At 39.2% G+C, this 123,729-nt stretch overlaps 3 protein-coding genes and 1 long non-coding RNA gene across 7 annotated transcripts; 2 read left to right on the plus strand and 2 right to left on the minus strand.

Moving 5' to 3' along the window:
* The first annotated feature begins 424 nt into the window (after positions 1-424).
* abraxas1 (abraxas 1, BRCA1 A complex subunit) lies at positions 425-43,239 on the plus strand. The gene is made up of 9 exons (XM_063046746.1): positions 425-616; positions 6,201-6,291; positions 10,820-10,856; positions 13,441-13,507; positions 17,981-18,174; positions 18,309-18,428; positions 23,511-23,595; positions 32,640-32,754; positions 39,857-43,239. The coding sequence occupies exons 1-9, from the start codon at positions 425-427 to the stop codon at positions 40,297-40,299; spliced, it is 1,344 nt and encodes a 447-aa protein (XP_062902816.1). The 3' UTR covers positions 40,300-43,239.
* An 11,246-nt stretch (positions 43,240-54,485) lies between these two features.
* mrps18c (mitochondrial ribosomal protein S18C) lies at positions 54,486-68,349 on the minus strand. The gene is made up of 6 exons (XM_063045089.1): positions 68,247-68,349; positions 61,831-61,883; positions 60,578-60,661; positions 58,044-58,101; positions 55,198-55,257; positions 54,486-54,629 (listed from the first exon to the last, which is right to left on the minus strand). The coding sequence occupies exons 1-6, from the start codon at positions 68,275-68,277 to the stop codon at positions 54,553-54,555; spliced, it is 363 nt and encodes a 120-aa protein (XP_062901159.1). The 5' UTR covers positions 68,278-68,349; the 3' UTR covers positions 54,486-54,552.
* A 156-nt stretch (positions 68,350-68,505) lies between these two features.
* helq (helicase, POLQ like) lies at positions 68,506-112,922 on the plus strand. 4 transcript variants are annotated; one of them, XR_010017748.1, is made up of 18 exons: positions 68,506-69,369; positions 71,957-72,716; positions 74,143-74,321; positions 76,125-76,325; positions 82,877-82,949; positions 84,468-84,565; positions 85,019-85,117; positions 86,223-86,368; positions 90,017-90,256; positions 92,352-92,493; positions 94,268-94,372; positions 95,180-95,405; positions 95,644-95,801; positions 97,849-97,947; positions 99,826-99,999; positions 105,866-105,979; positions 107,336-107,436; positions 110,887-111,005. XR_010017748.1 is itself a non-coding variant. In XM_063046747.1 (18 exons), the coding sequence occupies exons 1-18, from the start codon at positions 69,172-69,174 to the stop codon at positions 112,546-112,548; spliced, it is 3,225 nt and encodes a 1,074-aa protein (XP_062902817.1). In that variant the 5' UTR covers positions 68,506-69,171; the 3' UTR covers positions 112,549-112,922. The 4 variants fall into 4 exon arrangements, 3 of the variants coding, with proteins under 3 accessions (XP_062902817.1, XP_062902819.1, XP_062902818.1); XM_063046747.1 differs by lacking the exon at positions 107,336-107,436 and adding an exon at positions 112,471-112,922 and having other exon boundaries at positions 110,887-111,021; XM_063046748.1 differs by lacking the exon at positions 107,336-107,436 and adding an exon at positions 112,471-112,922 and having other exon boundaries at positions 68,522-68,606; positions 110,887-111,021.
* LOC134345687 (uncharacterized) lies at positions 94,384-105,741 on the minus strand. Its single transcript, XR_010017749.1, has 3 exons — positions 105,432-105,741; positions 99,859-99,992; positions 94,384-94,587 (listed from the first exon to the last, which is right to left on the minus strand). It is a non-coding gene; the product is annotated as an uncharacterized LOC134345687 (long non-coding RNA).
* Positions 112,923-123,729: the final 10,807 nt, after the last annotated feature.

Here is a 123,729-nt window from a genome sequence, read left to right on the forward strand (position 1 = left end):
GGTGAAAAGACTTTAGTTTAATCCGAAGTAGTGTAAAAATGATACTAAAATGACAATAACAGAATAACCCAGAGGTAGAGTGAAGGTTACTTAGCAGCAACCGCCGGGATGATTTGATTTTAAGGCTACCGGAGCACGCTGGGATGGTAGAGACCAGGCTGTCCTACCTCAGGAGGCGATGGACTGAGTCTGCTATGGAGCAAATGGGTCGCGCTCCGCGCAGCATGGACGTAATGGGCAGAAAGGCCTGTTTCCCTGCTACTTAACTCTAGGTAGGACGAGCCCGTGGCTCTGGATTGAGCCGGTGAGCCAACAAACCACTTGTTCCTGTTCGCGTTGGTGATCAGACTGAAGCAGTAGCATGACCCCGCAAACTGGAGAGGCAGTCCGGGGAGCGCGCCCGGGCGGGGTCGGGCACACGCCGATGACGCAATGCTCTCAGTGCGCGCACGTTGACTCCGGTTGCGGAGTCACCTTTTGTGGGGGCGCTCGCTCGCGGTTTGAGATTGCTATGGCGGTAGAGCCGGCCCAGGTAGGCGGTGTGTCCGGGGCCTCCGTGTCTGGCTTCCTGTTGGGATCCTTAGTCTTCCAGTCCTTCAACGCCGATTCGGACGCGGTGAGTACGGTGGGCTAGAGCGCCCAACAGCTTCCGGAGGCACCACTGCAGCTGGCGAAGCCCGGAAGCAGAGACACTCGGCCCTGTGGTTCCTTTCCCTACATCTGCGTGTCAACATCCCTTCTCCCCTCTTGGGTCTGTTCTTCCACCCCCATTCCGTTGCCCCGAGGAACTTTCCCACTATCTACTCCCAATGAGAATCCCATCCCACTCTTTCCACTGCATTAAATTCTTTCCCTCCCCACCCTACTCCACTCCCTGAGGAGCTTCACCTTACTCTCATGTTACTCCACTGGGAAAATGTTTCAGCTACTCACCTGTGCTACTGCCAAGGGGATTTTCCTCATCCCTACCTACCTTCCCCCCCCCCCCCCGGGGAACTGTCCCATACCTTTGTGCTTCCCATCTCCCCATCCCACCGTGCCAGGGAATCTGGACCCCATAATTCCTAGAAATCTTATTCCCTCTCTCTCGTGGTTTGCCTAAATTCAAATGAGTAACCTTCCCTCCATCCCTGTCCCCAGATACATTTCCCTTCCCTTTTTATTCTAACCTTCCTGTGAGTCTTCCACCCTCCCCTATCCTAGGGGTACCTTTCCTGCCTCACCCTGCCCCTTCTTCTTGACCTTTCTCCCCACCCCATCCCACATCTTTGCATCTCTTTGCACCCCACTTTTCCCAGTGTTGCTTCCCACTGGTGTCTTTTAACCGTCTCCCTTTGTTCCAGAGGTTCTCTCTACTTGCTTCCTACCCAACTTTCTCTCCTCCCCAACACCAACCATCTGCCTTTTGGTCTCTGCCCACCCTTTTTGTTCCCTTGTCGTCTCTTTACCCACTACATTGCCACTTGACCTGTCTCAAACGTTTAGCCGTCTGCCTTATTTAAGCTAAGCAGCACAGTCAGAAGGTTAAAAATTGTGGGCTAATGAGCTGCCTTGAGGAGAATTCTGCTCATTTCATGAAAATGACAAAAAGATACTTGTTGACATGCAGGACTGAAGACAAATAGAGTAGAGTCTTTATGCAAGACTCCCAGAAGGTTAATTTACAGGCTAAGTCTCTGGTAAAGAAGGCAAATGCAGTGTTGGCATTTATCTCAAGTGGAATAGAATATAAAAGCAAGGAAATAATGCTGAGGCTTTATAAGTCACTAGTCAGGCAGCACTTGGAGTATTGTCAACAGTTTTGGGCCCCATGTCTCAGAAAGGATGTGTTGTCATTGGAGAGAGTCCAGAGGAGGTTCACAAGGATGGTTCCAGGAATGAAGGGTTAACTAATGAGGAATATTTGGCAGCTTTGGGCCTGTACTCACTGGAATTTAGAAGAATGTCAGGTGGGATCTCATTGAAACCTACCGAATGTTGAAAGGACTAGGTTGGGTAGATGTGGAGAGGATGTTTCCGATGGTGGGGGTATCCAGAACTAGAGAACACAGCCTCAAAATTAAGGGGTGACCTTTTAGAATAGGGGTAAGGAGAAGTTTGTTTAGCCAGAGAGTAGTGAATCTGTGGAATGCTCTGCCACAAACTGTGTTGGAGGTCAAGTCTATGGGTATATTTAAAGTGGAAGTTAATAGTTTCCTGATTGGTAAGGGCATCAAAGGATGTGGCAAGCAGGCAGGTGTATGGGGTTAAATTGGTTCTGGGATCAGCCATGATGGGATAGTGGAACAGACTCGATGGGCTGAATGGCCTAATTCTTCTCCTATATCTTATGGTCTAATATGTAAGTGGTTAATGTTGTGGTGCACGTGTGTTTTTTTTAATAATGCTTTTATGTAATCCTATTTTTTTTGAGCAGATTGGGTAGACCACATGTAATCTTGATAGTATTGACCTGCATCAATGTGGTATAGTTGCCTAACTTTAAAATACCAGATGCAGTTAAGAGAATATTACATTGCCATCTAAATTAACTCCTGATGAACACAGACCAGGACATGAAATCATGCCCTTGGAGGAGTCTGGTTCGGCATTTAGGAGCCAAAATACAGTGTTTGTGTGGTACTATGCATTTGAGACAGAGTGCATTGATATTGGAGTGAGGGAGCTTATGGGTTTGCACACATTTAGGGAGTAAGAAAACATTACAAGGGGTTATTAAATTGATCAAGCCAGCAAGTTGCAGACTGAGAGAGAGCTTGTAGTGAGCTGGATTTTTATGGAAGGTATGGCATCCTATGTCCCTAAGGCTCTGTTTCCTTCCTATATTCTGACTTATCATTATAGGAGATATGGCCCACTATGGTGGTATCATCTGCAAACTTGTAGATGCAGTTAGAGCAAAATGTGGACGCGCAGTTGTGAGTGCAGAGGGAGTAGAGTACAGGGCTAAGGACTCAGCCTTGTGGGGCACCAATGTTGAAAGTAATCATGGTGTAAGTGTTGCTACTGATTGCGACCATTGGTCAGGAAGTCAAGGATCCAGTTCCAAAGGGGAGTGTTGAGTCTTAGGCAATGTTCCCTCAAATTTTTAGTAGTCAGTGTGCGCAAAAATCTTATGTTGTGCAAATTTTTCCCTGTGACAAAAGTATGTGCACACTGAATGCACACATGGCACAGTTTATGTAGCTTTACAAAATATTTGACATAAAACTGCACAGAATAATAACAAAATAACATACATATTTAAGTCAGTCAGTTATTTTTTTCTCTCTCCTGTCTTTGGCATTTACCCATTCTTTGTAAGCTCTATCTAGACTAATAGAACTTCCATCCAATTGATATGGTCTTACTCTCAGAGGGTATTTCACATTTAAAGATGTCTTGTAGGGCATTATGTATCCCATTCCAATAGTCTTTGATAACAGGGCATTCCCAGAAAATATGATAATCGTTTGCATTTTGATTTCCATAATTTCTCCAGCAAACAGGAGGGTTATATATTTTGGATATATACCTCAAGAATGGTTGAAAAGAGATAAATATTTAATGAATGTACTGCTGGTGGCTGGTAAAAAGACCCTTACCAGGAAATGGTTATCACAGGAAAGCCCAACTCTAAATGTATGGATTGAAATTACAATGGACATTTACAAAATGAAGATAACAGCATCTGTTAATCATAAGGTGGAACAATTTTATTCATACTGGAAAAAATGGTTTAACTACATAATACCTCATAGGCCTGATTTTATTCTCACGTCAATGAATATGTTGTAAAAAAATCACTCCCTACTCTGTACATAGTTTTCTTCTTTCGATTGTTCTTTCTTTCCCCTCCTTTCTATCAGATAAATATTATGTGGGGATTTGTGACAAATATGATTATATATGTACAGTATCTGCAATAAATCTTATGGAAATGTTTGATGATGAAATTCAATAAAAAAATAAATTACAAAAAAAAGAAAAACTTGGATAGGTACATGTATGAGAGGTGTATGGAGGGATATGGTCCAGGTGCAGGTCAGTGGGACTAGGCAAAAAAATGGTTCGGCACAGCCAAGAAGGGCCAAAAGGCCTGTTTCTATATTGTAATGTTCTATGGTTCTATGATAGCTTTTGATTCTCATTAACATATCCAAATGACATTCACCTAAATGGTTTCTCAGCTTGTTTTTCAGTTGACTCATTAGGGTAAAACCTCGCTCACAGTCCGCACTAGACACAAGAAAGGTTCCCCCAATGTCCATCAACTGTGCATGGTCACAAAACTGTTCATTTTGAAGTACAAATGCCACTGTTTGAGCAAAGTTTGAGATCAGTTTGGATTTAATTTTTTCTTCTACGGAAAATTTGAAATCATTAAACTTTCTAACTATTACAGTATTTTCAGCTAGAAAATCATGATATTTTAGACATAAGGCATTAACTTGTTCATCGCCAAATGTGAAGTTACGATCTGCAATTGCGGAGAAATCACAAGCTGACCATTCTTGTACCTCATCTTCAGGAAACCTTTCTTCTAAATGAACACAAAGACTATTTATAAAGGTCAACAGTGAACTTGTATCTACTGTGATGTTTTCTTCACATTGTTGGCTTAGCAAAACTGTAACTTTGTCATTCCACGAAACATTGTCTCCCAGATCCCGGAACAGGATAGGTGAGGTGACGTAAATTAGTGACGCACATTGTGGTATTTGAAAAACCAAATAACTAGTTAACAGAAACATTTAGCTGAAAGGTTACTTTCAATAAGTATAATTATTAATTAGTACATTATTTTAGGTAACTAACCTTTTGTGCGCACATTAATTTCCTTTGTGTGCTGGTTGAAAAACGTGTGCGCGCGCACACGCACACAGCTTAGAGGGAACATAGGTCTTAGGCCTTGGTGTTTAGAGACGAGTTTGCTTATAGTTATGGTATTAAAAGCAGAGCTATCGTCAATAAATAAGTCTAGCATAGATGTCTTTAATGTCAAAATGCTCAAGACTTTCCAGGAGACTGATCTTGCATCCGTAACTGTGATTGTGGGTTCTGGTGTTTTGGCGGCTGTGGGTATGGGTAATGACATTCCAATCTCCTCTTCAAAACATGCGGAGAATGCATTAAGTTCATCGGGAAGAGAGGTGCTGTCGCTCCAGTGCTCCCCAAATTTGTTTTGTAGTCCATTTATTGCATGTAAGCCCTGCCACAATTGATGACTGCTTTGGAACTCTATTTTGGACTGTTTCTTGGCATACCTAATAGCTTAAAGGAGGTCATATCTCGATTTATTGTACTGGTCAGGATTACCTAATTTGAGTGCCATGATCCTAGGCTTCAGTAGTGAATGGATCTCCTAGTTCATTCATGGTTTCCAGTTTGGCAACAACCTGGGATTGTCCTCTTTAGTACCCAGTCCTCAATACACGTGCTGATAAAGTCTGTGATGATAATGGCATGCTCATCTAGGCTGGCTGCAGAATCTTATCAACTCAAAGCAGTTGTGTAGAAGCTCACCTTTTTCCTCATATCAGCACTGTATTACTTTTTGTACCAGATCCTGGTGTTTCAGCTTCTGTTTGCGGGGAAAAGGAGCACAGCCTGACAGTCTAATTTGCCAAAGTTTCACAGTGAAATGAAGTTAGAGCTCAGTATTTACTGGAGTGCACTTCAGGCTATGAAAGGCACTATATAACTACAAGTTTTATTTTCTCTCTGCAAAGGTACCATTTAAAGGGTATGTATTGGTTAGGGCATTAAATTAAACCTTGCACCCACTAAACTGGTTTGCAACTATGATGTGGTGTAGGAAATTGACAAACTAGTTTCATTTTGGTCAATTGAAGATATAAGCATGAATGGAATTAAACTTGTAGTTAAGAATGGCCTCCTAATATTCCAAATTCTATAGGCAGAAATTGGAACCAAGAACTTTTGATTCAAATAATGTATTTGCACAGTTTTAGCTGTTGCATTTGGATTGATAGAGGAGTGCTAATTATTTCATAATCCTCAGAAAATGTAGCAGTGATGAAAGGTGGCAGGCTGTGTTAAAGACCACCGGTGTTAAAATATAATCCATATGCATTGTTCTCCTAAATAAAACACAGTTGTAGTGCTTTATCTCTTTTTAACAACATATCCTATCAGTGGAATAAAGATGTAACGTGTTAGAAAACTATTGAAATCCCTGTTTTGTTTCTCTTTGAAAGGAGGGGTTTCTTCTGGGTGAAATCAAAACAGAAGCGAAAAACAGCATTACTGATTTTCAGATGGATGATATTGAGGTTGTATACACTATGGGTAAGTTATTTCATTAGCAGTGAAAATTCCTTTGTGGGGATTAAAAACAATTTCAGTATGTAATCCCTACAATTGGAATTAATGAATGTGAATTAATTTTGTTTTTTTTTAAAACTGGCAGACTTCTACCAGTCACTCTGGAGTCAAAGTGGGTGTTAAATGTAATGAGTGTGACTGTACTTTTGATGAGTCCATTGAACAGAATAGCAGTATGACTATACGAATAAATTTTTCCTTATGATTTAGTGGGTTAGTGCACAATGTTTTATACTAAAGTAACCATACATTGTTGGTGTTGCTGCATTAGCTGACCTGAGCTAGACAACTGTATGAATCCTACAAATATCTCTGTCTCTGTGTTGCTACCTTGTGTGTCTGTCACCATCTGTGAGCTGATGTATTGTTTCACTGTCATCATCTACATCAGGAGTTCCCAACCTGTGGTCCTTGGACCCCTGAATGCTATTGGTCCATGGCATAAAAAAGATTGGGAACCCCGATCTTCATGGAGGTTCACTGTCCATAGTCAGCCAGAGGATGGGTTCAAAATGGTATAGGAAGGAATTAAGAGATAAGATAGTAGCTAAAATCAAAGAAAATAATTAAAGGCAAGTCGAGTAATAGACTCAAAGAGCAAATCACCAAAGGTGGAGCAAGATAAACAGTGGATGAGCAAGAGGCCAGAATTAGAAGAAGACTTGAACTTGGAGGGACGAGAACAAAGATGATACAAATAGAGCAAGGCCAATGGGAGAAATTGAAAAGGAGTATGAGGATTTTGAGATGTTACTGTTGTGGAAGACAACAATGAAATTTTGTTGGGAGTAGAGGCAGTTGGGATGGGTGGACTGAGCTCCAGCAGCCAATCCAAAGGTTTTTACTGTTTTATGAGCCGGGCATGTTGGAGAATCAGTAAAAAAATATAGTACTTGTCTTAAATCAATTGCAAGCCTGTATTATGGCTCTAAAGAAGTACTTCTTATGGTGAAATTCTATATCTTGTATTTCAATGTTCATTTTATTAAGTGTATAACATTTCTTTTTTATAATATAATTTTTATTGAGTTTTCAAAAAGAATACATGAAAGATAAAATCTACCCTCCCCCCTCCCCTTAACCCTCCCCCCCCCCCATATATAGTCCTACCTAAAAGAAAGAAGAGGAAAAATAAAGAGCCGCCTGGGTATTGGAAGGTTTCCACATGCTCCATGGGATTCAAAATAAATGTGGTATTATTCGTTACTTTCCCCAAGGGACCAAGATCTTTTTTGGAGCACTTAAATATGCCATCCTATCTTTTGTAAATAAGGGCGCCAAATATTCAAAAATGTTACATATTTATCTCAAATTATTTTTTTCGAGTGGAATAGAACTAGCCATTTCATTGTTCCAACGATCCATACTTAAATACGAATCAGATTTCCAAGTAACTGCTATAGTCTTCTTAGCTACTGCCAATGCAATTTTTATAAATTCTTTCTGATATTTATTCAATTTAAGTTTCGGCTTTATCGCTTCAATATCACCTAATAGAAATAATACAGGGTTATGTGGAAGTTGAATTCCAGTAATTTGTTCCAATAAGACTCTTAGATTTATCCAAAAGGGTTGAATTTTAAAACAAGAACAAGTAGAATGTAAAAAAGTACCAATTTCTTGATTACACCGAAAGCATTTATCGGATAGATTTGAATTTAATCTATTTATTTTTTGTGGTGTAATATATAATTGGTGTAAAAAATTATATTGTACTAATCTAAGTCGAACATTTATCGTATTTGTCATACTGTCAAGACAAAGTCTTGACCAATTTGTTTCATCAATATTAATATTCAGATCTGTTTCCCATTTTTGCTTTGACTTATGGATTCCTTGTTTAATTGTCTGTTCTTGAATCAAATTATACATACAAGAAATAAATTTTTTACTTTTCCCTTTTTGAATTAAAATTTCAATTTCATTAGGTTTTGACAAAAACATTGTTTGACCCAGCTAACATTTCTGAAACTTATGCTTTTGGGGAATATACCCTGCTTTGTAGGGATCTTATTTAGAAGGATGGTTAAATCTCATCTTGAATTTAGCAGATTAAAGGGGAACCTGACTGAAACAGATATGATTTTGAATTGTCTCTTCAGGATGTATATGGAGAGGCTTTATTTTGAAAATTGACAATCTTATGGACTCTTCAATATGAGTTGTAGAGTTTCAGACATTTTTAAGACTGAGGTAGATACTTGATAGTTGAGGTAAAATGTTACTACAAGGAAGGCTGGAATACAGAAGTAGGTTAAACTAAGAGTATTAGTGATGCTAGTAACTGATGGGGAAGGCCTGAGATGTCAAGTGGCCTACTGCTGCTTGTAATATACCAGGTTTTTGAAGTTTTAGCGAAGATAGAAGAGGAGGTAAAAGAAGAGTTGGAGTTAAGCACAAGTAATCAGGGACAATATCACAGCAGCGCTCAGAGGAGACATAATGGAAGGGTTCACTTGGGTAGAATTCAGGAATAGGAAGGGTGCAATCACACTGATGGAATTGTACTACAGACTCACTAATAGCTACCAGGACATGAGTAACAGATATGTAATCAGGTAAAGGAAATGTGTAAAAATAATAGGGCTGTATTCATGGGGGATTTCAACGTCCGTAATGTAACTGTGACCTTTTTATTGTAAGGGGTTTAGACAGGGCTAAATTTGTTAAGTCCATCCAGGAGGATTTTTAAAATCAAAATATGGACAGTCCAAGGGGTGGAGGGGCTGTACTGGACCTGGTGTTGGCTAATGAACCTGGCCAGGTGACTGACCTTTCAGTGGATGAACAGTTAGAGAACAGTGACTACAACTGCTTATCTTTATAGATGAGGTAAGTATGGTCCTTGTGGGAGTGTTTGTAATTGGAGTAGGGTAAATTACAAGGGTATTAGTCAGGAACTAAGAAGCATAATTTGTGAGGACCAAGGAGATCGGTGCTGAATATATAAATACATTAGGGTGTTTGAAGGTCAAGGAGGAAGAAGGGTTGGGCCTCCTAATGAGTATGAAGGTGAATGTCCCCAGGGCCTGATGGGATTTACCCTATGTATTGAAGGAGACAAGAGACAAGATTGCTGGGCCCTTAACCAATATCTTTGTGCCCTCTCTAGCGACAGGCGAGGTCCCGAAGGACTGGCGAGTGACTAATGTACTTTTATTTAAGAAGAGAACAAAGGAAAATCCTAGAAACTATAGGCTGGTGAGTCTCACACTCAGTTATAGGAAAATTGCTGGAGAAAATTCTTAGGGATAGGATATCTGAGCATTTAGAAACCCTCATTTAATTAGGGAGAGCCAGCATGGTTTTGTGCATGGCAGGTCATGCTTAACAATTTGATTTGAGTTTTTTGACAAGGTGACAAAAGAGATTGTTGAGGGTAGGGAAGTGAATGTTGTCTACATGGATTTTAGTAAGGCATTTGACTAAATTCCTCATGGGAGGCTAATCCAGAAGATTAATTTGCATAGGATCTGTGGCAAATTGGCTGTTTGGATTCAGGACTGACTTGTACATAGAAGACAGAGGGTCTTATTTGAGCTGGAGATTTGTAATTAGTGGAGTTCCACAGAGATTTGTGCTGGGACCTCTGTTGTTTGTATGTAAATGACATCAATGAAAATGTAGATGGGTAGGTTAATAAATTTGTGGATGATGCCTGGCTTCGTGGAGTTGTCAGCATGATAGAGGTCAGTTGCAGATATGGGCAGAGAAAAGGCAGATGGAGCTTAACCCAGATAAATGTGAGGTGTTGCACCTTGGCAGGGCAAATGCAAGGAGACAGTATATTGTTAAGGATGAACTGCCTGGTATGATGGTAGAAACAAGTACATTAGAGGCTTTTAAGAGATGTTTGGATAGGCATCTGGATGTAAGGAAGATGGAAGATATAGACATGGTGTAGGAATTAGTGTTTGGGTGTTTTTGATTTGCTGTTTAGCTGGTTCAGCATAACATTGTGGGATGAATGGCCTGTTCCTGTTCTGTACTCTTCTGTGTTCTAATGTGTATGTGTGTATGCATGTTCATACGAAAATAAGTGTTGCATTGTTTATGGATTTACTATATTTGTATATGTCACAGACTTGCGAGTTTCACTTTTAATGTTATTACTTGGTTTACTTGTGTTACTTATTTTACTTTCAGGAATAGACAATGGTTAAACAGCAAATGTACCATGATACAAACATTTGAGCATGTTTATCCAGTGTCGGTTTTTTTCATTTAATGCTAATGTTCTTGTCAATGAAAAGGTTTGGAGTAACAGAACCATTTAAGGACAGGGTAACTTGTATGGTGTCATTTGCTGATATTAATTGAGCTCGCTCAGAATGTAACTGTGAATGGCCTTTAAAGGATAAAGGGAACGATTTTGTAAATGAAAACATGAATCCCCTCTGACCCTTCTGTACAATTTCCCTCCTGGAAGTTGGTATTACATGTGAAAATTATTACTCCCCTCTGAACTTTGATATGTATTTTTCCCCTCTAGATATACAGAAACATATTCCATGTTACTGGCTATTCAGGTACGTGAGCTCAGTTGATAGCTACTCTTGCTCCTAATCATTTTACAGCTCTTGATTCCAGTGGGAATTGTTCATTCAGTTTTCACTTGATTCATGGAAAAATACACACCTGCTTTATTTTATGTTTTGAGGTTTTTTTTTGCAATTTCAAACTGAGTCTGTGGAACATACTTGTGCTGCTTAAATTAAATAAATTCTGTACTCTGTAAACATCTTATTTGAAAGCATCATTGTGCACTGAAACACGAAATCCTGAATTACAGGATAGTTTCTGTTCCAATTCTAACGTGAACTCCGAAAGTAAATGGGTAATGGGAGTGAGTTCACTGCCTCAGGTCAAATAAATACCTGGGCTTTAATAGGCACAAGATAGTTTGTCTTCTTACTCAAGATTACTTTCTAATGTTGGGCTTGTAAACTGGTTCATGTGTACTGAGGTACGATGAAAAACTGTCTTCCACACAGATCACTTCATCACATCACTAAATCAAGGTAGTACAAGAGAAAACAATGCAGAATAGAGTGTTACAGTTGCACAAGGTGCTTTGCAGTCAGACAGTATGTTGCAGAGCTATGACAAGGTAGATTGTGAGGTCAGGAGTCCATCTTGTATTAAGGGATGATGGAAATGGTTCTTGAGCCTGGTGGTAGCATGTGTTTTCAGGTTTTTGTATCTTCTGCTTGATGGAAGAGGGAAGAAGAAAGAATGTCTGGGGCATGTGGGATCTTTGATTAAGTTGGCTGCTTTACTGAGGCATCGAAGGTATGTAAATAGAGCCTATGGAGGGAAGGCTGGTTTCTATGAAGTGCTGAGCTGTATTCATGACTCCAGTTTCTTGCAGTGTTGGGCATAGTAGTTGCAATACCAAGCTGTGACACATCGAGATAGGTACTTTTAGAAAAAAAAACGTAATTCCTATCAAGTTGAGTTGTCAGTGGAGGGAAAGCAATTTGAGAGTGAAAGGAAAATAGGAAAATTCTTGCATTCCTTTTGTATTGTTATTGAAGGTGAAACATTTTTAAAAATTTAATTTCCTCTTGGAAAGAGAGGACAATGCTCCTAGTTGTATTAAGGCCATTAAGTTAGCTTATGTATTTACAGGATGCTTGAAGATTTTGCAGAGCAATCAAGAAAGTGGAATTGGGGCCAAGATCAGGTCATTGAATAGCAAAGCAGGATTGAGGAGTTGTATGGCCTACTTTTTAAAAATATTCTTGGCTATGTATTGTTAGATTGGGTCTCATTTAACAGGACATTGGGGAACCTATTGAGCTTTGCAACAATCTGACAATTTTGATTATTTAATGTCAGGTTTACTGAATTTTGTTCTGTAGTTTCTGTGGTAGGATTTGAAGTTTCTTGCTTTAGTTGTTGTCCACAAAGTGTTGACAAATAGACAAAATGGAATGTCCAGCTACAGTACTCTGCAAATGTCTTGGGCACATATATGTAGCTAGGGTACCTAAGACCTTTGCACAGTTCTGTAGTGATTTTATATATTGTACTATACTACTGCTGCCATAAAAATAAAAAATTAATGACATGATGGTAAACCTGTGATATGGGTCTTTGTTGTGGACTATGAGTGAGAAGGGAGCAGGTGGAGGGGAATCGTAGTTGGGAAAAGGGGAAAGAAGAGGGGAAGGAATGGGTAGCACCAGAGAAACATTCTGTACTGATCAATAAAGCAATTGCTTTGATTCAAATGACTTTGCCTGTTGTCTCAGGGCTGGGTGTGTCTGCACCTGTACTACCAGTACCACATCCCCACCCCCAGCACTTCATGTCTGCCACCTGTCCCACACCCCTCCCATGGCACTCCACCCTTGCCATTGCCAACATCCTTTTCTCCCACCAGATTTACAAGTTTGCGCTCTGTATGTTGACAAATGCAATACTGTGCAAAAGTCTTAGGCACTCTAGCTATATATATGTGCCTTAGACTCTTGTACAGTGCTATACATTGTAACTTCTAAAAATTTTTTTGGTCTCTGTTTGCAGTAATTTAATTTATTTTTTATATTCTTATTGTAATTTATAGTTTTAAATGTTATTTTATATTGTGATATATTGCAATGTACTGCTGCTCCAAAACAACAAACTTCATGACGTGCCAGTGCTATTAAACTGATTCGAATCTGACCAGGCAACATGAACCATTTTATCTCTTGTAGTAATGAGGTTATAACAAAGGTCTCAGTACAACCTTCCAAAAGCATCATTTGGGTAAAAATGTTACTCAATCTTAATAATAGAACGTATGAATAATAGAGAACATTTTAAGAAACGTATGTGTGACCTGTGTCCTGTTGGTCCAATTCTTTATTAATCCATCTATTCACACACTATTATTTCAGTCTGCAGGTATGAAGATCTGTTTTCACACTTGGGTGTGTTACATAATCACACTGGTGTGCCAAATCTGTCATTAGTGTAGTGGGCGATAAAATAAACAGTCCCAACATTGTAAGTGAGGGCATTCTGCCCAAAGAGGATATAAAATTAGATAGAAAGCAAGAGCCAAGATTTATAGCACTTTGTGAATTAAAATCATGTTACCAATGTCCTGTCTGTCTTTTGCAGCTTTTACAATGCTGTTGGTGAAGTGGACAAGAAAGCATTGCAGAAAGTGCTGATAAATCAGGAAAAGGTATTGTCAAGAATGTCAGCAATAAGGAAATGAAACATTAGAACACACTGACTGTTAAATCATTCATGTTGAAATATACTGAATATTGTGTGTTCTATATTTTTCTGATATTGCTACAGATAAATATGAAACCTAATAGAATGAAATTTGGAAAAAAAAATGTGATATGAAGTTGTGATTTAACATTTAATTGATTTAATATAATTGAGTCCAATTGCTAAAGTTGTTGTCGCCTTTTGGGATAACTCTGAGTTCTATTTCTGATGGTTGGAAATTTAGACCCTATACTAAGCACCTCTCCTGGTCATGTTGGATGTGACAACAGCAATACCAGGTTCTAAAATTTCAGTGTGATAAAAGGTGAGGTCATGATTCCAGAAAGAGGATATGATAAAAAAATGTTCCCATCTACTTCCTTTAAGGAGCATTCAGTGTAAGTGAAATTTCACTGCAACCAGTCTGAATGTATAGATTTGCTTATTTCAGGAATTTATGAAGGTCCATGTTAGTGATATTTTGCATTTGTCTAGTTCAAACAAAGCACAACATTCAGAACGTAATGTTGAATCAAGCCAGGATGCTATTTAGCTGTACTGTATCTTAGTAAATTTGCCTCTAGTTTCTGAAATGGTCGGAAATATTAAGGCCTACTAAAACATTCACGTCATGGGTTATCCATCACTTCAGTTGGGAGCAACGCCCAAAATGCTGGAAGAACTCAGCCGGTCAGACAATATCTATGGAAATGAATAAACAGTTGATGTTTCGGGCTGAGACCTTCAGGACTGGAAAGGAAGGGATAAGACACCAGAATAAAAAGGTGGGGGGAGGGGAAGGTGGACTAGCTAGAAGAAAGGTGAGACCAGGTAGGTGGGAAAGGTAAAGGGCTGGAGAAGGAACCTGATAGGAGTGAGAACAATGAGAGAAAGGGGCAGCAGGGGGGAGGTGATAAGCAGGTGAGGAGAAGAGGTACAAGTCCAAAGTGGGGAATGGAAGAGGGAGTGGTATGTTACTGGAAGCAGAAATCAATGTTCATGCCATCAGGTTGAAGGCTATCCAGACAGAATAGACAGTATATGAGGTGTTGCTCCTCCACTCCAAGACAGGCCTCATCATCGCTAAAAAGGAGGCCATGGACCAACATATGGGAATGGGACTAGGAATTAAAATGGTTGGCCACTGGGAAATTCTACTTTTGGCGGATGGAGCGGAAATGCTTGACAAAGCAATTTCCCCCAATTTATGGGATTCACCAATGTAGAGGAAGCCATATTGGGAGCACTGGATACAATAGGTGATCCCAACAAATTCACGGTGTTGCCTCACCTGGAGGGGACTCTCTGGGGCCCTACGTGGAGATGAGGGAGAATGTGAATGGGCAGATGTAGCACTTTGGCAGCTTGTAGGGATAAGGGCCAAGAGGGAGATTAGTGGGGAGGGATGAATGGACAAGGGAGTCACGGAGTGAACAATCCCTGTTGGGGGGGGTGTGTGAGGTAAAGACGTGTTTGTTGATGATGACGGAATTTGAGGAGAATGTGTTGAATGAGGAAGCTCATGGGTTGGTAGTTGAGGACAAGAGGAATTCTGTCTCTGTTAAAGCAGAAAGATGGTGTGAGCGTGGATGTCTGGGAAATGGAGGAGATGTGGGTGAAGGCAGCATTAATAGTGGAGGAAAGGAAAGCCTCATCCTGGGACAGAATAGGAGCTAAGAAAAATGAATGCATTTTTACAGGAGACAGGGTAGGAAGAAGTAAAGGCAAGATAGCATTGGGAATCAGTCGGTTTATAAAATGTTGTTAGACAGTTTGCCTCTAGATATGGAGACAGAGGTGTCAGAAATGGATCACGTGAGTTTAAGGCCAGGTTAGAAGTTGGAGGCGAAGTTGATGAAATTGACGAGCTCAATATGGGTGCATGAAGCAGCACAAATGTGGTTGTCAGTGCAGCGCAGGAGGAGCTAGACTTCATTACAAAGGAAGGCTTGGAATGTGGACTGTTCTACATAGCCAGCGAAGCGGCAGACACGTAGCTGGGGTCCATGTGGGTGCCCATGGCTAACCCGAGAGTTTGGAGAAAGTGGGAGGAGCCAAAGGAGAATTGTTGAGGGACTCCTCAATAATTTCTCAATTTAAGGATGATGAAAAAGCACATGCTCCAAAACCAAGAAAGGAATTGAACTGATTCATCTGGCCTTTTGCTAGTTATGACACTAAGCAATGTATTCAGTGTCGTAAATTATCCTACCTGATATCTTAAATTGGCTCTTTAATTGGGAGTCAGCACTTGATAAACTTCAGGTTAGTATTTCACTTAGCTTAAACATCTCTTTTGAGATTCAAAGGCTGGAGATATGGATTTTTCATCAAATGTATTCTACAAGGGGTGATTGATAAGTCTGTGGCCTACGGTAGAAGAAGTCAATTTTAGAAACCCTAACACATTTATTTTTCAACATAGTCCCCTCCTACATGTACACACTTAGTCCAGTGGTCGTGGAACATACGGATCCCTTCTTTGTAGAAGTGGTCCACAGCAGGGGTGATTGATAAGTTCATGGCCTAAGGTAGAAGGAGATGAGTTATTAACTCCAAACTTTCTGCATTATCACTCAGAGTTGAACTGCACATGCATGTAATGAGAGCTTCTTGGACCTCCAGGTGGTCCACAACAGGGGTGATTGATAAGTTTGTGGCCTAAGGTAGAAGGAGATGAATTATACAGCTCTTGTTACAATCACCCCTGCTGTGGACCACTTCTGGAGGTCCAAGACACCGACTTCTACAAAGAAGGGATCCGTAAGCTCCATGACCGCTGGACTAAGTGTGTAAATGTAGGAATAATAAATGTGCTAGGTTTTCTAAAATTGACTCCTACCTTAGGCCACAAACTTATGAGTCACCCCTCGTATCTTTAAATATAATTTGGTTGCTTTCAAAGTGTGCAGCTGCCTTTTTTGAATACGTAATTAAGTTTATGTGCCTTAGGATGAGAAATGCATGAATCAGAAATTATAAATGAGAAATTCTGCAGATGCTGGAAATCCAAAGCGACACACCCAAAATGCTAGGTGAACTCAGCAAGTCAGGCAGCATCTGTGAAAATGTATAAATGGTCAATGTTTTGTGCTGAGACATTTCTTCAGGACTAGGAAGAAATGGGGATGACCCCAGAATAAAAAGCTGGGGGTGGGGGTGGAGGATAGCTGGAAGGTAATAGGTGAAACCAGGTGAGTGGGAAAGGTAAAGGGCTAGAGAGGAAGGAATCTGATTGGGGGGAGAGTGGACATTAGGCGAAAAGGAAAGAGGAGTGGACCCGGGGAGGAGTGGCAGTGGGTGGATAGGCAGGTAAGAAGAGGTAAGAGGCCAGAGTGGGGCATAGGAGGGGGGGGAGAGGAATATATTTCTTTTCAAGGAAGGAGAAATTGATATTCATGCCATCAGGTTGGAGGCTACCCAGATGGAATATGAGGTGTTCTCCTCCACCCAGAAGGTGGCCTCACCTTTGATTTATGCCTGGAGACAGGAAGTTTGTGAGGTATTAAACAAGTATTCACGTTGGTATTTGTTATGGAGAATAGTAAGATCGAGGTGGATATATTCATGTTTTAGGGTGTGTTGATATCAAGAAGGAGAAGGTATTGGGTCTCTTGAAGAACTTTAAGGTGGATAAGACCCCTGGGCCTTCTGGGATATATCCCAGATGACTGAAGGAGGCAAGAGAAGACATTGCAGGGCCTCTGACAAATATCTTTGTACTCCCTCCTTCACCACTGGAAAGATTTCGACTGGAGAATAGCCAATGTTTCTTTGTTTAACAACTGGGGATTAGGGATAGTCACCGCGACATTGTGTGGGGGAGGTCATGTCTTATGAGCTTGATTTAATTGAGGTTATGAAGATAACTGCTCAGTATAGGGCAGTGGATATTGTCCATATGGACTTCAGTACTGCAGTGGACAAGTGAGACCAGTGGTATTCTGCATGGATCAATGCCAAGGCTTTTGTTATAGTGATATATACTGTAAATGATTTGGATGAAAATGTAGGTTACTGATTAAGCTTGTAGGTGATACAAAAATAGGTGGAGTGGTAGATAAAGAGGAAGGTTGTCAAAGAATATAACGAGATGTAGATCAGTTGGAAATTTAATCATTTCATAGTTGCCCTGTAGTAAACATTGGTTAAAAGAAAGCCTAAAAATGAATATTTGCAGTTCAGGTTTAAATTATGATCTGTTTTATTATCCTGTATGATGTGTACATTTGTGTGCAATTTATGTAATTGGTTAATTTTTGAATGAGTTGCCTGTAGTCGGGGAGCTGTTAGATAATGCGTAGTGATAGCAAGCCCTGTTATTAATGACTTATTTGCTGAAACGCTTAAATTTTAAGTGATATTGCGCTTCCATGCTGTCCCGCCTATTTTTAACCTGGATTTAGATCTAAATCTACTTATACTTTTTCCCCCTTAGAAAGTTATTGGTTGGTATAAGTTCAGACGTAACACAAATCAGACCATGACATTCCGAGAACGTCTCCTTCACAGGACCCTTCAGAAGCATCTGAAAAACCAACAGTTGGTGTTCTTTCTCCTTTCAACCAAGTTGAGCAGAGAGAATGGCTCCACACACAATCTGGAGTATACACTGTATGATCCACAAGAAACGTGAGTAATGCCACATTTCTTTCAGCAATGTTGTCAGCTAGTCCATTTCTGAACTGTAGTAGAAATAATTATTTTTGTAGTCCACATTTTAATAATATTTGAAGTTAATGTTTATCTTTCTCTCTCAAATGCAGTTTCGTTCAGCCAATACCTGTATCTGTGACCAATCTAGGAATGTTTGAACAACAAGATTATAAAACATTTTCTGGACCCAGTGATGCTGGGGGTTACTGTCGAGCAATGAAGAAACACAGGTAGAAAACTCTGTTCTCCCCTATTTTGTTGAGTTAACTGGAGTTGATACGGTGGAATGTGGCTAGTGTCTCAAAAAGCTTAGCCTTGACTTGGGAGGGGAATGGGAAGTGGAGAGATGCAGGGACTCTTCTGCTTGATTTGGTGAAAGAATAAATGTGGCTATGGGTGGGTAATGTTTAGTTTCTTTTGCAGAACTGTGCCTTTGCTGAACCTGCAATTATGTTGCTGCCATCTGCTGGATGTAGGTCATTTTGACACTTTACAGATTTGAATTTACCAAGTAGTCTAATTGTTTTGAAATGTTGAGATGAAGTCCTAAATATAAGAAACTCTGCATATACTTGAAATCCAGAGTAATATACAAAATACTGGAGGAACTCAGCGGGTCAGGCAGCAACTATGGAAAGGAATGAAGAGTCGAATTTTCAGGTTGCAACCTTCTGGGTTAGAGAAATTGGTGGTCATGACATTAGGCTGGAGGCTACCTAGACGGAATATGAGGTGTTGTTTTTCGGACCTTAGAGTGGCCTCATTGTGACAGTGGAGGAGACTGTGGATTGACATGTCCGAATGGGAGTAAGGATTGAAATTAAAATGGTTGGCCACCAGGAAATCTACTTGTTGCTGATGGAGCGAAGATGCTCCACAAAGTGGTACCCTAGGCTATGTCGGGTCTCACCAATGTAGAGGAGTCCACATCGAGAGCACTGGATACAGCAGGCCACCCCAACAGATTTACAGGTAAAATGTTGCCTCACCTAGAAGGACTATTTGGGGCCCTGATTGCAAGTAAGGTAGGAGGTGAATAGGCAGATGTAGCACTTCTGCTTGCAGAGATAAGTGCCAGGAGGGAGATTAGTGGGGAGGGATGAATGGACGAGGGAATCACAGAGACAGCGACCCCCTATAGAAAATGGAAAGTGGGGGAGGTAAGGATGTTTGGTGGTAGGATGTAGTTGGTGGAAGTTGCGGAGTATATTGTGGTGGACTCGGAGGTTCATGGTAAGGTAGATAAGGACAGGAGGAACTCTGACTGTTAAGGAGGCAGGAAGATGGGGTGAGTGTGGATGTCTGGGAAATGGAGGAGATGTGGGTGAGTGCAGCATCAATGGTGGAGGAAGGAAAACCCTGTTCTTTGAAGAAGGAAGACCTCTAATGTTCTGGAAAGGAAAGCCTCATTCTGGTAACAAATGCGTAGCAGAGATGAAGGAACTGAGAAAAGGAAATAGCTTCTTTTATTGGTGACAGGGTGGGAAGAAGTATAGTCAAGGTTGGTTTAGAAAAGATTTTAGATAGTTTGTCCCCAGAGATGGTGACAGAGATCTAGAAAGGAGAGAGAGAGAGAGAGATGTCAGAAATGGACCAAGTGAATTTAAGGGCAGAGTGGAAGCTGGAGACAAAGTTGATGAAATTAATAAGCTCAGAATGGGTGCATGAAGCGACATCAATGCAGTCGTCAGTGTTGTGCAGAAAGAGTTGGGGAGTTTTACCAGAGAAGGCTTGGAACATGGGCAGTTCCACGCAACCTACAAAAAGGCAGGTATAGCTTGGGCCCATGTGGATGCCCATGGATACACCTTAGGTTTGTAGAAAGTGGGAGGATCCGGAAGAAAAATTGTTGAGTGTGAAGGCCAGTTCCAGCAGACAGAAGGGTGATGATTGAGGGGACTGTTGTCAAGAAAGAAGCGGAGAGCTTTAGGGGGTTCCGGAGGGGAAATAGAAGTATATAAGGATTAGGCATAAATGGTAAAAATGAGGTGATTAGGGCCAGGGAATTGAAGGTTGTTGAAGAGATCAAGAGCATGTGAAATGTCACAGATGCCGGTGAGAAAGGGCTGAATCAAGGGGGATAAAATGGAGTCAAGATATGTGGATATGAGTTCAATGGGGCAAAAGCAGGCAGACACAATGGACCTACTTGGACAGTTTGTATTTATAAAATTTTGTAACTGATTCAGTTTACAAATCCTTGTAATTCTGTTGTATTATAAGCAGGTTTCTATCTTGTAAATGATTTAGGGAAAAAATTAGAGCACAGATGTATTGTTATTAGAAATGGCAATGGTTCAGGGTCCTCTTCAGAACATTAGAAACAGGAGGCGGCCATCCCACTCCTTGTACCTGATTTGCCATTTCATACTTCCTTTCATTTCCCGAATCTCTCATGAATATTGAAAAGCAGAACATTGCAGATGCTAGAAACTTGAAAATAAAGTACTGTATGTGCTGGTAGTACTCAGCAGGTTGTGCAGCACCTTTAAAGGGAGTAAAACGGTGTTAGCATTTCAGGTTAATGACCTTCCATCAGTTTTGAAATACTTGTTTCTAGATACCCTAACCAAGAGGTACATCATCTTTATATTTACTTTGTCTAGTCCTTAAAGTATAAGAAAACCTCTCATTCTCCTAAATTTTGTTTTTTACTTGTATTTTCCTGACCTGCTGAGGTCCTACAGCATTTTATGTGTGTTACTCTGTATTTCAAGCATCTGTAAAATCTCTTGTGTTTATTAAATGTCTTGCTTTGTCCGGTTTTGAATTGGTGTCTAACCAGTTCCATTCCTTGGCAACTGGCTTTTAACAGACTTACAAAGCGTTCCTCTCTTCCTTGTTTGGTGTTTCAAATTTTCCCCACATGTTCACGGTAATTTTAGCTATTGCAGCCATGGCATCATTTTGTAGGTAGTAAGGTAGTGTATTCAAACACGAGGAAATCTGCAGATGCTGGAAATTCAAGCAACACATACAAAATGCAGGTGGAACGCAGCAGGCAGGCAGCATCTATAGGAAGAAGTACAGTCGACATTTCGGGCCGAGACACTTCGTCAGGACTAACTGAAAGAAGAGTTAGTAAGAGATTTGAAAGTGGGAGGGGGAAATCTGAAATGATAGGAGAAGACAAGAAGGGGAGGAATGAAGCTAAGAGCTGGAAAGTTGATTAGCAAAAGGGATATGAGGCTGGAGAAGGGAGAGGATCATGGGAGAGGAGGCCTGGGGAGAAAGAAAGAAAGGGAGGGGAGCACTAGAGGAAGAGGAAGATGGAAAGCAGGCAAGGAGTTATTGTGAGAGGGACAGAGAGAAAAAAAAGGGAAACAAACAAATAAATAAATAATGGGTATATAAGGTTTTAGAAGTGTTTTTTGTGTCGAAGCTGTATACAATTATGATAAAGTTATCATATGGCCAGAAACAAACTGCTTGATACCTTTAAAATAGATTATTTTTAATTATTAACTATATCCGCAATTGATATAGTCCTTATCACAAAAAAAGCATTACAGGAAAAAATAGTTAATATTAAACCCAAAGAAAAATCTTTGCCAGGAAAAGCAATTTTGGTTTCCTACTTAAAAGATATGCTTACATAGAAAGAGTGCAGCAAAGGTCCACAAGATTGATTCCTACGAGAGTTGCCCACTACTGCAATGAGAGATTGAGTTGACTGGTCTTCATTTCTGCTGAGTTTGAAAGAATGAAATGTGAACTCCTTGAAATATGCTAAATTCAACAAGGGCTTAAAAATGCTAGTTTGGAGAGGATGTTTTCCCTCATCTAAAACAAATGAGAAAGTGATCATTTGTGTTCAAAACAGCAATTCTGAAACTAAAGTGATTAAGGGAAGTGAGGATTTTATAGGAGAATATAGCTGTGGTTGAAGATACTGATGAATAGCAGATCAGGCCTAGGGAACCGAGTGGCTTAACTTCTGTTTATGTTCTTATTGATTAAACAGTAATACTGTATTAAGTTTACAGAAAATAAATTTGGTAACTTCTCTCTCAGGTAGTATAATGGTAAATAGTGGGTTGTTTAAAGACTCCAGGTAAAAATAAATGGCAGTAATAGTACTGAAATTGCCTTAACCTCAAAGTATGTTTAAGTTTTTAACAAAGTTGAACTGCAGGATATATGAGTCCCTTAATTTTACATCATTCAGCAATGTTGCCAAAATGGGAATGAGGACGGTAAGTAAAATTAAACACATTTGCTTTCAGTGCAGTATGACATGAATAAAAGTTGCTCAGTGAGGATGCATGTCCTTCTGGGATTTGTCCTAAAAAAATTCCTGATAGATCATCTGGATGGTGGATTCCATGTCATGAATGGTCTTTTGCAAAAAAAATGGTACATTGCATTGATTAAGCAAGTGATTTCATGCAGAATATTTATTGCATTGTTGAAGGAATTGAGAATGATAGTTGGTGTAGACATTAGTTTTCTGTTACTTCAAGATTGAAGATGGATTTCATATATGGTGCATTCTAGGTATTTTTCCTTTTTGTTTAGTAGAGATTTCAGGCTAACATACATTAAAATGCTCTTATTGATTTAAATTTAGTGCACAAGGTTTCAAACAATATTTTGAAATCTGAATTGCAATTATAAACTGGAACCAAACAAAATGCTATTAACTATTTCAAATAAGCCAAGGCAGTTTGAAATAATGTTATTAGCGCACTCTGAGGACATGCATTCAGAATTAAAATAACTTCTAATTGTTGAGCAAAGCAGGTGTTTTCTCCTGCAAAGAACACTGATTCATAAAGTGAAACTAGAACCATAATCAAGAACTTTCTTTATTAGTTATGTTTGAAAATCGATTTAATTTCACTAGACCATGTATTCTCTCACCAATGCGTTGAATGTAGATCATTGGTTAGTAATTAGCTGTGTTTCATTAGGGTTTTCCTCATTGTATCTTCTGGAAAATGGAAGAATTGACCTTCATTGGTCTGGAGAATGGAAATTACAGTATACATAATGCAAGATCTTAGCTAAGGCCCTGCATCATTCTCAGCTAAACATACAATTGAATGCTGAGCTGTAAGAATTAATGAGTTGAAAGAAATTAAAGTTTAATTAATCAGTGACTGAGCCTGGATCAATAATTGATGTAGACCAAAATAATACAACTGTCAGATATTCAGGTTAATTAAAGCATCTCATGGGCAGGTTAATGTACTTATTGTTTAACATTCTTCTTGGGTAAAAGAGCTTGGTTATTTTATAAATGACGAAATGATGAATAGGATAAATTGAAAGCAGAATAAATTTACTTAACTTTTTTTTAAACCCCTCAGATGCGCATTTTTTGATCAGCATGGGTCCTTAAAAGAGGTTCAGAGAATTAAATGCATATATAATACACTGCAAGAGGAACTGAAGGTAACTGGAATAAATTTGTTAAATTCTATTGTTCTGATACCAGTATTTCACATTTCACTCTAAGGGAAAGACATTTATCCTTAGTTATTTTACAGAGCTGTTCTGTTTACACTCTGTTCATTGTTCTAATACTCAACGTCTTAAGGTTTGTCAGAAAATTGATAACTAAAATGAATTCTGCCATTTTTCATATTTGAGATGGAATTGATTAAAGTTTGCTTTGGAATTACAAAATATAAATGTTTTTATATTTCATTACTCAGCATAAATTATACGATGATTAGAATTTTAACCTTCACTGTAGAGGTCAGCTGTTCAAATTCTCTCCTTCCCAGTCTTTCAACCCTACATTCGTTCCAAAATGACTAAACTGTAGCCTTTGTCAATGCTTCTATTTTCAAGAGTAGTAGTAGGATGAGAGTGACACCTTCACATTGTTAAAGCAAGTTGTGCCTGCTGCGATTAAAACATTAGTATAAACAGAGAATCAGACAAATGCTCTCCTGTTTACAAAAACGTAGGGACAGGAGTCTGCCATTGATTCCTTTGTATTTTCTGCCACTCATTCAGATTGTGACTGATGTTCATCTTGGCTCCATGCACCATCTTTGGTTCCAGGGCTATCAAAGATTTATTGTTGGTTTAAAATTAATTGATCTATCATGTATTTTTCTGTATAATTTACTCAACTTACTATACGATCAATGCAATGCTCCCTGTCTTTTCTTTAAGAACCCTAGTTTTAGATTCTGCTATCAGTTCAACAGAGTAGGAAATTCATGGATTTAATGGTTGGTTTATGTCGGTGTATACCTGGGACTGAGTAACCTCAAGCAAAGTAAAGTTAGGGCAAGACTAAAGTGTGGAATCATATCCTATAACAGAGCTAACTACTTCAGGTGCTGGGTTGGGGAAGGTTCTGAAATTAAGTACTAAGTATATGTTGTTGGTGGGCAGTTAGTGAAAAGCAAGCAAAGATCTGTGCCAAACTGTTCTTCAGATCATATTAGTAAATTCTGTAGGAAGTGGATGTCCAAAACTGCACAATGATTGATTTGCTATGTTGTGAAGTAAAACTGGGTAGATCATTGCACAGACTTCCATTTACACTGTGCAGACTGATCTGCTAAGTCAAGTTCTGCAGAGTTTTTCTCATGTTGGGTGTACAGCCAGAAGATGATTCTACCTCCTGTAACAAAGTCATAACAGAGGGAACTGGGCTGGAGCTGGTAGCATCAGAAAACCCCACAATTCTGATTGTCATTTAAAATGTCGTTTGATGCACTTGCAGAACAATATTCAGTCAGATAAGAAGCAGCAGCCTCCATAAGTTTTCATTGGGATGATGGTCAGCATGTAGTTTTAAAGTCTAACATGGATGTTTTTAAAAGAATCATACATTTTTTTCAGTGCAAGACTTGATAACCTGTTGCGAGGATTAGGCTGGGTCTAATTTTGTGGCAAGTTGTCACTGTAACACTCTTCAAGCATATTACCATCTACCAGCCCACCTACCTACCTCCAATGTAAAATGTTTCCTATTGTTCTTTCCTTCACTCCAAGTTAAGGTTTTTCCAATCATCCAACAGCATGGGTAACTTGGTGGCACTAGTTCACCTACTGGGAGTGAATGCAAATAATTTGCTGGCTCAGTGCAGGTTCAATGCTGATGAAATCCTGACGTAATTACTAGTTTGGTATTATGACAACTTTCAGTCAAGTGGGTGTCACGGTAGCAAAGTGGGTAGTGCAACACTATTCCAGCTCAGGGCATTGTAGTTCGAAGTTCAATTGGAACCACATTGGTTTCCTCTCATTCCAGTTAGCAGATTAATTGGTCATTATAAGTTGTCCTGTGATTACGCTGGTGTTAGGTAGGTGGGTTGTTAGATGGCATGGCTCATTGGGTCAGAAGAGCCTGATCAGCGCTGTATCTCCAAAAAAGTAAAAACTCTTATGATTTTTTTTTTAAAACAATAGTGTAAAGTAATCCACTCCAAAATGATATGATTGCTTTTATAGAATGTTTGTTTATTTATTCAAGCTACGCTTTTGGCTGATAAGGACCACAGGAAAATTAGAAAAACTGGAAGTACTCAGATTAAGCTGCACATGGAAGAGAACAAAATAATTCATGCCTTGATCCAATAATCTTTCAGCAGAAAGTTTGTCAAAACACTATTGTGTTGGATCTTACTGTTTTGGTTCATTTTTATTTGCTCAGTTTGTGTATTTTCAGATCTATTTATCCAGAATAGCTTACCTGTGCAACCTTGTACTTTAGTTTCTGTTATTCCATAATAGTTACCTTGTACGATTTGTCATAAATCGTTAGCAGTATGCAAATATAGGATTTTATAGCTCATTGTCTCCATATCTCAATGCTGGATAAGGTTAATTAGTGCCCATAATCCCATCAAAAAGATGTCTCATTATGTTTATGTACTTATTTACACGTTAATTTCTGTATAATTAAATGACATCTTCATGGCCAGTTTGAGAAATCAGCATTCCGCTGGTTTAGTTTGGAAGTGTAAACTATTATGCATTAAAAATTTAGGATACAAGATTATTTTTTAATTCTTCTCCCAAATTTCAATTCCTCAGTCCTCAAGTTTGACATGATTTCAAGCAGTGGGGTAATGAGATCCTTTGGTAGAGTACAGTTCATCATGGCTTTAAGCGTTCATGTTTTATTGTTCATGATTTGTAATTAAAGGATGATAAGCAGCTGATGGAATTTAATTCAGGCTAGTTTGAGCTAATACACTTTGGGAAGTCCAATTCTGATGAGTTATATTGAGTAAATGGCAGGGACCTCAGGAATTCCATGTCTCACTGAAAGTGGGACACAGGTGAATATGTTAGGAAGATATTTGGTATGCTTGCCTTCGTAGGCAGGGTGCTGAGTATAAGAGTTGGGACTGTACAAAACATTGTTGCAACTGTACAAAACATTGGAGTATTGTGTATTAGTCACCATAATGCCAAAGGATGTGGTGGTAATGAAGGAAGTGCAGAAAATATTCGACAGACAGGCAACAGACATGCAGTTATAAGGAGAGAATGGCTAGGCTGGGTTTATTTTCCCTGGAACATTAGAGATTGAGGGATGACTTTATAGAGATTTATAGAATTATGAGAGACCAGTCTTTTTGCGGAGAGGAGGGATTCTAGAGCTAGAAGTCACGGGTTTAAGGCGCTGAAAGAGGAATAATTTGAGGGGTAGGTTTTTCCATACACAGGGTGATGGCTATTTGGAACAAACTGCCAGAGGAGGTGGTGGAAGCAAATAAATTTACAATGTTTGAAAGGTGCTTGGCTAGGAAAGGTGTCAAGGGATGCAGATCTAATGCAAACAAAAGGGCTATGCATCATGGTCAGCTTGGACAGGTGGGCCGAAAGGGCCCATTTCTGTACTGTAGTATTCAATGACTCTATTTTCCATTTGTCATCAGATTAGTGGAAGAGAAAAGTTATCAGCCCAAAAGAAACAACAATGGGTATACCTGCAGGTCAAAGGCCCATCCATTATTTTTCACTAATATTTTCAACAAAATGGTTCTTATCCAATGGTTATAATCTGTATCTGTAATACGCTTTGAGAAAGGTCAGTGATTTATATCCAACTGTAATTTACAAAGGGAAATTGTAAAGGAAAAGCTTGTGCTGTGGAAAAAAAACAGGTGAAATGACTACGTGGTTAATTCTCTAAAAGAACTGGCATTGGCAGGTTGGAACAAACTTATTCCCATTCTGGAAGGTTCAGGGGCAACTGATGAAAAGTCATTAACCTGAAATGTTAATCCTGTTTCTCTTTCCACTTCCTGATCTCCTGTATATTTCTAACTTTTTATTTGCCGATTTCTAGCATCTACGATATATTTTCTCGTAGATTTCTATTTGTTCAATATCCCTTTTGAATGTATCCTCCTACTTCAGTTTTTCCTTCCAGAGGTTTTTCTACATCAGTCATGAGTTATATAGCACAGAAAATGTCCTTTGGCCCAACTCATCCATGCTTTCCTGACCTGGTCTCATTTGCCTGCATTTGGCCCATATCTCTCCATATATTGCCTGTGGAAAGCAGCCAGTGAGTGAGTGGGCCAGTGAAGGAGTGGAGCTTTGAGGCTTTGACTCGAGAGATTCTGGCAGTTTTGGCAGCTGGTCTGTGCAATCAAGTCAAGCAAGATTTGAATAGATCAGCAGAAAGCCGTTGATTAGACAATCAAGATTTGAATAGCTCAGACTCAGCAGAAAGCAGTGAATTGGGCAATCGAGGTCAGGTGACCAAGCATTTTGAAAAGCTCAAACAGATAAATAGAGGGATAGCTCAAGTGAAGTGGCCTGTGGAAAGCGGCCAGTGAGTGAGTGGGCCAGTGAAGGAGTGGAGCTTTGAGGCTTTGACTCGAGAGGCTTCGACAAGAAGAGGCGGAAGACAAGTTTGCTTGCAGTTAAGTCTTTACAATGTCTCCTGAGACGGTGATGTATATCTCATGTGAGATGTGGCAGTCTTAGGGAAACGCCCCTCTCCCGCAGAGTCACATCTGCCAGAAGTGCATACGGCTGGGCGATCTGGAAGACTGTGTAAGGAATCTGGAGCAGCAGCTGGATGACCTTCGACTCATAAGGGAGAATGAGGTAGTCATAGATGAGAGCTACAGGGAGATAGTCACACCTTGGCTGTTGGAAGCAGGACGTTGGGTGACAGTCAGAGCGGGGAAAGCGAAGGTGAGCAGACAGGTAGTGCAGAGCACCCCTGTAGCCATTCCCCTGAATAATAAGTTCACTGTCCTGGATACTGTTGACGGGGATGACCGACCAGGTGTGAGCCACGGTGGCAGGGCCTCCGGCACTGAGTCTGACCTGGTGGTGCAGAAGCGTGGGACGAAGAACAGGAGAGCTGTCATCATTGGAGACTCTATAGTCAGGGGAGCAGACAGGAGATTTTGTGGACATGGGAAGGACACCCGCATGGTTTGTTGCCTCCCGGGTGCCAGGGTCCGGGATGTCTCTGACCGGGTGCATGACATCCTGGTACGAGAGGGAAAGCAACCAGAAGTCGTGATACATGTTGGGACCGACAACATAGGCAGGAAGAGGGATGAGGTCCTGAAGTGTGAGGACTGGAGTTTCTGGAACTAGGCAGAAGGCTGAAGAACAGGACCTCAAGGGTGGCGTTCTCAGGGTTGCTGCCAGTGCTACGTGACAGTGATGGTAAGAATTGGAGGAGATGGCAGTTGAATGCATGGCTGAGGAGTTGGTGCAGGGAGCAGGGTTTTAGATTTTTGGATCATTGGGATCTCTTCTGGGGAAGGTGGGACCTGTACAGATTGGATGGGTTGCACCTGAACTCGAGGGGGAGCAATATCCTTGCTGGCATGGTTCGGGAGGGTTTAAACTAATTTGCAAGGGGGATGGGACCCAGAGCGATAGAGCAGTGAAAGAAGTGCATGGAGTAAAGCCAGATCTAACATATAGAGAGGCTTTGAGGAAAGAGAAGCAGAATAAACGGTGTAAAGACAGTAAGGTAGAAGGGCTGAAATGTGTGTACCTCAATGCAAGAAGCATCAGGAACAAAGGTGATGAACTGAGAGCTTGGATACATACATGGAATTATGATGTAGTGGCCATTACAGAGACTTGGCTGGCACCAGGGCAGGAATGGATTCTCAATATTCCTGGATTTCAGTGCTTTAAAGGGGATAGAGAGGGCGGAAAAAGGGGAGGAGGGGTGGCATTACTGGTCAGGGATCCTATTACAGCTACAGAAAGGATGGATAATGTAGCAGGATCCTCTTTTGAGTCAGTATGGGTGGAAGTCAGGAACAGGAAGGGAGCAGTTACTCTATTGGGGCTATTCTGTAGGCCCCCTGGTAGCAGCAGAGATACAGAGGAGCAGATTGGGAGGCAGATTTTGGAAAGGTGCAAAAATAACAAGGTTGTTATCATGGGTGACTTTAACTTCCCTAATATTGATTGGCACCTGATTGGTTCCAAGGGTTTAGATGGGGCAGAGTTTGTTAAGTGTGCCTAGGGTGGATTCCTGTCACAGTATATGGACAGGCCAACTAGGGGGAATGCCATACTAGATCTAGTACTAAGTAATGAACCAGGTTGGGTCACAGATCTCTCAGTGGGTGAGCATCTGGGGGACAGTGACGACTGCTCCCTGGCCTTTAGCATTATCATGGAAAAGGATAGAATCAGAGAGGACAGGAAAATTTTTAATTGGTGAAAGGCAAATTATGAGGCTGTAAGGCTAGAACTTGTGGGTGTGAATTGAGATGATGTTTTTGTAGGGAAATGTACTATGGACATGTGGTCGATGTTTAGAGATCTCTTGCAGGATGTTAGGGATAAATTTGTCCCAGTGAGGAAGATAAAGAATGGTAGGGTGAAGGAACCATGGGTGACAAGTGAGGTGGAAAATCTAGTGAGGTGGAAGAAGGCAGCATACGTGAGGTTTAGGAAGCAGGGATTAGATGGGTCTATTGAGGAATATAGGGAAGCAAGAAAGGAGCTTAAGGGGCTGAGAAGAGCACGAAGGGGGCATGAGATGGCCTTGGCAAGTAGGGTAAAGGAAAACCCCAAGGCATTCTTCGATTATGTGAAGAAAAAAAGGATGACAGGAGTGAAGGTAGGACCGATTAGAGATAAAGGTGGGAAGATGTGCCTGGAATCTGTGGAAGTGAGCAAGGTCCTCAATGAATACTTCTCTTCGGTATACACCAATGAGAGGGAACTTGATGGTGAGGACAATATGAGTGAGGTTGATGTTCTGGAGCATGTTGATATTAAGGGAGAGGAGGTGTTGGAGTTGTTAAAATACATTCGGATGGATAAGTCCCCAGGGCCTGACGGAACATTCCCCAGGCTGCTCCACGAGGCGAGGCTAGGATCTTTATGTCCTTGTTGTCCACGGGAATGGTAGCGGAGGATTGGAGGGAGGCGAATGTTGTCCCCTTGTTCAAAAAAGGTAGTAGGGATAATCCGGGTAATTATAGACCGGTGAGCCTTACGTCTGTCGTGGGAAAGCTGTTGGAAAAGATTCTTAGAGATAGGATCTCTGGGCATTTGGAGAATCATGGTCTGATCAGGGACAGTCAGCATGGCTTTGTGAAGGGCAGGTCGTGTCTAACAAGCCTGAGTTCTTTGAGGAGGTGACCAGGCATATAGATGAGGGTAGTGCAGTAGATGTGATCTATATGGATTTTAGTAACGCATTTGACAAGGTTCCACACGGTAGGCTTATTCAGAAAGTCAGAAGGCATGGGATCCAGGGAAGTTTGGCCAGGTGGATTAGAATTGGCTTGCTTGCAGAAGGCAGAGGGTCGTGGTGGAGGGAGTACATTCAGATTGGAGGATTGTGACTAGTGGTGTCCCACAAGGATCTGTTCTGGGACCTCTACTTTTCATGATTTTTATTAACGACCTGGATATGGGGGTAGAAGGGTGGGTTGGCAAGTTTGCAGACGCCACAAAGGTTGGTGGTGTTGTAGGTAGTGTAGAGGACTGTCAAAGATTGCTGAGAGACATTGATAGGATGCAGAAGTGGGCTGAGAAGTGGCAGATGGAGTTCAACCCAGAGAAGTGTGAAGTGGTACACTTTCGAAGGACAAACTCCGAGGCAGAGTAAAGTGCAGGATACTTGGTAGTGTGGAGGAGCAGAGGGATCTGAGGGTACATGTCCACAGATCCCTGAAAGTTGCCTCACAGGTGGATAGGGTAGTTAAGAAAGCTTATGGGGTGTTAGCTTTCGTAAGTCGAGGGATAGAGTTTAAGAGTTGCAATGTAATGATGCAGATCTATAAAACTCTGGTTAGGCCACACTTGGAGTACTGTGTCCAGTTCTGGTTACCTCACTATAGGAAGGATGTGGAAGCATTGGAAAGGGTACAGAGGAGATTTACCAGGATGCTTCCTGGTTTAGAGAGTATGGATTATGATCAGAGATTAAGGGAGCTAGGGCTTTACTCTTTGGAGAGAAGGAGGATGAGAGGAGACATGATAGAGGTGTACAAGATAATAAGAGGAATAGATAGAGTGGATAGCCAGCGCCTCTTCCCCAGGGCACCACTGCTCAATACAAGAGGACATGGCTTTAAGGTAAGGGGTGGGAAGTTCAAGAGGGATATTAGAGGAAGGTTTTTACTCAGAGAGTGGTTGGTGCGTGGAATGCACTGCCTGAGTCAGTGGTGGAGGCAGATACGCTGGTGAAGTTTAAGAGACTACTAGACAGGTGTATGGGGGGTTATATGGGAGGCAGGGTTTGAGGGTCGGCGCAACATTGTGGGCCGAAGGGTCTGTACTGTGCTGTGCTTTTCTATGTTCTATGTTCTAAACTATTCCTATTTATTAACCTGTCTAAATGTCATTTAAAATCATTGTAACTGTACCTGCCTGTACAACAAGCTCTGGAAGCTCATTCTATGAATGTGTACCTTTCACCTATCATCCCATTCCACAAATCTGTTTTTCTTCATCATCTTTTAGTCCTCTGCCAAACCAAACCTCTTGTGTCATTAGTAATTATTTTCATAAAACATTAATTTTTTTGTTAATTAACTATCTGCATACATTTTCCCCACAGATGTGATTAGTTTATGTTCATCACATAACCTAATGCTGACGCTGTTTTCCCTGCTCCCAGACAGTTACCATCTATCTCGTCAATCGTTCATTCTTACTATGGCTTGCCTCAAGTCAGTGTCTCTGATTGCAACAAAATGATGTATTCCTGTAAAATGCTTTTCCCATGTAGAGGTGACTATTTTACTCTGCCTGAAGCTTTCATGACTTATAAACAGTAAATTGTGCCAGTGAATGGAGAATGAGAAATGATTTAAACAGATTATTGTGTACCAATTGGAGTTAATAAGAAAGACTCTAGTCAGAGTTTTATGCTATTTGTAGGGTGCAATTATCACAGTAAGACTTAAAAGTATTGTTTTGGTAAAAGCAATGTATTTCACCCCAAGACATTCAATATATGTATTTAATAAATTCCCTATTTTCATTACTTAAATCCCACATGGTCATAGACTGCTTGTTCAAAGGTAGAAGAGAGTGAACGCACAGTGGAATGTTTACTTGCTGATGTGCAAGGACTGAGAGAGAAGGTATCAAAGAAGAAACAGTTATGCACAGTGATTCAAGGTAAGAACTTCTTGTATCATAAGCAATTATTTTTATAGAACAGTACAAGTCCTCCTGGGTTGTGGCAGGGTTCCATTCCTGTGAGCTATTTGTAAACAAGCGATTCACAACTTGTGGGAACAGAGTTCCCAACCAACAGAAAATTGCCTATAGTCTTGCAGCAGCTGGCAAATCCACCCTGCCAGTAACTCAAATGCTTGCTCATAAATCCAGGCGGTACATTAGTCAGGCATTGGTAAGCTGGAGTGAATCTGTACCAATATTACAGTCATTACAGGACACTAATATTTTAAAGTGGGAACTAGAGTAAATTTAATAAACCAACTTGATGGTCTTCAGGATCAGAAACTAATTATTGAAATTGTGTTATTATAGAAGAGGTATAGAATAATGTTCTCTAATTATAAGTTATTCATATTAGGTTTTCAGATAGTTCAAATGTTTCAAAGAATGCATGCATTGTTACATACAATTTAAAAGCAACTACAGATAATTACTGTACTTTCAGTAACAACCCATGAATGCTATCCACAAAGATATTGTTGGACGTTAGACTGCTTGTGATGTTCATTGGACCAAAGCAAAAACTGTAGAAGGGTCTCAGCCTGAAACGTCAACTCTTTATTCATTTCCATCGATGCTGCCTAAACTGCTGAGTTCCTCCAGCATTTTGTGTGTGTTGCTTTGGATTCCCAGCATTTGCAGATTTTCTTGTAATTATAATTTGCAAAAACTGTAAATGCTGGCAGTACTCAGGAGATAAAATAGGACCTGTGGGGAGAGGAAAGGTATTTGTTGATTCAGTTCCGATCTGGGTCCTTGATGTAAAACATTAATTCAGTTTCTCTCCTACAGTTGCAGATAGAGCTGCTTAATTTCTTCCAGCAATTTGTTTTTGTTTTGGATTTCAAAGTCTGCAGGTTTTTTGCTCCTTAGAGCATTTAATGAGGTTGATTATAACAAAAATATAAAAATATTAATCATTTAATAACCTATCTTTGCATTCATCCAGTGTGACCTCATTTGAGATAAGCTAACCGATCAAAACTAAAATGACATTGTAATGACTAATTTCAGCAGATTGAGAAATATCAGACAGGTTCCTTTTGATCCACATTTAGGAAGCTTTCCTAATGATCCATGCATAATTTAGATGGGTTGACATAAATCATTAATATGCATTTGCTTAGTTTTAAAGAGGGGCCATTTCACGAAGGTGCTCAGAAGGGTACCAGGCATGATTCCAAATTTTTAAGTGATGAGGTGAAAGATGATTAGAAATACAACAAGTCAGTAAAAGAACATTTTGCATTTTAACACACACACTACCAAAATTCCAATGTCCACATATATAATTTATATTTACCTTTCTAATTACATCCTACTACCTGTAAAGGTACTGATGTAATAGCATCTTAACATGTTTTCGTAGAAAATTTCCATTTTACATGGCAATGTAGAAATTTATAATGTAAGTGTAAGATAATGTTTGGTGTAATATGTAGCCATTACTTGAAAACAAGCCAAAACCATTGAGAGACAGAGTATGAGAATTGACATTGTACAACACACTTCTAAACTGAGTTCCAAGTCGAAAACAAGTATGTTCGATCATACATTACAAAACCAGCAAAGACAAGCAATCTTAATAACTGACAAAACTAAATTAGCGATATATAGAAATAAGAATAACCAAAGTAATTAAATATAATTAATGAAATAAACATTCCAATTAGCATTACTAAGCAAAGTTAGAGGTCAACAAAAAAAAAATTCACCTGCTCACCCTCTCTCAACGACACTAAATTGACCAAGACAAAATACATAACTATACTCATTTGCTTCTACCATGTCCTAACCCACATGACAAGTTACCCATGATAGACATGCAACTCAAAATACAATACAAACAGACAGAAAATAGGTAAATGACTCCTACGTCCCAGCCCCTAATTATTACGCTATAATACTTAGAACTACATAATGCTAAAAATAGGAGATGTGAAATCTATAAGGATAAACATTTTAACATTTATGCAAAATGTGTATCTTCCTTTTTTAATGTTCCAGCTAAGTCATGTAACAGTCATCCAGGCCAGAGGTTACCAGCGGTTAGACCAGTACAGAGTGATATTTACCACCACTCTCTGTCAAGTCAGTAAGTCCCAGTCAAAGTCATAGAAACATAGAAAATAGGTGCAGGAGTAGGCCATTTAGCCCTTCGAGCCTGCACCGCCATTCAGTATGATCATGGCTGATCATCCAACTCAGAACCCTGTACCTGCCTTCTCTCCATACCCCCTGATCCCTTTAGCCACAAGAGCCATATCTAACTCCCGCTTAAATATAGCCAATGAACTGGCCTCAACTGTTGTTCAGTCATGAAGCTTCTAGAGCTGTAGCGTCTTGTAGAAGACCGATCTTGGTAAAAGGCTTGTCCAGACAGCTGGTCTTGGTGTTCATGCAGACCTGCCACACAAATCCTCTTCTGTCTAGAATGATTTGAATGATCCACGAATTTCAAGGTGTTGTGTCATTGACTATAAGTATAATGTCTCCTGGGAAGAAATTATATTTTATACCTAACCACTTCTGACATTCCTGTAATTGTGGGTAAGTACTAGTTTGACATGTATTGGATTTGCTTCCATCTACAATGAGTGTAAGTGTCTTCTTTTTCGAATTCTTCTGTTGATAAGGATGGTGAGGTCTTCAGAAGCAACAGGTGGTTAGGTATTAGTGCTTCCAAATCATTGGGATTGGAGGATGCCTTAGTAACTGGATGACCATTGTTCACAGAGGACTGTGTGGAAACTCTCTTCGTCAAGATCTGGTGGAATTGAGATCATTTCACTCAGACATGATCAATCCCATGCTCCTCCATGATGTGAACTAGCCAGCGGGTTAAAAATCCACTTAATTCCTTTCTGAAGAAGGACATCACTGATCCGTGAATGATTCCACTTCTCGATGGCTTCTCGCAACTCACACTCATTAACAACAAAGTTTGTTGCATTATCAGGGTGCAGTTCACGAACCTGTCCTCGTTTTGCTATGAAGCATCGAAGTCCATCAGCAAAGGAATCTGTCTAAAGAAGATGCCATTTCAATGTGAATAGCTCATATAGCTAGACAGGTAAATATGACTCATTACCTCTTCACTGTACTCATTCTGCTCATCACCTCAAAAGGTCTAAAGTAGTCCACTCCTACACTGGAAATCTTTCTTTGGCTAAACCCGATGATCTCCATTTCAGCCTTTCTGAGCTCCTCCACTGAGAGACAACCTCTCCAAGTAATATCTTTGTTGTTATTCATCCAATTCAGACTGAATAACAGCGATGTTCAGTTGCTTCCTCTTCTGGCTAAGAAACTAGAGCAGGTTCTTAAATCTAAGAAGCCAAGCAACTGTCTCCCTTAAACGGGTTCAAGACAAGAAGTGATGGATTATTTGTGTTACTGCATCCATCTGCTCTTCAATCAGCATGGCATTCATTGTAACACTTCTCTTGACTTCTGAATCGTATAGCAGGAGTTCTCCAGAACAGCTGGGATTCACAGCCCATTCCCTTTCAGGCTGAAGAAGATATTGAGGCCCTGATAACTGTGTCATTCTTCTGGAATGCTTTCACCCTCAACCTTCTAGAGGCCACATCTGCCGAGTTGCTTGGAGTGTTTATATACCTCCATTGAAATGCTTGTAAGACCTTAAGAATTTCTGAAACTCTGTTCGCAACGCATGTTCAGAACCTGGAAGTTTCATTCTTGATGTACTTCAGCACAGAAGTACAATCAGTTCAAAAAGCTGAGTCATGAAGCTGCATGTGCAACACCTTCCTCCACAATGTATTAATACGGCTTTCCTTCATAGCAGCGGTGAGCTCCATATGAGGCATGGAACTAACCTAGATTTTCCCATGATAAAAAGCACTGTGCACCTGAGAGAGAGAGAGCATGTGTTGTGCAGCACTGCTCCATAGCCATCTTCACTTGCATCTATAAAGTGATGTAACTGCGCAGTAGCTTCTCCAAAATCCAGAGGCTTCAAACATCTTAACAACCTAAATTCTTCCAACTGGCAGAGTTCTTCCAGCCAGCCTGTCCACTCATGAACTGATTTTGCCATCGTGTCATCTCAGGCAAGCTTTCTTACAAAGATCTTGTAGGATCTTCATATCAGGTAGCACTTAAAGGATCATGGATGGAACTAACTGTGGAGAGGGTCCCCCTTCTGGTGAGCAGTCTGTCTTGGATCATGATCTTAAGCTTGAAAGTATCAGACTGAATGCACTATTGCACTCCCAGTACTCTATCCACCAAATGTACATCTTGATCCAGACCTAATTCCTTCATGTCTTTCAGTCCTTGCTCTTTTGGTATCAGAGCTAGCACACTACATCTGCTGCTTATCCACTTCGTGAGTAGCACAAATGGATACAAGATCATGATAGAGAGATACTGCTTCTTCCTTAAAGGATGCTAAACATAGGCAGTCATCAACATTATTGTCTTTCAATAAAATCAACAACATTAGTAAAATAATCTTAAGCTTGTGCCTTTCTTGCAGTTCACAGACCACTGCTCTCCATTTGTTCTTAAGCTTATACGACAATCGACATATAAGCAGGCATATCCAACTCACTCATGTACTGCACTTCTTCCATAGCATTGCACCAGCCTCTAAGAAAAAGTGTAGATTGGAAGTGCTTTCATGCCTTCAGATTTGATAGATACCCAAGAAAGAACCTTGTGCATGTCGACGGATGCAATTTTCTGTTCATTACCAAAATGTTCTATAGTAAAGTCTTTTTGCCTTTACATATCTTTTCTTAGGGTAGACATGCTGGCAACTTCTGAGAAGTTCTTTAGCGCAATCCCTAGAGTGCTGTTCAAAGAAATAGTGGCAGTCAGTATGGCCATCATTTTGGCCTTCAATACTGTTTTCAAAAGTCTTCATGAATGCATGATACTGCAATGGATCACCATTGAAGATTTGAATCTGCCCTTTAGGCAAAGATGAAAGGCACTGTTGTTGTGCCAATAAGGTTTTTATTTAATTTTGCTTCCTCATAATAACAATAATACTGTTTTGACCTCTCATCTGAAACAAGAGTGTTTCCATGCTGTAAGTGAGTGTCCCCATGAGCCCTTCAAGCTGTGGAATATGACATAGATTCAGAGAGCCTCATTAGTGCAGACCGAGAGTAAACACCCTGAGCTACGTCTTGGGGGTCTAGCTCATGTTTCACAGATACTTGAGGAACAAATGAATCAACATTGATATTGAGTATTTGTTTTTCTCTGGCCTTTTCAATATAAGAACTCACACCACAGAACAGTCCTGTTGGAGCACTTTTAGCACTCAGCACAAAGCCTTTAACACATTAACTTTGGCCACCTGTGCAGCAATTTCTTCCTCCAATTTAAGCTGTTCTTTCCTTCTCTGTAGCAATTAATCGTTCCTCTTGCTCCTCCAGCGCATTTTTATCCTTCAATAATTGTCGACGTGCCATTAATGCAACCAAACTAGCCTCTGTTTTAATATTTGCAGAGGAGTTAATAGATACAGATTTTCTTCCTGCAACAGAAGCTCAAGCAGTGACATTTGATTTTGTGTCACTCGGGCTTACATCATCTTGTGGATCCTGTGCTATATGCGTAGTCAAAACATGCCTTGGAATTTGAGAAATTGATAGAAGTAGAGATCCATATTCACTTGTTGCAGCAACTTGACCTTCAAAGTAACATTTTTGGATTAACCATTGTTTAACATCCTCTATGAATGACATACAATGGCTAACAATGCTTGAAAAACATTTGTTTTGCTTTCCCTGTTCGTCCTCAGGAAGTAATGAGATTAACGTGATGTTGCTTAGCAACAGCTTCACAAAGATTAGTCAAATCCTCAAAACGAGATTGCACATGTAAGGCATTTCCCTTATTTCTCACAACCGCTACCCACTAAAGCTTTCCAAATAAGTTTAATTTCTCTTTTGCAAGTTTTGACTTCAAGGTTACTAACGTCAGTTCCATGCTTTGATTCACTCATGTTACTTTCTGCTTACTGCACAACCTGCTCTTTGTTTGTCCACAGTACATTTACAAAATGCACTGGCAACATTCCATTCAATAAGTGTTGACAACGAACTGTCAGCACATCCACAGTGCTTAAACCAAACGAACAGCATTCAATTCAAATGTTCGCAACTGTTTCAGGATTTCATTAAAACAAAGCGATGAACCCTCAGGCAAACGGCATACAATTGAGCAACAGTTCCCAATGGACAGGCATTCAGAACTGTGTTCCAATCACAAATACACAGTATGAATCAACAAAAGGTTGCACACAACCCTACTGCAAGCTTCTCAATGTTGCGATTCCAATTTCACCAACAGGTCAAAGGCGATGCTTTTCCTTTTTTGTGTTAATAAAATATAGCGGTTACTTGAAAAGAAACCAAAACCACTGAGAGACTGAATACAGGAGTTGACATTTTATGATGCACTTCCAAAATAACTGAGTTCGAAGTCAAGAAAAAATATATTCTATCCTTTATTATGAAGCCAGCAAAGACAAATGATCCTATAGTGATAAACTAACAAAACTAAATTAGTGATACAGCGAAATAAGAATAACTAACATATTTGAATATAATTAATGAAATAAGTTTTCCAATTAGTGTAACTAAGCAAAATTAGTGGTCAACAGGAAATATCATTCCCCGGCTCACCCTCTCTCAACTAGGCTAGACTAAGACAAAGTGAGAATACTTAACTATGGTCATTTGCTTCTACTATACCACAACCCACGTGACAAATTACCCATAATATACAATGCAATTCAAAATACAATACAGCTAGATAGAAAATAGATACATGGCTCCTAATTCATATAAAAGCTGATTTCTAGTTTTGAATTTTCATTTTTAAGAACACATTTTTGCACAATTGTTATTTTTCTATTCATTTAAAAAAATGCTGGGGATCTTTACAGTGCAGTGCAACTCCTGAAGCTACAATATTAATGTGACTTTTGTCTGATAGACCACAATGTACAGAAGCACTTATGCATAGTAACCTTTTATTTTGTTTTTAAATATAGATGAAAAGAAATCTGACCATATAGAGAAAAATGAATACTTAGCAGAGGCTTTGAAGGCAGCTTTTCCTCAGTCAAAACTTTTACAATCCATGTCAATTACAAGAAGTGGTCAAGTTCTTCCAGTTCATTGCAACAGTGAAGTTGATCAATTGAATTTAAAGGATACTGTCGCACAGGATTCATCAAAAAACACCCACACATCACCCGCAGAAAAGGCTAATGCTTCTGGGATTACATGTAAACGGAAGGCAAAGAACTGCCACAATCGCCCCAGTTGGAGTAAAAAACGGAAAGCAGTTTTGTCTCAGACCAGAAGGTCATCACATAGAGACAGTGAGGGCAGTGAAACAGAATTGGTGATCAGACAAACTGAATCAGAGAATGAAGAAGAACTGGATGATTATGTGAATGATATCACGTCAACAGCTTCACCAACTTTTTGAACATTTCTGGCCTGAAAATTGATAAGCCATTTTTATTCAACAAAAGCAAAGTGCCAAATCTTTGTAATACATTTTGAAAAGGATGCTATATTTGAAAAGCATGCTATGGTATGGATGCAGGAGAAGCACATGGTTTTGTTTTCATCATGGTGATTCCTTCAGCTTTGTTTGAGATGTCTGACAGCTAATACCGGAGACGTTAACAAAAATTTTAATGTTTTGCAGAAACAGCAACAAAGATTGAGGAACAGTTTGGAATACAGTAATGTTTTTTCATGATTATTGCCTAAAGAGATTAAATCTCTCCAGTTCTTAACTTTTGAAAAGAGTTCTTTTTCTGTTTTTTTTTGTGTGTGTTTCAACCACTTTGACACCGGTTTTTGTATTGTGCACTTCAGCTAACTTGGAATAACCTTCCTCTATAAGATGGAACACCTAACATCTTGGCAGCCATCTAAGATGGGTAGTTCCCTGGGAACACAAGACAATAGCATGCAGTTGATACTGGGTAAAATTCATGCTCATGAGTCTAGAAACAAGTTACAGATCAGAAGATTTGGCAGATAATTGAAGCAATCTGTAAACAATTTATTTTGTATGAAGTAACATTATTTATTGAAAATAAAAATAATGTTATCTTGTGTTGATTAATTACAAAATGGGCATTGTTTGATACTGATTTGACAAATCTTTCAAAGTCTAAGAAAGGTTGCAGATAGAAAGTGATGTTTTGAAGTTGGATTTTTGAATGTTCTTTCGAAGTGAAGCTCATTCTAATTCATTCAAAGGAGTATAAGTTACTTGGACAGAACCATAACCTGTTTAAAATCAACACCAAGCCAAAGGGGAAGCGAGGACCAAAAGTGAATGAGATGGTTAGAAAGCACATTTTAGCAGTAAAAACTTTTAGAGATGGAATTCTAGAGCTCAGACTTAGCTGGTTGGAGACTGTTGAATTGTCAGTTGACAAGCAACTGGAAGATCCAGATGAAGATAGGATTACAGTATTCTCTGCAATAGTACTGGGGAGGTTGCAGAGATAAGTTAAAGCCATGTAGAAATTGGACATGAGATTGATACTTAAACCAAAGTTTCATTGTTACAGAAAAAGGCAGTTTATGCCAACGTGCTCTGTGCACAGAATAGACTATTTTGCCATATCTTGTGTTATTTGATGAAGGTTTTAGCTTGTCTGTAACTTGACACCATTTTTACAGTTCAAATACCTTTGTACCCTTGCAGCTAAGCTGTATACATAAATATTTAAATTGCCTCAGAATCCACAGCCATTTTGGGGATAGAGTTCTGAAATTCCAATAAGCTCTGCAAGAAATTTTTCTGGAAATCTCAATCTTAATATTAATCTTTTAGAAATGTGTCCTATGCTTTGGAATACTCCCATGAGAACAAATTACCAAAGCATTCAATTGGTTAAATCTAAACATTCTCTAACTTTGATTAGATCATCCCTTCTAATCTGAAGGAAAAAAATTGTTTATGCAACATATCATTCCATGACAAAATATTTTTTCTTGTGAATCTGAGTATATCCAATTATTATATTGCTGAGGGATGGCATGCAGGCAGCATTTCATGTGAGGGTAAATTAAAATATCTCTACATTTACATTACAACTTTTCTGAGATAAGCCCAGATTTCCATATGCCTTTTTAATTACCTTTTCTGTTGATGCAGTACTTCTAAGGGGTGTGTCCACAGACACATCAATCCCTTTGCTCCCTGATGGCTTTGAGTCACTTTATCTTTCTTGTATCGCCAAGCACTTGAACTACTAAACTATAACTTTTAGTTTATCCTTGGCTGTCAAAATTCTTGCTTGTATTTGTGAAGTTAGTTTGATAACTTTATCATCCAAAAAAACTTGGATGTGGGGGAGCAACTCACTATATCTTTCCTATACCACTGTTATATGGCGTAGACTAGTTACCATAATAGATGCCTAAGGGAACTACCTGTTAAATCGAGAATGCTTTCCCACCCAAAGAACTAACAACCTGCCCATATTAGTTAATTATGGAAGGTAAAATTAAGGTCATGTGTCTCACCAAGTTATGCCTTGAATCTAAGCAGAGAAACAGGTTGACCAAGTTAGTGATGACTAACCTTTCAACACCAAACCTATTATCCCATTTTATATTCTCCCCACAGCTCCTAAATTCTGCCATTCACCTTCACATTAGAGGCAATTTACAGTAACCAATTAGCCTACTATGTGGGAAGAAACCCACAGTCACAGGAAGAACGTGCAAACTTATTACAGACAGGGATGAACCCAGGTCTCTGCAGCTGCAAGGTAGTGCTGCTGTTAACTCCACTGTAACTAAAATTCACTTGTGTCGGCAAACAGATTTTGCAAATGGTGAGAGCTTACCAGAAATTACCCTGAACTATGCAAAAAAATGTATTCTCACCCAAAAATCCTTAAGAAAATTCTATGTTCACATTGAGTTCTCCAATTTCACATTTGCCCTGATCCTAAAGTTAAATGTATATAGTTATGCCATTGACGTGCCTTCCTGTAAATGTTACTGCTGTTGAAAATATACTGTATTAATGCAAAACCCAAGTGCGCAATCTTCACAAAAATTAAAAAATATATATTCTTTAACTTGTGTATTTAACTATTTACTTGTTCAATTTGTAGTTAATTTACACTGGGCATTTAAAAAAAATCTTTTCACGTCTTAATGGTGCTGAAGTACCATTAAGTCTTCTCCAGTCCGTTCAACACCATCCGCCCTGCTCTGCTGGGGGAGAAGCTGACAGTGATGCAGGTGGATGCTTCCCTAGTATCATGGATTCTTGATTACCTGACTGGCAGACCACAGTACGTGTGCTTGCAACACTGTGTGTTGGACGGAGTGATCAACAGCACTGGGGCTCTACAGGGGACTGTCTTGTCTCCCTCTTACTTCACCATTTACACCTCGGACTTCAACTACTGCACAGAGTCTTGTCATCTTCAGAAGTTTTCGGATGACTCTGCCATAGTTGGATGCATCAGCAAGGGAGATGAGGCTGAGTACAGGGCTATGGTAGGAAACTTTGTCACATGGTGTGAGCAGAATTATCTGCAGCTTAATGTGAAAAAGACTAAGGAGCTGGTGGTAGACCTGAGGAGAGCTAAGGTACCGGTGACCCCTGTTTCCATCCAGGGGGTCAGTGTGGACATGGTGGAGGATTACAAATACCTGGGAATATGAATTGACAATAAACTGGACTGGTCAAAGAACACTGAGGCTGTCTACAAGAAGGGTCAGAGCCGTCTCTATTTCCTGAGGAGACTGAGGTCCTTTAACATCTGCCGAACGATGCTGAGGATGTTCTACGAGTCTGTAACCAGTGCGATCATGTTTGCTGTTGTGTGCTGGGGCAGCAGGCTGAGGGTGGTAGACACCAACAGAATCAACAAATTCATTCGTAAGGCCAGTGATGTTGTGGGGTTGGAACTGGACTCTCTCACGGTGGTGTCTGAAAAGAGGATGCTGTCTAAGTTGCATGCCATCTTGGTCCATGTCCCCCATCCACTACATAATGTACTGGGTGGGCACAGGAGTACATTCAGCCAGAGACTCATTCCACCGAGATGCAGCACAGAGCGTCATAGGAGGTCATTCCTGCCTGTGGCCATCAAACTTTACAACTCCTCGCTTAGAGGGTCAGACACCCTGAGCCAATAGGCTGGTCCTGGACTTATTTCATAATTTACTGGCATAATTTACATATTACTATTTAACTATTTATGGTTTTATTACTATTTATTATACATGGAGCAACTGTAACGAAAACCAATTTCCCCCGGGATTAATAAAGTATGACTATGACTATAAGTAGAGATTTCCCTGTTCTCAAATGATTTTACTGTGGTAAAAACCTGCCATTGAATGTAACACCTCTCTTACCCTTGGGTTTCAAGGCAATCCTTACATTATGATTTTACTTGGTGTGATTTGCATCCATATTTCTGCTTGGACAATATACTATTTAAAGCTCATTATACTCTGCACAGATACATTTAGGGACAAATAATAGTTTTTCATTGCAAGACAAAAATTAGTGCAATGTTACATTTCATATTACTGGAAACACTAGAGATGCCAAGACTATCAGAAGTGTAGCTAACTCATTGGATTTAAAATTGTATTTCTGCTGGAAAAAGAGCTGAGTTCCTGAAAAGGGCTACTGAAAATGTTGGGACCTATAAAATCGAGAGAAATTTCAAATCACCTTTTAAGAAAATTAAGTGGCCAGAAGCATTTATCCTTTGTATTGTATTTTAGCACTTGCAAAATCTTTGACAAGGACAATTTTATTGTTGTGGGTTTGTCAAGCACATAAAAGCTAATTGAGAAACACACCAAGTTTAACTCGTTTTGACAACTTCAATTCTTGGAAGAGTTTCTAAAGACTGCCTCAATTCTACACCTGATGGTGGTTTTAATTCATTTAATCCAATCTACCCTATTAAAGAGTTGATAATAATAAAAGCTCTATCGGGTCTAATTTTGACAAACCATTTCAAAGTACCGTAGGCCATGTAAATGCAAGGAAGAACTATAAAAGGGACATAAACATATGACTCTCAGGTGCAATTCAATATAGGAATTGAATCTGCAAAGAAAGCCCTATTTTCTAAATAGTGAGAGGACAGTGAAAATACAAAGTATTCAGGTATACAAGTGTAAAAGAGAGGTGAGAATGGATATCTGACCACTGGAAAAACAATGCTGGAGAGGTAGTAATGAAGGACAACAAAATCAATCTTCATTGTGGAAGACATTAGCAGTATGGTGTGAAGTCACCATAACTAGAGAGAAGGTTCTTGGGGAAACAAAGTGGATAAGTCATCTGGACCAAATGGTATATACACCAGAGTTCTGGAAGAGGTGGCTGAAGAGATCTGAAAGTCTGGAAAATTGCAAACATCACATCACTCCACTCTTCAAGAAGGGAGAGGGGCAGAAGGAAACTATAGACAGGAGTCTAATCTCAGTGGTTGGATGGATGTTGGAGTCAATTATTAAGGATGAGGTTTGAAAGTGCTTAGAGGCACATGATATAATAGGCCGCAGTCAGCATGATTTCCTCAAGGGAAAACCTTGCCTGCCAGATCTGTTGGATAGACAAAGGAGAATTGGTTGATTTTGTGTACTGTTTTTCAGAAGGTCTTTGACAAGGTGCCACACAAGGCTGCTTAACAAGCTATGAGCCCATGGTATTATGGAAAAGATTCTAATATGAATGAATCAGTGGCTGACTGACAGGGGGGAAAAGAGTGGGAATAAAAGGAACCTTTTCTGGCTGGTGACTCGTGATATTCCACAGGAATCTATGTTAGGATTGCTTTTTACGTTATATGTCAATGATTTGGATGATGGAATTGATGGCTTTGTTGCAAAGTTTGCAGATGATATGAAGATAGGTGGAGGGCAAGTAGTTTTGAGGAAGTTGAAAGTCTACAGAAGGACAGTACGATTAGGAGAATGGGCAAAGAAATGGCCGATAGAATAGTGTCAGGATATGTATGGTCATGCATTTTGGCAGAAGAAATGAAAGGGTTGACTACTTTCTAAATGGAGGGAAAATACAAACAATCCTTGTGCAGGATTCTTTAAAGGTCAATTTGCAGGTTGAGTCTGGTGAGGAAGGCAAACGTAATGTTAGCATTCATTTCAAGAGGACTAGTATATAAAAACAAGGATGTAATTTTGAGACTTTAAAGCGCTGCTGAGGCCTCACTTGGAGTACTGTGAGAAAGTTGGGCCCTTTATCTTAGAAAGGATGTGCTGAAACGAGAGGGTTCAAAGGAGATTGAATGGCTTGTCATATGAAGAGCATTTGATGACTCCGGGCCTATATTCATTAGAATTCAGAAGAATGAGGGGTGACCTCATTGAAACCTATTGAATAGTGACAAGCTTTGATAGAGTGGATGTAGAGAGGATGTTTCCAATGGTGGGGAGGGAGGGGTTCTATGACCAGAGGATACAGCCTTTTAGAACAGAAATGAGGAATTTCTTTAGCCAGAGATGAATCTGTGGAATTCTTTGCCACAGGCAGCGGTGGAGGCCAAGTCTTTACCTATGTAAGGCAGAGGTTGATAGATTCTTGACTGGTCAGGGCATGACAGAATACATGGAGAAGGCAGGAGATTGGGGCTGAAAAGACAATTGTATCAGCCATGATGAAGTAGTGGAGCAGACTCAATGGGCCAAATGGCCTAATTCTGCTCCTATATCTTATGATCTAAGACTAGGCACAATGACGAAAAGTTGTATTAACTTTATTTGTAATTCTTTGAAGTTAGTTGGATCACCCTGGAACCATCTTGAAAGATTTAAGGTGATTAAGGAGTCTGATAAAAACAGAGAAGCCATATCCTTAGTTGGAAAATTTTGTCCAAGGAGTACTTTGATATAGTACAAATCTGTAATCCAAAATGGCAGAATACTGTGGAGATTATGATCTATCAAAATTTAAAACTAACATTGGTTTGGACAAAATTTAAAATGACCTAATTAGTATTTTAAACAGTGCATACGGTGCATTGGCTTTCATCAATGAAACTGTGCTCAATTCTGGTCGCCTCACTACCAGAAGGACATGGAAACCATAGAAAGGGTGCAGAGGAGATTTACAAGGATGTTGCCTGGATTGGGGAGCATGCCTTATGAGAATAAGTTGAGTGAACTCGGCTTTTACTCCTTGGAGCGACGAGGATAAGAGGTGTACAAGATAATGAGAAGCATTGATCGTGTGAATAGTCAGAGGCTTTTTCCCAGGGCTGAAGTGGCTAGAACAAGATGGCATAGTTTTCTTTCTTTTTAAATCTTTTTATTGAGTAAGTATACAAAAAAGGTAAGCCATATAAACATTAATACAATGTTAAAGTATAATAAAATTCCAAAAGATAACAATACCAAAAAGAAAATACTACAAACAATGTAATTTAAGCATAAGAAACCAAGATAACATAATAGTATACTAGATTTTATATATATCAATGGAAAAAAAGAAAAAAAAAACCCCAAAAAAAAACCCACCGTGCAACTAACTAAAAGCAAAGCAAAGCAATGGGCTAACTTGAAACCAAACAGAGTTAAACTTAAAATCACGTCCTCAATCCCGACCTCCATTAAAACAGTGAAGAGAAAACAAGAAGGGTAAATATTACATTAAATGAAAATATCGAATAAAAGGTCCCCAAATCTGTTCAAATTTAAATGAAGAATCATAAAGGTTACTTCTAATTTTCTCCAGATTCAAACATAAAATCGTCTGAGAAAACCAAAAAAAGGTAGTTGGAGCATTAAGCTCTTTCCAATGTTGTAAAATACATCTTTTCGCCATTAAAGTAAGAAATGCAATCATTCTACGGGCTGAAGGGGAAAGATTACTAGAAATTTTAGGTAGTCCAAAGATAGCAGTAATAGGGTGAGGAGAGATATCTATATTTAATACCTTAGAAATAATATTGAAAATATCTCTCCAAAAAGTTTCCAAAGTAGGGCAAGACCAAAACATATGAGTTAAAGAGGCTATCTGCCCCGAACATCTATCACAGAAAGGATTAATATACGAGTAAAAACGCGCTAACTTATCTTTGGACATATGTGCTCTATGAACCACTTTAAATTGAATTAGGGAATGTTTAGCACAAATAGAGGAAGTATTAACTAATTGTAAAATCTGCCCCCAATCATCCACAGAAATGGTAAGCCCCAATTCCTGTTCCCAATCTACCCTAATCTTATCAAATGGAGCTTTCCTAAGTTTCATAATAATATTATAAATCATAGCCGATGCACCTTTCTGACATGGATTAAGGTTAATTATCGAATCTAAAATATATATAGGAGGAAGCATTGGAAAGGAAGTAAGTATAGTACTTAGGAAATTTCTAACTTGTAAATATCTAAAAAAATGTATTCTTGATAAGTTATATTTGTTAGATAATTGTTCAAAAGACATAAGGGAACCATCTAAAAATAAATCCAAAAACCGTAAAATACCCTTAGTCTTCCAAGTTTGAAAAGCGCGATCCGTAAAAGAGGGAGGAAAAAATATGTTACCTAAAATAGGAATCGCTAACCCGAATTGATTAAGATCAAAAAATTTTCTGAATTGAAACCAAATGCGCAAAGCATATTTAACTATCGGGTTAGAGACCTGCTTAAGACGTTTCGAATCAAAAGGAAGAGAGGAACCTAAAATAGAACCAAGTGTATAACCCTGAACAGATTGTAATTCCAATGCTACCCATTTAGGAATAAATAGTATGTCCCGATCAAGTAACCAAAATTTCATATGTCGAATATTAATAGCCCAATAATAAAATCTAAAGTTAGGTAATGCTAAACCTCCATCTCTCTTAGCTTTCTGTAAATGTATTTTACCCAGTCTCGGATTCTTGTTCTGCCAAATAAATGAAGAAATTTTAGAGTCAACTTTATCAAAAAAAGATTTAGGAACGAAAATTGGTAATGCCTGAAACACATATAAAAATTTTGGCAAAAAAAACATCTTAACTGCATTAATACGACCAATCAAAGTTAAATATAAGGGAAACCATTTAGATGAAAGTTGAGTAATATGGTCTATTAATGGTAAAAAGTTAGTCTTAAATAAATCTTTATGTTTACAAGTAATTTTAATCCCAAGATATGAAAAGTAATTATTAATCAATTTAAATGGAAATTTATAATATAAGGGAAGATGTTTATTAATCGGAAAAAGTTCACTCTTACTAAGATTTAATTTATAACCTGAGAAAAGACCAAATTGTGCTAATAACTCTAAAACAGCAGGAATGGATCTCTCAGGATTAGAAATATATAAAAGTAAATCATCAGCATAGAGTGATAATTTATGGGACTTTAATCCCCGAGTTATCCCAGTAATATTTAAAGATTCTCGAATAGCAATTGCAAGAGGTTCTAATGCAATATCAAATAATAGGGGACTAAGAGGACAGCCTTGTCGAGTACCACGAAAGAGAGGAAAAAAAGGTGAGTTTAAGGAGTTAGTACGAACCGAGGCTACAGGGGAGTAATATAACAGTTTAATCCAGGATATAAATTTCAAGCTAAAATTAAACATTTCAAGCACCTTAAATAAATAAGGCCATTCTACTCTATCAAAAGCTTTCTCGGCATCTAAAGAAATAACACACTCAGGAACATTTTGTGAGGGAGTATAAACGATATTTAACAATGTACGAATATTATAAAAAGAGTAACGACCTTTAATAAAACCCGTTTGGTCTTCCGAAATAATAGAAGGGAGTACTTTTTCTAGTCTATTTGCTAATAACTTAGAAAAAACTTTAGAATCAACATTTAATAAAGATATTGGTCTATAAGATGCACATTGAGCAGGGTCTTTATCCTTCTTTAGTATTAAAGAAATTGATGCTCTATTAAAAGATTCCGGAAGTTTACCAAGTTTCAAAGAAGCCTCAAAAACCTTATAGAGCCAAGGAATCAATAAAGAAGCAAAACATTTATAAAATTCAACGGTAAACCCATCAGGGCCAGGAGCTTTCCCCAGATTCATAGAAAAAATAACATTCTTAATCTCATCCATTGTAATGGAAGTATCTAATAAAGAAGACATATCCTGTGAAATCAGAGGGAAGTCTAACTTATCTAAAAAATCATTCATATATTTAGAATCTCGAGGAGACTCTGATTGGTATAAAGAAGAATAAAAATCACAAAAGGTTTGATTAATCCCCACATGATCCAATATCAATCGATCATTTTGGTTATAAATCTGATTGATTTGAGATTTAACATAATTAGATTTCAATTGATTAGCCAGCAGCTTGCCAATTTTATCACTGTGAACATAAAAATCACTTCTTGTTTTCTTTAATTGGTTTACAATCGAGGACGAGAGTAGTAAACTGTGTTCCATTTGAAGTTCAGTTCTTTGTTTGTATAGCTCCTCAGAAGGAGCCATAACATATTTCTTATCAATTTCTTTAATCTTGTCCACAATTACCATCTCCTCCTGCTTCTGTTTCTTCCTCAAAGCAACGGAATACGAAATAATCTGACCCCGAATATAGGCTTTAAAAGTGTCCCAAAGAGTGTTAACCGAAATATCTTCTGTATGGTTAATTGTAAAAAAAAGCTCAATCTGTTCATTCATAAAATTAACAAAGTCCGAGTCCTGAAGCAACAGCGAATTAAAACGCCATTGTCTATTGTTTGGTATATTGGCCATAATTTTAATAGAAAGCTTAAGTGGAGCATGATCCGAAATGGTTATAGAATCATAATCACATTTAATCACTGAAGAAATGAGACGAGAATCAATGAAAAAATAATCAATTCTTGAATAGGAATGATGAACATGTGAAAAGAAGGAAAAATCTTTTTCCTGAGGATGCAGAAAACGCCAAATGTCCGTCGACCCAGAATCAGAAAGGAAAAAATTAATCAAATTTGCAGATTTATTAGGTAAAGTCCGTAAAGGAGCCGAACGGTCCAAAGCTGGAGATAAACAGGTATTAAGATCTCCGCCCCAAATCAATGAAAACTCGTTCAAATTCGGAAACTGATCAAACAATGATTTATAAAATTCCGGACAATCCATATTAGGAGCATAAACATTAACCAAAACTACTTTTTTATTAAATAATAAACCACTAACCAATAAAAATCTACCATTCGGATCAGAGATAATATCCTGTTGTATAAAAGTAACTGAGGAGTCTATAAAGATAGAGACGCCTCGAATCTTAGCATTGGAGTTCGAATGAAATTGTTGTCCCTTCCAAAATTTGAAAAAACGTAGTCTGTCCCCCCTCCGTACATGGGTCTCTTGTAAAAATAAAATTTGTGCTTTAAGTCTCCGGAACACTTTAAAAACTTTTTTCCTTTTAATAGGATGATTAAGACCATTAGTATTCCAGGAGACAAAATTAATAATAGACTCCATAAATCCTAAAGTCAACCCATAACAAGGAGGATTGACAATAGGCGCGACCCACAGACCCGGAGAGGAAACAGAACATACAAAAGATACCGGGGAAAAGGACGTAACCAATACTTCAATAATGTATATAGCCCAAAGAGAAACAAACTAAAACGTGAAGCCCCTCCCACCGCCCCCCACCCCAGGACCCCAAGGCGAAATCTAAAGCAGACCCGCCAGAAAGAAGCAAGCGCTAAAACTACCCCCATGACTTCCGGTATACGCTCCCTAAAAAAAAGGTATAAATATGAAAAGGATCAGCTAATTGTAAAACAGTAAAAAATAAGTAAAAAAAAGTTAACTCAATTAAAATACACACAAAACAGAACAAAAGCCGGAAAGTATATATTAAAAAAAACCACAATAAACCTCAAACTCATGAATAGACACAGCAACAAAAAAAATAGGATTATTAACATAAAATGATTATAAAAAGCAAAACAGAATAAAATTTAAAAAAAACTACAAAATTTAAGGCCGCACAGGAAATACGTAAGATGACAAAAGGGAAGTAACCACCCAGAATCCCCTGGGAAAAGAAAGAAATGACGCAGTTAAAAAGAAAGTTTAGCAGCCATATTAAGAAATCGAAAGTAAACTTTTCTGCCCAAATAGGGCACAGAAAAGTTAAAACCAACCAATTCACAGCCTCCGATCAACGGAGAAAATTAAAAAAAGGCAATTAAGATGTTGAAGATGAAAGTTGATCCAGATAACTCTGGGCATCCGATGGAGAATCAAAAAAACGAAGAGCTCCATCTAACATGCGAATCCTTAGACGTGCAGGGTACAGCAGCGCTGGTCTTAAATCCATCTTATAGAATTCCGACATCACGGATCTGTAACGGACCCGTTGGTCCCAGATTGGTTTACTGAAATCTTCCACGAATCGGAACTTAAGATCCGAAAAATCAATGAAACCTTTAGATCGAGCGAATCGAAACAGTCTCTCCTTATCTTGAAAGTAATGAAAACGTAAGATAACATGCCTAGGTCTATCTGACCTAGACGAGTATGATGGGATTCTGTGAACACGATCCAGTAGCGGTGGTTGGTCAGGAAATACAGTAGGGAATGCATCTTTTAAAAGTTGAGAGAAATATTTCATAGGGTTGTTAGCTTCCACGGCTTCCCTGACGCCAATCATTCGTAAATTCTGCCGTCGCATTCTAGATTCCAAGTCAGAGTTTTTAAAAGTCAAAAAGTCAAGTTTCTTCTTCATTACATTAATTGTTTCTTCGACTTTCCCCATCTTAAGCTCACTTTGTTGCGCGGATTTTTGAAGACCAGATATAGCCGACTGATGTTCCGCAATACATGTTTGCATCTTATCAATTAAATCGGCAATTTTCTGGAACTTAGTTGAGATTTCCATATGAATCAGGTCTTTAACAAAGCCCATAATTTCTGTACGAATCATCTCCCTAACAGAGGTTGAAATTTCCCTCTGAATTAACTCCGATATAGCTTCCAAAGTCACCGGTGATTCAGTCGGAGGGAGATCCGTAGCTTTCGGTTTAACCGGAGGTTTACCATCCTTGCCGTCTTTCCCGTTCTTAGACATAGCAGATCTAAGTTCCATCCAATTGTCAGAGAATTCAGTTTAATTCAAAGTATTGTAAAAATTGATGCCTTAATAGTTAATTAAAGTATAGCTGACCATAGAGAGAAAAAACTCAGAGGTAATGGAGCGAGTCAAGAACGCGACTTCACTCCATGAGCGCTACCGGAAGTCTCTCCAGATGGCATAGTTTTAAGGTGCTTGGACGTAGGTACAGAGGAGATGTCAGGGGTAAGTTGTTTTTTTTTAAAACGCAGAGAGTGGTGAGTGCATGGAATGGGCTGCCGGCGGCGGTGGTGGAGGCGGAAACGATAGGGTCTTTTAAGAGACTCCTTGATGGATAAGCCTAGGTAGTTCTAAGGTAAGGACAGGTTCAGCGCAGCTTTGTGGGCCGAAGGGCCTGTATTGTGCTGGAGATTTTCTATGTTTCTCTGCTTAAACACTTGAACAAAAAGGAGAATGAGAAGCCTGAAAATGAAATGAGGGACTGATATTTTTTTAAAGTGGAATGAACAGTTTAACTTCCTAAAGTTCTTGATGGGTTTCTGATTTATGGAGAAGGAGCAGGATATCATTGGCAGCAATGTTTCCATATCTAACTCTTTATAGCTATTCCTAAAGTTGCTTCAAGGTTCAGTGTAATAAAGCAAATACTGTTTCACATGACAACTGCAACATAGTTGCGCAAATATTAACTAAACATTTTCAACATTCTTTCATATAGCCATATAACAATTACAGCACGGAAACAGGCCATCTCAGCTCTTCCAGTCCGTGCCGAACTCTTACCCTTTCCTATTCCCACCGACCTGCACTCAGCCCATAACCCTCCATTCCTTTCTTGTCCATATATCTATCCTATTTAATTTTAAACGATAACATAGAACCTGCCTCAACCACTTCTGCTGGAAGCTCATTCCACACAGCTACCACTCTCTGAGTAAAGTTGTTCCCCCTCATGTTACCCCTAAACTTTTGTCCTCTAATTCTCAACCCATGCCCTCTTGTTTGAATCTTCCCCACTCTCAATGGAAAAAGTCTCACCATGTCAACTCTATCAATCCCCCACCATAACACCTCTATCAAGTCTCCCCTCAACCTTCTACGCTCCAAAGAATAAAGACCTAACTTGTTCAACCTTTCTCTGTAACTTAGGAGATGAAACCCAGGCAACATTTTAGTAAACCTTCTCTGTACTCTCTCAATTTTATTGACATCCTTCCTATAATTCGGTGACCAGAACTGTACATGTATGTATTATATTATGTATGTATATATTACCATGTCCTATTTTGATTAGTTCTACCAAAACGTAGCACCTCACATTTTTCAGCATTAAACTCCACCTGCCATCTTTCAGCCCACTCTTCTGTCCTAAATCTCTCTGCAAGCTTTGAAAACCTACCTCATCATCCACAACACCACCTATCTTAGTATCATCTGCACACTTACTAATCCAATTTACCACCCCATCATCCAGATCATTAATATACATTACAAACAACATTGGACCCAGTACAGATCCTTGAGGCACACCGCTACACACCATCCTCCAATCTGACACACAGTTATCCACCTCTACTCACTCTGAAAATTTTTAGTACAAATTCATAAACAAATCTTATAGCAGTTTAATCTAGTTTATTTTTGGAATATAATTGCAAAACATCATACGATTAATACATTCATTATTCCCACAGTTTGTAATCACAAATGTTTGTATCCTTTATGAAAGCTGGGTCTTTCAATGTCACCGACATAAATCCTATGAAAAATAAAAAAAAATAATTAACCAAAAATAACTCACAGCAGCTGATGTTCTATTTTATTATCATAGGTGAATAATGAAATATTCAAAATGCTCAAAAGGCAAATACACATCATCTATGCATTGTTATTCAAAGATTTTTCATAAGCTTAATTTCTCTATTTCCCTCATTATAATTTTCTTTTTTAGTCTAGGGGACTGAAATTAACTTTTGCTTATCTTTTCCTTTCTCATATCTTTTGAAGTTAGCACACTACATTTCTCACTAAATTACTCTTGTATTCTACTTTCCCTTTCATCAATTTTTTGGCCCTCCTTTGCTGAATTCTGAATTTTTCCCAATCCTCAGGCTTACTACTCCTTATGGCAATATTATAAGCTTCTTTCTATAACACTTAGGATATCAGGTCAGTCACAGTTAGATAAATTTAAGTATTTGTATTTTAAAAGCTTTGATGACACCACAAAGCAGGATCACAGCATCTAAACAAATTCAAATTTCAGTCAAAATATTGCAATTAGCTGTATTGGTTTTCAATTTAAGGATATCTTTAAAAGAACATACCCATCCGCTGGGATTTTTTGATAGTCTTAGAAATTTCTTTTTGTTTTTTTCCACACAAACCTAGAAAGTAATTATAAACAATTTATTTAAATCTCCGTGTAGGCTTCATTTTCTTAACAACTTATCCAAAACTATTAATTACCATTTGTTTACTGGATCTCCTCATAGCCGGAAAATTAAAGCTTCTATCGCCTTAATAAATTGGCATTACTCTATTCGTACTTTTTAAAATGAGGTGCTGAATTGTAAAGCATACTTCTAATTCCTGTTCATGCTAATTGACACAGTAGGTTTCTATCCTATAACTTGTAAAATAAATCAGTTTAAAGGTATTGGCTCTTTGTATTGCCAAAATTCAAGATGGAATTAACATTCTAACAGCAATTTTATAATTTTCTCGTGTTTGTGCTATAAATGTGTGCACAGATCATATTTTAATCAATGTGAAAGAAATTGCAGTACACAATTCTGTTTATAAACAAAGCAAACATACCCTATTGTATCAATAGTTTCAATGGTTCATAGGTATTGTCCTTTATTTTGTCCCATCTCACTCCTTGTGCTATTCATACAGTGATGCTAGGAAGTTTGTGAACCCTGTAGAACTTTCTCTATTTCTGCATAAATATGACCTAAAATGTGATCGAATCTTTATGCAAGTCCTAAAACTAGATAAAGAGAACCCAATTACATAAATAACACAAAAATATTATACATGTTCATTTATTTCTGAGAAAAATAATCCAATATTGCATATGTTTGTTGGAAAATGTTCGTGAACCTTGCTTTCATTAACTGGTATGATCGCCACCCCCCCCCCCCCCGCAACCTTGTACAGCAATAACTTCATCCAAATGTTCCTGGTAACTTGATCAGTCCTACACATCAGCTTTGAGGAATGTTAGGACATCCCTCCTTATAAACCTGCTTCAACTCTGGGATGTTGGTGGGCTTCCTTGCATGAACTACGTACTTCAGTTCTTTACCCAGATTTCTACAGGATTAAGGTCAGGACTTTGAGTCAGCCATTCCAAAGCACAAATTCTCTTCTTTTTAAATGATTCTGTTCTTGATGTACTCATTTTTCAGATCATTGTCCTGTGCGTTATCCAACCTCTATTCAGCTTCAGGCGACGGACTGCTACCCTGACATTCTCCTGTAAGATGTCTTGATACAATTTTGAATTCATCGTCCCCTCAACAATTGCAAACTGTCCAGACCCTGAGGCAGCAAAGCAGCCCAAAACCATGATGTTCCTTCCACCATGCCTCACATTTGGGTTGGGATGAGGTTTTGGTGTTGGTGTGCAATGCCCTTTTTTTCTCCAAACATAGCGACGTGTATTTCTGCCAAAAAGTCCAACTTTTGTCTCCTATGTCCACAGAACATTGTCCCAGAAGTGTTGTAGAACATCCAGGTGGTCTTTTGCAAACTTGAGACGTGCAGCAATGTTTTTCTTTGGAGAACAGTGGTTTCCTCTGTAGTGTCTTTCCATTAACACCATTCTTGTTCAGTGTTTTTCTTATAGTGGACTCAGGAAGAGATTTTTGTAAATTCTAGAGATTTCTGCAGGTCTTTTGCTGTAACCCTCAGGTTCTTTTTCACCTCCCCCAGCATTGCACACTGTGCTCTTGGTGTGATCTTTGCAGGATGTCCTCTCCTAAGGAGAGTAGCAACAGTACTGAGTTTCCTCCATTTGTGGACAACTGCTCTTACTGTGGACTGATGAACACTCTTTAGAAATGATTTTGTAGCCTTTTCCAGCTTGATGAATCTCTACAATTCTTCTTCTAAGGTCCTCTGAAAGTTGTCTTGATCAAGGCTTGGTGTACGTAAACAGATCTTTCTTGAGAAGAGCAGGTTCTGTCAGTAACCTGACTTTGGGTGTCTTTTTTATAGGGCAGGGCACCTCTACAATCCTCACCTCCAATCTCATCTCATTGATTGGAACACCTGACTCCAAATAGCTTTTGTAGAAGGCATTACCCCAGAAGTTCACATAATTTTTCAACAAATACATGTAATATTGGATCATTTTTCTCAATAAATAAATGAACAAGTATAATGTTTTCTGTGTTATTTATTTAATTGGGTTCTCTTTATCTAGTTTTAGAATTTACGTGAAGATCTAACCTCATTTTAGGTCATATTTATACAAAATAGAGAAAATTCTACAGGGTTCACAAACTTCTTGGCATCACTGCATCTTTGTCTTTTTAGGCAAACGTAAAACACCGAATTGGGAGTGGGAGGGGAAATATTTCTGGGAAATAAACAGGATGTAACATGAATGCATATCATCTGAGCGAATCATGAAATGAGAGGTGATAAAAAAATTGTGCAGATTTTACTTTCTCCCCCCGCATATTCTGAGAGAGACTTTATATTGCATTTCAAAATTATGGCAATAGTTTATGAACTCCTTTGCAAGTTTCTACAAATCCAATTAGCCATAAGACGGAGGTCATCTGTAGCCTTCTCTCCACGCCTGATTTTACACTTACATATTTTTTAATTGGTATGTGTGACTGCATGTAGGGTTTCTAGGAATTAATACTTTGTTCAGCATATATAGGTTTAAAAAGCCACTGCATGGATAAAATAAACAATTAGCTTGACATTTTATAAAAATTCAAACCTTGAAAATTCAATTAAATATATATTTACTGAAATTAACAGGATACCCCGTTCTAGAGCATCTTGGAGTATTAACACTACACAATTTCAAATAAAACGTTACGCAAACTATACATCTTCTCTGCTTCAAAATACATGCCTGCCATAATGAAAAGCCCAAATTCTTCCAATTGGAGTTCTAAAGAGTGCAAAATTGTAAGTATCTTACCAGTTATATGTCTGCCTAAAATACGACCTGTATATGGAGAGATGAACTGGGATAAAAGCTTGTTTTAAAAAGGGAATAATGAAAAAATGAAATGTATGTTAGTGTCAGAGTATATTCACCAGATTAAAATATAAACATTCAATATGCAGTTCAAACTTAAGCTATTAAAGCACTAAAATGTCTTCATTTCTCCAATAAAAGCCCTCCTTTGTTACTACCATCAGGAAGGGAATGGGAATCCGAAGACCCATGCTCAATAATTCAGAAGCAGCTTTTTCCTCTCTAACTACCAAGTTGATTTTACATTATTTTTGTAATTTAAAATAATTTTGTCTTTGTATTGTACTGCTGCTGCAAAACAAATATCAAATCATCCAAGTCAGTGATAATAATTCTGATGAATTAATTTCATTGAACTTCGGTTTCAAATGTACTTAGTGAAAATGATGGGATATTATTAAAGGCTAAATAGAGAAAGATTCATTTTTCAGATGACATGATTCAGATTTTGCTCTAGAGTCCAGCATCTGAAGTATTTTGCATTTGGATTCACATCTGATTTGGAAATAATTTTATTTTGAACAAGGGAAAAAGTGTTCTGGCCCTCAATATCAATATTAATGAACATAGTCTCCAAAACAGAGTTGACAGTGAGAAAACTCATCTCACTGATGTTGCTTTAATTACTTACATCAATGCAACTTCTTTATCACAAGCAACAGAAGAACACTCACAATATAGCAATAGTAAAAGGAATTCCACAATCAAATCAGGCAAGTAATCTAACTATAAGTAACAACACAACTTTGGCCAAGTTAACATTTTTGGAGAATCAGTAACAGGTTTAATATCACTGTCATACGTCTTGAAATTTAACTTTGCAGCAGCACTACAATGCAATACATGATAGGAAAGGGGAAAAACTGAATTACAGTAAGTACATATTAAATAGTCAAAATTAAATTAGTGCAAAAAACAGAAATAAAAAGTAGTGAGGTAATGTTCATGGGTTCAATGTCCAATCATAAATTGGATGGCAGAGGGGAAGAAGCTGCTCCTGAATTGTTGAGTGTGTTCAGGCTTCAGTACCTCCTTCCTAATGGTGGGGGTCCTTAGTGATGGATTGCTGCCTTTATGAGGCACTGCTACCTAATTTCAAAGTTTGCCATATTACAGATCCTTATGATGATAGATACTGGAGGAAATAATATTTTGGATCAATATATCATGTGGCCAGAACTATGTATCCTGGTATTTAGCTTCACTTTCTTCTATTAGAACAATGAGCCTTCCAACTATGATCCAACGCCAATCAAAGTTGGCTAAGTAGCTGTGTCCAATGACGCTCAAGTCAGGAAATACATAAGCAAATGCAGTTTCTTTACCTATAACATCACAGGGACACAGATGGTTTTGATTTGATAGTCCTAACTTCGAGAAGAAAATGGTGAGGCTGACTGAACTTCCGAGGTATAAATATGAGTAATTAAAGTGCAAATATCAGAGGTTTAGTTTGAATTGTGCTGTAACTCCACAGGCCAAGCAACAGCAGTACCTTCCCAATTAAACATTGTCAGGAAGTTCAGGTTGCTCTCTCAAAAATTAAATGATGTATTTGAAGAGTAAACAAATTTTGCCCACATGCTCACTTAAATATGGGCAAACCTCTGGATATGAAAATGTAATTTTACACACATGGGGTAACAGTTTTTCAGAATTACTAACTGATGCTTGTTCCAATTGTTCCATTGTTCCAATTTTAATACAGGTAACCATGATTCACCCATGGATAAAGCAGCACTTCAGCAGACAATTGATATCAGGTCACCTGCGCTGAAAAGCCCACAAGACCTGTGGGTAAATGTTAGTGTAGTGATGGGAGAATATGATTCCAGCATTGCTATCCACAAACTTAGCCTCCTATTTTTATAATCTTTCTAATCAGATCATAGATCTATTTTATAATTTAGATAAAAACCCACTACAATTTGAGAGTGAATGACTTGAAGCCTTCAAAACAAAAAGTGGTGGGTGTGCGGAATGCACTGCCGACGAAGGTGATATAGGTGGATACAATAGGGTCTTCTTAGACTCTTAGATAGGTACATGGAGCTTAGAAAAATAGAGGGCTGTGCAGTAGGGAAATTCTAGGCAGCTTCCAGAGTAGGTTATATGGTCCGCACAGCATTGTGGGCCGAAGGGCCTGTAATGTGCTGTAGATTTTCTATATTCTATGTTTCTATGTTCTAAGATGAGATTCACAGTTTACAACATTCTTTCCTGAACAGCTATTTGCCTAATTTAGATTTTATTTGAAGACTGCATAAAGAATATTGGCTATTGCATTCATAAAATGTCACTCCACACAATTATTATTGCATTCTAGTCCAGTAAATGGTGTTGATGTACATATAATTAACATGGCAAAATTCCTGTTCTTCAATATCCTATCATATAATATAGCCTTTGAGCATATGTTACCTCCTACATTTATTGAATTTCATTTAACACCCTAATCAGTAAAATGAACAAACCTGGACATTCTTGTAATCCACTGAAATACCACATAAAATGCACTTCTTGGGAGGTTCTTTGTAAGGATTTTCTAGCTTTATTGGCTGTAAGAAAGTGGAAGGTATTTGAGTATTTGAAACATTAATAATCAAGCTGTTTCTCCACCATCACTTCAATGACTAAACAACCAAATTGTTAGTTGACTAACAATCATATTAAGATAAAAATATTCAATGAAAGTTTGCAATGTTCTTTTTATATCCTCTGCATTAGGATAATTTGCATAACATCAAAGCTCTCAACACTTCAATGAATGACAAATGTAAAGGGTAAAAACACAGAAACATTCCTTCAAGGAGTAGTCTGTAATTCAGACGACCGAAGACACACTGTAAGTGAAAGGCAGCAACGTACACCAGAGCCAAACAAACAGCAAGAACAGAGAACAATTTGTTAGCTGGTGAAGATTAGAGATTGAAATCAAGGGATATATGAACAGGGATAAGAATTTTAAATTTCAATGTAGACGAGAAAGGTCAGGCATGACGATGAACAGGGACCAAAAGCCACAGAAATGAAAACTGTCAAAATTAGAAGTGATAAAGCCATATAAGAAAGCTTTGGCAAACTAAACTTAATGTAGAAGTGAATTTAACTGTAACGAACACAAGAGCTGATTACTATGCAAATTAATGTCAGAAGAAATATAGTATGGAAAATATATTTGGGAAAAAAAATAGAGAAAACGGACAATAGGAGCATGTCACAAGAATTTCACTAAAAGCTTACAAAAGCCTACTTGAACAACAAATAAGTTTTTAGATTAAAAAGTTTTCAAAATAGAAACAATTAATAATGTTCTAAAGAGCCTTGAATCTTAATCTATGTAATACCAGTTGAGGTAAAACAAGTTTTTCAGCTGAACTACTTTTGAGCTTGAATCACATCCATCTTTCCTTTATCAAACCATCAACATAACATTCCCTCATTTCCCCTTCTCTGGATTCCTGGTTCCAATTTAATGCCCTCAAGTTCCATGTTCTCATAGCTCTTTGAATAGAGCTTTCTTCTACACTTCTAATTGAATTTTTTAATGATCATATTATTTAATGTTCTCTGATTTTGCTTCCTAGACCCCTAATGAAAATTGAAGCATTTTCTGTTTCTCTTCCCATAGATGTTGCCTGACCTGCAGATCATTTCCACTATTTTCTGCTTTTATTTCAAATTTCCATCATCTGCAGGTTTATTTATTTTTAGTCCTATTTCTTACCATATCAGAAATGCTTGGAATCTGTTGAGTGGCGATTCCCCTTTGCCAGTACCCTGCAAAACAAACATTTGAATATCTAGACTGTGGTTCAGCTTTCAATTCGTCTTTGAATATTGTTAAATTGTAAATAATCAATTCACAAAGGAATAGAAGTGCAATACCAGATTCCATCAGCGAAGGCACTTCTAAACTTCTGCAATTAATACTTTCGATTTGTATGAACAGAATGTAAGACAAATTTTCCACTGCATCTTGGTATGTGGTGAAAACAATCAATTGATACCAAAATGTTAGCTTAACAACAAAATCTATTTTGTAAACATTTCCAAATCTGATAAAAGTGTTTATGCATTAGGTCAGACTCTTGTGTAAGATAAACACATGCATTTTACTGTTTGCAACCATCAGTTGAGCATTACATACATTTCTGAAGGCATCATGTCAGTTTGTATTGATACTATGGAGTGATTTTCAGTTAAAATTATCTGTGACAAATACAATTCCAAGTTACTCACCACACCACAGTCCAACCTTCAACATTACCATCAAGGTAAGAAGGCAATTCACTTGATGTAGCTCAGAGGAGCATGAAAGGCTTAAATGACAGTCATACCTAAATTTGAGTCATATCCCAAGTCACCGAAGCTGAGTTCTTTTCTCAAAACCTAGCTCTCTCCAAACTAGTGGATAAGATCAAGCCCCTCCTGTTCTACCACATCCAACAAGAGATGGTGAACAATCAACAAGGTCTGGTGGCTCCATCCTCAACAATGGCATGCCAGGGCAAGTGTAGAAGTAAAGGCTGTTGACCCGGCTGGTGGCGTAGTGGCATCAGCGCCGGACTTCGGGTCGGAAGGTCCCGAGTTCGAATCCAGCCGGCTCCCCTGCACGCTTTCCATCTGTGCTGGGTTACGAGCTAGTAATCTCTTTGGAAACTCATGCAGCAGAAGGCAATGGCAAACCATTGCTGTAACTTGCCTCATAGAAATTGTCCGCTAACTGAAGAAACTCTCCGGATGTGACGTACCTTTCCTTTTTATGGTACATGCAATCATTTTCTGCAAGAACTGTCAGTGGATGGTCTTTCCTGAGGTCCTTACCCTCAGTGAAACTTGCCTTCAATCAACTTGATCTGCTTTACACAATATCAAAAATACTGACAATGGGACCCAATGCCATCTCAGTTGTAGAGCTGAAAGCCTGGAATTAACAAGCTACATTTCTAAGCAACACACACAAAATGCTGGAGGAACTCAGCAGGCCAGGCAGCATCTATGCAAAAGAGTACTATCGACTTTTTGGGCCGAGACCATTCATCAGGACTGGAGAAAAAAAGCTGGGGAGTCAGAGTTAGAAGGTGGGGTGAGAGGAGGAAGAAACAGAAGATGGTGAGTGAAACCAGGAGGTGGTGGAGGGAGGGGCGAAGAGGGTGAAGTAAAGAACAGGGGATTTGGTGGTAAACGAGATACAGGGCTGGAGAAGGGGGATTCTGGTGGAAGAAGACAGAAGGTCATGGAAGAAAGAAAAGGGAAAGGAGCACCAGAGAAAGGTGATGGGCAGGTAAGGAGATAAGGTGAGTGGAATGGTGAAGGAGGGGTGGGGCATTACCAGAAGTTTGAGAAATCAATGTTCTTGCTATCAGGTTGGAGGCTACTCAGACAGAATATAAGGTGTTGTTCCTCCAACCTGAGTGTGGCATCATCATGAGTAGAGGAGGCCATGGACTGACAAGTCAGAATGGGTATGGGAAGTGGAATTAAAATGGGTGGCTACTGGGAGATCCCACTTTTTCTGGTGGACGGAGCATAGGTGTTTGGTGAAGCAGTCTCCCAATCTCTGTCAGGAAGTCACTGCTCAAGCTGAAATACAACAAGAACGGTGACTGTGTGCAGAAGAGCAAATCCAAAGCTGAGAATGCAGGAAGTATTCATCTGACTTCACAAAGCTTCACAACCATATATGCAAAAAAACTTCAAAGTTTAATGTAAATTTATTATCAAAGTACTGCACAAGTCTTAGTCTATAACCAGAGTACCTAAGACTTTTGCACATCACTATAGTAATTTTCTGTATTGCACTGCACTGCTGTCACAAAAAAAAATCAAATTTCGTGTTATATGTGGGTGATGATAAACCTGATTCTCATATGAGTCTCTACTGTGGACTGCGAGGGGAAGGGGATAGGGAGAAGGGAATCATGGTTGGGAATAGGGGAAGAGGGAGGGGAAGGAGAGGGAAGCACCAGAGAGATGTTCTGTAATGATCAATAAACCCACTGTATGGAATCAAATGACCTTGCCTGGTGTCTCAGGGCTGCACCCACGTCACTCCCCACCTGACACTCCTCTGCCACCTTTCCCACACTCTTCCCGTGCATTCCACCCTCGCTATTTCTCAACATCCTTTGCTCCCGCCAGATCTACAAACTCACTCTCCGCTCCATGTTGACAAATACAGTACAGAGCAAAAGTCTTCGTCTCTCTTTCTCTATAGATAGAGATGCACACTCAGTAAATCCAAGAAACATAATAGAATCGACGAAAGACCACACGCAACAGAATGGACAAACAACAAACTGAAATTACAAAATAAAATAAATATCTGTAATAAATAAGTTATAACTATCAAGAACATGAGATGAAGAAACCAGGTTGTGAGAACAGTTCTGTGATGGGGCGATTAAAGTTATTCCCACTGATTCAAGAGCCTGTTGATTGAGGGGTAATAACTGTTTCTGAACCTGGTAATATGGGTCCTGAGACTCCTGTATCTTCTTCCTGATGGTAGCAGCAAGGAAAGAGCATGCAACAGCACTCTGTGTAGATATGCTCATGGTGGGGAGGGCTCTACCCGTGATGGACTAGGCCATATCCACTACTTTTTGTAGGATATTTCATTCAAGGGCATTGGTGTTTCCATACCAAGCTGTAATGCAACGTCAATATACTCTCCACCATACATCTATAGAAGTTTGTCAGTTTTAAGATGTCATGCCGAATCTTCACAAACTCCCAAAGTAGAGGCACTGCCATGCTTTCTTCATAATTGCACTTACATGCCCAGACAGATCCTCTGAAATGATTAACACCGAGGAATGTAAAGTTACTGACCCTCAGCTCCTCTGATCCTACCTCTTTTATTATTAATTTTTTATTGCAACACCAACAAATTACATTCAATACAACCAGTTGCCAATTACATTTTGACTGTTTAACCCAGCCACCCCCCAACCTTCATCACCATCCCCCCCTCCACCCCTCTCCCCTCTGCCAACCAACTGAATAGTAGTACATACACAGACAAAGCATTTCTATTTTAACAAAAGATCTTTTAAGTTAGGTATCAAATTTGACCACATTAAGATTGTATTTGGTTGTGCATCTGAGTATTTGAAATATCATGGGGTGGTTTCCAACGCTGAACTACAATCTTCATCTTCTTAGCTGCAGTCAGGCCTGCCAGCCAGACTTTGCGCATTTTTTCCATAAGGGAAAGGTGGGAGTCATCATTGAGAAGATGTACAGTGGGGTCCATTGGTAATTGTACCCCTGTTAGTTCTGTAAGAGTACTGATAACCTTCCCCCACAAACCAAAAACCCCTGGATGTTCCCATACAACATGTATAAAAGAGCCAATGGTTCCGTGGGAGCAATATGGGTCAGGAACCAGTCCCATTTGGTGTTTAATTCTCAGTGTTAAATATGCTCTATGACAAAATTTCATGTGTATATACCGATGATTTGGGTTTTTCAAAGCACCAGCAGCATTATCTCAAATCACATCCCAGTCTATGTCTTGTCCCAATTCAGATATGTCCCTATCCCAGGTTTTCATTCCCGATGTGGGCATATATTTCTGGGAGTTTAATTTATCATAAATATATGACACTATCTGTCCTGGAGCACTCTGTATCCAGCTTAAAATGGAATGGTCCTTTAAATCTGACCCCCAGGGAACGCCATAGGCTTTACAAGCTGATCTTACTCGAAAGTAGAAAAAGAGAGTAATTATCAATATTATATCGCGATACCAATTCTTGAAAGCTAAGGATAGTACTTGCCCCATTAATATCTTGAAGAGTAGTAATACCTTTATCCTCCCAAGTTCTCTGATGAGTACTGGCTCATGGAACCCTGCTTTCCTCAAGTCAATAATCATCTCCTTGGTCTTGCTGACATTGAATGAGAGATTGTTGATCTGGCACCACTCAACCAGATTTTCAATCTCCCTCCTATATGTTGATTCATCACCACCTTTGATTTGGCCAATGACAGTGATGGCATCAGAGCTGTGTTTAGCCTTACAATCATAAGCATATAGCAAGTAAAGGCAGATTATCACATTCTTCTCAGGTACCAGTATAATTAAAGCTTGCTTCAAGCAAGTGGGTACTTCAGACTGCCAAAGCGAGAGGTTAAAGATATCGGTGAACACTCCAGCCAGTTGATCATCACAGGTCTGTAGTAATTGGCCAGGTACCCCACTGGGCTGGATGCTTTCTGTGGGTTCACCCTCCTGAAGGATGCTCTCACTTCAGCCTCAGACAGAAATCAGGGGCTGTGGGAATTTGTGAAGGTTCCATGTTTTGATAGTCAAAGCAGACACAGGAGGCATTGAGCTCATTCTGGGAGTAAAGTCTTGTTGTTATCTATGTAGTATTCAAGCACTGCCACAGCTGTGAAGCATCCTTCACTGGCTCAGGTTTGGTCTGGAATTGCCACTTCATTTGTGGGATGGTTTCCAGAAATTGTACCTGGACCTCTTGTATCCTACTTAGTCACACAAGATCTGTCACTGACCCGGCCCTCAGCAGATTGCAGATTTCATGGTTCATCCAGTGCTTACGGTTGGAGAAGACTGATTTTGTGGGGACACACTCATCTACGATTGTTTTATCAAGCCTGTGACAACCATGGTTTTTTGATTCAGATACTGCTGTAACTTGCCTCGTACGCGGTTCCCCACTACGTCAGAGAGGCGTGGAGGGAAATCGTCCACTAACTGGGGAAATTCCAGATGCGACGTACCTTTCCTTTTTTCCTCTGATAAATCCTTGAACATTTCCCAGTCCACTGACTGGAAGTAATCCCATAGCCACTCCTCTGCCTCTTTGTTGTTCTCATCTCTGGAGCTTTGCTCTTTAGCCTCTGCCTGTGGACAGCCAAGTGATCAGATTTCCCAAACTGCATTCTGGGCATGGAATGGTTGGCATTCCTTACCATAGTATAGCAGTGGTCTGGTGCATTCTTGCCTTTAGTTTTTCAATCTTGTTCTCCAGCAGCTGCACATTTGCAAGCAAGATGATGGGCTTCATTCCTCTGCGTTTCAGCCTGGCTTGGAGCCTTCCCCTCCTCCCACTCTTTTGGCCATAGTCCTTGGTCTGCTTATAGGCGCTGTACCTGCGTGACTGGGAGTTAAGTCCAACGAATCCTTCAGAAGATCGTGAAATCACTAATTCATTAAGCTGGTTCAAAGCTATGTTGCTTAATGGGAAACTACAGACTGCAGATTGCAGTGAGAGTAATTAAAGAGAGGTATATTTAGAAATTTTGTAACTAGCCCACAACTTGTCTCTTTTAAATGAAAACAGTAAAGACCGTTGTTTTAAGGTCTAACACAAAAGAATCTGTACACCAAATTAGCTTAAGTAAGCCTGCCTGATTAGCAAAATCCACTTCTGGTACAATAGGGTTACATTGTATAACGTGACAAAATGCATTAAGGCTTCATTCATGAAACCTTCTTTGACACCTCATAACCACCATCCAGCAGCTACAAACTCTGTCATCCAGAGCATTGGCTCAACTTCTAATTCCTTTCCATGTCACAACATCATTCTTACTTAGAAATCAAAGTTACGTCATTGTTGCCTGTAAAAAGTGAAATTACTTAAGGAACGGAAATGTAAGAACATGAGAAAGGCAAGATTCATGCCTGTCTATCAGAACCTAATCTAGGACAGCAAGCAGATATTAAATGCAGGTTTAAACAGCGACAGCCGATTGCGAATTGCGACTTCCAACTCATAAGATGCCACAGAAAATATTGCATTTATCTTCTTCTAACAATTAAGCTTGCGTCTTCTAGTCAAAGACATAGTGCCAGCCAATACAAATACTTGTCCTATGATTTTGTGTTCCAGTATAACACCTATCATTAATTTTCCTACTCCAATAAGAATAATCGCATTTGAAATCCCTCGACCTTATTACCAACCCCACGAAATCGCCTCAGCACCTTCTCCATAGTTCAGACCTCCTAAAATCTACGAAAGGACCAGGCCGGGGGTTACAAATTCGCTTTTTCATAGAGATTCAGGAACCACAGCTATTTTGTTTCAGTTCTATAAACCATGAGGTGCCTCATTATCCTTTGCAAAACCTTCCAAGAAACTTCTCTCCTCCCAGCTTCATTACCTGGACGCCATGTCCTCACTACCCGCAACATCCCACCGGCCGAAGTTGCCAGCGACCCAGAAACCAGGACTACGCATGCGCGATTTCCCAGCCCTCTCCCGCACGCTCATGGGCAGGCCTGCAGTTCGCGCACGCGCAGATTGCACCACAAACGAGCGTCGCTCTACGAAATTGGCGGTTTTTCTGTTTGCCAGTCGGGGGGCGCTCGAGTCCGGAAATGACGCCGAGATTCGGGTCCTTGTAGCTGCGCAGTACGCGCTCAGTGGGAGCTGGATGGCAGAGGGAGTCCTGTCTCAGTTCGTGTCCGTTTAAGTTGTGTGAATATGGCTTTGCATGTTTACGTGTATGGGAAAATTAAAGGTGTGAATGTAACATGTTAGTGGCACACTGCCAATGTGGGTGTGAACTTTAGGGTGCCAGTGGTCTGCGAAAGTTTGGGGTTGTTATGGGCGCGCTGTAAGTATAGGAGTGGGTGAATTTTGGGGTATTAGTGGGATGAACTTTAAGCTGCCAGTCGGTTACTTTCATATTGTGGGAAAGTGTTGAAAGAGTAATCGCTGATCAGATTCTTGTATTAAAAGAGTGACTTCACTTTCAAAAGTCTTTTGTTCTAAAATTATTTTCTGATAAGGACTTGAAAGGTGATACCTAAACACAAGGACTTTTTAAGACCATCTAATTATAATACTTTTAATGCCTGTGATCATCAGGAGGATTTTTGAGCTATGATTTCTTTGATGATATGAACACTTGTAGATTTTTTAAGGCTGAAAAATATTTGGGGATGTAATTGTAATTTTTAATAGCTGAGTACATTTTCAGCATTGGGTTTTCTGGGGTGATGCTGCAGAATGAAGTGGACTTTATGTCCCTTGGCATACAAAGGAACAAGACAGAGCTGCTGTGACTTTATGTATGCCTTAAAATGGATTTGGACCAGGCTGATGAGAATGTAGATGATAATCAATGGGTTTGCATGCGAAAGAGAGTTAGGGAAATTAAGGAGACCCTGCCACCTAGTAAGAAAACAAGCAATAACAACATCAGTGTTTCTGAAATGACTCAGAAGCAAAAGGAGGACATGCAGTCTGAAGCATCAGTAACCCAGGACCATATGGACCAGGTAACACATAAACTTCAGAGATTTGCCTGATGTAGATAAGAGATTTGGATTTTATGTGTCAAAAGGGCTATATAGAACAAATACAGAAGAAAAGATTGAGATTATAGAAATAACTAACAGAATGTTAAATATAAGAACACAGTAGGACAGCAAAGTATATTTGACTACAAAATGGGACAGCTTCACTGTTTCCGTGCTTCAGGTTGGATCCTAATCACTAATGGAATTTGCACGTTTTTACTGTTCCGTTTCCTTCCACATCCCAAAGATGAGCTGACTGTTTGCCATATCTTATGATTGGTAAATTACTCCCATTGTCAGTAAATTGGGAGACTTGAAGGGTTTTTGTAAGAGAACAGTGAGTGGAACTGATGGAAAAGCTCTGGATTTCTGATTTTAAAATTTCACATTCTAATGTTCAAGTTATAAACAGTACGCCTTGACAATATCATAATGTAGAGCTTCCATGAGTTAATGGGTCATACTTGTATTTTAAGTTGTATAGAAATGTAGGGTATGACAAACAGCCAAGGTCTGAATAACAAAATCCAACAATGCACATAGTGATACTTGATCTAATTGTCTTAAACTATGTACAAAAATGCAGATATAACTCTTGATGTAATTTACAGAGAAATTAGGGACCACATTTATGGGTAAATTGAATCACTCTACTAAATCTACTTCATTGCTCATACAAATCACAATCAGGTTTAACATCACCAGCATATGTCATGACATTTGTGAACTTTACAGCAGCAGTACAATGAATTACATGATAAATATAGAGAAGAAAAACTGAGTTACTGTAAGCATATACTTACAATAAATATTTAAATGTGTAAGTGAAAAAAATTAAGATTATATTACAAGGGTTGTATGTGTTGAGAATAGTTTCTACCTTGTATTGCTGTAAAGATGGACCCTTAATTCTATAAAGAGCTAATGTGCCCATCTTTTAAAGAGAACTAGTAAGAGCCAACCAACTTATCAGAGAACACTCCCACCATGCCCTCCATGTCTACTAGTATTCTAGGATGTGTTGTTATATCCATCAACACAATGTTTAGCATAGCTTACCTGTATAATATCTCACCGCTGTTCTCATAATGCTTTTAGAGAATTAACTACTAATTCTTAAACCAAGTTACAGCTGTTTTTTTAAATTATAGTTAAACTTCATTGTGGGGAAGAGTAGAATTCTGACATTACAAAATTGTGTAAAATGAGTAATAGTGAATTTTAATTACATAGTGTAAAATTAATGAGGTTGAGTCAAAAGTATCTTTGTTTAGGCAAGGTGAAGCATGGTTAGAAGGCTGTCATTGAATCAGGGTACACAATATAATCAGCTCAGGTTTTAAAGTCTCACATTGTCACATGTATAAGGAGTACAGGCTCTACGGTTTCATAATGCAGAGATTACAGCACCTGGTTAGGGGATAGTGAGAAATCGCACTATGCATAAGAGATTTTCACACATTTCAAAATGAGAATATTAATTTAAAATGGAAAAACTATGGTGGAGGGATCAAACAGGCAATATATGAAGGAATTTCCCTTTGTTCCTGAAGTTCATGTGTTACTGTTTGTATCAATTGACCTTTATACACTCTTGCTATTTCCATTGACTAATTGTAACCAGAAGTATTGCTCTTCATTTATAATGAAGCTGTGAAACTGACAGTACTAGTGCCGCAAAATGAGGAAATCGAGATAATATTCCCAGTGATTCTCTTGCTATTCAAGCAATGTTATGCTGTAACCTTGTACGTAATTGTGATCTTCTGTAATTAAAAACACCCTAAAAATATAATACTTTGTACCATGGAGTGTAAATTTTTAACTTGAGTACTGACCCATATTTATAATTTGAAAACTGAAAAGTAATATTCAGATTCCTTGGGTAATTAAAAATTATGTTTCTAAGTACGTACTGCCTGTTACGCCGCAGGCAGCATCTGTTTTTAAGTAACATTTTTATCCCATCTTTAATCTTGTGTATATGTTTAAATGTTTATTCTGTAATGCTAAATATAGTATGTTAAAATGTTAGTTGACATTTATTTCGTTTGTTTGTTGTATAACTCTTCATGGTGTTCACAGCTTAGCTTCCTTGACAGACATCGCAAGAGTTCTTTTAGGGCTTTTTTTCTGGGGAGCGGGTGTTGGTGAAGGGAGTGGAGGAGAGGCAGCAGTAGAGATCAACGAAGACAAAATCCTCAGTTTAGATTGCTAAATTTTGAGATCATTTATGAGTATTGTCACTTTGTCATTGACCACAAAATTCAGGCCATAGTATCCAATGCAAGAACAGGACAATGTGAGCAGTCTATGACTGTATAGTCCTATTTGCATTCATTGGTTACTACAGTTTTAATGTTTTATCAATCATAAAAATACGAATACTGAACAGAAAATATGTTTCTCCTCCTTTATATTTATAAATGGTACAATTACCTATACCGTATAACATAACCTAGGTTTTAGATTGTCAACACCAACATCTACTTAGTGCTTGTGTTGCTGATATATTACTTGATCTGCTTGTGTGTACTGTTTTAATTAAGAAATTGTGTTATTTCAGGTTAACTCGGACAGTCAAGAGGACCTCTTTGGAGACTATGATGGTTTTGGAGATGACAGCTGGTTACAGGCACAGTTTGAAGGTTCAGAAAGAAAACATTTTGTTTGTACTTCAAGTCCAAAGAATAATGAAGGGGAAAATACTCTAACATTTCAGAATTCTGGCACGCTTAATTTACAAAATGATGAGAAAATTCACAAACTTTCAGAAGATGTTGAATCAATTAAAGATTCCTGTAGGAGCAGAAGTACTGTTAGAACTGAACAGTCTTGTTCTAAAACTTTGTCTGTGTTGCATGCTGGAAATATAGATGAACTGGATGAATTACCAAGCTCACAGCTTGCACTAATGGAGGAATTTGACTCTCCACTGGTAAAACATGAAAGCAAAACCGTAGAGCCAAAAGCCAACCTGCCATTGAACTGCATTGTGGAGGACCATTCTAGCAATCCTTTATTCTTGAATAAAGGAATAGAAAATCTTAATGCGCAAAACCAATGGAGGACACCAAATTCTGGAACACATAAGCAGCTAAGCCTCAAAGATCAGATGAAAAATGTAATGGCTGAAAATGCTAAGTCGCCAACACCACAGTTATCAAGAAGTAAACAGCTGAAGGAGATTATCCTATCTGAACAAATAGATGTTGCAATGAAAACTATTGAAGCTACTACAGATATTGATATGGGCCCTTTTTATGGACTTCCAAGCAAAGTTAAGGATTTGATGTTCCAGTTCAAAGGCATCAAAGAGCTTTACGGTAAAAAAAAGGAAAAAATTTTAAATATTATAGAATGATAAAAGGAGCGATTTTTTTGCACCTTATGATCTAGAACTCATTCTAGTAAATAGTAACAAGTTAGAATGCAAAGTGTATAGGCTAACTGGTCAGATTGGCAAAATAACCTGCTAACAAGGTTCAGTGATACTATGTTGCAGTTGGAGAGGGGTTAAATTTGTACTCTATATGTTGCATGTCATTGAAGTGCGAAGGCCTCTCTCAGTAAATAGCAGGACCCTGGGAAGTGTTCTAGAACAGTGGGACCTGGAGTACAAGTACATGGTTCCCTGGAGGTGACATCACAAGTGGACGGGGTGGTGAAGAAAGGTTTTGGCATAATGACCTTCATGAGTCAAGACATTAAGTATGGAAGTTGGGATGTTATGTTGCCGGTGAGACCACATTTGGAATATTATGCTCAGATTTGGTTACTGTGCTATAGGAAAGATGTCATAAAGCTGGAAAGAGTGTAGGGGAAGTTTGAGGATGCTGCCAGGACTTGAGGGAATGAGTTGTGGAAAAGGATTGGGGCTTTTTTAATTGGAGAATGAGGGGTAAACTTAGAGGTCTAGAAAATCATGAGAGACACAGATGGGGTGAATGCACATGGTCTTTTTCCCCTGGACTGGGGAATCGAGACAAAAGGGCATAGGGCAGCTTTTTCTCCAGAGTGTTCATTATGTAGAATGAGCTGCCAAAAGTTGTGGTTGAAGCAGGTACGTCACCAACATTTAAAAAGTACTTGAGCAAGTGTATGCAAAGGAAACTTTCAGAGGATGTGGGTCAAATGCAGGCAGGTAAGACTAGCTTAGATGGAAATCTCAGTCAGTGTGGACCAATTGGCTGAAGGGACCTTTTTTGTGATATGCCTCTATGGCTTGGACATGTGCTTTATCACAATAGATGGGAATACTTTGTCAACTTTGTCTGGCTTGGATATAGCCTCTAATGAATTAATTTCCAAAATTGTTGATTAGGAAATTTGTTAATCGGGTAATGCAATAGCCACACTTTACCAGTAAATAATGTCAACTCAACGTTACTCACTCAGTAATCATTTCCTACTGCTGATTTTATTTTCATATACTTGTGGCATTTACAAATGAGATAAAGATTAGGATAATATATTAATGCAGCATTTTATATTAATGACAGTAATTTTTGGTAATTCCTGACCTCCTTTCTTCCTTAATATCTGGTTTTTATTAATACACTATCAGAATATTCTGGAAAATTTTATTTCATTTGCCAATTTTGTGAATGATTTTATTATTACACTTTTTCATAGAATTCAACGTTTTTTGCAAAATGACATATAGCTAAATGAGTACAAATTATACTTAATATCGACTTTGTTTTAACATTGTTTATAATAAAAAGCTGTTTTTATTGTTAAACTTCACAGAGTGGCAACATGCTTGCCTGACATTAAAATCTGTGCAAGAAAGAAAAAATCTTATTTATTCTCTGCCAACAAGTGGTGGGAAGACATTGGTTGCTGAAATTTTGATCATGCAAGAGCTACTGTGCAGGAAAAGAGATGCACTGTTTATTTTGCCATATGTGGCTATTGTCCAGGAGAAGGTGAGGAAAGTTGTTCAGTAACTAACAATTCTATATTTAAAACTGGAATTAGAGTAAAGGTGAGGAATATTAGGAATTATGTTCAGTTTATGGCAGTTGTATAACACACCATAATGTTGTCAATTGTGCTGCATGTTCTGAATTTTTTTAACTTCATAAAGATGTAGTCTATTGCATTTATGTCAGTGGGTCTTAAAGGCCCAGTGGTTCTTACCAAAGTGCATTCCACTTTTCAAATTATTGAAGAAATCTACTTTCATTTAAAAATAGTAAAGATCGTTATTGTAGTTGTAGGTCAATAAATTCATGTTTTACATATTGCATAATTATAAATAATATGTTGTGTGACCAAACATTGGTACTAGAATCTGATACGTTGCTAATAAACACAGTTTGAACCCACTGACCTGAATAATGATATTGGTCATTTGTTCCATTATATAGAGTTGATGTCAGGGAGAATGGAAGTTAAACATTTCAGATAAATCAGGATTTTCTCCACTGAATTGCTGTGATCGTGCATGTCTTCATTTTGTCACAGCCAGAAGTTGATTTTTGATCATGGAAGTTGTGTAAATAATGCCAAAAATTGCTTATTAATGTAATGTACACCAGAGTTAGTTATATTGTGAACTGTAACCTAACCCTGTTGCAGATAATATTATAGTTGATATACAAAAAAAGGTTTATACCAAAACTCCTTTTCACAGGTATTTACATGATTGTTAGAATACTAAGTTGGAGAACAGTGAATAAAGCATGTTCTTTGTGATGGTGCACCTGTCAATAAACTAATGTTCAAATGAAAATCTTAATCTTAAATCAAATGAAACTCAGATGCTGAGTTTGTCCAAACATTATAGACCATGTCTGGGAGTTTGTTTAGAGACTAATAACACTGGACAACAAAGATTTTGCTTCCTGAACACCTTTAGGTGTATCTTGTGAATTTTGGTCTACTGATCATGAAAATTACCATGAAATTTCCCTATCACGCACCATTTTTTAATAAACTTACGTTTATTATTTCAATTCATAATTCAAGTCAATTAAAATGTTGCCTACAATGTAAGCTGGGAAGTTTCCTATCTTGTCCAGGCATGCTTGGGCATGCTTAGGTGGCGCGGCTGCTGCATGGCAGGACAGGTTTTAGTAATAATTATTGGGTTCAGGACTGTAAGGATGGAATTTGCTATCACCAGGCACAAAGAGTTCTATGAAGGATTTTGATATTTGAGACAGATGCTTCCCAGAATAACTGATGTCAAGATTAAGGAGAGCATTTTTGTTGGTCCACAAATCAGGAACAGATCATCAATAACAGGGAATTTGAAGAATTTCTAGTGGGACCAGAGAAAATCACATGGAAGGCATTCAAGGAAGTTGTTGAAATTTTTCTCGGCATCTACAGAACACTAAACTACATGCAGCTGGTTGAAAGCATGCTTCAAGCATATAAAACCATGAAATGCAACGTGTCACTAAAGATTCATTTTCTGCATTCCCATTTAGACATCTTCCCTGCAAATCTTAGTGCTGTTAGTGACGAGCATGGTGAAAGGTTTCCTATGTGATACAAGTAGTCTGAAATTATATTTGTGTTCATCTTCAAGTAGTCTATCATAAACAAAAAAATATTCTGAGGAAGCAACACTTTTGAAAAAAATTTGTTGTCCAGTGTAACCTTAGACCTGTACGTAGTCCATTGAATTCATGTAACCAGGGTCAGAGGGAATTTGAGAAAGGAATTCTGTTGTTTTAATAACCTGATGAATTAAAAGCAACAATGTTCACTTCCTTTAGGTGCGAGATCTTTCAGCTTTCGGAATAGAATGTAATTTCTTAGTGGAAGAGTATGCTGGAACTAAAGGCAGGTTCCCACCAATCAAGCGAAGAAAGAAGAATTCTCTGTATATTGCAACCATTGAGAAAGCCCACAGTTTAGTTAATTCCCTAATAGAAACAGAAAGGATTAATGCTTTGGGTCTTCTTGTGGTTGATGAGGTAAGTTTGCTGATTGATTGTTGTCACATTGATCACTGATTTATCTTAAAAGAATCCAAAAATAAAACAAAATGGTGGTGTAGTGGTGCAGCATCATAGGATGGACTAATGTAGATTCAATTCTCCACACCTAACTCGGTTTCAACTACACTTTATACAAAAGCAGCAGAGCAACTTTTTTTCAGAGGGAAACAGTACAAATAGAAGTCTCAGTTCTAGTCACCTGTTTTAGAGTTCCTATAAGCAGGCTTCTTACCACTTGAATGAAGAATTCTGCTAAAACGTCTCATCCTCACATGGGGAAGTAGGTTGTCAACGATGTGTTACTTGACCAATGATCATTAGGGCAAGCACATATAATTTTAAAATTTGCACTAGCTTGTACTTTCCAGTGAAAATTTAGTTTGTTCTTCACTCGTATGGAGTCACATTAACTACAATTCAATCTCCCTTTTAACCTTTTATTTGTGGTCACAAAAAAGCAGAAGCTGCCTGTTGTGATCCAACTTGTGTAATAGTGTGGTCAGTCACAAGATTAATACTGCTGCGAATATATGGTTTTAATGCATTTATACAGGGCCCTGGTGAGATGACACCAGAAATATTATGTTTATGGATTTACCCTTCCAGCCTAAGGAGTGATCTGCTTGCAGTTGTGAAGTGCAGTCAGATTGATTGTTGGCATAGCTGGTCTGTTCTATGAGAATAGATTAAGTTGTTTGGGATTATACTCTTGATCTTAGAAGAATGAAAGATGAAATATAGTATATTCTTGCAGGTCCTGATAAGGTAAATATAGGGATAATGTTTCTCCTGGATCAAGGTGTATAAGAACCAAGAGTAAGAGTGTCATAACAACAGCTTCAGATTATGATGTGAGGAAATTTCTTTACCCAGATCTAATGAATCTTTGAAATTCACTGCACAAGAGGGCAATGGACCCTCAGTCACTTCGGCAGGAGGAGAAAATGGCAGTGCGCCGCGCGTGCGCAGCTCTCCAGTAAAAATGATATCGTATCCGTTAAATAGGGGCCGTGGACAATTCTGATTTGATGGAGAATGGACATGAAAGCACAGAGGAACATCTGGAGAAATTTCTGAAACGCCTGTTCGCTGCTGTCGTTACTGTGTGGTCGTGAATCTTTCAGAGGGTAGGCCTCAAAATCCCCGGCCTTGCCTGCTTTTGGTGACCGAGAAGGAGGTCGAAACGTTCAGACAGAGATGGTGCTCAGTACTCGGTGTTGGAGAGCTGATCAGAGCTCAAAGTTTTCGGATGACTCAGAGTTGGATTGTGGTCGGCATGGCAGGGGGAGTTTTTCTTCCTTCTCCTGTCTGCGTGAGATGTGGGACATTTGAGAAACTTTGAACTTTACTGTGCTCACAGACTTCTTCATCAAGTTATGGTATTGTTACACTGTTTGTAACTATATGTTATTATGTTGTTTTGTCAGTTTTTTCAGTCTTGGTTTGTCCTGTGTTTTGTGATATCACACTGGAGGAAATAATGTATCATTTCTTAATGCATGTATTATTAAATGACAATAAAAGAGGACTACGTGTCTTCATAATCATATTAAAGACTGAATCAGTAGGATTTTGGATACCAAGAAAATTGAGAAATATGGGACTAATGCAGAAATGAGTAACTGATAAGGTGTTGGCGGGGGCGGGGGGGGGGTCCATGATCTTATTGAACAGTGGAGTTGGCTCAAGCAGCAAAGTAGCTTTTCCTGCCTCTGTTTTGTCACCATTTTACTGAGTTAATTAGCACTACAGTTACACGTGTATTCTACAGGTTGTGCACTTGCTCACTCCAGGGCAAATTTCCTTCATTGCTGGGCATTACACCAGTTATATTTATTAATATAGAACTTATGATCAGTGGCAAAGCAATGCCATTGGTAGAGTAAAAGTGTCCTGTAGCTTGGAGAGAGGCCCTTGAGCTCACTGAGCCTACACTAACCATTAAACACCTATTTATACCAATCCCGTTTTTAATTCTTCCCCTCTTCTCCATCAACTTCCCCAATACAATAACTACTCTACAAACCAGCAGCAATTTTCAGTGGCTACAGCATTTCTTTGGGATGTGGAAGAAAAACAAAGAGCATCTGGGGCAAACAGACAGACTCAAAGGAAAATGTACAAATTCTGTGTTGATACTGAAAGTTGAGATTGAACCCATGTCACTGGAGTGCATAGATCCATTGGTGGTACAGATAGTAGAGCTTCTACTTCACAGCAGTACTGATGGGTATTCTGTCCTGACCTCATCATGTGTTAGAATTTTTTATTATCATTGTGACTGCTTGGATTTCCCCTGGGCGCTCTGGTGCATCCGAAAGGCATGAATGGTTGGTAAATTAATTGATTATAACTTACCTTGGTGTAAAAGTTGAGTGAGTGGGGAATTGATTGAAAGTGCATGAATGGGATCAGTGCTTGTGCCCCAGTTATTCATTATATACATAAATGATTTTGACAAAGGAGCAAATTACAAGTTTACCAATGACATAAAACTGGGTGGGATTGTGACACAAATGCAAAGGGGCTTCAAGGTGATCTAGACATGTTGATTGAGTGGGCAGATATGTAGCAGCTATATAGCATGTTGCAAATAAATATAAAGCTTTGTAGTTGCGTAGATAAAAATAAAGATAGTAAATTATTTAGCACAAGTCGGGAAATATTATTGTGCTAAGGCTGCCTTATTATCTAATACCAATCATTGATAGCAAACTTTCAGGTACAGCAAGCAGTTAATAAAGCATAGTAGCATCATTGAAAGAATTTTTAGATACAGAAAGGAGAATGTCCTATTACAATTATATAGAGCCTTGGTGAGACCATAAGTTTGGAGCATTGTCTGAAGTTTTCATCTCTTGAACTTGGGGATAAACTTGCCATTGAGGAAGTGCAGCAAATGTTTACCGGATTGATGACAGAGCCATCGTGTATGGAGAGGTTAAGTCAGTAAGGCTTGCATTCATTGGAGTTTGCCAAAATAATAGGGGATCTCTTTGAAACTTATAAGATTTTGACAGAGCTAGATAAACTGGATATGGGGCAGATGCATCTCCTTGATGGAGGGTCTAGAACTACATAGCTATGCTCTTAGGACTGAGATGAGAAATATGTTTACCTAGGGTGGTGAATCTGGCATTCTGTACCACAGATGACGGAAGCATACTTAAACTGACAGATAGCTGGTAAACACAAAAGATGTCAAGGAGTCTGAGGAAAGACTGGGAATATGGCATTGAAATAGAGTATCAACCATGAACATATTGAATGGAATATCAAGTTTGGAGGGCCAGATGGCTTATTCCTGCTATCACTTTTCCCTCTAATCTGTGCGGGTGTTTGGGCACACAATAACTGAAATGTTCCCTCACCCATAGCCTTTGTTGACACGCAGTTGGATTTTTCCTTTAATACTAACATAATTTCAAAATTAGCTGGCCAGTGGTGTAGTGGCATTCACACCGGATTTTGATGTAGATGGTCCCAGGTTCGAATCCGGCTGACTCCTTGCATGCTTTCCATCCTTACTGGATTGAGTGTCGAACTAGCAAGTTGGCCTCATAAAAAGACAGTCACATGCTAAAGAAACAGTAAGGTTGCTGCCCGATGTGCCACAAAGCACAGAGAGGAACTCAACAACCAACTATTTCAAAATTATATTAGCATTATATAATTTTGAAATATTGCTAATATAATTTTGAAATCTGTTAATATAAGTGTGAAATACCTTGCAATTTATTATGTGTTAATGAATATAATCCATAAATTTTCTAACTAATAAATGTACCACAGCCTTTACTTTGAAACATTTTAGAGCCTCAACGTATTTACATTGTCAGTATTTCAAATAACAACACTGTTACAAATAAACAGAATGGAAGTTGGTAGTCGGTATTGCATTGTTATAAACCAGCCCACTGAATGCCGACACCATTTAAAGTGCCACGCAGTTTTTCCTGCTTGGAGCAATGGTTGTTCCGCGCAGCTCTAAAAAAAAAATTAGAGTGAACATTGCCTGACATTATCTACATTTCTATAATAGGATACTGCTTTGCATTGACTATAGTCTTTCCAATCTTTTCTCACCTGGATTGGATATGAGTGACGAGAAACCTTTAAGATGAAGGAAGGGGAAAACAACTATATAATCTAGTTACACACATCAAAGTTGCTGGTGAACGCAGCAGGCCAGGCAGCATCTGTAGGAAGAGGTGCAGTCGACGTTTCAGGCCGAGACCCTTCGTCAGGACTAACTGAAGGAAGAGTGAGTAAGGGATTTGAAAGTTGGAGGGGGAGGGGGAGAACCAAAATGATAGGAGAAGACAGGAGGGGGAGGGATAGAGCCAAGAGCTGGACAGGTGATAGGCAAAAGGGATACAAGAGGATCATAGGACAGGAGGTCCGGGAAGAAAGACGGGGGGGGGCGGGGACCCAGAGGATGGGCAAGAGGTATATTCAGAGGGACAGAGGGAGAAAAAGGAGAGTGAGAGAAAGAATGTGTGCATAAAAATAAGTAACAGATGGGGTACGAGGGGGAGGTGGGGCCTTAGCGGAAGTTAGAGAAGTCGATGTTCATGCCATCAGGTTGGAGGCTACCCAGACGGAATATGAGGTGTTGTTCCTCCAACCTGAGTGTGGCTTCATCTTTACAGTAGAGGAGGCCGTGGATAGACATGTCAGAGTGGGAATGGGATGTGGAATTAAAATGTGTGGCCACTGGGAGATCCTGCTTTCTCTGGCGGACAGAGCGTAGAGAAAGCCAGAGAAAGCAGGACGCTTTGCTGAACATCTACGCTCTGTCCACCAGAGAAAGCAGGATCTCCCAGTGGCCACACATTATAATTCCACATCCCATTCCCATTCTGACATGTCTATCCACGGCCTCCTCTACTGTAAAGATGAAGCCACACTCAGGTGGGAGGAACAACACCTCATATTCCGTCTGGGTAGCCTCCAACCTGATGGCATGAACATCGACTTCTCTAACTTCCGCTAAGGCCCCACCTCCCCCTCGTACCCCATCTGTTACTTATTTTTATGCATACATTCTTTCTCTCACTCTCCTTTTTCTCCCTCTGTCCCTCTGAATATACCTCTTGCCCATCCTCTGGGTCCCCCCCCCCCCCCGTCTTTCTTCCTGGACCTCCTGTCCCATGATCCTCTTGTATCTCCTTTTGCCTATCACCTGCCCAGCTCTTGGCTCTATCCCTCCCCCTCCTGTCTTCTCCTATCATTTTGGTTCTCCCCCTCCCCCTCCAACTTTCAAATCCCTTACTCACTCTTCCTTCAGTTAGTCCTGACAAAGGGTCTCGGCCTGAAACGTCGACTGCACCTCTTCCTACAGATGCTGCCTGGCCTGCTGCGTTCACCAGCAACTTTGATGTGTCTTGCTTGAATTTCCAGCATCTGCAGAATTCCTGTTGTTTGCATATAATCTAGTTATTGGTTTGAGTTGGTTAGGGTAAGATTCATGGCAATATTTTTTCTCTTGAATCCCAATTCAAAAAGTATTGTGGAAAGCTTTTTGCTTTATTTTATATTATCTAAACAGACCAGTGTTTAAAATACTCATCTGTGTATTTATTGTTCTTTCTGTTTATTAATTACCATTTAAATACTGATTTCAGTGCAAATCTGTCACATCATCTGCCAGTGGTAGTGCTTCCCAATGTTTACTGCCGAGATATACATAGGAAATGCAGATTTAAGAATTTTGATGGAAATGCTCTTCACATGGATATTCTGCAGTTGGTGGAACAGAAGTATTGAGAAACCATACCTTTAGTATACTCTACAAGCAAATAATTTTAATTACAACTGGTCCTTCATCCCCTAATTGTTAAATCTCATAATTTTGCATTCTTCTATCAAGGTTAATCTTTAACTTTGACTAAAGTTATCTCAACTACTAACCCTGGAAGTCATTCTACGTCATCACAATAAATGTATTGTTTCTGTGTCTTACAAGTTCTTACGTTTAATCTTGCTAATTCCACTAATCTGCGCTCTGTTTTATTGTACTTCAATACAGTATTTAAAAGATTCTCCCTTCCTCAGTGTTCCCATTTTGTTCATAAAAATCTCAACATTAACACTTACCACTCTATTTTAGATTTATAGCCACACCTCCAATCTAACCTCTAGTAAGATTGTTTTTTTCAAGTTTATTCTTCTGTTTTGCTATTAACAGTTTGCCATACACACAAGTAAAATGGATGGTTAGGTCAATCTGTCTTATTCAGTCATGTTATTAACAGAGTTATTCTCGCAATGCTTATCCACTAGCAAGTGTGCATATTAATGGGAGAGACTAGTTCAAACAATCATCTCTGCTGTTGCCCTCAATTCCCATCACTCATCAAAACTTAAACATGCAACCATTTGTCACCTTGTCTCTATGCCCAGTCATGCATGTTAGCTATTTTTACTCCTTTCTGAAGTGCCTTGTGCAATTTTTTGGAAGTTAATAATGTAAAATAAATGCAAACTTGTTTATCATTAGATTTTTTTTTCTATTTTAATCATAGCTGCACATGCTTGGTGAAGGGAGCCGCGGAGCAGTACTGGAAATGACATTGTCTAAAATCCTCTACACGACCAGTGAGTAATATCTAGTAACATTTTGGTGTTCGGTTTTTGTTCAAATCTACCTGCACAATCCCCTCCCTCGGAACCTTTTCAATGTCAAGTTATTTGCTGAGCATAGAAGTAGATCCAGGCTATTGGCAGAAGCAGTATATACTAAACTGTTTCTCAGTTTGGGTGAAGGACATGGTAAGACCTTTGTGCAGATAATCTGACCAAAGTTTGTCAAAGCAACAGAATACACAGATTAGATAACAGTTTAATGTTGTGAAGGCATTGGAGAATTGAGAAACACTGTCCTGCTAATTTATAATACATCCCCAGCATTCGCTATAAAATTCCTCTGATTTGAAGCTGATAATAGTTTTTTCCTCACTTGCAGTCATACTGCTACCACCCACCACTGTTATAACTATTAGATGGGACCTTGCTTGTACTTTATTATTTGATCTGATTTGCATTTGGAAAAAATAATAGATAATTAATGCCTATGTCCAGAATTCAAAAAGAACTGATAAGCCATAAATGGTCTGTAGTTTGGTTTCAGATGATAGAACATACTGAACGGCTAGTAAGGTACCAAGTAGTGGCTGGACTTGAGTTCTGTTGTGAATCTCTACTTACATGAAAATGATCCAATAACTTAAACTAATGATACAAACGGCAGAGGGAGTGCATCTCGTAAATTACAAGAATGAAGTAAAGAGTTTAACTACCATCTGAGGCTTAGTGATGATTTAAAACGTATCTTGGTTAATTGGTTTATTATTTGCCACATTTACTGAATGCAAAACAAAACAGTTTTGTTTTGCATTCCATGCAGATGGACCATTTCATCACAATATATTGTACTTGTACTACAAGGGAAGAGCAATAACAATGCAGAATGAAATGTTACAATTACAGAGAGAGTGTAGGCAGGCGCAAGGTCACAACAAGGTAGATTGTGAGGTCAAGAGTCCATCCTATTATACAAAAGGTCCATTCACTAGTGTTATAACAGCAGGATAAAAGCTGTTCTTGAACCTGATGGGACATGCTTTTAGGCTTTTGTATCTTCCGACTGCTGGTAGGAGGCAGATGAGAAAATCCATGGGGAGAGGGGTCAGCTGTGATTGTGTTGGCTGCGTTACTGATAGAGTCCACAGAGGGGAGATCCCTCCTGACATACATCTGCTGGATACATCTAACGTTTTAGTAAGAAATGGAAACATTTCCATGAGCCATTTTTATTATTGGTGTTTTCAGACAGATAATTATTAGTACAAAGTGCAGGTCCCAGAATGTTGGTAATTGAAGGGTTTATTTTGTAAATACTTAACTGAAATAAAACTTGCAAAAAAGCAAGCCATTTCATGAATGGTTCAAGGAATTCTAAAGAGCGTTTTTTTTTATCTCTATTGATCTTCTGCTGTCAGAGTAGCCATCAGGGCAAACTTAAGTATATACAAATAACTATCTGACAAGAAAATCTAATTTACCAAATAAATGGCTGCATACTATTTGATATTTAACTTTTGTTTCTGTATCCAGAAACCACACAAATCATTGGAATGAGTGCAACCCTGAACAATGTCTCTGATTTGCAGCAATTTCTGAAGGCAGAACATTATACCAGCAACTTTCGACCTGTGAGTAAGATGAAATGTAACAACAGTACATGGATGTTCTGTATTTAAATTCTTTTGATCACTTTTTCTGTTTAATATTTGGACTTGACTTTTCAGTTTCTGATCTCAAAATAATACTTCAAAAGGTGCATGTTTGTCAGTAAATGTAACTTATAACTGAGATATTTTAAGATAACACAATACTGGATATTAGTGATACTAATTTTTTTTAAACTTTGTAGCTTGTCTTTTTGCATGCTTATTATGTAAGAAATTGTTTGGCTCTTTCATAACCTGATTTTGATCCTGAAATGAGGCGTTAAGCAGAAATTTTTCACTCCAATTACTAATATCCCCTTTGTGTAGAAAATGTCAAAGAAAAAATTGATATACATTCTAATACTTTCATTTAATGACATTCTTTTGTTGTGAGTTTTTTTTTTCATTTTAAACTTTAGTAAAATTACGTTCTAGGTCCAGTTAAAAGAATATGTTAAAATTCGTGATAGTATTTACGAGGTGGACAGCAAATCAGAGGATGGTTTTGTATTTGCTCGACTATTGAACTACAAGGTAAGGTACAATACAAAATGATTCAGCTTTCCAAATGGCAGATATCTAAGCTAATGCCTAACTGCAATTCTAAAGTAAATTACCAGTTAATTTCAATTTAGGTACTTAGCTGTGGGAGTATTTCTGTATAACTATAAATTTATTAAGATGTTCCAAAGTGCTTCAGGCAAAATTGATACTAAGCCACATGAAGCCACATGTGAAAAAGACTAAGGAGCTGGTGGTAGACCTGAGGAGAGCTAAGGTACCGGTGACCCCTGTTTCCATCCTGGGGGTCAGTGTGGACATGGTGGAGGATTACAAATACCTGGGGATATGAATTGGCAATAAACTGGACTGGTCAAAGAACACTGAGGCTGTCTACAAGAAGGGTCAGAGCCGTCTCTATTTCCTGAGGAGACTGAGGTCCTTTAACATCTGCCGGACGATGCTGAGGATGTTCTACGAGTCTGTGGTGGCCAGTGCTATCATGTTTGCTGTTGTGTGCTGGGGCAGCAGGCTGAGGGTGGCAGGCACCAACAGAATCAACAAACTCATTCGTAAGGCCAGTGATATTGTGGGGATGGAACTGGATTCTCTCACGGTGGTGTCTGAAAAGAGGATGCTGTCCAAGTTGCATGCCATCTTGGTCAATGTCTCCCATCCGCTACATAATGTACCAGCTGGGCACAGGAATACATTCAGCCAGAGACTCATTCCACCGAGATGCAGCACTGAGCGTCATAGGAAATCATTCCTGCCTGTGGCCATCAAACTTTACAACTCCTCCCTTGGAGGGTCAGACATCCTGAGCCAATAGGCTGGTCCTGGACTTATTTCATAATTTACTGGCATAATTTACATATTACTATTTAACTATTTATGGTTCTATTACTATTTATTATTTATGGAGCAACTGTAACGAAAACCAATTTTCCCTGGGATTAAATTAATAAAGTATGACTATGACTATGAAAAAAATTTTAGGCTATCAACACCATCAATATTGATATTGTTATACTTGTGTGAATAGAATAAATAATCATGATGAATTAAGTATTTATCAGAATATATTATTATTGTGGGAGCAAGATATCATAATTTCTTATTTTGTTTTCCCTTATAGTATTCAAGTCAAATGGAGAAAATTGATCCAGATCATCTTATTGCACTTGTGACTGAAGTTATTCCGAAGTATTCTTGTCTTTTGTTCTGTCCAACCAAAAAGAATTGCGAAAACGTGAGCAAGATGCTCTGCAAGTATTTAAACAAGTATGCACACATTTAATGCACGTTTGCGTTTTGGAATATTATTTGTTGAATTTCAAGCAATCACCTAAGTAAGTTATTAATAGAGAATAGGCTTGCAGGTGTTGAATTCTGATCACAAATCTGATTCAACCATTTAATGTTTTAATGGTTTTGCATTATTTCTCTCGAGATCCTAATCTGAATTAAGAAGGACAACAAAATTCAAGGGGCATATAGCCCAGTGAGAGTTCGGGGAGCTGGGTTATGCACAATAGGCAGCGATTTAAACAGAGAGAGGAGAAATGGGTTAAAAATTCTATATCTGAATGCACGAATTGTCAGAAATAAGGCGGATGACTTGAAGCTCAGGTGCGAATGGGTAACTATGATGTTGTTGGGATAACGGAGACATGGCTGCAGGGGGATCAGACCTGGGAATTGAATGTACAATATACGTGCTATCGAAGGGACAGAAAGGTGGGCAGAGGGGGTGGGGTGGCCCTGTTGATGAGGAATGAGATTCAGTCCCTTGCAAGGTGGGACATAGAATCAGGAGAAGTCGAATCAGTGTGGATAGAACTGAGGAACAGTAAGGGCAAAAAGACCCCAATAGGTGTTATCTACAGGCCCCCAAACAGTAGCATGGATATTGGGTGCAAGTTGAATAGGGAGTTAACAATGGCATGTGGCAAGGGAAATGTCGCAGTAGTTATGGCGGATTTCAACATGCAGGTGAACTGGGAAAATCAGGTTGGTACTGGACCCCAGGATAGGGAGTTTGTAGAGTGCCTACGGGATGCATTTTTGGAGCAGCTTGTACGAGAGCCGACCAGGGATACGGCTATTCTGGATTTAGTGTTGTGCAATGAACAGGATTTGATAAGTGATCTTGAAGTAAAGGAGCCATTAGGAGGTAGTGACCATAATATGATAAGTTTTTATCTGCAAGTTGAGAGGGATAAGGGCAGATCAGAAGTGTCAATATTGCAGTTGAACAAAGGAGACTATGGAGCCATGAGGGAGGAGCTGGCCAAAGTTGACTGGTCGGGATATCCTCGCAGAAAAGACAGTGGAATAGCAATGGCAGGTATTCTTGGGAATAATGCACAAGGTGCAAAATCAGTTCATCCCCTGGAAAAGGAAGGATTCAAAGGGGGGAAAGTGGCCACAGTGGTTGACAAAGGAAGTCAGAGATAGCACAGCATTAAAAAAGAAGTATAACAGAGCTAAGGTGAGTGGGAAGACGGATGATTGGGAAATTTTTAAGGAGCAACAGAACTTAACTAAAAAGGCAATACGGGGAGAAAAAATGAGGTATGAAGGCAAGCTAGCTAGAAATATAGAGGATAGCAAAAGTTTTTTTACGTATGTGAAGAGAAGGAAGATAGTTAAGAACAATGTTGGGCCCTTGAAGAATGAATTGGGCGAAATTGTTATGGGAAACAGAGAAATGGCAGATGAATTTAATAAGTACTTTGGATCTGTCTTCACTAGGAAAGACACAAGCAATCTCCCAGATGTATGGATGGGCCAAGGACATAGGATAACAGAGGAACTGAAACAGATTGACATTAGGAAGGAAACGGTGATGAGTAGACTGATGGGACTGAAGGCTAACAAATCCCCAGGTCCAGATGGTCTGCATCCTAGGTACTAAAGGAGGTGGCTCTGGAAATTGTGGATGCATTGGTGATCATTTTCCAATGTTCCTTAGATTCAGGATCAGTTCCTGAGGATTGGCGAATGGCTAATGTTATCCCACTTTTTAAGAAAGGTGGGAGGGAGAAAACAGAGAACTATCGCCCTGTTAGCCTAACATCAGTAGTGGGGAAGATGCTAGAGTCCATTATTAAAGATGAAATAGCAGCATATCTTGATAGCAGTGATAGGATTGGGCAAATCACTAATCTACTGGAGTTTTTCGAGGATGTAACCAGGAAGATAGACGCGGGAGATCCAGTGGATATGGTGTACCTTGACTTTCAGAAGCCATTCGATAAGGTACCACATAGGAGATTGGTGGGTAAAATCAGAGCTCATGGCATTGGGGGGAGGATATTGACATGGATAGAAAACTGGTTGGCAGATAGAAAGCAAAGGGTAGCAGTGAAGTGGTGTTTCTCAGAATGGCAGGTGGTGACTAGTGGGGTGCCACAGGGCTCGGTATTGGGACCACAGCTGTTTACGATTTACGTCAGTGATTTAGAGGAAAGCATTGTGAATAACATCAGCAAGTTTGCTGATGATACTAAGCTGGGTGGCAGTGTGACGTGATGAGAATGTTAGGAGAATTCAAGGTGACTTGGATAGGCTGGGTGAGTGGGCAGAAGCTTCGCAGATGGCGTTTAATGTGAATAAGTGTGAGGTTATTCACTTTGGGAGCAAGAACAGGAAGGCAGATTATTATCTGAACGGTGTGGAGTTAGGTAAGCGAGAAATACAAAGAGATCTAGGAGTACTTGTTCATCAGTCTCTGAAGGTGAATGAGCAAGTGCAGCAGGCAGTGAAGAAGGCTAATGGAATGTTGGCCTTTATTACAAAGGGAATTGAGTACAAGAGCAAGGAAATCCTTTTGCATTTGTACAGGGCCCTGGTGAGACCACACCTGGTGTATTGTGTGCAGTTTTGGTCTCCAGGGTTAAGGAAGGACATCCTGGCTGTGGAGGAGGTGCAGCGCAGGTTCGCTGGGTTAATTCCTGGGATGTCCAGACTGTCTTACGCAGAGAGGTTAGAGAGACTGGGCTTGTACACGCTGGAATTAAGGAGATTGAGGGGGGATCTGTTTGAGACATATAAGATTATTAAGGGATTGGACAAGATAGAGGCAGGAAATATGTTCCAGTTGCTGGGAGAGTCCAATACCAGAGGGCATGGTTTAAGAATAAGGGGTAGGTCATTTAGGACAGAGTTGAGGAGGAACTTCTTCTCCCAGAGAGTTGTGGAGGTGTGGAATGCGCTGCCTCAGAAGGCAGTGGAGGCCAATTCTCTGGATGCTTTCAAGAAGGAGCTAGATAGGTATCTTATGGATAGGGGAATCAAGGGTTATGGGGACAAGGCAGGAACTGGGTATTGATAGTAGATGATCAGTCATGATCTCAGGATGGTGGTGCAGGCTCAAAGGGCCAAATGGTCTACTTCTGCACCTATTGTCTATTGAAGGAAATCATCTTACATCAGCTGTGGTGTAAAAGTTTTTTGATTTAATACCTTGCCTGAAAATAATTATGCAATTGCTAACCCAATTTAAGAATGTGAATATTAGCCATTATCCTCACTAATGACTAAAAGCAAAAAGTAATGGATCAATCATCATTGCAATAGAGAGTTGTTATGGTGACCTGTACGTCTTTCCACTGAGCTTTAAGGCTATGAAGTGTTTCATTGTCCCTCTCAAATAATAACTGATCTTAGATTGAGTAAAACAATAAAAGGATAGAGGTGAAGGGATATTGGTAAAGTGTGAGTAGATATAAATAGAACTGCATTCACATGATAAGGTAAACACAGGGGAACTCCAAAAAATTTGTGTCCATGTTGTATATTGTACATTTCAAATAGAAATTTTATATCGAATCATAAACATTGAACACTATATTTATGTTCTTAATTTTCTCTCAGGTTTATATGGTTGTTTTGTTAATCCTCTCAGTTTTGTTTCTTTTTCCCCAGGTCATTGCTTTCAGTCAAGAAGAAAGAGAAGTGTGCTCTTATTGAGGAGTTGAAAACCATAGGAAATGGTGTGATATGCCCAGTTTTACGTGGAACTGTGCCATATGGATTAGCATACCATCATAGTGGGCTGACAAATGATGAAAGAAAAGTTTTAGAGCAGGCCTACTCTGCAGGAATACTCTGCTTGCTAACTTGTACGTCCACACTTGCTGCTGGTGTTAACCTACCAGCTCGGAGGTCAGTGCTGAATCGTTACTGAACCATCATTCATGGGTTTTCTTCCACCTTAATTGACTAGCAATTTAAGAACTGCATCAGAAACATGTACTGCAGTTCAGCCAGCTGATGCTATGTGAATCAAAGCAGAGAGTTGTTTCCTGGTATTGTGATCGATGACTGGAAGGCAAGGATATTTAATGAAAACTTGGTGTAAAATACTTAACACTGTTATACCTGGTATTACTTTTAAATTAGCTTATTGTATTTTGATACAAGTTGAATTTTATAGAATCACTATTACAATTGTTATCTGGGTACTTTTATGAACAGCACAGCACAGCACAATTATAGCACAAGTACAGCTTATATGCTTTGTTCAACCAATCAAGTCTAAGTTCATCAGTGCAGTTTTCCCATATCAGGGCTTATTGTTGCACCCATAGAAAAAGCAGTTGAATTGCAAAGACAGTGAGAAATAAAACCCTTGAGATGAAGATCTCATTTAACAAAGTGTGATACGAAAGAACCCTGCAGTTAAACTGAAATAAATGGAATTAAGGAGAAACCATTCTTCAGGCTAGAGTTAATAAGAGTTTTAATTAAAACATCTGTTACATGTAGTTATTTTTATTGCTAGCAGTCATTTATGTCCTCAGAAAGCATTAAAGTTGGCTAAAAAGAAGTTTGGAACAGGAATAATGTGTTATCAGGAAAGATCTACTATGTGGGATCTCAAGCTAAAATTTGAAGTTCAAAGTAAATTTATTATCAAAGTACATATACAGTATGTCACCATATACAACCCCAAGATCCCTGAGGACCTGACTTCTTCCCACTCACTTTCCAGCCCTAATGAAGAGTCTCTGTCCGAGGCATTGGCTCTCCATTGATGCCTGACGTATGGAGTTCCTCCAGCATTTTGAGTGTGATATTCTGGATTTCCAGCATCTGCAGAATCTCTTCCGTTTACTATAGTGGGAATCTGTACTTTCCTTGACAGAACCTCGTATTATAAGTCAATTCTTATGAATAAATAGAAACACTCTCCCTGTGGCATAAAAACAGAAAACGCTGGAAACCCTCAAGTGGTCAAGTGGCGTCAGTAGAAAGAGAAACAGCTAGTGGTTCAGATTCAAAGAGTCTTTGTCAGACGAGAGGGCAAAAGAGATAGATGAAGATCCTTTTAGACAGTGGAGGGGGCCTTCAAGGCTGGAATTCTTCATTAGAAATTACAGTATATATAACTCAATGAAAATCAAAAATGCCTTATGGCATTTGGCCAGAAGCAATGCGCACAATATCTACTGAAGGGAGTGAGCTCAGATTTCAGTGCCCAAAGGAACTCTGAAATCCTCATGAAAGATATAAGCCAAAAGGATAGTTCTCTCTATTCATTTTAAATATATCTAATAACTTGGCCTCCAACTGTCCACAGTAGTGAATTCCACAAAGTCACCACCCTCGGGTTAAAGAAGTTCCTCCTTATCTCTTATTCCAAGGCTGTACCGTCTGGTCCTAGACTCTCCCACCAGTAGAAGCGTCCTCTCCACATCCACTCTATCCAAGCCTTTCAATACTCAACAGATTTCAATGAGATCCCCCTTCATCCTTATAAACTCCAAGAAATACAGCTCCCTCCTTACCCAGTACTGTTGGTAATGCCCCAACTAGAGGGTAAGGCTGTGGATACTGAACAGGATATCCCTTTGGTTAGGCACATGCATTTTAGTCGAGGAGTCATGTTGCTGAAACTTTGTTCTGTTACTATGCTTGCAGTTACCTATCAGGTGAAGCAAATTCAGCAGTCTTGCCCAACAGCTACATCATTGATAATATAATCTCCACTGTTGGGAAGAATAAAGAAAATTGGCTTTTGTCTTTGAAACAGAAATTACATTGAAATGAAAGTTTTTTTTTAAAAAAGCACTATATCCAGACTTGGCAATATTTATTTGTGAGGTGTTGGGGAAGAGGTTGCCAATAGGCTGCAATACATGAAACACTCAAACTATCGCTGAGAAAGGGGAAAAAAAAGTTTTAGATTGATCTTTTGTTAATACTCCAAATATTCAGACTTTACTTGTGCTTCCTTCTTTTTTTTTTAACCTCCTAGGGTTATTCTGAGATCTCCTTATGTTGCCAGAGATTTTCTAAAAAGAAATCAGTACAGACAGATGGTTGGGAGAGCTGGCCGAGCTGGTATTGATACAGAAGGAGAAAGTATTCTGATAACACAGGAACAGGATAAGAAGCTGGTGATGTCACTTTTTGCAATAAAATGATTTTTTAATATTATACATGACTGCTGAACTCAATGGGATTATTTCTGATGCTACTTATTATTTTATATAGCTATGTTCTGTTATTAATATCCTGGAAAAAGGTGAAAGTATTCAATATAGTTAAGCTAAAATTTTAGGTCTCGCTCATGACAAAGGAAACCCTACTATCCTTGAATATAATACATGGTCTCATCTTCCTTGAAAATAGAGACAATGTGCTGTCAAAAAAGTGGTTGGGATGGGAGCAGCAATAAAATACCTGTTTTCTATATTATATGTATTTATTAATAGTGGACAAAACAGTAGGAAATTGTATATATCAAGTCTGGAAGTTATACTAAATTGGGAGTGGCATGAAGTCACAAAGTGAAAAGGATGAAGCAAAGGGGTAGAATATTGCAGCTGGACTTCAATGAGGGAAAGTGTGAAGGTCTTCATCTTAAATTTGAGAAAGATAAATATTTGTTGTTATTGTGAGTTATGCATTGGAATGGAAATTGGATTGAATCCATTTGCACAATTTGCTCAGAAGTGGTTCACAACTGGGAAATTAGGCAAGGATGCTAATGGAGTATTTAATGTAAAGGGCCTAGATCTGAAAAGTGAAATACTATTCTTGATTTATAAACTAGCTCCGTAATATTAAAATGAAAATTCCTAATGAATAAAAATATTGATTCTGAAAAAAGGCAGAACTAGTTTCCCTTCTCCATTTTTAATAATTGTTCTTATTATTTTTGTATGCTTGTGATGCCATTAATTACAATACCATGGAGCCATAGTTACCTTATTAAGTGAATTTTGTGTATTTTTGACATAAGGACTATATCAACTTATGGACATCTGTAAAGACAAAAATAATTACCTGAGCACAGCCTAAAATTTTTTATATCATTAGAGTAATTTTTATAACGCCTTTAGAGATATTTAGTTTCAGAGCATTGACAAGTGGAATGTAGAATGGCCATAGCAGTGCAGTACAGTCATTTATTTTAGTAAAAAGTGAGTTTTTTAAAAAATCACAGCACTCACCAGAGCGATTTAGACAGCACTTTCTAAACTGGCAACCATTAATGAAGTCTTCAAATGTTTGAGAAAACTACCATCTTCAAGTTTTCCTCTAAGTTGTATGGCATCCTGGCTTGAAAATATTATATATCATTTCTTTGCTCTGACTAAATTCTGGAGCCACAACCACCCCACTCACCCACCAATACCAATGTGGGAGTAACTTCGGGATGAACTGATAAGCTTCTCTAAGGTAGCTTGCTGCAATATTTTCATATCCTGGCTAATGATCTTTTTTTAAAAAAACTCAACGTATAACAAGTGCAGTAACCAATGTAACTTGAAACTGATTCTGTCCTAATTTTAAAGTCATTATTAAATAAAATAAGGTTACTTGCAGATAGTGCTTGAGATGTTTAATGTGTTAATCTGCATCAAGTTGCATTTTTGAGGGAGTTTTTTCTAAATTCCTTTCTAAAATGTTGCCTGATTGCATTGATTCATAGCAGGTTTTATGTTCAGCCGTATGCAGATAAGTTTGAGTGGAACTTCTGAATTTAGCACAGTTTTGTGTGAATTGAAATAGATCCAAATGGAAAATTGCCATCTTCCCCACATATCCTGTTCTGCCTGTTAGGCAAGGTGGGAATTAGAATTCTCTGACTAACAAAGATGTCATTTATAAGTTCAGTTCTACATTGACTACATTAAAGTTACATTTTACATTTTTTGTCTACAGGTTACAGACTTGATAAGTAGACCAGTAGAGTGTTGCTACAGCAATCTTATACAAGATGGTGAAAAAGGAATTAAAGATCTGCTGCTATCCCTTATTGGACTAAAGGTACAGTATATAATCACATACAATAAAAATATAATAGTTGATTGGCACTGTTCACTTAAACTAATGGGTCATAACTAATTGGATGTAATCACAAAAGCACACATCCATGGTCTAGTACTTCCACAAGTAATCCATGGTGTACAACTCACTTGCTTATCTTCTCCGAAGTTCTTGATCTGCTGTTGTAGTAGAGGTGCTGTAGATCTTGGATTTCACTATTAACATAATGTGAAATATTAGATGTGTTTTAAGGACTTTGGGAATATTTAATTATCTTCTAAAATCTGCTTTTGCTCAGAGCAACTGTCATTGCAGCAGATGATTGTGTAGTATGCTCAAAGAATGCTGAAAGATTAATTATAAAATCATTACAAAAAGGAATTGTAATTGACTGTTGGCAAATAATACAGTAAAGTTGATGTGTATTATTGCCTCAACACTCATAGAAAAGCTGTAAAGTATTTGAGCAATAACAATGCCATGCAGAGCTGCAAGCATTTATTTCCATTTGTTGGTAACATATTATTCAGGATTCCTGCAAAAACATGGATATTGTGAACTTGTGGAGTGCAATTTGCCGACTGTGACCAGTCTACAGTTCCTTGTGATAACTCCATTTATTTGAATGAAGAAGAATAGCTGTGAGGAAGCAAGGAAATGACTTTTAAATATAACATAATTTAGTTAAATGTATTTTTTTAAAATTTCAAGTGTTCTTTATGTGTTGATTGTGGAAAAAATGTCAACACAGATTTACCTTTTACTTGTTTATATTGTCTTTCCACCCCCACCCCCCGTCTTTTGCAGATTGCTCAGACACTTGATAAAATTGTTGAGTTCATGGAAATCACTTTGCTTGGAGTGCAGAAGCAACACCATTTCAAAGAAAAAAGCATTTTGGAAGTCATAGAACAAGCTCTTCAGCCTTTGATGGAAAAAGGTTTAATAAAAGGCCGAGTATCGAGGAGTAGTGAAAGTGAAGAGAGAAGCTCTCAACTGGAAATCACAAATCTGGGTCACGCTGCTTACAAAGGTGAGCTGGATACTTACCTTCGTCTGCTGGATTCTTGCTTAATAAAGAGTACATGTATCTTTTGATTGCAGTATTGAAATTAGTGAACTTTCCTTCTGAAGCATTCTTCATATTCTGCACATTTGGGGAACTTCCCACGGGACTGATTTACTAACTGTGTATTAACGGACTAGATCTGTTGAAAGTGTTTCAGTCTCTTTAGTATGTATGTTCAGGAATATTTATTGATATCTTCTAGGGTCAATAGACTTGGCTTACTGTGATACTTTAAACATGGATTTGAAGAAAAGTTTGGAGGGATTGGTGCTTGACAACTACCTTCATTTAATTCACTTGGTAACACCATATGATATGGTTTCCCAATGTTCTCCAGATTGGATGATTTATTTTAGACAGGTAAGATACAGTATGGAGATTTTTCACACCATTCACAGCAACAAAAGCACCACGTCAGTGTTTAGCTTGGTGCGTACTCTTGGACTCACAGGGCAAAATTGAACAAGTCAGTTACTTGATTATTGATAATGAGAAGCTTGAACTTCATTGGCTGGAACAGAGAAAATTTTGAGAGCATGCATGGATTTTTTTCTGATTTATGAACAATTGAGTGTAAAACTATAATTAGGTTGAGAACATATAATACCGTTGTGGAAATAACATCAGGGTCATCAATGTAACATTTTGCAAATAAAACTAAGTGAGGCATTTTATGTTTAATGAAACCTGTAACATATTTTATTAAACTCCGAAACCTAAATACTTAAGCGCGCTAAAAATCTTTATGTAATAATGTCATCATATCAGACCAGCCTCTTAAAGTGAAGCCCAAATTCCATCTCAGTGGTTGTGAATTATGTACATTTTTCCCAATTACACCACCCTACTCTGTAGAGTTCCATTCCACTGTATAAGGTTTCAAAAACTGAGTGAACACCATCGAATACAATGCCACAATGAACTTGTTTAATTTTTATTTCCCTTGAAATTTTCTGTTGATTTACAGTGTATCATTAAGTATCCTTGTAATTAAGTATTATATTATACCTGGTGGGTGCCCTCCAAATTCTGACGTAGGCTTACTTAGCTGTTGCCTCATCATTACTGGCTTGATACCCTGGAATGTGCTATCTAACTCAATGTCATTTATTTTCTGTCACAAGTGTGTCATAAGCAAGTTTGGTACTTCTTGCCTTTGCTATCTTAAATTGCTGTATCCTTCTAGTGAAGACAGTTCCTTTTGCTTTTGGGGAAGTGTTTTCATAATTTGTACTTGGTAACAATGAAGAAGTGGTGATGTATACTCAAGTTAGGGTAGAGTGTCATGGGGAGCCCATATGTATTTTGTTCTTGGGCTTAATAGAGGTCAAGATAAGCCTGGAGCTGCTGATGAAATACAATTGGTAAATGACTGCTGTGCACTTTGTAGATGTTAGACATGTAGCCAAGATGTGGTGGAGGGAATGAATGTTAAAGATAGTGGGTGGAGTGCTAATCAAGTGAGCTACTTTGCCCTAGTTTTGCCAAGTTTGAATGTTATTGGGGACACAGCCATCAAGCAAGTGGAAAGTATTCCATTATATTCCTGATTTTCATGTTGTAGTTGGTTTAAAGTCATGAAATGAGTCGGTTGCAGCAGACTCCCCAACCCTTGATTTGTTCTTGTAGTCACAGTATTTACATGGCCAGACTAGGAGAGGTTCTTATCAAAGAAGACCCTCCTAGATGTTCATGCTGGGGGACTTAGCAATGGTAATATTGTTGAACGTTGAGTGAAGATAACTATTCCCTGACAAGGACAATATAAATGTTACATGCTACTCAATAGCGTAATTCTTAAGAATATAAGAACCAGCAGAATGCCAGTTAGTCCTTGCGCCAGCTTTGCCATTCTGTAAGATCATAGTTGATTCATTCTTGCCATCAAAACCACTGTTCCTGCTTTGTCCCCATACCTGTTGACTCTGTTGTCATTTTAATGTCTTTCAGTCTCTTGCTGCAGGCATACAGTGACTGCTTCATTTCCAAGAACTTGTGAATGTAACCAAACTTTTCATAATCCTGAATGAACAACCTTACTTATGATGGAAGGAACATGATTGATAATGTAGCTGGGGGGGAAGTGTGTGAAATATAACACTTCAAGGAGAAAGCCCCTCCCCCTTTGGCAATGTGGAACGATCTTTTCACTGGCTCGCACATTCCAGATTGCGTTTATAGCTTTTATATATAAAACTTGCTACTGAAATTGTTAAAATTGATAATTCTCATAACTACACTTGATCCTCATTATGCAATTTCTTTTTCATACACTTCAAGTTACTGAGGTCAATTATAATTGCTTCAGAATTTGTTTTTATTTCTATGTAGAGATTAGAGAAATATTTAAATGTTTACAGTACAAATATGCTGAATATTACTTTTAAGTGTTATGTTTTAATCCTAGTATCATCAGTTGGATGTAATTGAACAAAAGGTCTTCGCCACTGTAGGTGTACCAGAAAGCTTCCTTACAAAGAAGGCATCTGGTCAAGCAGTCAAGAAGGTAAGATCTGGCACAGAATAAACAAAAATACAGCCTTTTATTATTTGTAATTTCTGATCCAAAGTGGATTTTTAGAAGTTTGTGAGGTTTTTCCACATTCTTTCTAATAATCAAACCCTCAGGACGTATTTCTACATAAATGATGCTATATAGGTGAAGTCTTTAATGAAGCACTTTGGGATGTTCTTTTACCAAGAAACTTGTTTAGAAAGGTTTATGTTTAAACTTCTCTGGGGACCTATTTTAGGTGGATCCTCACCAATTAGGTCATGCTGTCTTGCTGTACCATCAGGAAGAAGGTACAAGAGCCTCAGGACTCTCACCACCAGTTTCAGGAATCATTATTGATTTATTGAGTACGATGCAAGAAAACGAATCTTAAGAGTTGTATAAGGTGGCATATATGTACTTGGATAATAAACTTACTTTGAACTTTGAAATCACTTGGGAAGGAGAATATTACTGCACCTATTATGATGCTACTTCTCAAACAGTAAGTTTCATAGTTTATTATTCAGTTAGTTCCCTCATCAATTGGCAGAAAAGCTGCACATACCAGTTGAAACCATTGTGTTGTGTACTATAGTATGATGAAAATTAGACATAGAAAATCTTCACTCTGAGAACAACACGTTCTCTCAATAGTAAGGCCTATATTTCTCCCTCAACTAGCACATCACATTGGTCATTACTTTGACATCTAGCAACTTTATTTACATTTCAAAGTTAATTTAATGACTTTATGGATATGAAAAGTCCTATATATGTAGTTCCTAACTGAAAAAGATCAGAAGGCCATGGAAGAAAGAAAAAGGGGAGGAGTACCAGAGAGGAGATGGGCAGGTAAGGAGATAAGGTGAGGGAGAGAGAGAGAGAGAGAAAGGGGGAGGTGAATGGTGAAGGGAGGGAGGGGTTGGCCATTACCAGAAGTTTGAGAAACTTACGTTCATGCCATCAGGTTGAAGACAGAATATGTTGCTCCTCCAACCTGAGCGTGGCCTCATTGCAATAGTAGAGGCCAGGATTGACATGTTGGAATGGGAAGTGGAAGTAAAATAGGTGGCCACTGGGAGATCCCATTTGTTCTGGCAGACAGAACATAGGTGTTCCGTGAAGCGGTCTCCCAAACTATGGCGGGTCTCAGCAATATACACGAGGCTACACTGGGAGCACCATATACAGCACATAACCCCAACAGACTCACAGGTGAAGTGTCACCTCACTTGGAAGAACTGTTTGGGGCTCTGAATGGTAGCGAGAGAGGAAGTGTAATTACATTGAGTATGTGCGGTATTGTGCAAAAATCTTAGGGTGCCTAAGACTTTTGCATAGTACTTTTATGTATTGCACTGTACTACTGCCACAAAAAAAACAGATTTCCTAACATGCATGAGTGATTCCTGAAACGACTCTCTATTGTGGACTGAGAGTGAGTGGGAAGGGGTCAGGAAGAGGGGAATTATGATTGGGAAAGAGGGAAGGAAGAGGAGAGGGAACAGGAAGCACCTTAGAGACATTCTGTAATGATCAATAAACCAATTGTTTGGAATCAAATCACCTTGCTTGGTGTCTCAGGGCTGGGTCTGTCTGCACCCGTGTTACCTCCCTGCCCCTGGCACTTCTTCTCTACCACCTGTTTAACATCCCTCCCATGTCACTTCACCCTCACCATTCTCAACATCCTTTGCTCCTGCCAGATTTACAAACTTGCTCTCCTCTCCACGTTGACAGGTACAATACGGCACAAAGGTCTGAGGTACCCTAGCTATATATTTGTGCCTAAGTCTTTGGCACAGTACTGTACGTATGTTTGCCAATGAATCCTATTTTATTATTTCAAGCTGTAGTAGATGTTCAAATACATTTTTATTTCTTTAGGCTATAAATTGGTTTGTCGTAAGAAGGTTGTACCTGACTTTGGTCCTTTACTCGCTTTTCAAAGAGATGAACATGTGGGCTGTGGCACAGAAGTTTAACCTCCCCCGTGGCTTTATTCAGAATTTGTTGAGCTCGGCAGCAGCTTTCTCCTCTAGTGTCCTGCATTTCTGTGAGGTATTTGTAAAATTTGAATTATTTCAGAGCAGTTTCTTCCTGTGGTTGTTAAAGTTCCATAATATACTGAACAATTTTTTAATGGTAAACTACTGTTGAAAACATATTTACAAAGATTAGTATTTGTAATGTAACTTTATAAGCAACTATTTAAACATAAAATTTGGACATCATCTTGACAGTACTGTTTTTTTTAAGCAATAACTATATAACTATGCTAAGCATATACAGAATAACTTTGCAATGGGGTTTTCTCTTTTATTCCATAGACTAGCTTTGATCTGCATTTCCATATTTTATTACAAAATGGGAGATGACATGAACCACGCCGGTTCTTAGACCAATACCATTTTTTCCTATTTATTTCCCTCCAACCTATTCTATCACACGTACCTTAACCATCTATGCCCGCAGCTTCCACACGTTAGAGGTAATCTACAACAGCAAATTAGCTCAGAGGATGTGTTTGACATGTAAGAAGAAACCAAAGTATCCGGGGGAAATCATATTGTTGTAAGGAGAATGTGGAAACTCCATACAGCAATAAGGTCAGGTCAGAGGTGAACCCAGATTCCTGCAAATGCGGCAGAGCTGGCTCTTCCTGTGTTGCGTCAGTACATTTATTTTTAACCACCATGGTTTTCTGTACTTAATCCATAGCACCAGTATTGAAATAATATATTATTGGCTTAGATTAAAGTTCAAACATTTATGAAACCTTTTATTACTGGGCATCTCTAGAAATACAGCTCCTTAGCCCCTAGCTAACAGCCACTGGACTCTGTGGCAAGGAAACCACCTCTCTGAGGCTCCGTAATTTTAGGTTTGTATGACTTTGGTCTTGCTAAACCCCTGAGTCTGGGATATCTTGCCCACCCAAACCCCAGTTTGTGTGAATGCTGTGTGATTTACTGCCCCTCTGCAATCGTCTGTCGGCAAAAAATAACAGATTGTACACTGCATGCAATTTTAAAGAATATACATTTATGAACGTTAACTGAGCTAAGGAATTATTAAAGAAAAGAAAGTAAAAAACAAAAAGGGTCTATTATAATTAAACAGTCAAATGTGCACGCAAGTTGGAGCTCATCTTGGTGTTGTCAGTAACTGCACGCTGAACCCTCAATCTACGTGAAAGCACACACCATCTTCTGAATGTCGCTCAAAATCCATCTCGAACAAATGGGCTCTCCCACGAGAGTATTGGCCCTTCCTCCTTAAAGCCATTCATCTGCACAAAGCACCTTGTGCAGCAGAGATGGCATCCTCAGCCACCTTCTCTCTTGTGTTCTCCCAGTTCCCGCCAAAAAAGACCTCCCTCCACCAATTAGAACCTTTTCCCAATTCCACCATCGTGACTGGCTGACACCATATTCCTAAGCTGAACAAAAAAGCCCCTTAACTCAGCTCAAACCCAAACAGGCTGAAAGCAGAGCAGGCTGCTCTTACAAAACTGCTAAACTGAAATACCTATAGCATAACAGTAAAAATCTTAATCAGGGCATTACACTCACCCCTTACCTAAAATAGTCATGCCCTCATGACTTTGAAATTTATCAACCCATCATTATCAACGCAGTTTTCAAAGGAATTTTGTGATGTCAGGACCTCCAATCCATTTGTAAATGGTAGTGCCATATTTCATTAGGGGGAATAGAAGCAACACTCTTCCCCCAGTGCATCATAGGCCAACCTATCTGGGGGTGTCCTGATTCTTTGAGACCTCCTTATCCCATGTTCAGTTCCTCCAGCTTCAACCACCCTTTGTGACCCTTCCTGTCTACTAGAGGGTGCCCCTCCCTGTCCATCACTCGTGTCTTCCAGCGGCTCGAGTCCCCCTAACCGAAATTTTAACCGAATTTTACTTCCATCAGTTTAAGCCGGTGTAGCCAAATATGCTGAACCTCCACTAGTGCTAATCAGCGTGATCTCTCTCAGAAGGGGTGTCCTCAGTCGCTTCAATAGTGTGGCAAGTACTCTTGGAGTAACCAAAATCAGACTCGTCAGTAGAAAATGCCTCTTCATGCCCCAACATCTTCTCAGTTAACCTTCTACATTCTGCGGACATTCCTGCAAATTCAGGGTTCCTGGCACTCTAACTACTTCAGGATGTAACGCAAGAGGCTTAGACTGGGTTACCACACAGTTCCTCGTTTCTGCTCATCATCCTGCTTAGGAGAAACTTGCACCCTCTCAAAAGCAGCTCTGAGCACAAGGTGAATGGACAGGATTTTCAAAAAGTTCTCTCCGTTTCTCTCCTTGCACGCTCCCAGGAGCCTTCTCACAACAGTAGTATTTGTTCCCACAAAAATGGAAGCTCCACCCATTTCAACTGGATCCTGGCAGGCCAACAGTAGTGTGTCAATAGTCTCAGTTACTCCGACATCTGCTTCCAAAAACTCTAGCTTCAATGACAATTAACTGTCTTAGTACTCATCAGTACTAAGCCCTCAAATCTCAAGGGCACTGAGTGGTGTCAATGATAAATGCGTCAAATACCGGTTGTAAAAGGATCTATAAAGCAAAGTAACTTGAGAACCTGTGTCAAGTATGGTTCTAGCATAAACACCTTCAATCTGTATAGAAACAACAGAGCTTGGTCCCACTAAACCTTCAGGAATAGTGTTTGGTACTTTAGTATTACCCTTGATACACTGATAGGAACGTATCCTCTTTGAAATGTCAGCCCATTCCTTTACTGGGTCCCTTTGTAGTTTTACCTCTTTTCTTCTGTTTGATTAACTGCTGATTTACTTTCCGAAGATTTTGGTGTGTCCTTCACACTCCTGCTTGAAATGTCAATGTTCTCCACCGATGTAACAGAAAACACCGGTCACTCCCCTGGTTGAAGGACCCCACTCAACAGCAGCCCTCTGCTTAGTACATCCCATCAGTGGGTCCAACTCCCTATCGACTTTGTCATGCTTGGTGCTAATATCAACCAGAACACCTCAGCTCACAAATCTTTTCACGAAATCCTGCAAAACCCCCACCTGTGTGGCATTAGAGGTCGCTTCAGCAACAGAGGCTATTACCAAGGACTGTGCCCTGCTGACGGAGATCTCCCACTCCTCCATCGCATTTTCCCCCTCTCTAACTTCTTTGAGTAACTTGGTAAAAGATGGAGGAGGGTGCATCTTGTGGGTCATTTGAATATATAGAGCAATCACGTCATGTGACAGTTCGCCCTTCAAACTTGCTCCATCCTCAAGCAATTTCTCTCAGACAGCTGCGTGCCCTGTTTGTGGCACAAACAGTGCAGCAGCTTCTCCAAACTGAAAATGTAGGCAGACAACTTCTCTCCTTCCTCCTGGAATGTGTGCCTAAGCTTCATCCTGAGATCGGCTGCACTTCCAGCAGTGCCAAAAGCATCTTCCAGAACTTTCAGATAATTAGCTGACGTGGCTAATGGATTTTCTGCCTTGAGGAACCTCACTATATCAGCCAGCAGCCCCTTTAAGCTCTCTACCGGTCTCAGTTTTTTCATAATATCTGAGCACCGCCATTCACCCAGTAACTGAGATGTCTGCTCAGCCCAAGGCTCGTATTTTTCTTCCGCATCAGGTGTGATCTTGACCCTAAAGAACACTCCCAGCCTACAATAACTGTGGCTCTCCACACGTATACTTCTGCATTTATCAACCAGTGATGTAATAGCCAAAATGAGCTCAGAATTTAAATCAACAACTGAAGGACTCATTGGACCTATCACATCAGACAACTCCTTCCCCTCACTCCGCAGAAATGAGAGTAATTTTCCTTTAAAGTCTCCGCCCTCAGCTTAGGGAAACTCGACTTTCAATTCAGCAGCTTTGCCTACACACCCCTCTTATCTGAAAGTATGGACAGCCCTTGCTTGGCCCTGCCTGTCCTGGGACCCCATTAGTAACAGGCAGATCGACTGCCATCACGCCATCACAAGTCTGAACTAAACCCATACTTTGCCCACCGTTTGGTCAAAGTGCCTCTCCATGATCGTAAGTTTCCCTAATACTTTAACCCAGCGGTCCCCAACCACCGGGCCGCGGACCGGTACCAGGCCAAAAAGCATGTGCTACTGGGCCGCGAGGAAATGATATGAGTCAGCTGCACCTTTTCCTCATTCCCTGTCAGGCACTGTTGAACTTAAACATAGTGTTGCCAACTGTCCCCTGTATTTGCTGGGACATCCCGTATATTGGGCTAAATTGGTTTGTCCCATACAGGACCGCCCTTGTCCCGTATTTCCCTCGGTAAGGTAGAGCGTTCCTATGAAACCTTTCGTGCCGAAATGGCGTAAAGCGAAGAAGCAATTACCATTAATTTATATGGGAAAAATTTTTGAGTGTTCCCAGACCCAAAAAATAACCTACCAAATCATACATAAAATACATAACACATAAAACCTAAAATAACACTAACATGCAGTAAAAGCAGGAATGATATGATAAATACACAGCCTATATAAAGTAGAAATAATGTATGTACAGTATAGTTGGGAAGATTAAGCCAAAACTGATTTGTGGGGAAAAAAATCGGCACATACGCGCATGTGCACGTCACGCATGCGCACACAGGTGCCCGCGCAAGGCTTCATGGTAGTCTTTCTTGTGGTAAACACAAGTGTCCCGGGATTTGACTGCTACTTTTGTCCCTTATTTGTGGGTGAGAAAGTTGGCAACTCTAACTGTAAAAGACATGTTGAGGTGAGTTTAACCCTACTTGAACACCACCCCACCTTCCGGTCGGCCAGTCTGCAGGAATATTGTCAATATTAAACTGGTCTGCGGTGCAAAAAAGGTTGGGGACCCCTGGTTTAACCGAATTTAAAACCTTAGCCACCAATTCATCTGGGTTGTGGATATCCACCCCACTCAGAACACAGGCATTAGTTATGGGGAATCTCTTTGAATCGCACCAATGCATAATCCCTGCAGCATCCATGACCACTTATCCTATTCACATTCCCGGACAATAGTTTAACACAAGCTTAAACATAAAACCCCTTAATCAATTCTTAGGGCAATCACACAGCATTCAATGAATTCAATCCAGGATGATAAGCTCCAATGAAACCCTTTATTACTGGGTGTCTCTGAAAATGCAGCTCGTTAGCCCCAAGCTAACAGCCACTGGACTCCACAACAAGGAAACCACCTTTTTCAGGCTCTGTAATTCTAGAATGTATATTTGGTCCTGCCAAGCCCATGAGATTGGGATGTCTCATCCACCCAAACCCCAGTTTGTGTGAATGCTGTGTGATTTACTGCCTGTTGGCAAGAAATAACAAATAGTACGCTGTATACAATTATAAAGGAAATATATTTATGAACGTTAACTTAATCAAAGAGTTATTAAAGAAAAGAAAGAAAAAAACAAAAAGGGCCCATTATAATTAAGCAGTCAACTGTGTACATAATTTGGAGCTCATCTTGAAGTTGTTGGTAACTCACACGCTGGACCCTCGGACTGCATGAAAAAACACACCACCTTCCGAATGTCGCTCGAAATCCATCTCAAACAAATGAGCTCTCCCACGGGAATATTGGTCCATCCTCCTCGAAGCCATTCATCTGCACAAAGCACCTTGTGTATCCTCAGCCATCTTCCCTCCTCTGTTCTTCCAGCTCCTGCGAAAAAGATCTCCACCTACACCAGTGTCCTCTAGACACCTTCTCCCAATTCCACCATTGTGATTGGCTGGCAGCACATTCCTAAGTTGAACAACAAAGCCCCTTATCTCAGCTCAAACCCAAACAGGTTGGAAGCAGAGCAGACTACTCTTACAGAACTGCTAAAATGAAATACCTACAGCATAACAGTAAAAATCTTAACCAGGGTGTTATATTTAATTTAATTGGATCCGCTACTGTTTTATCATCTATAGGAATTAGAGGAATTCTGGGCATATCGAGCTCTCTTTACAGATCTGACTCAGAAACTATCATACTGTGTGAAACCGGAACTTATTCCTCTTATGGAAGTATCAGGTGTCCGAGAGGTTTGTAAATTGGATTTTTATTCTCTTTATAAAATGCTGCTATTCCTTACAAGAACAATATAAGGTTTTACAGCATTAGGATGTAAAGAAGGAAAATGCAACTCATGCAGATTTGGGTTACTCAGTTTGAGGGATGAGATTTAAAAAATATTGGACAAGTAGTTTAGAAGAAGAAAAAATGCATAGTGTAAGCTTTCTCCACTGCTTAACCATTGTTTGAAATCTATGAATGACCAGAGATTTAACTGTGCTGCCCAAAATCACAATCTAGGTGCAAGGAAGTACTGTGAAAGTCTGTTAATCTGGCATTCAGTTTTTCAGGAATGCTGTTGGTTTGCAGTCTGGGTCACTTGTTCATCTGGAAATATGAGCTGGGAGTCCAGAGTGAAACAATGCGCAATGTATTTTCCAGTGTGCAGCCAGGGTCTAGATTGTGCAGACAAAGTCAGGGTGGGAACAGCAGATATAGTACGGAAACAGATTCTTCAGCCTAACTGGTCCACACCAACCAAGATTCCCACCTAAGCACATCCTGTTTGCCTGCGTTTGGCCAAAATTTCTATAAATATTTTCTCTCCGTGTACCTTTTAAATGTTAGTATATCTGCCTCAACCAATTCCTGTGACAGCTCATTCCATATACTGACCAATCTCTTGGTGTCATAGAAAAGTACAGCACCGAAACAAGCCCTTCAGCCCATCTATTCTGTGCCGAAGCACTTAAACTACCTACTCCTGTCGACCTGTACCAGGACCATAGTCCTCCATACCCCTCCCATCCTATCTAAACTTAAATGTTGAAATCGAGCTTATGCTGTCAGCTTGTTCTGCACTCTCACAATGCTTTGAGTGAAGAAGTTTCCCCTCATGTTCCCCTTAAACCTTTCACCTTTAACCCATGACCTCTGGTTGTAGTCCCACCCAACCTCAGTGGGAAAAGCCTGCTTCAATTTATCCTATCTAAATGAATCTGAGTCTGAGGACTCAGTCGGTCAGAGTCGACCATGGATGCTGTGTCCTGGCTGTCTCAATACGCAAGCCTGTGCAGTGTGATATGAAGAGCAAGCTGTTTCCATGTAGCAAGCACCCCCTCTCCACGCATCTGATGAACCAAAAGGAATGGCAGAGACCGATACAGTTTAGTACCAGAAGCGTCACAGGAGTTGCCAGTCAGCATTGATCTCAGTGTAGGACTGCCTGAGGGACTCCAGCTATAGCCACAAGGCAGCGGAGGTTTGAGATCAGAGTTTTCCTTCTCCTCGATGAGCTGCCCACCATAGCTGCCAAGCCCCATCTGCCCAAAGCGACTGGTTTTAAGGTGCCAGTAACCCACCTTTGCCCTTTCTTCTGTCAGTAGAAATGGTTCCTCCGGGCTTAGTAACTAAGCCACATGTGAAAGCCATGAGCTGGACCTGGTTGTCAGAGGCTATTTGAGCCGCACGCCATCGGGAGCATTTAGTAAGTAGTGGGAGGTTGTCCCCATTACCACCCCTAGCTATAAAGGTTTTAAGCAACCATTCTATCTATACCCCTCATAATTTTGTATACCTCTATCAAGTCTCCCCTCAATCTTTTACGTTCCAAGGAATAAGGATTCAATCTTTCAATCAATTCTTCAACCAATTGACCTATTCAATCTTTCCTTGTAACTCAAGTCCTCCAGTCCTGCAACATCCTTGTAAATTTTCTCTATACTCCTTTGACCTTATTTACATCTTTCCTGTAGGGAGGTAACCAAAACTGCACGCAATACTCCAAATTTGGCCTTACCAACGTCTTGTACAACTTCAGTATAACATCCCATCTCCTGTAATCAATACTTTGATTTATGAAGGCCAATGTGCCAAAAGCTTTCTTCACAACTCTATCTACCTCTGATGCCACTTTCAATGGGTTATGGACCTGTATTCCCAGATCCCTTTGTTCAACATCACTCCTCAGTTCCTGGTTGGTCCTACATAAGTACAACACCTCACATTTGTCTGTATTAAATTCCACCTGCCATTTTTCTGCCCATTTTTCCAGCTGGTCCAGATCCCACTGCAAGTTCTGATTGTCTTCCTTGCTGTCCACTACACCCACAATCTTGGTGTTAGCCGTAAACTTGCTGATCCAGTTCACCACATAACATCCAGATCATTGGTATAGATGACAAACAACCCCGATCCCTGTGGCACTGTACCAGCCACAGGCCTCAAGTCAGACAGCAACCATCTACTGCCACTCTCTGGCTTCTCCCACACAGCCAATGTCTAATCCACTTTACTACCTTACATTAAATGCCGAGGGACTGAAACTGCCCACACCAAATTTCTTCAACTGTCTGGGGTGAAAGAGCACTGTTGTGCCTTTTTCCCCACACAGCCGACATGTACAGACCACGTGAGATCCTCAGTGATGTTTATGCCGAGGAACTTAAAACTGATCATACTCTCAACCGCAGATCGATTGATGTCAATAGGGGCTAGCCTTTCGCTGGTTGTGAACCTGTAGTTCACAACCAGCACAACTTACTCGAAAAACTCTGAAATTGATTAGACATGACCTACCACACACAAAGCCATGCTGACTATCCGTAATCGGTCCATGTCCATCCAAATACTCATATATCCGGTCCCTTACAATTCTTTCCAATAACTTTCCCACTACTGATGTCAGGCTCACTGGCCTATAATTTCCTGGATAATATTTGGAGCCTTTCTAAAACAGCAGAATAGCATTTGACATCCTCCAATCCTCTGATACCCCATCTGGCACTAAAGATGATTTAAATATCTCTTAGGGCCCTGGCAATATTTGCGCTTGCCTCCCACATGGTCCGAGGGAACACCTTGTCAGGGCCTGGGGATTTATCCCCCTACTTTGCCTCAAGACAGCAAGCACCTCCTCATAGGGTCCATGAAGTTGATGCTGCTTTGCCTCACTTCTATAGGCTGTGTATCTCCTGAGTAAATACAGATGCAGAAAAAAATCTCTTTAAGATCTCTCCATCTCTTTGGCTCCACGCATGGATTACTATTCTGTTTTTCCAGAAGACCAATATTGTCCCTTGAAATCCTTTTGCCTTTAGCATATCAGTGGAATCCCTTAGGATTCTCCTTCAGCTGATCTGCTAGGGCAACCTCAGGCCTTCTTTTAGCCCTGCTGATTTCTTAAGTGTTCTTGTGCATTTCTTATACTCCATAAGTACCTCATTTGTTCCTATCTACTATGCACCTCCCCTTTTTTTTCTTAACCAGGGCTTCAATATCCCTTGAAAACCAAGGTTCCCTAAACCTGGCTATCTTTACCTTTTATTCTGATAGACACATATAAGCTTTGTACTCTCAAAAGTTCACTTTTGAAGGCCTCCCATTTACCAAGTACACCTTTGCCAGAAAACAGCCTGTCCCAATCGATACTTGACAGATCCCTTCTGATGCCATCAAAATTGGCTTTTCTCAAATTTAGAATCTTAATCTGCGAACCAGACCTATCTTTTCCCATATTTGAAACTAATGGCGTTATGATGACCAGATGCAAAGTGTTTCCCTACACAAACTTCTGTCACCTGCCCTGTTTCATCCCCTAATAGCAGTTCAAGTATCACAATGTCTGTTGTCCCTCAGGTTGCCTTTAAATCTCTGACCTCTCAACTTAAAACTATGCCCACTAGTTCTTGATTCACTAACCCCCTCGAAAAAGACAGAGTATTGAACCTATGTCTGCTCTTCATAATTTCATACACCTCTAAAAGATCACCCCTCATTTTCTAACACTCCAACATAGTAAGTCCCAACCTACTGAATCCCTCCATAAGTCAGTCCATCAGGTCTTGGCAATATCCTTGTAATTTTTTTCTGCACTCTTACTAGCTTAATGACATCTTTCCTATAGCAGGGTGAACAAAATTAAACACACCATTTCAAATGCAGCCTCAATAATGTCTTACAATACTTAATTGCAATACTTAATCAACACACAAAGGCTGGAGAAACTCAGCAGGCCAAGCAGCATCTATGGAAAAGAGTATAGTCAACATTTCGGGCCTGAAACATCGACTATATTACATAGATGCTGCCTGGCTTGCTGACTTCCTCCGGCATTTTGTGTGTTTTGCTTGGATTTCTAGCATCTGCAGATTTTCTGTTGGTCTCTACCTAATGTTTTGATTGATGAAGACCATTGTGCCAAAAGCCTTTTTCACTATCCTGTATACTTGTTACGTCACTTTCAGCAAACCATGTACTTTTCTCTGATTTATAGCACTCCCCGGGGCCCTATAATTCACTGTAGAAGTCCTAACCTAATTTGTCTTCCCATAATGCAACAATTTACACTTATCCAAATTAAACTCCATTTGCCATTCCTTGGCTCACTTACTACCCAGTTCATGAAGGTCCCTCTGTAATTCCTGATGATTATCGTCACTGCCAGCAGTGCTACCTATTTTAGTGTTATCTCCTAACAAATCCGGGGTTCAGGGTGCTTGTATATTTCCTGTTCCCATTAATCTCACTGAATTCACTTAAAATTATACCAGTGTGTAAAATGTAAAACAAAAGTGGAATAAAAGTGTATTTTGGATATTAATAAGAATAACATCCAGGCTTCCCTAAAATCTATTAGTTCAGCACCAAAGCCTCAACGATGCTAGTTTATCAGAGTTTTAATGTAGTGGAGGGTTGAGTTAAAATGAAACCAAAAACATAATAGCACTTCAGATCAATACATCCCCATGAACTTTGATAGTTACATAAAATTTCAATTGAACTGTGCTCAAAACAATGACTTTGTTCAGTACTGATTTAACCTTTACGATCTTTTATAATTTTTTAACATTTCCTTTAGTTACTTATTTGCATCTCCTTTAAGTTTGATATCTCTTTAGGAACATTTCTGACTGTTGTATACTGCTTTGGTCTGCAGGCTCGAGCTCGACAGTTATACAATGCTGGTTATAAGTCTTTATCGTATCTGGCTAATGTAAGCCCTGAAACACTGGTCAAATCAGTTGAACATATGTCCAGACGCCAAGCTAATCAAATAGTTTCTTCTGCTAAGGTAAGGAACATTTACGGATTTTTCTTAACTGCAATGCTGGAAACCTGAAATAAGATAGAAAATGTTGGAAATGCTCAGCAGGTTAGACAGCATCTGTGAAAGAGAAGCAGTTAATGGTTCACATTGAAGACCTTTTGTCATACTCTTGGACCTGAAATATTAATCGTTTTTTTCTTTCCAAAGTTGCTGACCAACTTAATGAGTGCTTTGAGCATTTTCTGTTTTCATTACTGGCATAAATTATTGTTTGGACTACATTGATAATGTAGCCAGTAGAGTATGTTTGTTGCTTCTCAGCTGGATATTATTAGCTGAATTTTAAGTCCATTGTTACCCTGAAGGAATTCCATAATGACTGGCAGATAGGTCCCAATCATGAGTAAAACTGCTAATTATACAACATTTGACATAATGGAGTTGGCATTGCATCATAGATTTAAATATTGCTGTAGTTTTCTACTATGCCTGTAAAGCACATGATGACATGTTGAACTTGTGAAAGGAACTACCTTTTTTGAGAATCCTGTGATGCTGCTGCAAATAAATTTTCATTGCTCCTGGGCATACAACCACATGTGTATGACAATAAACTTTGACTTACAGTTGGCAGATGTGTGTACCTAGTTCTCCCATACTAATATGCTGAGGTTACATATAACCAAACGCACCAAGTGCATCTTCATATTGACTCTCAGTCTGTTTTCGGTTTATGCAGGGCTGCTCTGCAAGTGGAATGATTATTTCTCATTTCTTTCTTAATCTCAGAAATGGATGATTAAATAACTTAATTTCTTTCCTCTCATTCTCTGAGAAGACAATGACCAGTAGTTGCATACACTTGCTGATTTATACAGTCTAAGACAACAATTTCTTGATCCTTGCAAAACTGGAACAACCAAATCAAGGTGATCTTAGGCTTTCGGTTGTAGGTGTATATTGTTCATGAAGTCCTACCAGAATAAAATATTCATAAAATGATGCAGGAATAAATCCCAAATGAATCTGTAAATCCTGGTCTTGCCACCAATGCATGCATCCCATAAATGAATATTAAAAAAATTGGAGAAATGATATCTAACATCCTTACACTTTTTGTTTAATGTGATTCACTCCCAAACAATGTTGCACCCTACTCTACCCTTGATTGACTTCCATCCCAAAAGCATAATGTACATCTGTTTTCTGAACTGTAAACATGGTATTTCGAGTTGCATTTAATTAAAGGAGAAGTATTTTATTGCCACATTAGGAAATTATCTGATTATGCAAGAAGAATTCGAAAATGTCATAATTTTCACACTGTATGATGTGAGAATATAGACTACCAAGAGTAGTCATTGATCGCACATCAATGTCTGACTTTTCTCTTTACATAATGCAGACTGGTTCATGTTTCTAGCTTTATCTGTTTTTATTTTAAAATTACACTGATTTCTTCTCCGTTTATAGATGCTGCTAAATGAAAAAGCAGAAGCTTTACTAGAAGAAGTAGAAAAGCTAATGAGACGACCCATTGACTTACTATAAGAGGGTGTACCTAATCGATTTTGCCATCAACTTACCAATCTGCAACTACTGTTATTCACAATTGCTAATGAACAAAGAGATGTAGTCTGTACTGCACATGCAACTGCAACACATTCTTGAACTAAGTGGGGTTTTAGCTTATTTTATTATATTTTTAGACTCAGTAGAAAAGTTGTCCAAGTATGCAAAAACTGCCTTTGTCTAAACTACAATGTATATAGTTGTTCATGTAGAAAGAATGGAGTAACTTCAAAATTGTGCCATTATTCAAACTTGTGTTCATACCTTTTTTATAAAAGTACATAAAGCAAGTGCAATAAAATATTAGAAACTTATATTGCTTATATGCTTTTGAGTGGTTCTGGGGAGTGGGATTCCGAGGGAGAAAATGCACGTGTGTTATTGAAGTGAATGATTCTGACATTTGGACACTGACCTAATGCTTCCAGGGTGGATGATGTATTTTTACATTCACACAAGATAGTGCTAGGTTAATTGATTATTTTTAATCAATATATAGATATGACCTTCAAAAATAATCAAGTAGGTTAAATAAAGAGCAAAAATGAAATTATGAAAATAGATTAATTGCCATTATTTTGGTAGTTTTGTCCATTGAAAAAAGTAAACCAATTTGATTCTCCTGTGATAGACAACCATTCACTACTTTCCCTAATACTTGTTCCCCATGCCTTGTGCATTTTGTAACATTTCATTGTTTATTCCTTGCTTTCCCACTTCTCCCAATATTTCCACATGCAGCCGTCTCCATGTTCCCACTCTCACCACTTCACAAAACTGCTAACTCATCCAGTGCATCTCACCCTTCATAAACTTCCTTCCTACCATTACTACGCAAGTAAAATTAACTCCACACTCGTTTGTAGGTAGGCTTCAAACTGACAAGTGCAACTCCTACAATACTGTAGGATCACACATAAAAGTTGCTGGTGAACGCAGCAGGCCAGGCAGCATCTCTAGGAAGAGGTGCAGTCGACGTTTCAGGCCGAGACCCTTCGTCAGGACTAACTGAAGGAAGAGTGAGTAAGAGATTTGAAAGTTGGAGGGGGAGGGGGAGATCCAAAATGATAGGAGAAGACAGGAGGGGGAGGGATGGAGCCAAGAGCTGGACAGGTGATAGGCAAAAGGGATACGAGAGGATCATGGGACAGGAGGTCCGGGAAGAAAGACAAGTGGGGGGAGGACCCAGAGGATGGGCAAGGGGTATATTCAGAGGGACAGAGGGAGAAAAAGGAGAATGAGAGAAAGAATGTGTGTATAAAAATAAGTAACAGATGGGGTACGAAGGGGAGGTGGGGCATTAGCGGAAGTTAGAGAAGTGAATGTTCATGCCATCAGGTTGGAGGCTACCCAGACGGAATATAAGGTGTTGTTCCTCCAACCTGAGTGTGGCTTCATCTTTACAGTAGAGGAGGCTGTGGATAATTGAATACTGTAGGATAATTGTTTTGAATTTATTACCGTAATCATGGATGTGGGTAACGTAAGACTATTGCCAACTGTAACATTCTGAGTGAAGGTGATGGTAGGAAAATGACAGACATGAGAGTAAATACAGGTAGATGAGTCAAGGAGTGCATTGATGGGGTTATTTTGAGAGCTGACATGGACTCAATGGGCTAAATGGGCTCTAATGTTGTAACACGATATAAATAATTCAATGGCCTAAATACTATACAGGATAAAGATAATATCCAACTACTCAGTTTAATCAACATCAAAAGAGATTTGCTATAAGTTCTTAAGTAGTTTCATTTTGCTTTAACCATTTAGTAACTTCAACTTTTGATTGTTGGAATGTCAGAATATTTATTCATTTTGAACTAGAAAACCCCTAATTAAGCTCTGCAGTTTAATGATGCTGGGTGATCCCGCTGAAGTAATCTGTTTTATAGCCCATTTCCCAGTTCTAAACACCCTGGGAAAATGCCTTCACCCAACTCAGAGAATATGCACTGTGAAGTCATTCTGAACAGTTTTTCTTCTTGGCCTCCACAACCTAATTCTGCCTGATGCTTTCAGAATGAAATCCATTGGTGCTGTTTTCTTAATTTGTTTACAGTATTTGCCACTGAAGCTCATGAAAATGCATCTGATTTTTTTCTTTCTATTAGTTACGGTTTTAGGAACAGCTTTTTCCCCCTTCACCGTCAGATTTCTGAACAGTCCATGAACACTATCTCTTCAAGGGATGCCTACCCTGAAGAAGTTTAAATCTTCTCTTCGAGTGTTCAGTGAAATCCTCTCTCACTTCTCCCCTTTTGTGATCTCTACTGCCCTCTGACTCTTCAATAATATACGCTCCCAGACTTGCTACCACAGCCACGTATCCTTTTGAGAATTTGTCTTCGCCGCCATCTTGTTCTACATGTCTTCCAGCTCCGTTTTCAGGCCTCCTGGTTTGAACCCACTGAGGATCCCAGGTACTTGTTTTTGTTTGACTGCTTCCCTTGCTGCTTCTCCCTCCGAATTTTGCGTGCCAACCATCACTACAATGCAAGATACCTGTGAGCCCTGTCTCAGTCTCTGCCACGGCTCCCCACCTCTCTCTTCTCCATCTGCCATAGACATCTCCGACATTTAGTCCTTTGCTGGATCCACACCTTCAACTGCCAGTTCTTTGCGTTCCTCACATCAGGAATGATCAGAAGATCATCTGTCTCCAGACCGCGGATCCTGCCAACTCCAACCCTGGTTCTGATAGCCCTGGATGTCTTTGGCTCCAGACTGCAGATTCCACCACCGGCAACTCTGGCTCCAGACTGTGAATTGTGCAGCCTCTATCTGCAGCTCCAGCCTGGAACTCAGGAGGCAGCACCTCCAGGCCAAGACATTCCACGTTGCTGCTGGGCCCCTGGGCTCCCTTTTCCCCATCACCACTCTCCTACCCCAAGTCTCTCAGACTCCATTGTCACCTTTTGGATCCTCGGAGGCTCCATCTCCCACCCTACATTCCCCGAACACCCCAACCTGCCCTCTCCTCTGACACCACCAACTCTCCTCCCCCCTCTGATCCCAGCTTTAATCCCTACCTTCATCATGTCTTCACCATTCTTTCTGACCTTCTCCTCTGAGGAGGAACATTCTGTCCTCAGCAAGAGCCTTTCGCCCGCTCTCAGTGAGTTCCATGCCTGCCACGATGCTGATCTCTTCATCTGTCGCCTTTGTCTCCGAGCCCACTTTTTTGAGCAGAATTCCCCACCCCATAAGAATGACCTCGTCTGTCTCCAATCCTCCTCCTCTTCTTGGACCCCACTTTTCTTCTCTGCCTGCCCTGGATCTTTTCATCTCTAATTGCTGACGAGACATCAACTGGCTCAACTCGGCACTCCTCACTCTTCCTCAAGCCTTAGCATCTCTGAACATACTACCCTCCACTCTCTCCAAACCAATCGCAACCTTGCTGTCAAACTTGCAGACAACAGGAGTACTGGTGGTGTGTGGCGGACTGGCCTCTATGTTGCTGAGGCCAGGCAGCAACTCAGACACCTCCTCTTTCTTACCCCTGAGAGGACTCCACGGCAGACCATTAGAAAAATGTCTCCAACACCATCACTGACCTTAACAACTCTGGAGAACTACCATCCACGCCACCAAACTCACAGTTCCCTTACCCCACATTGCTCACTTCTATCTCCTACCCAAGATCCACAAATCTGCCTGTCCAGGTAGGCCCGTTGTCTCTGCCTACTCCTGCTCTACTGAACTCATATCCTCAAACCTCAACCCTATTCTATTCCCCTTGGTTCAGTCCTTACTCATCTACAGTTGAAGTCAGAAGTTTGCATACACCTTAGCCAAATACATTTAAACTCAGTTTTTCACAATTCCTGACATTTAATCCTAGAAAACATTCCCTGTCTTAGGTCAGTTAGGATCACTACTTTATTTTAAGAATGTGAAATGTCAGAATAATAGTAGAGAGAATGATTTATTTCAGCTTTTATTTTTTTCATCACTTTCCCAGTGTGTCAGAAGTTTACGAGGACCGCCCCGTCTGCCAATGGAGTAGCAGTATTTTTCTGCTGCTCTTAGTTTTCTTTCTTTCCCCCTAGTTTAAGCTTTGAATTTAAGATTTTTACTTGTTGATTCTTGAGGGTGATCAATATGTCTATGTCTACAAGAAGTGGGAAGAATTTACCTGAACCTAGTGATAAAGGTAATGGGAAAGGAAAGGTGCAAAAGGAAAGATCTGATGAAATGCCATCATGGGCTGAAGATATCGTTCAGACACTGAATTCAATTAAGGATCAGAATGGATCAATTAAAGACCAACTGGAAAAGAATAGTAATGAAATGAAGTCATTTCTGGGAAAACTTAAAGACCTGGAAACTCAAGTTATTTCACACGAAGAGGAATTGAAGATAACTAAGCAAAAGCTGTCTGAAGCTACAACTCGTTTGGAAAGATATCTAAGATTATAGACCTGGAAACTAGGTCTCGACGAAGGAATATAAGAATTGTTGGGCTGCAGGAAGGAGCTGAAGATGGAGATCTAATGGCTTACTTTGGTAAGCTTTTCCACACTTTATTTCCTACCATTCTATCAAAGCCGCCTGCTATAGAAAGGGCACACAGGGCGTTTATCTCGAAATCGAAGGACTCTAGTAAACCAAGATCTGTTCTGGTTTGCTTTCATCACTTTAAAATTAAAGATCAAATAATACGACAGGCAAGAAAATAAAGAGTTTTTAGGTTTATGGAATCTGAGCTCCGCTGCTACGAAGATTATCCAAGAGAGATAATGGAAGAAAGATCAAAAGTTGCCCTGGTAATGAAACAAGCATATGATAAGAATCTTTTCCCATCTCTGAGGTATCCGACAAGACTTAAAATTTTCCCTCCTAATTCTCCTCCTCGTAATTTTTTTGATCCAAAAGCTGCACTGGATTTTGTTCAGGCTTTGCCTGCCACTGTCACTGACACCGCTGTTGAATGATCCATCTGAAAGGCTGTTTGGCTATTTGTATATTATTCGCATTTTGGAAAGAAGATTTATGAAGGTCACTTGAATATTTCATCGACAGACTAATTAAAGAACATGGGGAGTTGTTCTTTTTGCATATTATTGGTTTTCCTTTGGAAAGATTTACGGTTTACCTATCTCTGCTCAAATGATCTCTGGACATTTTATGACTGAGGGAAGAAGATAAGGTGATTTGTTCCTTTAATTTAATACTTCGTAGCTAATTGGTAGTTTTTCCTACTAATAGGGCTTTTTATATATTTTCCTGTTCTATTATAACATTTTATAATTGAACTTAAAGCTTTTTTAGGGAATTAATATTAAACTTAATCATGGTGCTGGTTTTTCTCTCTAAGAGATAATATTATTTTGGTTCTTTCTTGTTTATCAGTCGATGGAATGTAAATACCTTTTTTTCCTGAGACTTTATTGTCTTTTTCACAAGGTTACTCTACTTTTTTACTAACTGGGGGGAGGGAAAGAAAACACAGACAGAGCAGTCAGCAGCTTTGAATTCTATCATAGATCGCTTGCCTTTTTCGGGTTTCCGGCTGTGGGTGGGTGGGTTTAGAGTTAGGAGTTTTTTCCCATTGGGAGGTTCCGGAGCATGCGTGTTTTTTACTTGGTTGTATTCTTCATCACTGCCATCTTTGAACATCCTGCATTGGTACGTGCTTTGTGCATATATGAAGTAGAATGAAATTATAGTATGCTGTTCAAACGGATTAATATAATAAGTTGGAATGTACGTGGTTGGAATCATCCTATTAAACAAAAGATTTTTAAAATTATTAACCAACTCCAACCTGATATAATTTTTGCTCAAGAGACACATATCAGGGCGGGAGATCAAAATAGATTTTTTAGATGGTGGAATGGTTTGCAATTCCACTCTACTTCTCAGAGTAAAACAAAAGGTGTGTCTATTTTCATTAAACCTAATATATTTATTCAAGAGGATATTGAATCAGATTCTAATGGTAGATTTTTAATTGTTAAAGGAACAATCTGTAACAGAAAAGTTGTTTTGGTTCATTTGTATGGTCCTAACTTAGATGATCCTTTTTTAAAAAAGGTATTTGCTTTAGTGCCCGACTTAAATGAATATATGCTCATAATGGGTGGGGATTTTAATTGTTGTTTAAATCCTATGATTGATAAGAGCTCAACCAATCAGTGACTTCCAAATCAATCTGCGTCATTTATTAATTCCTTTTTGATTGATTTTGGGTTGATTGATTTGTGGAGGTATCTTCATCCCGACAATAGAGAATATTCTTTCTTCTCACACGTTTATAAAAAATATTCGAGGATCGATTATATTATAATCGATCCCCGCTTCTTGCCTCGTGTTAAAACCTGCGAATATGACGCTATTGCTATATCTGATCATGTGCCTCTGAGTTTGTCTTTTGAATTTGATGATGTCACTCTTGCTTGCCCACCTTGGCGCATGTCTCGGACATTATTGCAAAACTCTGACTTTGTCACTTTCATTGAAATCCAGATAAAAGAATTTTTTCTTTTTAATGATATAGGGGGTATGTCTAAATTAGTTATATGGGATACATTTAAAGCATTTTTACGCGGTCAGATTATTTCTTATTCAGCTAAACTTAAAAAACAAACTAAAGCAGAATTAGATAGAATTTCAAAACAAATTAAAGATTTAGATAATATTTATGCAATTTCCCCCAAACCTGATTTATTTAAACAAAGGGTGGAACTTCAATCACAATATAACCTGTTATTAACTCATCCCATTGAAGGTTATTTGCTTAAGTTAAAGAGCCAATTTTATATGTCTGGAGATAAAACTAATAAACTGCTTGCATCTCAATTAAAAATGGCTGCAGCCAAAATGCAAATCATGAAAATTCATAGGAAAGGTGGTACCTTAGCTCAGGAATATGAGGAAATTAATAAGATTTTTTAAGACTTTTATGCTGAGCTATATAAATCTCAATGTCCGTTAGAATCCTCTAAATAATCTTAAAATTTAAACTTTGTAGTTTAATTTACCAAAATTACTTTTTTAAGCCTTCTTTGAGTGATCCAATTTTTCTACTTTGGAAAAATAAAGGTATTAATTCTTTTTTGGATTTATTTAAAGAAGATAGATTGATGTCCTTTGAACAATTAATTGATAAATATTCTCTTTCATACTCACACTTTCTGCAATACCTTCAAGTTAGACATTTTTTACAAAAATATTTAAGTAATTTCCCTTACATATTGGAGACTGACCTGTTAGATACTATTATGAGTATGAATCCTTTGATTAAGGGTTCTATTGGAAGAATTTATAATTTACTATTACAATGGGATAAGCATCCTTTGTCTAAGATTAAACAGGATTGGGAAAAGGAACCTAATTTGACTTTTATGACGGAGGATTGGATGCGGATATTGAAGTTGGTTAACTCTTCTTCAATTTGTGCTAGCCATTCATTGATTCAATTTAAAATTGTACATCATTATCATTTGACAAAGGAGAGACTTTCTAAAATCTTTCCTAATGTTGATAGTCATTGTGATAGATGTAAAACTGAGATAGCTACACTGTCACATATGTTTTGGTCTTGTTCTATATTGGAACAGTTCTGGAAGTCGGTTTTCTCAACAATTTCTAAAGCACTTAAAATTAATTTACAACCTAATAAATTAACTGTGCTTTTTGGAATCGTTCCTCAAAATACTCACGGTATTTCTGTGTCTGACCAACATGTTATTGCATTTGATACATTGATAGCTAGGAGGGCCATTTTGTTGAAGTGGAAGGATACATCAGCTCCCACTTTCTCACAATGGTTCTCTCAAGTGATGCTATGTCTTAGTTTGGAGAAAATTAGAAGTCGAACCTTTGAACCTTTATTTGATTTTGAGAAAAGATGGAGCTCATTTGCTCGTTATTATCATTGGAGTTAATTGATATAAATTTTCCACGATCTAATTGTAAATTTTTTTTTAGTATATTTTCTTTTCTTTTCTTGCTGGCAGTTTGATGTTTATTTTTAGAAGCTTTTTGTATGATGCATGGCTCCAGGGTTGTACACCTAATGGGTTCTCTTTTTTTTCTCAACTTTCTGCTCAGTAGGTTTTTTTTGTTATCACAAAATTTTGTTTTCAATCTTTAAGATGATGGGTTTTTTTGAGGCATTGTAAGTGTTGTTACTTCGATGTACTCATGTTATTTTTCCTATATATACAATAAAAAGATTTGAAAAGAAAGAAGTTTACATGCACTTTGTTAGTATTTGGTAACATTGCCTTTAAATTGTTTAACTTGGGTCAAACATTTTGGGTAGCCTTCCACAAGCTTCTCACAGTAAGTTGCTGGAATTTTGTTCCATTCCTCCAGACGGAACTGGTGTAACTGAGTCAGGTTTGTAGGCCTCCTTGCTCGCACACGCTTTTTCAGTTCTGCCCACAAATTTTCTATTGAATTGAGGTCAGGGCTTTATGATGGCCACTCCAATACCTTGACTTTGTTGTCCTTAAGCAACTTTGCCACAACTTTGGAGGTATGCTTGGGGTCATTGTCCATTTGGAAGACCCATTTGCGACCGAGCTTTAACTTCCTGGCTGATGTCTTGAGATGTTGCTTCAATATATCACATAATTTTCCTTCCTCATGATGCCATCTATTTTGTGAAGTGCACCAGTCCCTCCTGCAGCAAAGCACCCCCACAACATGATGCTACCACCCCCATACTTCACGGTTGGGATGGTGTTCTTCAGTTTGCAAGCCTCACCCTTTTTCCTCCAAACATAACAGTGGTCATTATGGCCAAACAGTTCAATTTTTGTTTCATCAGACCAGAGGACATTTCTCCAAAAAGTAAGATCTTTGTCACCATGTGCACTTGCAAACTGTAGTCTGGCATTTTTTACGGCAGTTTTGGAGCAGTGGCTTCTTCCTTGCTGAGCAGCCTTTCAGGTTATGTTGATATAGGACTCGTTTTACTGTGGATATAGATACTTGTCTACCTGTTTCCTCCAGCATCTTCACAAGGTCCTTTGCTGTTGTTCCGGGATTGATTTGCCCTTTTCGCACCAAAGTATGTTCATCCCTAGGAGACAGAATGCGTCTCCTTCCTGAGCGGTATGACGGCTGCATGGTCCCATGATGTTTATACTTGCATACTATTGTTTGTACAGATGAACGTGGTACCTTCAGGCGTTTGGAAATTGCTCCTAAGGATGAACCAGACTTAACATCATTTTCTGACCTCAATCCGATAGAAAATTTGTGGGCAGAACTAAAAAAGCATGTGCGAGCAAGGAGGCCTACAAACCTGACTCAGTTACACCAGTTCTGTCTGGAGGAATGGAACAAAATTCCAGCAACTTACTGTGAGAAGCTTGTGGAAGGGTACCCAAAACGTTTGACCCAAGTTAAACAATTTAAAGGCTATGCTACCAAATAATAACAAAGTGCATGTAAACTTCTGACCCACTGGGAAACTGATGAAAGAAATAAAAAAGCTGAAATAAATCATTCTTTCTACTATTATACTTTATATTTTATTGTCGCCAAACAATTGATACTAGAATGTACAATCATCACAGCGATATTTGATTCTGCACTTCCCGCTCCCTGGAGTACAAATCGATAGTAAATATTAAAAATTTAAATTATAAATCATAAATAGAAAATAGAAAAGGGAAAGTAAGGTAGTGCAAAAAAACCGAGAGGCAGGTCTGGATATCTAGGGGGTACTGCCCAGATCCGGGTCAGGATCCGTTCAGCAGTCTTATCACAGTTGGAAAGAAGCTGTTCCCAAATCTGGCCGTATGAGTCTTCAAGCTCCTGAGCCTTCTCCCGGAGGGATGAGGGATGAAGAGTGTGTTAGCTGGGTGGGTCATGGCCTTGATTATCTTGGCAGCACTGCTCCGACAGCATGCAGTGTGAAGTGAGTCCAAGATTGGTTTGTGTGATGTGCTGGGCTGTGTTCACGATCTTCTGCAGTTTCTTTCGGTCTTGGACAGGACAACTTCCATACCAGGTGGTGATGCACCCTAGGAGAATGTTTTCTATGGTGCATCTACAAAAATTAGTGAGGGTTTTAGGGGACAGGCCAAATTTCTTCAGCTTTCTCAGGAAGTAAAGTATTATTCTGATATTTCACATTCTTAAAATAGTGATCCTAACCCACCTAAGACAGGGAATGTTTTCTATCATTAAATGTCAAGGGATTGAGAAAAAATGAGTTTAAGTGTATTTGGCTAATGTGTATGTAAACTTCTGACTTCAACTGTACATCGATCGTCTCAACAGCTTTCAGTACCCTGGCCTCAACCACATCATTTTCACTAAAGATGTCCAGTCCGTATACACTTCTATCCCCCAACAAGAAGGCTTTAAAGCTCTCCACTCCTTTCTCAACAAAAGAACCAGCCCGTTCCCCTCCAACATCACCCTCCTCCGTCTGGCAGAACTGGTCCTCTCTCTATGATTTCTCCTTCTGCTCCTCACACTTTCTCCAGACTGAGGGGGTAGTCATGGCCCCCAGTATGCTTGCCTTTTCATTGGAACAGTTCCTGCTCAAGACTTTTCTGGTCATGCTTTCCAATCTTCCTTCCTTGCAATGATGACTGCATTGGTGCTGCTTCATATACCAATACTGAGCTTGTCAATTTCATCAGCTTTCCCTCCAACTTCTACTACCATGCCCTTAAATTCACTTGGTCCATTTCTGACACTTCGCTCCCCTTTCTCAATCACTCTGTGTCCATCTCAGGAGACAAACTGTCTACTGACATCTTTCATAAACCTACCAACTCCCATGGCTATTTGACTATACCCCTGACCACGCTATGTAAAATTGCTATACCTTTTTTTTCCTGTTTCTTTATCTCTGCCGCATCTGTTCCCAGGATGAGACTCTCCTTGCCAGGACGTCTGAGATATCCTCCTCCTTCAAAGAACAGTTGTTCCTCTTCCACCTTTGATGCTGCCCTCACTTACAACTCCTCCATTTCCTTACCAGATCTTCCTGCTGCCCTAACGTTGATAGATTTCTTGTCCTAACCTACTACCTCGTAAGCCACTGCATTCAGCACATCGTTCTCTGCAACTTCCCCCATCTCCAAAGGGATCCTAGCACCAAACGCATCTTTACCCCCACACACTCTCTGCTTTCCACAGGGATCTCTGTAATTCCCTTGTCCAGTCATCCCTCCCCACTAA

This window comes from Mobula hypostoma, chromosome 4 (assembly GCF_963921235.1).
Source record: "Mobula hypostoma chromosome 4, sMobHyp1.1, whole genome shotgun sequence".
NCBI classification, from domain to species: Eukaryota; Metazoa; Chordata; class Chondrichthyes; order Myliobatiformes; family Myliobatidae; genus Mobula; species Mobula hypostoma.

What these genes read in the sequence shown, in the direction of transcription:
- abraxas1 (XM_063046746.1), top strand. Translation starts at nt 425, where the DNA reads ATGACGCAATGCTCTCAGTGCGCGCACGTTGACTCCGGTTGCGGAGTC. An exon ending in TGCTGATAAATCAGGAAAAG is followed by an intron (nt 13,508 to 17,980) that starts GTATTGTCAAGA and finishes TTTCCCCCTTAG; the next exon opens with AAAGTTATTGGTTGGTATAA. An exon ending in GTTATGCACAGTGATTCAAG is followed by an intron (nt 32,755 to 39,856) that starts GTAAGAACTTCT and finishes TTTTAAATATAG; the next exon opens with ATGAAAAGAAATCTGACCAT.
- mrps18c (XM_063045089.1), bottom strand. Translation starts at nt 68,277, where the DNA reads ATGTTGCGGGTAGTGAGGACATGGCGTCCAG. An exon ending in TGGATTACAAGAATGTCCAG is followed by an intron (nt 58,102 to 60,577) that starts GTTTGTTCATTT and finishes TTTTAAAACAAG; the next exon opens with CTTTTATCCCAGTTCATCTC. An exon ending in CAAAAAATCCCAGCGGATGG is followed by an intron (nt 54,630 to 55,197) that starts GTATGTTCTTTT and finishes TATTTTTCATAG; the next exon opens with GATTTATGTCGGTGACATTG.
- helq (XM_063046747.1), top strand. Translation starts at nt 69,172, where the DNA reads ATGGATTTGGACCAGGCTGATGAGAATGTAGATGATAATCAATGGGTT. An exon ending in GGGTCACGCTGCTTACAAAG is followed by an intron (nt 95,406 to 95,643) that starts GTGAGCTGGATA and finishes GATATCTTCTAG; the next exon opens with GGTCAATAGACTTGGCTTAC. An exon ending in GGATGATTTATTTTAGACAG is followed by an intron (nt 95,802 to 97,848) that starts GTAAGATACAGT and finishes TTTTAATCCTAG; the next exon opens with TATCATCAGTTGGATGTAAT.